The 111263-nt window shown below is 43.1% G+C and overlaps 1 protein-coding gene, 1 long non-coding RNA gene and 1 other non-coding gene across 4 annotated transcripts; 1 reads left to right on the forward strand and 2 right to left on the reverse strand.

The window, feature by feature from the left end:
* Window positions 1-11046: 11046 nt before the first annotated feature.
* Window positions 11047-11178, reverse strand: LOC121823621 (small nucleolar RNA SNORA70). The gene has a single exon (XR_006065132.1). It is a non-coding gene; the product is annotated as a small nucleolar RNA SNORA70 (small nucleolar RNA).
* Window positions 11179-17111: 5933 nt separating this feature from the next.
* Window positions 17112-43373, forward strand: LOC121823583 (uncharacterized). Of its 2 annotated transcripts, XR_013045451.1 has the most exons (5): window positions 17112-17344; window positions 21026-21140; window positions 26243-26503; window positions 27148-27254; window positions 42426-43373. It is a non-coding gene; the product is annotated as an uncharacterized LOC121823583 (long non-coding RNA). The 2 variants fall into 2 exon arrangements; XR_006065099.2 differs by lacking the exon at window positions 42426-43373 and having other exon boundaries at window positions 27148-28046.
* A 7851-nt stretch (window positions 43374-51224) lies between these two features.
* On the reverse strand, window positions 51225-77319 carry Lpl (lipoprotein lipase). The gene is made up of 10 exons (XM_006989568.4): window positions 77017-77319; window positions 69410-69570; window positions 66069-66248; window positions 63725-63836; window positions 62637-62870; window positions 61700-61942; window positions 58975-59095; window positions 56884-57066; window positions 55528-55629; window positions 51225-53402 (listed from the first exon to the last, which is right to left on the reverse strand). Coding segments are annotated over exons 1-10 (1425 nt in total). The 5' UTR covers window positions 77105-77319; the 3' UTR covers window positions 51225-53401.
* Between the last annotated feature and the right edge of the window lie 33944 nt (window positions 77320-111263).

The following is a 111263-nucleotide window of genomic DNA, read 5'->3' on the forward strand; positions in this document are numbered from 1 at the left end:
GTTGATTACCATTTGATCAACTCTCACAGAGCCAATTCCAAAAAATCACGCACACGTGCATGCACGCATGCACACAAGCACACACATAATTTATATTTGAGGCAATGTTTCATTTAGCCCAAGCTGGTTTCTAACTTGCTAGGTAGGTGAGGATGACCTTGAACTTCTGGTTCACTTCCTGAGCAGAGGGATTACCAGGCATGATTGATGTAAGTTTTCATACGTACTAAGCAAGCAGTCTATCAGCTGACCTTAATCCCCATGCTGACTTAACTATATTTTTACAAAGATTTTGACCTGATTTTATGTATATTACACTTGACTTCTTTTATTAATTATAAGCACAGCTCTTGCTCTAGTTGGAATAAGAGATCATTTATTCTCAGCCAAACATAAGCAACCATGCCTGGGAACATGGATTCATTTTTTTGCATGACATTAGTTATACAGTAGTTATATAGATTTTTATAGTTCTAGGACAATCATATATAAGAAAATCCACAAACGCATTGGTGGGGACATCAGGTAGGCGGGCTCCAGAAAAGCAGGAGATCTCTAGATGAAGATTTGAAAAATGTGTTAGTAAAAATGATCCATGGCTTCAGAGAGCATACAACCAAGTAGATGAACTGAGTCCAGGACTCAGAGAGGGAAGTCAGTGTAACAGGTCTTCGGACTTAGGCACAATTGATGCCATGGTGGAAGGACCATTCAGACCTCGAAACCCAGCATGAGGCAGTAGCACCTGCCAAAATGGGCACAAAGACCTAGTCCATCAAAGTTGGCAGGCGTACTCCTTTGCATCCGCATGCGCATTATACCGCAGGTGTCCATCTATAAGAGGGAAGAAGGGGCCCACCTAAATCTAGATCTGGGCCTCCCTGTGCACGGTGAGCTGTCCTCCTTCTCCTTCTCTTTTGGTGGGTCAGGTACTATGGGCTTGGCTGCAGTTGGAACTTCAGCTCTAGTTATGGGGGACAAAAACTTTAAAAACTCAGTACTTAGGTAAACATTGGGCCATCTAAAAAATTTTGCTTCTGCCATCCCATCACCAGAGTAGGTCAGTCCCGGCTGTCTCTCGACCATTGCCAGCAGTCTTTTGTGGGGGTATCTTTGTGGATTTCTGTGGGCCTCTTTAGCACTTTGTTTCTTCCTTTTCTCATGTGGTCTTCATTTACCATGGTCTCCTGTTCCTTGTTCTCCCTCTCTGTTCTTGATCCAGCTAGGATCTCCCGCTCTCTTTCCCTCGACCCTCGCCCTTCATTGCTCCCACTCATGTCCAGGCTGTTCATGTAGATCTCATCCATTTCTCCGTGTCTTTCTTGGGGTCCCGTTTTCCAGGTAGCCTCACTGGTGATATGAGTAGCAGTCCAGTCATCCTTGTTCCACATCTAGTATCTTCCTATGAGTGAGTACATACCATATTTGTCTTTCTGAGTCTGGGTTACCTCACTCAGGATGATTTTTTCTAGATCCATCCATTTGCCTGCAAACCTCATAATGTCATTGTTTTTCTCTGCTGAATAGTATTCCATTGTGTATATGTACCACAATTTATTTATCCATTCTTCAGTTGAAGGGCATCTAGGTTGTTTCCAGGTTTTGGCTATTACAAAAAATGCTGATATAAACATAGCTGAGCAAGTGCACTTGTGGTATGACTGAGCATTTCTTGGGTATATGCCCAAGAGTGGTATAGCTGGATCTTGGGGGAGCCAGAAACCCCATCCAAGGACTGAGGAATCTGGATGCAGACATCCATGGCTAGGCCCCGGGTGGAGCGCTGGGAGTCTAATTAGTGAGAAAGAGGAGGGTTTATATGAGCAAGAATTGTTGAAACCAAGGTTGGATAAAGCACAGGGACAAATAACCAAACAAATGGAAACACATGAACTATGAACCAAAGACTGAGGGTCCTCCAACTGGATCAGGCCCTCTGAATAGGTGAGACAGTCGATTGGCTTGATCTGCTTGGGAGGCATCTAGACAGTGGTACCAGGTCCTGGTCTCATTGCATGAGTTGGCTCTTTGAAACCTGGGACTTATACAGGGACGCTTGGCTCAATCTGGGAGGAGGGGACTGGACCTGCCTGGACTGAGTCTATCAGGTCGATCTCAGTCCTCGGGGGATGGCCTTGATCTGGAGGAGGTGGGAATGGGGGGTGGGCTGGAGGGAAGGGGAGGGGGGCAGGAAGGGAGAGAACAAGGGAATCTGTGGCTGTTATGTGGAACTAAATAGTATTGTAAAATAAAAATAAAAAAAATTCTGCTTCTGATCTGGAAGCCCAGTTAGATTCCTTAGCTGAGGTTGTTCTTCCGAATCGAAGAGTGGACTTCCTCTTTATGAGACAAGGATGTCTCTGAATGACACTGGGAAAAATTGTTGCTTCTATGCCAATCAGTCAGGGATGATTAAAATTTAGCCATGGTCAGATATAACCTTAAACAAGCAAACAACAGCAAAACAAAACAAGACAAACAAAACAAAACAAGAAAGGGAAAGAAGAAAGGAGGCGCCAGGAATCTAACAACTGGCACAATGTTCTCCTGGTCCCCCTGGTTAACTACTCTACTTACAGCCGTGGCTGGGGGCTACCATCATAGTTTTACTTTTTGGTTAGGTTAGGATTCCCACATACAACCCTCTTGCTCCGAGCTCTCACTGTAGGACCCTGCTTGCTCAGCTGCCTACTTAGCTGTGTAAAACTGAAGAAATTCTGTTAAACTACTAGAGCTAAGGGGACACCATAACCTCCTGCCCCCAGATGAGTACACGATTTGACTCATGCCCACACAATCAGTGGGGAATGTAACAGGCCCTCAGACCTTCCTAGGTCCTCAGCCATGGCACAACGGATGCCATGATGGAAGTTCCACTCAGGCCCTGGAACCCAGCACCACCTGCCAAAACAAGAACAAAGACTTAGTCCACGGAAGTTCTTAATTCTGGGGAAATCTCTAGCTGTACTAACCTTGCTTTCTAGCTTCCGTAGTTCTGCTTCTGGCTAACTGTTCTTGCTAACTGGTGTGTGTCAACTCAGAATGTGATTTTTGTGCTTAAAAGCCCACTCCAAGAAAGGCTCAGAACTGCAATTGGGTCCCAAACACCTGGTGTAGTCACTGGTAGGTTAATAAAGACTTTCCATTGGCTTGAACTTGTGTCCAAGTGGTCTTCTCTAGTGAATACCCCACAACATCAGCAACACAGCAGGAAGATTCAGGCGGGGTTTGCTACATGGGGAAAGAGAGGGACCAGCGAGAGGAAGGCTGAGGTGGAGGACAGTGGGGGAAGAGGATGAAAAAACCATAATTGCATGTGAATGAAAACTTCATAAGGAAACCTATTACCTTGTTGCTAACCTAAATAACTAATCTTTAAAAGTGAGGAAGGATATCTACAAAACCTTATTATATTACAATAAAAGGGAAAGGACATAAACCAAAGGGCGCATATTGAGGATGCTTTGGGGGAGTGGGAGGAGATAGCTGATGGTGGATGGATGTGACTAAGATCTAATGTTTACAAGTGTGAGCCTGTTAAAGAATTAGTAAAAGATAGTCTATTAAAATACCAAAACCAAGGGCTGGGCATAATGGCACATGCCTTTAATTCCAGTACTTGGGAGGCAGAGGCTCCTCTGGATCTCTGAGTTTGAGGCCAGTCTAGTCTACATAGTGAGTTCCAGGACAGCCAGAGCAACACCATGAGATGCTATCTCACATGAACACCCCATTCCATTCAAACACAGTTTCAAGTTAGTCCCCCAATTTCAATACTAAATAAACCTAATGGGAAGCAAAATATGAATTAATTATAAACATAGAATACACTTTTAAATAAAAACATTTGCTGTGGATTGAAGACATACTATCATACTTTTATTTTGTGATTAGGTTGGGATTCCTACATATAAAAATAGAAAGACGTTCACAGATTCTAAACCATTTTGGGAAAGTGACTGGCTTGCTTTAAACAGAGCACGGGTCCATTTGGTACCGAAGTCATGGTTTCTTGGTTCATAGCTTTCCTCCCTCCCCCTCACAGTCATATCTGGGTGATCCTGGGGGCATTTAGTGGTGCTCCTAGGCATTAGTCTCATACCTAGGACTGGAGAAAAGGCATCACATGCAGATGAAGGATTTCCTGCTCTCGATGCTGCTGGTGGACACCAGGAGGGCAAGATGAGAACCTGTGCCTTTGAACCCCGCAGCCCATTTCCCCTCGTAGCTCCTTGCAAAGTTCACTTCATTCACATGTTGAAAATCATCCCCGGTGGGAGGAGAAGTACTTGATTTAACTGTGCTATTCTGCTGGGACACGGCTCCAACCAGATGGGTGAAGAATTACCTTTAGATGGGGCGTTGGAAAGCTAGAGAACAGTGAAAATAACCCCATGAGGAGCAGAGCAAAGCAGGGATTGAACAACAAACAGATGGCAGCTCAACCCCTCCCCACCCCACTTCAGAATGGGATCTTGGGCTAGCTCCCCTCCAATGCACATCCTGGATGAGGTTCAAAGGTCAAGCTCAGAGTACTTCCCTGAGTTTGGATTCTGGAGGTCAGGCGCCAGCTTCATTGCTGTGTCTAGAAAAGTTCTTCTCCCTTCCAGACAAATCTGATTCCCAGAAGCAGGTCTGCTTTGCAGCACTTTCACAATCCGCATGAGTAAGTGACCTCCCCTGGGGACATTGCAATGCGACTGCCTTGGCTTTGAGAAACTAGAGCTGAGTTCTGGCTCACTTTGCCTAAGGACACAGGCCCCCCTGATGCCCTGTTTGCCTGTGTGCTTGACAGGAGTTGGTCTTGGGTTTTCATCCCACCAATGTCTTTATTGCAGAGCCGTTCATAGTTTAAGGTACCTCAGCACGCTTTTGTTACTGCCATAGAATCATCTGTTGAGCTGCGAAGTAACAAGTTACACAGCAAACGAAAAATGTTTATTTTCCCCAACGCACTTTCAAAAACCTCTTCAGCCACACCATCTATCCTCCGTGAGCTGCTGGCGGAAGGGAGGGGTCCGTATCGTCCTCAACGGTCCTGAATGACTGAAGAAATCCACCCCCACCCAACCATGGGAAGTCTTTTCTGGTGCCCTGAAGCAAGAATAGGTGTGCAGGTGCATTTGGCACTAGGAGATTCAGAAAAATATCGAGCCAAGGGGCAGAGAAATAGGGAAACACACCTTTCAGAGAATGTAATTAAAATTAAAGTTATTCCTCAGTCCTTGGATGGGGTTTCTGGCCCAACTATTAGGGTGTTTGGCCATCCCATCACCAGAGTAGGTCAGTCCCGGCTGTCTCTCGACCATTGCCAGCAGTCTTTTGTGGGGGTATCTTTGTGGATTTCTGTGGGCCTCTTTAGCACTTTGTTTCTTCCTTTTCTCATGTGGTCTTCATTTACCATGGTCTCCTATTCCTTGTTCTCCCTCTCTTTTCTTGATCCAGCTAGGATCTCCCGCTCTCTTTCCCTTGACCCTCGCCCTTCATTGTTCCCACTCATGTCCAGGCTGTTCATGTAGATCTCATCCATTTCTCCGTCATTGGGTGATCTCCGTGTCTTTCTTGGGGTCCCGTTTTCCAGGTAGCCTCACTGGTGATGTGAGTAGCAGTCCAGTCATCCTTGTTCCACATCTAGCATCCTCCTATGAGTGAGTACATACCACATTTGTCTTTCTGAGTCTGGGTTACCTCACTCAGGATGAGTCTTTCTAGATCGATCCATTTGTCTGCAAACCGTATGATGTCATTGTTTTTCTCTGCTGAATAGTATTCCATTGTGTATATGTGCCACAATATATTTATCCATCTTCAGTTGAAGGGCATCTAGGTTGTTTCCAGGTTTTGGCTATTACAAACAATGCTGATATAAACATAGCTGAGCAAGTGTTCTTGTGGTATGATTGAGCATTTTGCAGACATCCATGGCTAGGCCCCGGGTGGAGCGCTGGGAGTCTAATTAGTGAGAAAGAGGAGGGTTTATATGAGCAAGAATTGTTGAAAACAAGGTTGGATAAAGCACAGGGACAAATAACCAAATGAATGGAAACACATGAACTATGAACCAAAGGCTGAGGGGCCCCCAACTGGATCAGGCCCTCTGAATAGGTGAGACAGTCGATTGACTTGATCTGTTTGGGAGGCATCTAGGCAGTGGTACCGGGTCCTGGTCTCATTGCATGAGTTGGCTCTTTGAAACCTGGGACTTATGCAGGGACGCTTGGCTCAATCTGGGAGGAGGGGACTGGGCCTGCCTGGACTGAGTCTATCAGGTCGATCCCAGTCCTCGGGGAAGACCTTGATCTGGTGGAGGTGGGAATGGGGAGTGGGCTGGGGGGAAGGGGAGGGGGGCAGGAAGGGAGAGAACAAGGGAATCTGTGGCTATTATATAGAACTGAATAGTATTGTAAAATAAAAAAATAAAAATAAAGAAAAAAAATAAAATTAAATTAAAGTTATTGCCTCTTCAGGATTCTGACAGGGAAAGCACCAGGAAGTCAATCCACTTTGCCTTTCCATTCATTTCTGTCAATTTTCCCTTTACTCCTTTTCCTCTTTTCAAAAATAACCCAGCAGTCTCTCCAATCATCCACTGAGCCTTGGGATTTATCTCTAGACCATTCTAAACACACCTAGGAAGGCTTCCCTGGGCTGAAGTCTGTGGTGACTCCCTGTCTTCAGCGTGCCCCATTACCTGAAGGCTGTTCTTGCCGCCTCAGTGGTGCCCAGCCCCTGCCCCCATGTGTGAGAGCAGGCCAGCCCATCCCTGTGGCCCCCACAGTGACCTGACGCCCTTCACATTCTTGGTGGCCTGAAGTAACCTTGGAGGCCCTCTGTGTTTGGATAACACACAGATAAGATAAGGAAGAACACATGAAGCAACACCCACGAACAACATGGTCCAGTGACCTAGTATTCAAGCCCTGACCAGGACCAACAGCGCGGAACACTTGACCACTGCGATTTTTCATAACTCCAGTCCCTTCTGCCCTAATTCCTCCTTGCTGCAGACTCAGCAGAGACAAACCGCAGCTGGCCAGCTGTGCTTTCTGGGGTAGTGCTCTTCATGTAATCAAAACCAACTGCCGCAGACTTCCTTTCCCCAGATAAATCAGCGCCAAAGACTGACACACTTCCCTCCCTCCCTCCCTGCCCCCTCCCCCAGCTCCAACCCTTTCCAGGGCAGGTATCTCGTTTGGGGACGGCAAAATCAATGCTTTCCGTTGGTTCTAACTGGATACAGTTTAAACTGATTTTTATTTATTTGAAAAAACAATTTGCACATCTACTCCAAACTGAGAAGGCACACTAGGGAACACAGTGAACAGATAGATGTTCTCTTTTCGATAAGCAGGTACCCTCTCCTAGAAGCACTAATTTTTAGTCTGAGGGCTCTATAATCTGAGAATTCTAATAGGAATGCCTGTGCATTTTAAGATTGGCGTGGTTCTTTGAGCTTCCACAGACAAATGAGATCATTGTCTTCCTGTGTCTGTTCTTTTCTTTTCTTCTTTTTTTTTTTTTTTTTAAAGAGAAACATATTATACTCTAGGGACTTTATTCCTTTTTCTTTTCTTTCTTTCTTTCTTTCTTTCTTTCTTTCTTTCTTTCTTTCTTTCTTTCTTTCTTTCCTTCCTTCCTTCCTTCCTTCCTTCCTTCCTTCCTTCTTTCTTTCTTTCTTTCTTTCTTTTCTTTTTTTTTTTTTGTGTGTGTGTGTGTGGAGCTGAGGACCGAACCCAGGGCCTTGTGCTTGCTAGGCAAGCACTCTACCACTGAACTAAATCCCCAAGCCCTGTGTCTGTTCTTTTTCACGTAACACAGTGACATCCAGGTTCGTACACGGTGCCACACATGACAAGACTGCCTGCTTTTTATGACGGAATAGCATTCGCTGGGCTCACAAACACGTTAATCACATTCACTTTATCCATTTCTCTGTTGATAGACACTAAAGCTGTTTCCATTGTGAACAGTGGACAGTGTTTTAATAAACTTTCGTTTATCAACACTACTTTTAAAATAAACTATTGTGAACAGTGTTTTAATAAGCATGGGAGTTTTTATTAGACACACTGCTTTTATCTTCTTTGGGTATGTACCAGACAGATGAATTGTTGAGTCACGTGATTGTAGACTGCTTTTCTGAAGGGTGGACTCACCTGGATTCCCATCAATGGTGTGAAGCTTTCCCCTTTCTCCAAATCCTCACTCACACTTACTGTCTGTGTGCGGTGTGATGTGGCATGGCATGTCTGTGTGTGGACCACGGTGTGAATGTGGCGGTCAGAGGACAACCTTCAGGGGTCAGTTCCCACCTTCCACCATGTGGAACCTGGGGACGGAATTCAGTTCGTCGGTGTTGGCGGCGGGAGCCTTTGGCTGCCGAGACACCTCAACGGCACTTTTTGTCTTTGTCGTGACAGCTGTGCTAACAGTCGTGAGGTGTCACCTCACCATATTTCAACCTGCATTTCCACGATGATTAACTGTGCTGACCATTTTTCATAAGCACGCTGGATCATAGAAATGAAAAGTAGAATGGACTGTCCTGGGGCTGCCGTGGTTAGTGAGAGCTGAGGAGACGTGGATAAAGGATACAAAGTTTCCTTCGGTGAGGCAGGAAGAGTCAGTTTAAGAGAGCTATTGTAAAACATGCTGGCCGATTAATAATATGTTGTGCTTTTATAAAATCATAAGACAATGAAGATGCTTTACAAAAATTGTAAGTATGTGAGGTATTTCACTTGTAAATTAACTAGGCCTAGTCATTCTATAATTTATATATCCTTGATAATAAATATCATGTTGTACATGGTAAATACAGCTTTTGCCAATATAATGTGTGTATGTATATATATATATATATACACACACACATGTGTATATATAAAGTTGTAAACAGAAAACCAAAAGAATTTAGTTCTGTATGTTTCCTACCCACAAGAGGTAACAAACATATTCTCTAACTATTCGACTTAATACATTTCCAGATCTTCCCATTTTAATACATACAAAATTATTTCTTTTTACAATATATCAATACATCATAATTCATTTAACCCTTTACTACAGTAAATACTTACAGCTTTTCTGTCATCATACCAATACAGTAATTATTATTTGTGTCCATTTATAACTTTGCACATGTAAGAACATGTATCTTCCATATAAGACAAATGCTGGATGCATGGCTGATCCAAAGTACCTGCATTGAGGTGGTTTGAATAAGAACGGCCCCCATAAGCTTCTAATATATTTGAATGCTTAGTCACCAGGGAAGTAGCACTATTTGAAAGGATTAGGTGGTGTGACATTGTTGGAGGAGGTGTGTCACTGGAAGTGGGCTTTGAGGTTTCAAAAGTCCATGCCGGTCCCAGGCTGTCTGTCTTTGTGTTCAGATCAGGATGGAGTTCTCAACAACTTCTCCTGTGCTATGCCTGCCACCATGCCCCCCACGATGATGGTAGCAGACTAAGCCTCTGAAACTGTAAGCAAGCCCCTAGTTAAATGCTCTCTTTTAGGAGAGTTGCCTTGCTCATGGTGTCTCTTTAGAGCAATAGAACAGTGAATAAGGTGTGTGTCAAACTGTAGTTCTGCAAAGACACTACATTGATCAATTCCTTTCCGGAGAACGTGTTCCCATTCAGCGTGCTGTCTGCAGTTTAAGAAGTTGGGCCCGGCAGTGGTGGTGCACGCCTTTAATCCCAGCACTCTGGAGGCAGAGCCAGGTGGATCTCTGTGAGTTTGAGGCCAGCCTGGGTTACCAAGTGAGCTCCAGGAAAGGTGCAAAGCTACGCAGAGAAACGATGTCTCGAAAAACCAAAAAAAAAAAAAAAAAAAAAAAAAAAAAGAAGTTGGCTTCCCCACATTCTTAACAATACAGTTTTTAACTAAATTTTCCTTTTTTGAAAGCTATCACCTTTCTTTTTAGTTTTGCTTTCCATTTATGTTATTTTGTTTAAATCTGAAAATGGAATACCATTTCACAAATTCGAAAGCCATATTTCTTTGCCTGTGAATATCTGGTTGCATTTTTTACATTTTCTTAATAATTTGCCAGAAGATAATTTGTTGATTTATAGGTGCTTCTTTTATAAGAAATTACTCCTTTAATTTTTGTCTCAGTTTCTTATGTGGAGATGCAGAGATACTTTAAGCCAATGTAGTTTCGGGCTTTGATCTTTCGTATGGCTTCTGGGTCATTTTATACCCAGGAATGCCTTATCAACTCCAAGAACATCCTTTTGGCTGTCATATTTTCTTTCAGTATGCTTGTGATTTAATTTTTTTATTTTAAAATTTTAGGCCATGTGGAGTTTCTTTCTTTCTTTCTTTCTTTCTTTCTTTCTTTCTTTCTTTCTTTCTTTCTTTCTTTCTTTCTTCCTTCCTTCCTTTCTCTCTCTCTCTCTCTCTCTCTCTCTCTCTCTTTCTTTCTTTCTTTTTGTAAGATATGAAATAATGGGATTGGAGAGAAGTTAAGAGCACATGATGCTCTTCCAGAGGTTCTCTGGAGTTTGGTTTCCAGTACCCACACCAGGTGCCTCATGACTGTGTCTAACTCCAATTCTAAGGGATCTGACACTCCCGGGTACTTACTCACAAGTAGCATCCACTTACATAGACACGCACATAACACAAAAATAATTTTTTTTTAATTTGACTAGATGTGAGGTTTATTATTGAACATGATTTGATGGGATGCAACACAGCAGCGTGAAAGCCCTCAGGAGTGCAGAGGCTGCCACTTGTCCAGGGGACCACACCAGGGATATGTTTGATCAAACTGCCACCAAGGATGAGCTGCTTCTTCTCAGCTACCATGTCTTCAGGTTCATCTGCGTTAGACTTGGTGAAGTCCCAGTTCTTTGACGTAGCCAGGAAATGTGAACAGTGCCTCAGTCCCACAGTCCTTACTCTGCAGCTTGGTGCATGGACAGGATGATCTGGCCAGTGTGAGAGTCCTGGTCACTGCCTGGGGCTTCCCAAAGGCATCAGGCATACCTAGACTGGACACAGTGTTGAGATCAGAGATATGAATATCCACCAGAAAACTGTCTCCAGAGTCCCGCAGGGCAACCCCTGTAGGCAACAGGTTAAATGCGCTCCCATGAGGCTACTGTTCACAACCACTGCACACAAGGCCCCCATGAGGAAGGGGCTGGTTGACTTACTTGGCGGCGGATACAAATAAAACCTTTTATAAATACATGAAATCATGATAAATTTACTCTTCTATGTGGTTAAGAATTGTTCCAACAGCACTCATTAACTAATATAATTTTAATTATTTCCCAATGGTTTGCAATGCTGTCCTATTGTATATGCACACTAGCCAGATCAGCATGTGCGTTAGTTAGACACATGCTCTCTGCATTTGCACTATTGCTGCCTTTTCAGCCACAGAAGACACTGTTTTTATTTTACATTGCTTGATAATACTTGGCCCAGTTTATCCTTGAACTCCACTCTTATTCCTTCTCACTCATATTTAATTTCCAAGGGACTAGAGGAACATGTACACATCTTTCTGAAAATTCTCATCATCATCATCATAATCAGAATATGGATTACTACTCCATTTTTCATCTTTTCTGTTCCAGACAGCAATTTTAAGGTTTTTTTTCCTTGTTAAATTAGTTTCTGGATATTTTGCTGTTTTTGTTATATCACTAATAGCTGTTGTTTTTCTTTTAAGGAAAATGGGTTTATTTAACACAAAGCAAGTATCAGGTGTGGTGATAACAGAAGAGCCACCAGCCAATAGAGTTTTTATCCTTTCTACATCCCAACTTGCTGTCTGTATATATAAAGGGATCAGCTTTTTGTATATTAATTCACTCTACCCACCACAGAAAAATCGACATGGGTGCAATAGTTACATCTGGAGCTCTGTGATCAAACTATCTTTATATTTATCTTTGTGATTCTGTCTTTCTGTGTGGTTTAGATTTATTTTGTATTTTCTGATTTCTTGAAGAGAAATGTCTTGTTTATTGAGTTAAGTCTTCGGAGCTATGACTTTTTTCTGGCTCTAGTTTTCATTGAATCCCATGAGTATTGACACTTGTGATGCTTACATTATTACTATTTCCTAGGAGTGTACCAGTGGGATTGTACTTTTCTCTTAAACTCTTACATTCTGGCTTTACCCTGAAGGTGATGGGATAAGGGTTTGTTTTAGTCTTTGCTCACTGCTACAACAAGATATCTTAGACGAGGTAATTTATCAGCAATGGAATCTACAGCTTTTGCTTCTGAAGATTGGGAAGTCTGAGGTCAAGGTTGGAGCACAGTGGCCTCTGAGAAGAGCCGTCATCTTCTACAGACGGTGTGTGGCTACTGAGTTCTCACATGGAAGACCGTCAAGAGGGGCAAAACAGCTCCCTCTAATCCTTTCAAGAAAATGCTAACCCCATTCTTCCTCAGGAATGGAATAGAGCGCTATGATCTAATCACCTCCCCTATTGCTTAATACTATTACATAAAATGTGAGAGATTAAGAGTTAGACATTTGTAGAGACAAAGCATTTAAGCACAGTTGTAATCAGGAGAGTGATGTCATAGTTATGAGTTAGATGTTCCACTCTGGGTAAGGTACAGAATCTAGACAGTCAAGCCCGAGGAACCGGTTATAACACAATGACTACATATCAAGTAGAAGGTAATGAATAGCTGAACTGAAGTCAACAGCAAAAAGGCTGAGGAAATAGGAATGTTCTGCTGGAGACTGGATTAATTAAACTTAACTAGGAGTGGAGTAAGGGAACAATCACATTGCTGAAAAAGTAAGCAGCTTAGGCTTTGATGACATGCACTGAAGTAAAAACGTAAGAGGAACATCACAATTGGCAGGGAGACTGTTGCTATGCCCATGTATACCTCCACCCTCCCTACACCTATGATCACACTGGACTTGCACATCCACAGTGCAGGAACGGTCCTGGAGTGAAGCCACAGATTGCAAGCTGTACTCCTCACAGCTCCGTAGTCTGGAAAGGCCACAGTCGATGCAGTAAAGCTGACACATGACAGGAGCTGATTTACAGGCTCACAAGCAACGCCTTCTCTCTGTTTCCTCACAGGGGGACAGGATGAGAAAGCTCAGAGGGCCACGATCCTCCTCATGTCTGCATTACTGACACTGCTGCCTTAAGTAAGTGAGACTCCCCCCGAGAGAGAACATGTGGGGACTTCCATTAGCAAGCGAACAAGGATGCCTTTATTTAGTCTGCTTGTTTATTTATTTTTTATTTTTTGAGCTGAGGATCGAACCTAGGGCCTTGCGCTTGCTAGGCAAGTGCTCTACCACTGAGCTAAATCCCCACCCCTAGTCTGTTTATTTTTAAATAAATGGTTTCAAGAAGTTATAGGGTGACAGTTAAAACCAGTTCCCCCGTATTTAAATTAATTTAATGTTTTGAAAAACTTAAAATTTAAATTTAAAATGCAAGCAAAATGTTTATGATATCTCTAGACAGATAGACAGGTTCATGTTTGTAATCACCCCTTCCCCTGTTGGAAATGACAGAACAGTATGGGGTCTACATCATCTGAGCATTCTTAAAAGAAGCAAAATGTAATCTGCCAAGCACTCGATGTGCTGCTGACATTTAATAAATGTCAAAGAAAAAGAGAACATTTGTCACTGAAAGCATAATTTGGATTTCAACCTTTTTATAGGATTGCTTTCTTCCCTAGACGTATTCACGAAAGTTCAAGATGCCTTTTTAAAAGGCTGGATGAGGAGGGAAAAACCCACAATTGTTTTACAAAATCACACGGAACTGTGTTAGTATATCATGAGTATTCACTACCTACAAAGTACTATGATGGTTTAGACAGAGCAAAGTGGAGTCAGGCTGCATTGAGCATTTTCATCTTCAAGATGCTTACAGTTCAGTAGAAGAAGAGATAAGACTCAAGGAGGAATGTCCTTAATATGGAGTAAAGTAGTGGTTGATTTCAACAGTCAACTTGAAATCTGGAGTCATTTGGGAGACTGGCCTTGGGGCATACCCATGGGGGAATATCTTGAATAAGTTAATTGAGGTGGCAAGGCCTGCCCACTGCAAGCAGCACCATTCCTTGGGCTGGGATCCTGCCTAGGAGAAGGAGACAGTGATCTGACCACAAGCTTTTGACGTTCTCTGCTTCATGTCTATGGAAACAATGAACCATAGACTCCAACTATGATAGAAAAACCCCTTCCTTCTTTAGGTTGCTGTTGTTGGGTATTTTATCACAGCAACTAGGAAAAATAGTTCAGAGAAAAGCAGTGGGGGTGCAGTGAAATACAATATCCCCGTTCTCAGAGGGGATTACATCCTATTAACAAAGATGACCCTGGCACACTGCTGACTCTCCATGGAAGGAGGCCTTACCCTTTTGGAGGAGGCGATGGAAAGGGAGGGGGGATACTGGGGAGGAGCGGGAAGAGGGATGAGAGGGGGATCTGTGGTTGGTATATAAAATAACTAAAAAAGATTTTTTTAAAAAAAAAAGAATTAAAAAAATCTAAGGAAGGTCAGCAATAAAAAAAAAAGATGAGCTATATGGAAATACACAGTTTTATATCTATATCTATTAGATCATCTCAGCTATATCCATATGAATATCTACATGTACAGCTCTACACGTGTTGCTGCTGTCACATTCAGAGCAGGCATGAAAAGAAAAAAAAATCAAAGCAAAACAAAGCACCAACCACAACAACGAAATGACACACACAATGAAGGACGCTATACGGTACCCACGGATCTCTTTTGACATTGTAATTTTAGCAGAGAGGCACTAAGTAGGGTGGACAATCTAGATTGTCAACTTGGTTGGACTTGGCATCAACTTGGAGACACTTCTAGACAGATCTGTAAAGATATTTCTTGGGAGGATTAACTGTTTGGGGGAGGGGAAGTGGTGGCCCCCTTTTGGTGGTGGCCCAGATGTAAGGAGGTCCAGGGGAGAAGCTGTTGTTCTCTGCCTGCCTTTGCCCTCACCTTGTTGTTGTTGCTGCTGCTGCTGCTGGAATTCAGCTTCTTTGGCCTTCTAATGTGGCCTGGACACCATTGGCTCTCCAGAATCCCCCAGGCCTTTAGCACCCGATTGGCACTGTTGAGGCATCTGGTCTCAGTGTGTGAAGAGTCATGCTGGACTATGCAGTGTATCATGTAAGCCAATGTAATAGGTCTTCTTTTAATATATATTCATTCTGTTGATTTCCCCCCTAGAGAACCCTATACTGTTCTGTTAGAAACCTGCATTATAAAATTTTGTATCACCATGTCTGTTGGTCCCACATGGGAATCACGTAGGCCCTAGGTCCTAGGGGGAATTTGAAAAATACAGATTCAGCTAGTTGGATCCCACCCTACGGATGATGATTTAGCTCATATGGGCTGTGTCCAGGCATGACATTTGCCAAATCTCCCCTGTTAATTCTAATATGAGAAAAATTGAGAACATTGTCTTACTGGAGCATATAAGACGCCAGCTGATATCAATTACTGTCTTTGGTGGGGCCTTCGTCTCTTTAGACTTTTTGCATTGGAGGGGGGAACAAATAAACAACAACTACTAGTCAACTAGATAATTCTACAGAAAATTTCTCAACACCAACCCCACATGCTGCTTTAGGGACTGCTGGAGTCATGTGCAAATCACAAGAGTTAGGAAAAGGAATTTGGCCCAGAGTAACCTTCCGTCCACTGGAATTTTTTAAACACTATTCTTTATGTCCAGTCTACAGTAAGTGACTTTGTCAGAATTCGCTAGAAAGACTTTTAAAGCAAGAGTTAAAGCAACATGACAGTATTTCCCCCAAAATTATTACAAGAGAGTAAGATAGTTCTTTTTAATTTAACATCTAGTACTCAGGGTAAAGCATCGCTTGCTCTTTGAATCATGATAACTTGTGTTTTTTCCTCAAAACACTAAAATGCAGGCGTTCTAGCAATGCACTAGGAATGTTTGTGCTTTGGGACAGTCTTACCCTTTGTAATAAAGATGAAAGGGAGGAAGGGGTGCCTAGCCAGGGTCTATCTCGGGAATCCAGAGAGCCAGAAGCAGGATGTGGAGTGCTAATTGGATTTCACAGTCTTAAGGTTCCCAGGGACTACAAATTCCCCTCATGGACAAAACAACCAGATCAGCTGCTGATCTCTGCTAACAAGCCAGACAGCACACACACACTGACCCAAACAGAAAGTGAATATTTTTATTGTACTGAATATTTTAATCCTTCAATATGTCATTGGTCCAATTCCAGATTCAGTGTCAACTTCTTTGATCAGACATAGGAAAGTCCTGCTGGCCTTGATGTGGGAGTCTGTGCCTGTGTTTTTCTCTTAAAGCAATCACCTTGGGAGAGACCCAAGTTCCTCTCTGACTCTGGAGAGTCTGTGATACAGGGAAGATCTTAGTGTGTCAGGAGAGAAGAAGCCAGAGAAAGATAAACATTAACACATGAAAAAAAAAAAAAAAAAAGACAGTTTGCAGAGGAAGACTGCAAACCCTCCCTTGCCTGAGCTTCTTGTAACGAATGGTCACAGTCTAGAAAAGCCCCACTGTATAAACTTCAGAGAGAGGCTCGTGCTGTGCAAATGCCCTATAAAGGGGCAGGTGCCATGTGGGCCAGAGCTTTGGGGCTCTTTCCTCAGCTCACCAACCCAGTACCCCACCTCATTTTTGGGAATGCTTTTCCTTTCTTTATCACCTGTCTCTATGTGTAACCTTGTATCTCTGGTACAATCTTTTGCTCTTGGGCACAAGCGCTAGAATTTTGTTTCCTCTGAGCTCAGATCTGCAGTTCAGCACGATGTATTTCTCCAACACTGTTTCTCTGACCTTCACACTTAACTTAAAAGGCATGGTGTTTTCTCCATACCCCCTTCTCCTGGCAGCTGTCAAGATTTTCAACTTTCCTATCCCGTTGTTTTTCTTTTAATACAAGCATCCACAAGCTTTCTTCTGAGTTTGTTTGTAAATTCTTTTATCTGTGTGGCTAGGAATCAAAAGGAATCCTCAGTTTCCCTGGTAACATTAGTGCCCACAGAGAGTTCAGATGCTTACACTAGAGCATCACTCCATGTTTTCATGGTTGCTTGGTTACTCTCAAGCTTCTGTCTTCACCAATGCCAGAGAAACACAAATGTAGATCTGCCAGTCAACACTCGAATTTAAATCCCAGTCCTTTCTCGTGGAACATATCCAGGAAAAATGAATAAAGCTCCAAGAAGTGATGTATGACTTTCAACTGATCAAGGAAAAGAGGAGAGGAAGAAACAAAGGAAGAAGAGTTTGGTGAAGGGCAGCTTCAGGGAGAAGCCCAGAATGTGTCCTGGGCAAGGGAAAGGTTTGTTACAGAGATCGATTGAAATCCCTGGCTCTTCCATTGATAGGAGCTTCCGGTTATCCGTGTGTGCTTCTATTACGAAAGAGTAATTGCTGTTTTCAGAGCTACTCCTGCACCTTTGATTTCTCAAACCAGTCAGTTCAAAACAACCTCTGTGCCAAAGAAGCGCATTTGGGATTGGCATAGTCCGTCTCTTACAGAGGTTGAATGTTTGGACTCACAGAGTCAGGAGCCCCAATGTGCTGATATTCCCTGGTAAATGCTCGCTTGTCTTTGTGGGGACCCACTTAGCTTGCCCCCATTACCGAATAGGCATAAAGCTTATTTAAAGCTGAAAATAGCTGACTTAAAATAGGGAAGGATCAGAGCATGGTAGTACACCAGTCCCAGCCCCCGATTAAATGCTTTTCTTTATAAGAGTTGTTCTAGACACGCACACGCACACGCACACGCACACGCGCATACACACACACGCACATGCACACACAGTGGTAAAATGTAAAATGACAGGACAGTAGTGTCTGTCACTGTCACAGTGCTGGGAATTCACTATTAGACCAGGCTGGCTTCGAACTCACAGAGATCCAACTAACTCTGCATCCTGAGTGTGGGATTAAAGGTGAGTGCCACTATGCCCAGCCTTTTCTCTTTTTAAGGAAAGATTTTGTTTTATTTATTTATTTATGTTTATGAGTGTTTTGCTGGCATGGATGTATGTGTACTGTGTACATGCCTAGTGCCCATATGGGCCAACAGAGAGCATCAGATCTCCTGAAACTGGAGTTATGGGCAGTTATGAGCCACCATGTGGGGGTTGGAAACTGATCTCAGGCCATCTTGCAAGAGCAACAAGTGTTCTTAACTGATGGGCCAACTCTGCAGGCCTTGGGTACCCTTTCTACCCCCCAGGGAGAAGTCATTTATAGGTCTGTAATGTGTCGGTGGTACCAGTCAGATGGTGCTGTGCATAGGTCCATGTAAGCACAGACTCATCCTCCATTATCAAATGGAGCCAGAAGCTGTTGGTTAAATGGGGTTTTCTAGGACAGGGCACATTCTGAAAACTACTGTTTTACACAATATGATGTAACTTAGAGTAGGGCGCAGCCTGATCTAAAACAGTGTCTTTCTAAAAGACTCGTGTTAAAAGCATGGTTCCCCAGCTGGTAGATCCAGTCATGGAGAAGTAAGGGCTCAGACAGGCCAAGATGTATTTGAATGATTTGAGAAGAGTAACTGAGCAGAGCCAGGACATGGACTCTTCGATAAGAGCGAGGGTAGGGAATTCACAGGAGGAGTTCTGTAGGGTACTAACTGTAATTGATTGAAACCTTACAACTTGTTTATACCCATGAGTTCATAATTATCCTAAAATGGGACCAAAATTCTATCATTTCCCTTTAGAGCCACAAAGAACTGTCATTCTGTAACCTCTGTACAGTGATGGCATGATAGGCAAAGGGTCTCCTGACCTCTTGATGAGAGTATATGACTAAATATGTATCCTTAATCTGGTCAAACCTCTAGACTACTTACCAATTGACCTGAAATACAGGAATCAAAGGAGACAGTCAAGTACTATCGGTACATAGGGGTTCCCCTTGACCTGGCTGTAGCCATCTTGAGTATAGCTACTATGGTTGTCCCTGAGTAGCCCTTGTGAATTTGGCTCACAGTCTTCTAGCAGAGTATTAAATAAGCAAAAGCATTTTGTTGATGTGTGGAGCCTTGTGACCAGATCGTGTTATCCATGCCATGAGCATGTCCGAGGCCCTTGATGTGAGACTGAGGTAAAGTAGGGACACTCTGGCTTGGATAAAGCCTCTTTTGTTCCAACATTGCGTGAGTCTCCTTTCCCTGACAATAGTGGCAACTTACTGGTCTTGCTGCAGCCCTTAATCATGCCTATGTCAGTAAGTCCCCAATGTGGTGATATATTGGGTACCCCAATAAAGCTTGTCTGAGGATCAGAGGACAAAGCCAGTCACTAGAATTAGACATAGAGGTCAGGCAGTGGTGGTACAAAATTATTATTATTATTATTATTATTATTTACTTATTTATGTTTTGGTTTTTCGAGACAGGGTTTCTCTGTGTAGTTCTGCGCCTTTCCTGGAATTCACTTTGTAGACCAGGCTGGCCTCGAACTCACAGAGATCAGCCTGACTCTGCCTCCCAAGTGCTGGGACTAAAGGCGTGCGCCACCACCGCCCGGTGCCACACACCTTTAATCCCATTACTGGGAAGCACACACACCTTTAATCCCAGGACGTGATGTCTTGGCAGAGAAAGGTAGGTAAGGCATGAGGAAACAGGAACTCACTCTCTTGAGGCTGAAGATTTCATGCAGGTAAGAACTTATGGCTGGCTTGTTCTGCTTCTCTGATCTTTCAGCTTTCACCCCAATATCTGGCTCTGTTTTTTTTTTTCATTATAAGACCTTTTAAGATTTGTGTTACACCTCAAAACCTCTATTTGTAAAGAAGCAACATTGTCTATATTTGTACTTAATATGATCTATGGAGAACCCCAAAATGCTTTCCTATAGAATGTGCAGATAGCTACCAGAATGAGCTTCAGGGCTTAAGAATAATACCCAGAAGTCAACTATGTGTCCATGTACTTTCAGTGAACAAAGAGAATTTGGAATTTAAAATAAGATGATTTATAATAGCATCAAAAATATACCACAACATTTAATTCTATACTTTTTTTTATAATTATTGCTTTTATTACTAAGAGGTAGTTTTTTTTTCCATAATCAGTGTAATAAGCATCCACTTCTTTCAAATAAAATTATGTTGGCAATCTTTTTTAAGATTTATGATTTTACAGTTAAGCAGGGCTAATAGGGGCTCACAGAGACTGATGTGACAAACACAGACTCTGTATGGATCTGCACTAGGACCTCCGCATATGTTATAATTGTGTAGCTTGGTGTTCTGGTGGGACTCCCAACAGTGGGAGTGGGGCTGTCTCTGACTCTTTTGTCTGCGCTTGGGGTCCTCTTCCTCCTGCTGGGTTGCCTTGTCCAGCCTTGATAGAAGGACATGTGCCTAGTATTTCATCTTGCTATATTTCTCCTTGGAGGTGCTATCTGAATCATTTGTCCATCTGGAAAAATTAGTTATTTTTTCATCATTGGGTTTTCAGAGGTCTTATTTTTGTTGTTTTGTTTTTTATAACATGGGATTTTTATGGGTTTGTGATTCTAGTTGGGTAAATTTGACAAAAATATAAAACCTATATCCTAAGAACTACAAAATGATGTCAGAAATTAAAGACTTATAACAGATGAACACTACATGTTCTGTGCTCACAGACCATCAAACTCAGTATTGCATAGATGTTAATTTTCTCTACAAAGATCTATAGGTTTAAGGCAATCCCAATCAGAATCCAATGGGAGTTTTTATTATTTATTAATTTTAGGGAGTAGAACTTTATTTTTAAATATATAGAGAAAAATAAAGAATAAGGAATAGCCAAAAAAATTTTTTTTAGCACAGAATTAAACAACTGGTAGTTACTGAGCACCTGTAATCCATGATGAGAGATATTCCCAGAAAGCATCGATCTCGTCTCAAGCTTCAGTGTCTGAGCCAGCAAGGTGTGCAAGCAAATGTCTCTGAATAATTCAGGATGGTGAATAACAAATTCATGACCTATGTTTGTGCTTAGGAAAAGCAGGAATCTGTGAGGCCTGAAGCCTGGGGGAGATGTGCTGGACAGCTGGCTTTCCAAGCTTAGAAAGAGCCTGGTTCACTGGAGCAGCCAAGACACCAGGGCATTTAAGGTAAAGAGATGAAGAGAATCTGGATGGAAAAGGGATTTCACATCTGGGGACAAGGTTTAAAGCTGTCCAAGTTACTGGGTGAACTATCTTTTGCAGTGTGCTCAATACACAGAGGGAGCGAGGAGGAGGATGTTTATTTCCAAGATGCTGAACCAGCTTATTAGCTGTATTCTCACAAACATACTCCTTTGTCCAGCAGAAGAATGCCATTACATTTATCAGCTCACCTCCAAGTTCTTTCTAGTCCCCTCTGGAGACAGTGGGACATGCAAACAAACACCTTCATCAACTTCACCTTAGCTACAGGCTAGACCACCACTAGAGAGGAAAGATTATTGCCCCTTGGTGCACAGCTCAGCAGATTTCAATTTTCAGAGGGGGAAAAAGTGCTTCAGTCTCTTTCCGCTCACTTTAGGATAGCTCCTGCCAGGCCTGACGGGCTGCTTTCCAAGTGCAGAGACAGTAAACAGGGCTGATTGCTTCCAAGAAAACCAAGCCTAGCTCTAAGCATGCCAGGACCACTTTGCCAGAGAAAGTCAGACGTGAGTGATCAGACACATTTGGAGTGAGCATAGATTTGTCTTCAGGGACACTGAGATGAATGTGCTAATTGGGACTGGACAGAAGACAGACTTTCCTTTTGGTGCATGCACATGTGTGGACATTCATACGGAGGCCCGCGGTCAACACTGGATGTCTTTTCTCAACCGTTCTCTGCCTTATGTTTTGAGACAGAGTCGCTCACTGTATCTGAAGCTTACAGACAGGTGCCCAACATGACCCAGGGCTCTGCCTGTCTCCACCTCCTCAGTGCTGGAATTACAAGCTCGTGCCACCGCGCACAGCTTTCTATGTGGTTCTGGGAATCGAACCCTAGCCCTTATGCTTGTGGGGAGCAAGAGCTACCCCTTCCAACCCCAGCAGCAAACTTTTCTAGGAAGAACATCATCCCAAACTGGTTTGTTGCAGCTTTCTCAAGTCCTGCCTTTGTTTTCTTGCACTCACTACCTCTCTCCCTCTCTCCTTTCCTTCCTGTTTCTTTTCTTCCTTTTTAAATCAGGGTCTTGCAATGTAGTTCTGACCTGGAACTCCTCAGACTCCCTAGAGCTGGGATGACAGGCACGTGATGCCACACCCAGCCTTTCTCATCTTCAAGACTGGGTTTAGGGAAAGATCACTTGCTGTGGGGCATGTGAATACAGTTTAGTGGCCTCCAAAAAAACTGGATTAAGAGCAAATGGATGGGATTTCGGCAGGGCTTTTCTCTAGCCCTGAACTCCACAAAGCTCCTTGTGTTTCTAATCTGGCCACATTTGCTTCAGAAATGCTGGCTTTCACTTTGATCTTCGTTCTCCCCCAGATGACACTCTGCCTCAGAGTTCTCCACATTATCCCTGTGAGATAGCTGGCTAGATATTAGTAGGCTTACAGGCTATTTGGGATGGACCTCTCCCTCCTGATCTGAACTTTCCTGTCATAGAACCAAATGATTCAGCAAATGGCTCAACTGTGTCTTCTAAACAATAGGCGTTTTGCATTTCTCTTGTGACTCCTTTACGAAATGGCACCAATATCACACAGCAAGTTAAGGTTTGACCCACGAGAGTTCATCAGAAATGTTTCAAATCACAGAACTGAAACACTAGAGTACCCGTCACAAACAAGACCGAATCAAAAGCAAGGCCCTCTTTGCTATAGCAACTCATGAACATGCATTTATGAGGAATTGACACCCTGAGGTCCTAGGAAGGAGAGGGAAACCTCCCAGCAGCAGGGAATTTCCTTGTCTTCCAGTCACAGGGGTTGCTTAGTGTCATGAGTGAGATATGTCAGAAGCACAGACTGACACATTTGTGACTTTTCACAATGTCAGAATTTATTGGATAATAGTACATTCATAAGCTATGTTGATTTTATTGACTGTAATGTACCAGGTAGTCCTGATTCCCTTATTGGCTGGCATTGACAATCAAAAGCTATTTATTCAAATCTTAATCACTAACATTAATTCTCAGATCATACATTACCCACTACATAGTACTTAATATCTATATCTATCATCTATCTATATGTAGGTTATAGTGTGGCTACAAAGTTTAAAGTTTAAAGAGGCCGTACTGGAGGGAGGCCGAGGTTGGTTCAGATGCAGAATCACTGCTGGGGTTAGGTAAGGAACCTAATGGAGAGCTGCTAGAGCCACGCTGCCAGGCTGCAGTCTTGAGTTGTGCCTTGGGGTTGAACGGCACTGCAGAAGTAGGGGGTGGGACCTTAGAAGCCACAGACAGAGGTGTGGGATCAGGTCCAGACAAACAGTCCAATAGATGTGCGGACAGGTGGACAATTAGAGTGTGTTGTATTAATAGCGAGAAATGAGATGAGTTGAAGGTCCAAGGACAATCAGATTCTCTGAACACACACATCAGGTAGTCAGATGGCAGGCCAGTGGGGTGGGTCTTACAGTCAACAAAACCAACATAGCTTGTGGATGTATTATCATTCAGTAAATTCTGACATTGTGGAAAGACACAAATATGTCTTGTCTATGCTTCTGGTGTAGCATGCTCAAGACACTAACCAAGCCCTGTGGTTGGAAGGTAAGGAAATTTCGTACCATTGCAGTACTGGGGATCCTCTTTTTTCTGTGATTCAGGTTGTGCCCTTCATTGGCCTAGCATGCTCAGCAAGCTCTCACGTACTTCTGATGAATTGAATGTGCCTGTGCGTTCACATAGGCCAAGTCTATCTTCCGAAGTTTACCGGTGGTACCTTTTACTCTCGGGACCATGTTTTACCAGCCTGTGCCTCGTGGATGGTGATGGGCAGGTGATGGTGTCTACATGCACAATGAGATGCAGAGGTATTCTGCCTCTGCACTTGCACTCAAAATGAAGCCAAGTGCTGCTTGTAAAAGGGTCATCCGTAGCAAGGCACAGCGTGAAAGCATTGATTTTACATACGCTGTAGTGACTCAGGTGGGGTGCAGACTGATCTCAACAGTTAGCCGCAGGCTTCCTCCTGATCACTCGGGTCAATAGCCCACTGCCTTCCTTTCCTTGTATTCCGAAAGAAATTGGAATCAGAAATTAATCATGAAAAATGAACTTACTTATAATTTGGCCAAAATGGGGAGAGAAGAAATATAATTTTCCTGTCCACCATGTCAATGGATGCCTTAAATTTTCTAAAAAACTATGAGGCAAAGATCAGAAGATGGACAGATTTGGATGTGAGACAGTTTACCAAACCCTGTTCTTGAGTGGCTGTGGGGACAGAGACCTCAGGTTATCTCCATTGTTCTTTCTGAAGGGGACACACATGTCTTTCTTTTAAAGATTTGTTTTACTTTTAAGGATATGTATGTATGAGTGGGTACATGTGTGTGAGAGCCGTGCCGTGGGGGCCAGAAGAGGAGTCAGACACCTGGCAGCTGGAGTGGCTGGTGGTTGTGAGCTGGGAGATGAACCCTTGTCCTCTGCAAGAGCAGGAAGTGTTCTTGACTGTCATCACTCCAGCCTCAAGTGTCTCTCTTAGAATACCTTCTCTGCCCTACCCGGGCTCCAGCCTCAAGTGTCTCTCTTTAGAATACCTTCTCTGTCCTACCCGGGCTCCAGCCTCAAGTGTCTCTCTTTAGAATACCTTCTCTGTCCTACCCGGGCTCCAGCCTCAAGTGTCTCTCTTAGAATACCTTCTCTGTCCTACCCGGGCTCCAGCCCATTCTCTTTCAGCATGGGATCACGGGAGTAATTTAGATTTGTGAAAGTGACAGAAACAAGAATTACAACAATATCTTTTCAAAACATTATTCATTAGGAATTAAAATATTTATATGCTTGCATGTCAAGATGTCTAGAAACTCAAGAAATGAAAGAGTGAGTGGATTTCCTCACTCCTCAAGGTCTGTCAGTTGTTTCCACACTTTTTCTGAAACAAACCTCCCCTTTCACTAATTTGTAGGGCTAACTGTATGTTCCTACGTAAAAGGAAAAATCATACTGTTTTCACCCTCTCCCTTGGGTTGGTATGTGCTCTTTATCTGGGGGTTTTTGCTAGGCTTGTCTAGAAATTTTTTGAAAATTCGTTCATTTATTTCCCCTCAAACTTATTTACTTGTTTTAATTCTCTCTCTCTCTCTGTCATCTGTCCGTTATCTTATTTAATTAAGAGGCTGCTGACCTGTGCTGACCCCCGCGCTCCTCTGTGCAGGTGTACTTCCACCCCCTCATGTTCTGTTTGTTGAATCTAAGTCCATCATCACGTACGAAACCAAGTTCCCTCTAGTATTTTTTAGTTTTGTTTTTGGATTTGGGATTTTCCGGTCGGTCAACTTGAAACACGTCTGTCAATGTTTCCTTCTCCTTCGTCCCTCACCTTTGCGCCTGACCTTGCTCAGTCACTCATTAGCTCTTCACGAATGACGGCTGTTGATCTTCCCCCAAGCACGTGGTTCCTTCCTGAATTACTGTAAAATCACTGTCTGCCCAGTCTTCATTCAAGGCTGCTTCTATATATGGCTAGGGGAACACTCCTACACAGTATTTTAATTTTTTTCACTTATTCTCTGACAGTCTTGCACACGTACCTAGTGCGTGCTGATGATGCTCACTCACTACTGTCTCACACACCCACACTCCTTCTGAGCCTCTTCTCCCAACAAGCCCCCCCTCCCCTTGTATTTTTACATCTTCTTTCTACAGAGCTCCTCAGATCAGTGTTTGTTGTTTGGTTAGTTGGTTTTTTTTTTTTTTTTTTTTTTTTTTTTTTTTTTTTTTTTTTTTTTTTTTTTTTGGTTTTTCGAGACAGGGTTTCTCTGTGTAGCTTTGCGCCTTTCCTGGGACTCACTTGGGGTTAGTTGGTTTTAAGACAGAATCTCAGTAAGATGCCTAGAAATCCAGCTCCATCTTCCTCTCCTTTCTTTGTAAATGCACCACACCCAGCTCTATGCTCTCAACTTTAAAAAATTTCCGTAGTGTCTTCCAAATATGAGTCTACTTTTTGAAAAGTTTCCCCGGTGTCTACCAAATAAAGTCCAACCTTCTTATCTTGGCTTTGGCTTTAATTTCATTCACTGAGCAAATGTTTACAAAGTTCTTGTTATTTGACAGATAAGACAGGGGAAAACTAAGAGCAAACAGGAAGGGAAACTCAATTTTCACGGCAAACTCTGGGAGAAGTTTCTCACCAGATAAGAATCAAGAATTCCAGCCCAATTAACATTTGCTTTGAAGACTGCCTACTTAGAGCCAATGTTCCTTTAAATAGAAATGTCAAGTAAGAATACTACAGGCTGGAGAGATGGCTCGGTAATTAAGCGTGCTTTCTGATCTTCCAGAGGACTTGAACTGGGTTCCCAGCACCTGCACAAGGTAACTCACAGCTGTCTCTAGCTCCAGCTCCAAGGGATGAGTCACCACTAGCCTCTACCTGTATTCACATGCACATCACACACACATGCACACATGCGCATACACAGGCGCACACACACAGGGAGTGGGTGGGGGAGCATAATTTAAAAAGAATACAAATGATCTTCTGGAAGGATTATTATTGGACATCAATGAGTCATGCTTCAGGCATAAGAGTGCATGGCTTAATCACCCCCCTTCCCAGCTATGAACCTGTGATCATCTGGGACTGTCACAGGGACGTCCACTTAAAGTAAAAGATCTGTTTTATTCCCTATGTACAACCCATGTGACCCATGGCTTCACCGGACAAGTTCGCAATCCTATCTAGGCACCTCTAGAGATACTAACCAAAAAGTAGGGGGAGGGAGTCTGGGGTATAACAAGAGCCACTAGACTCTTAAGATTGCCCCCCCCCCCCGTGTGTGTGTGTGTGTGTGTGTGTGTGTGTGTGTGTGTGTGTGTGTGTGTGAGAGAGAGAGAGAGAGAGAGAGAGAGAGAGAGAGAGAGAGAGAGAGAGAGCCTATACTTAAATTTATGTTAAACGCTCTTCCTAATAAATTTCAATTCTGCTTCTTATCAGCTCATTCTGAAATTCTTTTCAGGGATTAAGAAACCCATCTTCTCTGGAGTGAAGTGTCTGAAAAGAGCTGAGGTCCCTGCATGTGGCCACACAGAGCACTGTCCTGGCCCGTGTCCTGCTGCACTGACGGTAGACATGGGGGGGATGCACTTAGATATCTATCCCATGCATGGCATGATCTAGTAGCAGAGCAGTGAATGGACTGTGGGGCAGGCTGTGAGGGACAAATATAAGCTTCCCATGAACACACAAGAGCGGCCTCAGCTCATGGCCAGAGACATTGCTTACAAGAAATGCATCAACTGGGATGGGTAAATACTATGCTAAATTAAAAAATGGGAAGCAGGGATGTGTAGACGAATTTCTAAACAGTCTCATTAAATAAGAAACACAGAGCCAAATACAGGGGTAATAGCTGAAGACATCAGAGAAATAGCAAAGCACCACTGACTAAGCTTAGCTTTCCACCATGCCATAGCTTCCCAAGAGAGAGCTTCTTCCTGTCTAACCCGCGATTGTATTGCCTTCCTGTTCTGCCTTCTCATTGGCTCTAAGCCCAGCCACATCACTTCCTCATCACTGCCTGTCTATACAGACCTCCAGGTCTCTATGGTTGGTACTGGGATTAAAGGTGTGTCACCATGCTTGGCTGTGTCCTTGACCACACAGAGACTCTGCCTGCCATATGATCAGATTAACGGCATGGGCTACCACCGCCTGACTTCTGTTTATGGCTCACTATGACCGCTGATCTTCAGGCAAACTTTATTTATTAACATACAAATAAAATCACATTTCAGCACAAATAAAATATCACCATAGGGATGAATGAGTTTCTCAGAGGAGCCAACAGCATGGCTTTGGGAGGTGCTCTGGGATTTGGCTTGTCACCTACCTTCTCCATCCGGACCTTCCACCAGACCCTCCAAGTCATCCCAGCCACACCAGGAACTCCACGTGTTTTCAGCATTGGGGCATTTTGTCCAGTTGTTCTGAATGCAGCTTATCTGATGCCTGCCCAAGTGTGAGCATCCTTGAACACTCATTGAAGCCAACTCCAGCCATGAAGTGTTCCAGGTTCTGGGGTTGGAAATCTGTTTTGTCAGTGTCTGTACTTCTATAGATTTCCATCCTGGGTCTCCCTCCCTCCCTCCTTCCCTCCCTCCCTCTCTCCCTGTTGACATGGTCTCATATAATATCCTAGGATGGCTTCAAACTCACTATGTAGCAGAGGCTGGCCTTGAACTTCTTGATCCTTTTTTTGAGTACTATAATTATAGACTGTACTACCTGGTTTTACAAAGTGCTGGTGATCAAATCCAGGTCTTCATTCCACTAAACAAGCTCTCTATTAACTGAGTTATACTCCAGCTCTCATTTGCACCTTTCTGGGAACACATACATCTTATCTCAATGTCCCAGCACTTTCCTATTCTTTTTTATTGTTTCTCACACTTATTTACTGTTTGTGTGTCTGCCACACTGTGTGTGTGGTTGTCTGAGGGCAGCTTTCAGGTGTGGAGTCACTCTCTGCACCATGTATGTTCTGGGGATGAAACCCAGGTTGTCAGGCTTGATAGCAGGTGCCTTTGACTGCCAGTCCCCCTTTTCCCTCAGTCTTCAGAAGCTACCCTAAATCAGAGAGAATCTTGTTTGTCTTTTCCAGTTCTTAGAAAAGTTGCACACAACTTCTTACCCAGATGAGAACTCAGAGTTTTTTTTGAGTGCTGTAGCCAAGAATTTGAGGGTGAGAAGTGGGTGTCACAGAGAAGCAGAGGCAGGACAAGCTGGAGGCAAAGATGGGGTTGGCTGGATGAGGAGCAGAGAAAAGAAACAAGGGACATGGAGGAGACAGTTTTACCTTGCTCCTTTGATGCACTCCCCCTTAATCTGCATAAACATCTCCTGTGGGGAAGGACTGTTGTCCTCACTGTAGAGGCAGAGAAATTTGCCTGTTGCCAGGCAAGAGTAACATGCCAGCCTTTCAGCCATCCTCTGCTCTGATGATTTCTGTTCCTACTCCCCTTCCTGTCCCTGCTCACCTGGGAGACCAGAGTGGCACAGAAAGCTGAAAAGAACAAGGACACGCATAGCAGAAATTTTAGAACACACCAAGGCCAGGAGGGGGCATCTCCAGCCTTATCCGTTCCAGAATGCTAGTAGCAGGTTCAGAGTTGAGAGACATACAGAGGGCAAAGTGCATGCACATGTCTATAACAAGTAAGGTGATGTAGCTGGAGTTTTCTCCAGTCCTGCTCAGGTTGGCAGCCGCTCAGACCCAAGTAAACACACAGACACTTATATTATTTATAGGCCTGTATGGCAGGCTTCTTGCTATCTAGTTCTTATATCTTAAATTAACCCATTTCTATTAATCTATAAGTTGCCACGTGGCTTGTGGCTTAGTGGTACTTTTACATCTTGCCTGGCTGGTGACTCCTGACTCAGCTTTTCCTTTCCCAGAATTCTCCTCTCTGCTTGTCCTGCCTATACTATACTTCCTGCCTGGCTGCTGGCCAATCAGCATTTTATTTATCAACCAATCAGAGCAATGCATTCACAGCACATAGAGCGATCAATATCCACAGCAGGGTGAGGCAAGCGGGGCATGGGCAGGGCACACAATTTACATCTCTGGATCAGAAGCACACACTCACACTGGACCTGGAGAGCACATAGATACCTACTTGAATCTTGACAAACGCTATCAAATTAAAGGAGGTCCAACCCTTGAACAATGCTCTAGGTTGTCTCTGCCTGGCACTGGTAGATAACACACTTTTGGCATATGGAGAACACACATGCAAATTAGCCAAGGAGATATACATTTATGCAATCAAGTCATTGTTTAACTAATATAATTAATGTAGCATTATATTATTACACATAATGATTAACATACAGTAATATTACGTAATATAGTAAGTAACATAAAATCAAATAAAGAATTTGACAAGGGAGGGTTGGGGAGATGGCTCAGTCAGTGAGGTGCTTACTAGGCAAGCATAAGGCCCTGAGTTCAGTCACTAGGAACCATGTGCTCACTTGTAATTCCAACATGGGGAGGTGGAGACAATAGACCTGTGGTGTGATTATCCTTCTGACATTCCCTGCCAAGGCTGCAAAATGCCCATCTAAGCACATAAAATTGTCTTTGGTAAAAGACTTGTGTCCCCTTGGGAGGTGATACAAGAATAGAAAGTTTCAGATGTGCAGAGCTGAGGTTAGGAGGGTGCCTCAGAGAACCATCCTGAGAGAAAAACAGAGGAAGGGCTTTGCAGAAGTCTATGAAGCTGAATTTTATAGGATGTGTGGGGTTTTGTGGCCATGGTGAGTATTTATGAATCTCCTTAATATTATTGTATGTTCCATCCAGATAGCTACCAGTTATTAAATCCATAATACCATCACTGAGAAAAGAATTCTTGTAGCTGCAAGTTTTCCTGTGTCCCGCCTGGTCCCGCAGACACTCAGACCCAAATAAACACACACAGGCTTATATTAATTATGAACTGTATGACCATGGCCTGTGGCTCAATCTTCTTGCGCTCTAGCTCTTATAACTAAACTCAGCCCATTTCTATTAATCTATATGTCGCCACATGTTCCGTGGCTTTACCTGTGTGTCATTACATGCTGCTCCCTGTACGGCGGGATGGCATCTCTCCCCTCTCCCTTTCTTCTTCCTGTCTCTCTCTTCAATTTCCTACCTAGCTATATCCTGACTTTCCATTGGCCAAATGGCTTTATTTATCAACCAATCAGAGTAATATGTATTCACAGCATACAGAAAGACATCCCACAGCACTTACCCTTTTCTGTCTAATCAAAAAGGAAGGTTTTAACTTTAACATAGTAAAATTATATATAACAGAATAGTTATTAAACGAATTACAGCTACAATATCTACTCTATTTGTATTTGGCAAAATTAAAGAAAATATTCTATCTGATATTTGTGAGTCTAAAGTTTCATATCTAATTTATCTTTTATCAAAGAACCCAGAAAGATATATTACCTAAGTAAACAGAAAATGTATTGTGAGAAACTTCCAAAATTCTGAAAATGTCAGAGACAGCTACCTGCCTGGACAGCCATCTAAAGTTCCTCTGTAACAATGGGGCATCCATCTTTAGCCAATGGGTCTAGAGTTTTTTAGTCTCATCTGCAAAGCAGCAACCTGAAGAACCATTTCACCTTGCAAAGTTCAGTGGTCACCTTCCTATGGGCCCTGCTTGTCCAGTTTATATAACATATTATCAACAGTCCAGGCAAGAGCAGTTTCTTGCACAATGGCTATTTTTGCCAAGAATGGCTATTTTGTCTTCGATGCCCATTTTTCTCTTTGAAGTAAATTGGTGCTGTCAAGAGCAGATGTGTCTTACTGTCTAGAAAGTCTAAGTTTTTAAAACATTTTAAAAGCCATATTCTGTAGGTCTTTGAAATGTTTAAAGATTACCTGCCTAATTGAAATATATCTATGTATACCTAGAAAATTTAACATGACTATAAGTCTGACTATCATAGAAGACTAATTATTAATCTGTATTTCTTAAATTACCCATTACAATTTAAATGAGTCACATAAACATAATGCCTTAAACAAGAGTAGAAATATGCATACAATATAACAAAATTAGATTTAAATTTGTAATAACCTACAATCTATAGCAATATAAAACATTTTAAACAAGTTGTTGCTCTTTAAAAGTAGGTTCAATAATATAACCTTATTCTATTATATCTATATTATTTCCTTTTCTTTTTTAGAAAGAGATTGTATTTATAATCAACTCACTTTAAATATAAATAAACATTTATAAACAATATTTTGGGAATCTGGGGGTAGCTGCTCATACTACTTCCTGCTGAATGGGGGTGCTAGCAATCTTATGGGGATCCTGAGAAAATTAAGAATTATTGTCAAATTCTGACTGGAGTAGTCTGTGAGGCTGCATTGTCTGAGTCAGTTGCCTTGAAGCTATTCTGGATATTGGATCATCTGGGCCATGGTAACATCTGACACCTTTCAGGGGGTCTTGGCTGATCAAACCATATTAACCTGAAAGCAGTCCACAGGTTCTCATCTTCTGTGGAAATAAAAGCAGAACCTCTTTTCCAAAGCAAAATATCCTTAGACATAAACTTGGAAGTCAAGGTGCCTTTAAAATATATATATCGGCTTGACTCATCAGCCTTTACAATCAAATGTCTTTCTTCAGTTAAAAGTCCTGAAGACAATATAATCCAGACTCCGTGTGTGATTTCCATCTTTATTTTCAGCCCTGCAGCCACTGGGACCCACGTAAACACACAAAGGCTTATATTATTTACAAACTATACTCTATGACAGGCCTCTTGCTAGCTAGCTCTTATATCTTAAATTAACCCATTTCTATTCATCTATGTTTTGCCACATGTTCCATGGCTTACCAGTCTGCTCTCATGTTGTTCCTTGGGCAGCAGGCTGGCATCTCTCTGCCTCTTCTTTCTCTTCCTGTCTATCTGCTTGGATTTCTGCCTGCCTCTAAGCTGCCATGCCATAGGCCAATGCAGCTTTATTTATCAACCTATCAGAGCAACACATATTCACAATGTACAGAAAGACATCCCACAGCAAATTCCCCTGCCTCTGCTGGAGACCAACTTGCTCTTTAGTCTTCTTTGTTGTTGTTGGTGGTGGTTTTTTGAGACAGGGTCTCTCTGTGTAGCTTTGCACCTGTCCTGGATCTTGCTCTGTAGACCAGGCTGACCTCGAACTCACAAAGATCTACCTGGCTCTGACTCCTGAGTGCTGGGATTAAAGGTTTGTACCACCACCGCCCAGCATGCTCTCTAGTCTTCTATTGTTTTACCATGTAACTCCTTGCTACTAATGTAATCCCTACCACTTATTTAGGAATTGCACTAAACACTGTCCTAGGGCATTTAATCAAATCCCTCAAATTCCGGTAGCAGTTGTATGAAACAATTAGAAATGTATTTCTTTAAATGCCTTAGCCTTTCGAGATACTGGCAGCCTTATAAAACTGTTCTCTCTATGTTTCTGGATTTCTCTGGGTGACGCTGTGCCCACCTGCTCTTGTTTGCTATAACCACAAACAACATCAAAGCTTGATGTCATCTACCTTTACACATGTCTTGTCTACAGAAGTCAGATGGTAACAGAGACATTGCTTATGCTGTCCAGGGGCTCAGCCCGTTCAAGGCAACAAGTATTTCTTAAGCTTCCAGGGTGTCTAGATCTGTACTGGGCTAAGTGCTAAAGGGAAGGCAGAAGGAATAAGACATAGTACTGACCCTCCTGGGCTCTCAACACAGTAGAGTAGGGATGGACCACTTACCACAGATGGTGACCCAAGTCAGGTGGTGACAAAGGCTACTGGGAATAATTTAAATACACTAGACTACATGCCCTAAACATATTCAAAATCATCATGTCCTAGGCCACCACATTTGCAGATGATTTGATCATCATTTAATGTCTTCGGAAATATATACATTTATTTAAAATTAAGGCCAGTTCATGGTTAACCCACAAAACTCATGAAGATTATTTTTCATATTAGCTTGTAGGTAAATCTTAGCAGATTTCCTTTTAAACAGACAACATTGGTAGAAGTAAAGTCTGTGTTCTCTTAGCATGCCATCCAAAAATGCCCTATGTGACAAAGAAGATCTCGAATGCCTGAGTTCCTCAGCGACTTGGGTGAAGTCAGTGGAATCAGCACAACTTTTCTGGGCTACATTTGGCCCACCTCATTTACTCTATTTTCCTTCCTGACCTGGGCACTAAATCTATGCCAATTATGGACACTGGCATCCCAGAATATCTTCACACCCAGCTGGGACCCTTCTGTCCATATCCCCATGAACTGAGAGTTCAGAAACAGTCTTCTGTTGACCCAGGTTTGAAGCCAAATCCTCTAGAAAGTCAAGGACTTCTAGTGTTTGGGCCCATGGTGTCCTCACCCATTCTCCATGAGAGACCATCAGGCCATCTTGTCTTCCTTTAGTTGAGCTGTTAGAAGTAAATATCATGTTTTCTCAAGGAATCTGGACAAGGCTAGACCTCTCGCTGCTGAGGTCCTGCAAACTTCCTGCTTCTATAGATATCTTACTCCACACTAGAGTTCTCATAGGGAAAGGGTCACACCTAACACTCACGGGGACACTGACTATGTGTCTAAAGCACTTTGTCTTCAGCATGGACCTTGTGCTTAAGAGGCACATTCCAGTAACCCAAATAGATGTTATACATATGCCAGGAATTTGTCTGCAGTCCATTGCGACTCCACTCAGTCTATTTTCTCTTGCTGTGAAATAATACCTGAGACTGGGCAGGTCACAAGGACAGGCATTTATTTAGACTCCTGGTTTTGATGGAGACCTTGCTGTGCTGAAGCAGAATTCGGAAGGGGACAGTGGTACTTGTAGTCAGATAGGAGATGTAACCTCACTTTATCCCAACACACATGTGAGAGCCAACCCCACGAGAAGGACCTCACTTCCCACCACTATGACAATGACATTCCAATATGAGTTTCAGAGGGGGCAAACCACATTCCAAAGAGCAGCACTCAGTGCTGTCCGATTTGTTGCTTCTCTTGGCATAACTAGGTGATGAACAGTAATGAACGAATCTATGGTGGTTCATCTCGTCAGTGTAACAGGATTTAATTACCATGGGAACAGCTCTCTGGGCATATCTGGGAGGTATTTTCTAGAATAGGTTCATTGAAGTAGGAAGACCTGCCCTAAATGTGGGTGGCAGAATTTCATCATCTGGCGCAATTTAAAGGATAAAGAGAGATGAGCATCATCATCAATCACTCTCTGCTTCCTGACTAGGGACACAGTATGAGCAGCTGCCTCCTGCTCCTTCCACCAAACCCGTCCCACTGTGATGGACTGTGTGGTGTGGAATGCAAGACAATGCAAACCTTTCCTTCCATAAGTTGCTTTTGTTGGGTATTTTGTCACAACAAAGAAACAAGTAACTAATAGTGTCCTAACCCTGTCATAGGAGCCAGCGTTGGTCTTTATGATTTAAGCATATTTCATTAAGAAATGAAAACCGCAAGTCCCTTCAGGTCAGGCACCATGGACTGGCATCTATGACGTGTTTTCCTAGGGCACAGTCCAGGATTGGTTAGGCTTGCAAAGGAAGTAGGATATTCACACACAAATTATTTACTCTCTCTAAAGAATTACCCAACCCTGGAGGACAGTACCTCTTGTAACCTGTGATTTTTAAATCATCATGAAATGTAGAAAACAAAACATTCAACACAAGTTAAAACTTTTCTTCCAAGAATGTATGGAACTTGGGCTGGCAGTTATTCAACACACCTTATTTCTCTGACAGCCTTGATCAATAAATGACAGTTCCCATTTTATAACAAATACAGATGGTTTAGGAATAAGGTGGATACAGAGACAAGTGCTTTAAAAACTGGTGAGGTTCAAAACCTTGGCTGCTGAACTTGGCCCTTGGGTTTCTCAGATCTAACAGGCATAAAATGACTTGTCTGACTGAACTATGGAGATGTATCTCTCACCAAATGGCACAATGTTCCTAAAACAATAACCCAAACCAACTACTTATCACACCCCAACATATGTGGAGCAGGAATTCGGGTAGGACATGGAGGCAGATACCAAGTGAAAGGCCTTGTTAGTGTCAATGACTTGTTCAAGAGTAGTGACCAGCCAAGTAGCTAGAGACAACCTAGGTCTCTGGAATCTAGTGTGTTCTTCTGTATTTAATTCTCATAACATAAGATATGGGTCCCATAGTTCCTCAGATGTGGGAAATGAACCCAGTGGGATAATTCCCACAAACTCGGATGGCTTATAATGTGGGGGCGGCATTTTTTTAGGATACACTTTTAAAACTTCCTGACCATCCAGTTTATTATCTGTTGCTCTGTGGCTTGTAAATTGTTTTGCCTCTTTAGGCAAAACATTTCATTTATTTATTTTAGAATCTGCTGAATGCTGTGGCCCATGTCCCAGGAAGGACAATTTCGTGCTTAAGTGTTAAATATAACTTACAGTGAAAAGCATCCATGGGCAAAGGCTTCATAGAAGGGTTTATAGACATTAGACAAGGACCAGGTTGTATTAGCAAAGGCTTAACAGCTTCTCTCCTGCTATAATTCTTCCCCAAATTTTGATCGACATTCCTCACTTATTTTACCAAGTGATGCGAAGTAGTGAAGACTTAGTGGTCAGAATTTTACTTGTTTTGCAAATGACATGAAAATTTTTCTTTTTCCAAACCAGGCAACGATTGAATAGGTATTTCTTTTTAATTTTTAATAATAATTTTTATTAATTCTTTTAAAATTTCATGCATATTTATAGTATAGTTTCATCATATTCATCCTCCATTCCTTCCCCAAACCCCTCCTAGATCTACTCCCAACCTCACTCCCAATTTCATCTCTTTTCTTTTTTTAAAAAATAATCCAGAGAATTCACTTTGTGCTGCAAATGTTTGTAGGGCTATCTACTAGAGAGCCCGGTCCTCCTATGAGAGCCCACATCCTTAAAGAAAACCAATCACTTCTCCCAAAGTAGCCACGTCAGTCAACCTCATTGTAGGGCCTTGTGAGGCCTCTCTCCCAAGGATTATTTTAACTTTTTTGTTATTCACAATGTAAGGCAATAGTCACAGCTCACTTGAAATTTAATGCATTAGTAACATTTCCTATCAGATTCTTAACTCTAGGTACCCCCACAGAACAATAAATCAACCTCTGATTTATAGTGCTTGCTGATACCTTTAGTGTAGATATTCCCACTAGGATAATTGGAAAGTACCAACATCATGTCATTGATTAAACATGGCGTTGCCAAGAGATGAGCCAAATCAAGCTTTTATGCAGTGTTTATAAACCGTAGACACAGTCTCAGGACCAACGATAATCACAAAACCTAACAGGTAAGAACTGAGAAGTTTTGTGTATTTATTACTTTTGTTTAAAACATGATTTATTTGATTTTACATTCATGTGATTTATTTATTTTTTAAAGATGTATGTAATTTAATTTTATGTGCATGAGTATTTTGTCTCCATGTATGTCTGTGCATCATGTGCGTGCCTGTTCCCCACAGAGGCCAGAAGAGGGCACCAGATTTGTGTCTGTGCTGAGAACTTAGGTCCTCTGCAGGAGTAGCTGGTGCTCTTAACCACAGAGCCACCTCTCCAGCTTCAGGTTTAGTAACAGCTGAACTTAAATCTGAATACAAAGTTCCTAAAAATTTAATGATGGCCTCTTTTGAACACTGGCTCCAGAGCACGCTGATAAAGAACACTAATCTGTAAATATCTCATTACCCATAATGCTTTGGAGCTGCTTGTTTCCCCCAGTTCTCAGAAGCCTAGTCAATCCTCTAACAGGAAAGATGGATGGACTGCAGAACAAGTCAGTCCTGTCCCCTCTTCCCTTAGGTAATTGTGTCTCCTGTGTGAGGATAACCAAGGAGACAGAAAAGAAATGCATTTATGCATAATGAAGAATAACCTGTTTTTAGTGAAATGTTTAAAATTTCGTCATTTTTTCAATTTGTAGCTCGAATAAAAGTCCTTATATGGCCTGCAAAATCTGCCTTTAAGCTGCACTCTCCCACAACATCAGAATTATATTCTCCAGAGATTGGAGAATATAAATTTAAAGAAAAGGTGGGCTTACAGATATAATTAAGTGTCTTCTGACAAAAAGATTTTACTGTATTATTCAGGGTGCCTGCAATCATAAAGTTTTTTTACAAGGAAAGGACAATAAGGGGGTGGGGTAGAAGATACTACACCTCCTGCCTTAATTTTTTTTTTTTTTTTTTTTTTGGTTTTTTCGAGACAGGGTTTCTCTGTGTAGCTTTGCGCTTTTCCTGGGACTCACTTTGTAGTCCAGGCTGGCCTCGAACTCACAGAGATCCGCCTGCCTCTGCCTCCTGAGTGCTGGGATTAAAGGCGTGCGCCGCCGCCGCCGCCACCGCCGCCGCCGCCGCCGCCGCCGCCACCACCACCCGGCCCCTCCTGCCTTAAAAGTAGAGGAGAGGAAGGGTCCTTCTAGGCAAGAAGAAGGGCAGCCTCTTAAGTCAGAATCCACAGTAAGACTAGAGATGCCACAAAGAACAAAGCAGGTGCTTTGCTTGCAGCCTAACTGCCGTGGCTTTGCTCCTCTGACCACAGAATTTTAACTCGTTCATGTTGCTTTAAGCCGGAGCGTGGAGAGCCATTTGTTAGAGCAGCGACAGAAACAGATACACCTGCTATGAGCATTTACCATGGGTCTTGTAGATATACACTTCTATTTATCTTGGATAAATAAATCCTGGGGAGCTGAAATCTGGGCCCCAGAAATGTGCAGTTTTAACTTCCTAAGAACAAGTAAAACTCGTTTCCAACATGGCCAAACCATTTTCTGTTCCCGCCAACACTATGAGAGACTGCTCTGCATCTTTGCCAGAATTTAATTCATGTTTTTCTTAATTTTAACTACTTAATATGAAAATGTCCAACACCTCTTACACATTTACCAATAATATACGAGATGTGAAGCATCTAAATATTCTGCTTAATTTTATTTTCCCATCTCCATCATTTCTTCCTGCGTTAAGTAACAGTCTGCTTACTGTTCCTCTAAAGACCCCTGTTCTGGACGTTCACAGGAATGGAATCAAATTAGTGTGTTTTTTGACTGGCTTTTTGTCCTTAAAGTAAGGTGTTCAAGTATAGTATTTTGTTGCTGTGGGATGTTCTGTATGGCAAATGTGTTGCTCTGATTGGTCAATTAATAAAACACTGATTGGCCTGTGGCTAGGCAGGAAGTATAGGTGGGACTAACAGAGAGGAGAAAAAGAAAGAACGGGAAGGCAGAAGGAGTCACTGCCAGCCACCGTCAGGACAAGCAGCATGTGAAGATGCCGGTAAGCCACGAGCCACGTGGCAAGGTATAGATTTATAGAAATGGGTTAATTTAAGATATCAGAACAGTTAGCAAGAAGCCTGCCATGGCCATACAGTTTGTAAGCAATATAAGTCTCTGTGTTTACTTGGTTGGGTCTGAGCGGCTGTGGAACTGGCGGGTGACAAAGATTTGTCCTGACTGTGGGCAAGGCAGGAAAACTCTAGCTACAATTTATGCCAAATTTTTCTCTCTCCTTGGGAACATTTGAACTGTTTCCACCTTTTTCTGTGTTGTGAATAAAGGTGCAACCAATGTCTGTGTTGACAACTTATTTTCATTTCCCGAGGATATATAACCAGAGGAGGATTGCTGGGGCTTATGGTAACTCCGTGTTAAGTTGCTTAGCAACTGTCTCACTGTTTTCAAAAGTGGCTTGATGTTTTACTTTCCCATCATAATCCTACGAGGATTTTGCTATCACTAGACCCTGGCTAACACTTGCTATTCTATCTCTATGTTTGTAGCTATTCTCTTGATGATAAAGGGCTATCCCCCTCCTCATGACTAAAAATTTGAAGTATCTTTTCAGGTATTTATTGTTTATGTCTTTATATTTGCTCTAGAAATGAGTATCTATAGCCTCTAAATATTTTTAAATTTGTGCTGTTTGTCATTTATTGAGTTATGTCTTAGTTAGGGTTACTATTGCTGTGATGAAACACCATGACCAAAAGCAAGTTAGAGAGGGAAGGATTTATTTGGCTAACATGTCTCAAGTCACAGTCCCTTGAGGGAAGCTAAGACAGGAACTCAAACAGGACAGGAACCTGGAGGCAGGAGCTGATGCAGAGGCCTTGGAGGGGTGCTGTTTACTGGCTTGTTTTTCATGGCTTGCTCAGCCCACCTTATTATAGAATTACATTCCACCAGCCCAGGGATGGCACCGTCCATAATGGGCTGAGTCCTCCTACATCATTCACTAATTAAGAAAATGCCCTACAGGCTTGCATCAGCTAGATCTTATGGAGGCATTTCTCAATTGTGTTTCCTCCTTTCAGATGACTATAGCTTGTGTCTAGTTGACATAAAACTAGCCAGCATGTTATATAAGTTTGGTTCTCTTTCTGTCTTCCTCCCTTCCTTCTTTCCTTCTTCCTCCTTCCCTCCCTCCTTCCTTCTTTCTTTCTTTTTGTTTTTTTGAGACAAGATTTCTCTGTGTTGCCTTGGCTGTCCTAGAACTATGCTGGCCTCGAACTCACAGAGATCCACCTGCCTCTGCCTCCCGAGTTTTGGGATTAACAGTAGGTGCCACCACCACCCAGCTGGTTTCCACTTTCTTGATAATTATTTAAGCAGAAAAGGTTTAAATTTCCATGGAGTTCAATTTTATCTGTATTTTTGTTGGTACTATTTTTGGTTTATGTTAGCTCATATCTAAAAATCATTTGCCAAAACTAAAGTGGTGACGATTTATCCCTCCTTTTAAAGTTTCAAAGTTTTAATGTCCTAAGTTAGTTTTATATCTGACATAAGGAGAGGCTCATTTTAAAAAGCATTTCTTTTATTTAAAATCTCTCTCTCTCTCTGTTTCTCTGTCTCTCTGTCTCTCTGTCTCTCTGTCTCTCTCTCTCTCTCTCTCTCTCTCTCTGTGTGTGTGTGTGTGTGTGTGTGTGTGTGTGTGTGTGTGTGTGTGTAAGAACACTTGAGTGTGAGTGCCTACAAAAAGCAGAGGCATCAGGTCCTGGGGAGCTGAAGTTCAGGTGCTCCTGAGCCTCTTGCCATGGTGCTGGGAACCAATCTCAGGACCTCTGCAAGTGTAATGTGTTCTCTAGGCCATCTTTCTGGCCCCCATGAGCTTCATTCTTCATTCTTTTGCTTTTGGCTACCCAGTTGCCCCAACTTCAGGAGTTTCAACGGTTAGCTGCCAGGCAAGTGGTTTTTTATGTTTATTTTTTGTTGTTTTGTTTTGTTTGGGGAAAATCACCTGTACTCCTGAAGGAGAAGCTACTGTATCTTTAAATAACTCTTCAAAGTTGCTTTTTGTTTCAGAGAAGAGAAACTTTCAAGAAACTGCTAAAATTGCCAAGTCATTCTGCCCCTCTCATTTTAGATGACCTGAAGTAAAATTTGCTACCATTGCTCTAAGGTCTCTATCCTGGGGGTTTCCATTTTTTCTTTTTATTAACAAGTGATGTATGAAAAGATATGTCCTCAAACTGAGCACGTTCAGGACTCTGCCCATCTCCGCACAAGTTGATGGGTTTCCCAAATAAAATCCTGGTGCTTTCTGTGTCCAGGGAGATGCTGCTTTGGGAATTACAAAGTCTCCTTGCTGCTTCTAAACGTTTCTTCACCCTTACTTCCTGTTTATATTGTCAGTTTTGTTCTCAGCCCTGGGTGAGCCCATTTCATTGTGTTACAAAGGACTGTTGCTCCGTCTATTGAATGGTTTTGAATTCTTGTGGAAAACTAGCTGCCCATCTCTCTGTGGTCTACTATGGGCTCTTCACTGGGCTGCACTGATCTATATTTCCCCTCTGCCATCAACAACATGCTCTCTAGATTACCCTTGTCCTGTAGTAAATTCTAAAACCAGGAAATGTGAGCTTGCTTACTTTGTTCCCTTTTCCAGATCATTTTGCCATTTTAGGACCTTTATACTTTCATATGAATTTAGAATCAGCTTGTGAATGTCTACTAAAAAGATAGCTGGGAATTTCACCATGTCTGTATATGGAATTTAATAAATATTTCCATTTTACTACCTGCTAAATTTTCTAATCTGTAAACCAGAAGTTTTTCATTTGTATATGATTATTAAGTCCTTTAAATTTCTTTGAACAATGTTTTAAAGTCTCAATATGCATTCACTGTGTTTCTCATTGCTGTGATCATGTTCCTGACAGGAAAGTAACTGAAGGGGAATGGGTATATTCTTCTCATGGTTGAAGGGATGCAAGTCCTTTGTGAATGGGAGGTGGCATGGAGGTGGGAGCTTTTCTCTGCTATGGCGGCAGGAGCGTGAGACTGCTAGCTCATATCTTGGTGGATCGGGAAGCAGAGGCAGGACAGGAGACAGGGCAAGCTGCGAACCTTCACCCAGTGACTGACTTGTAGCTAGTCACATCTCCAAGGTTCCACAACCTCTCAAGACAAGCACCGCCAGCCAGGGACCCATTGTCCACAGATGTGAGCCCATGAGAACTGCTTCACATTAGAAATAGAACAAAACCTATAACATTTTATTTCTTTTGTTAAATTCGTTCCTAAGGATTTTTTTTGTTGTGGTGGTCTGATCATAAGTGATATGTTTGAAGATGTTATTTTTAGGTTATTAGAAGTGTATAGCTATTGCTCTGATTTTGTGATTTGATCTTGTAGAGTACAGCCTTGCTGAACTTGTTGAAGAGTCCATTTGAAAATGCTTGTGAAGATTCATCTCGGTGTTCTGCAATTTAGCACTTTAGGTTTTGCACATGCTAGAAGGTAAGGGTCCAGATTCCTTTTCTTGTCTGTGGCAGCCCGGTTGCTCTGTCTCCGCAAGTTGAAAAGACTATTTATTGACTTAGTTAACTTTAGTGGGTTCCTTAGTGGTTTCTGTCATTTATAAGTATGGATACATTGATTCTCTCTTTATTCCGAATTCTTTTTGTAACATCTTTTAGTCCAACTGCCCAGCTAGAGCCCCTAAGTCAATACTGACAGGAAGTGATGAAAGCAGACACCCTTTTTGACTTGAAAGGAAAACTATCTAGACTTGAGGACATGCCCCCTCTGCTCCTAATTTTCTGAAAAATTTTAGCATGGATGGATATTTGACTGAACAGATGATTTTTTTTCACCTTTAATTTGTTTATGGCTAAAACATAATCCCAAGTGAAGGGCACATATGCTTTGCCCAGATTTACTAGATGGTAATGGCAAGCACATACTTACATTCCTTTAGCAGATGCATTCATTCAAGATAAATTCCAGTGAGCAAGAAAAATGTGCATGTATTTTGACATCTATCACTAAGTAACCATCATAGGGTTATACCAACATACTTTCCCACCAAAAATGAAGAATATTCTTGTCTCTGGATAGAGTTGCTAGCATTTTTTAAACATTGAAATCTGTCTAATCTGACTCAGTTAAAAGTGGTGTTTGGGTATGGTAAATCTGACCTCTTATTGTGAGTGACAATAACGATCTATCTATATGATTAGGACCATTGTATGTTTGCTGTTCCGTTTGTTTTTGCTGTGTGTACGATTTTCTTCTTAAATTTTAGGAGGTTGGTTTTTATATATCAGTTTTGGAGGTGCATTGTTTCTTTTTTTTATTTCTGATGTGTGTAAAAGCTAATATATATATATATATATATATATATATATATATATTTAATGATCACTTTTTCATTGATAATTCTGATAGGATTTTAAAGAATGTGACTTATAAGACACTTCAAAAAACACTGTGGTTTTTGGTTTTATCAATTCCTTTGATAAATCTGCTGTGGAAAGATGTGCCCAACTGTTGAATTTGACAGATAAACTGTGCCAGTTCATGCTAATCCTTCTCACAGAATGTCCCATGGAACAGGAATGTTTCTTCTTTCATGGTTGTGAGAAAAGATTCCATCTAAACTCTCACATCATTTTCTCAAGTATGGAGGGAATGTCAAGGGCAAAGGAGCCCTTCGGTCTCATCTGGTCTGTATATTGTACAATGCACCCTTGGACTTGCAATCACTTTGAGATAATTGGTTCCACATCACAGGTAAAATGTTCTGCATCATTGGTGTGTTAGTCATCCTGAAGACCTCTGAGGGCTTCATTCTAATTCCCTAGACCTTTTGGATGACACAGTGCTGAGTGTACAGTGTCATGTAAAGACTTCGGAGAGCCTTCACTGACCCGTAGCATTTCTGTCCTCAGTGTGTGACTGACACAACCTCACGTGATGCTGGCATGCACAGAGGTTAAAAATATCTTTTTAAAAATAAATATTAAGCTATTGAAATAATACAGCATAAATACCTTTCTTCCTTCTTTCTAACTTCTGTTTTCCATTGTTTTATCTTTTTTTAACCCCAGTTCAACACTCCCACTTAATCCAAATGGCTTTTCTGAGGGGAGGCACAATATCTCAGTTCCTGTTTTTCTTTCCTTCCTTTTTTTTAGAACATATAGGAGAAATGCTTCCTAGTGCTAATAATATTCATGGTTGTTACCGTCTTAAGAAATTCACTCTAATGAATCAAGCAATGTATTTTTAGAACATCTTATGTGTCTTGTTCCCAGGAAGAATGAGTATGCAGGTCAGTTTCAATTGCTCCCATGATATGTAGAACATAGTGACATGAAAGTTTCATTTCTGTATGTTAGTCAGAGTTCAAAAGGTACTTATCATGGTAATCATTATTCTTTTGTTTATCGGTTCATTGAACAGATAGTAGTGAAAATGCGAATGCATTTGTTTTTACACTCTTTGAGACTATTTAAGATGTTCTCTCTCTCTCTCTCTCTCTCTCTCTCTCTCTCTCTCTCTCTCTCTCTCTCTGTGTGTGTGTGTGTGTGTGTGTGTGTGTGTGTGTGTGTGCACGCACATGTGCATACCATGGCACACTTGTGGAGGTCAGAGGACAACATGTGGAAGTCAGTTATCTCCTGCTACCATGAGGGTCCTAGGATTGGCAGCAAGTGCCTTTACCCTCGAGTCATCTTGTTAGCCCAAGTCTCTTTTTAAAAAAGAAGCAGCTTTTTCTGTAGCTTCCAGGGATCTGAACTAGGTCTCCACAGTTGTGCAGCAAGAACTCTTAACCACTGACTCATGTCTCTAACCTCAATGTTTACCGTTTAATAAAGCAGGTGATGGTGAAAGCATCAGTTCAATCAAGGTGATAAACATATCCACAACTCTGGAGTCTTTTGTAATTCCTTCCTCTGTTTTTTTTTTCCCATTTAGTCCTCAGGCAGTAGCTAATCTGCTTCCTGTCTCTGTGGGTGACTTGCAGTTACTCGGATTCTCACCCATGGGGTGGCACAGTGGGTACTCTCAGTTTGGTTTCTGTTATACAGTGTGACTGTTTGGAGGTTTGTCAGTGCTGTTGAGCGTCATCAATAATTCATTCCTTCGTATTGCAAAGTCGTACAGATCAACGTGTTTACACCCTCACTTGCTGAGCAATAGGAGGTTGTGTCTGGTTTACAGCTGTTACAGCTGTAGATGCTATGAACATTCACACACAGTTGTGTGGACATATGCTCTCATGTCTCTTCACTAATGTTCAATACATGGGAATGGGGCACTCTGTGGTTTGTAGGTGTCCTTTTGAACTGTTTGGGTGTTATTTCACATCCTCATCTCCAGAAGGTGAGCATTTCAGTTACTCAGCATTATCATTAAGCTATTCAGTGATCTATGTATCTCCTTTGGGCGTCATTAAAAACATGTTAACATGATGGACACGATTCGATTAGACATATTGTGTTGCAATTATTTTCTATTTGTCTCATCTGCAAATTGTTTCCCTTTCCTGTTTTCTGCTTTTTTGAACTATGTACATTTCATTTCTTCATTTTATCTTTCATAACATTATTTATTCACTTTTTAAACCATTTTTCACATAAACTTTTATCACAGTCTTTGCTCTAAGGTGTTAGACACTTTCTCCTACTCCATAAGACCCTGTCAGTCATGGTGGGCTTCCAATGATCTCCTCTTCTCCTCTGGTTCCTTGTTGGCATCTATTACCCCACCCCACCCCATTACCATTTCCTGCACAACACCTGGTAAATCTTCAAAGTATAAAACTTAGTAACTCACAACCTTACCTTCAAGGACTAGTGTATTTGAGACATTAACAACTGTGTACCGTCTGTCGGAATCATGTAGCAGAAAACAGTAATTTCAGTGAGCCGAAAATGCCCCTGAGCATTTGGGATGACTATCTTATTGTAAGCAGAGGCTCCCGAGTTCCCCACCCAGCCTCCAGGCCATCAGCCAACTTTTCACTTCAGCCTCCTCTTGTATTCTTCACTTTGCACCTGTGGTTCTTTTCAGCGACCTTGCCTTTCTACCAGCTTTAATGTCACTTTTCCTGGAAAAGCATTTTAGCAAAGCTATTTCAAGTGTCAGATACTTCAACTATTTAAATTTGGGTTTCAATTAAATAGTTAAACATGAGAAAGATAATTATGCTTTTCTAACATCCTTGTGGCTAGTCAAAATGCCAGCCTAATAAGTAAAAGGGTCTTTTGTCATAGGAATATATTTTTATGCAATTTTGAAAATAGTATAGTTAATATTTCAAACAATCAGAATTTGAAGAGGTACAAATGTTTGAATATCGTCTGAAGTATAAACAGACTTTCCATAGCTGTGTGACAGAGACCACTCTACAGAAGCTACGTGACTCAAATGACAGCCGGAAAGCCTCCATGTGGCTCTGTGAGAAGACATTCCATCCTCATGATCCCATCAGCCAGGGCCATGTTTGTAGCCATCACAGTCCAGGAACAACAAGGTGGTTTCTTTGCACAGTGATTGACTCACATGCTGACTTCAGCTACTACCCTAGGCTTGCCTGTGTTCAAGTCCACACCTACAAGTTGACCTGACTCCTCATATTTTGTTTGAGATTTGATAACTGTTTCAAGAAGTCAGTGTTAATAGGAACCTTGGGAACAATAAATAATGTGCCAGCAAATTCTCAGAGTTGAAAAATGACTCAGATGAAAAGAAATGTCCCTTCTACTGAGATGACATTTACTTAGGGCGTCCTCCATGTCCATTGCCATTCTGCTGCTCCAGCAATGAACAGCATGGCCATCTAGAAGCACAAAGCCAGCATCAATGTCAATAGTGTTTCTCTTTGTAATTAAAAAAGTGTGTGTGTGTGTTCATGTTCTAACTGTGTGTTACTGCCTATGAGTTACTGCTGCTGTATGCATATGGAAGTATGCAGGGGATGACTCTGGGTGTCAGTCTTCACCTTCATCCTCCAGGCTAGCTGGCCTGAGAGCCCCTAGACATTCTCCAGTCTCCACTTCTCATGTTCCTGTGAGAGTGCTGGGATTGGGTATCCAAGCAGGCATGCACCAGAGGGGCTTTATCTATTGACCCATCACACCAGCCCTCATGGAGAGCATTTCTACCAGCCTTCAAGCTGTCAGTTACAGTATCCTTTCTGCATGTCTGGGTACCCCCTCCCCCCTTTTTGGCCAGTTGACCCACAACCTGACAATGTGGATTGTTAAGTTCCTCAATAGAGGTGGACATCCCTTTTATCAATATATATTCAGACAAATCCTGCATTTTCCACATGGCGAGGATTCAGGTCATGCAGGAAGCTTCTCAAAACAAACGGGAAGCAGACTTTCCATATTTTCTGAAGGGCATCAGTTTCTTTTCATCCTGAGTCATTTTTCAACTCTAGCACTGTTTATTCGATCTTCCACGATCATTCTTTCAGCTCTTGATGGTTTCCCTCCCTCTCCCTCCCTCCCTCCCTCCCTCCCAACACCTCTCCTGCTCCCTTTTAAGTCAAAGCCAACATTTGCTTCCGTTTCCATCTCCTAATGATGTATTGTGCATGAAGATGGAAGCCTCTTCTCTTTCAAGAAGGATGCTGTTCTCCATAGTAGCCAACAAGCTCCTTCCCAGGCTTATAGCAGTCTGAGGTCTGTGTTTCTTCTCCACGATAAAGAGGTTGATGGAGTCCAGTGGCGCTCTACTGAGACATCAGCAAGTTCGACACCAACTTGAGTATGTAAAGTTACGTACCTCTGTTTTCCTGCCCATCTCTTTGCTTGTTTGACTTGTTCCCAAAAGCAAAAGTCTCACAGCTGGGAGGAGTTGTGTTCAAGCTTGGGTGTAAAGTCTTTTCAATGGCTCTTTCTAATAACTTTTATTCATAAATCTGTGTTTGCAGGGCTTTCTCCGCATTCATTGTAACACAACCTCTGATGAGAAGACTGAGAGAATCAAGGGGAGGATTTTTATTTCCCTAGTCATACCCTGCTGTGGGAAAGCATTCACAAAGTCAAGGTCAAGTATTCCTGGTCAGAATGAATTAGAGCCCTAAATCAGCCATGTGAAGTTTGAAGCGTGGCAGTGAGGACACCAGCACTGTCACTGCATTCCTTACCCCCAGCCTGCAGGTTTAGTGCTGATGAGAGACATGGGCAGTTAAGGCCCTGAAAGTGTGGGGCAGGAATAACTTAGTGGATGGTGTGGTTAATGAACAAAATAGATGCCTTCTCTAAAATATTAGTGACTTAGTCATTGCTAAACATCTTAAGAATTCGGGAGAGATTTTACAGGACCATGCTTAGATTCGTCTCAGGTTTGAAGGAAGCAAAATATGATAGGACTTGGGGTGCAGTGCTATGGTAAAAGTGTGTACTTGGCATGTGTAAGACCTTGGGGAAAGTCTGTACATGGTGACACATACTGATAATCTCAGTTTAAAGACAGAAAGGCAGGAGGAACATGAGTTTGAGGACAAACAGCTTGGTAAACCCCCAAACAAGAATAAAAATTTTAAATAAAAAAATGAGCATTATGATCCTGGCAATGGCAGTGCATGCCTTTAATGCCAGCACTCGGGAGGCAGAAGCCGGTGGATCTCTATGAGTTCGAGGCCAACCTGCTCTACAGAGTGAGTTCCAGGACATCCAGGGCTACACAGAGAAACCCTGTTCTATAAGTGCCCCCATCCCCAAAGAGCATTATGGCTGTGGCAGATGTTTGTCTAACATGTACAAGGCCTCAAGTTTGATCAGAAGCACCAAGGGAAGATATAAAAGAAGGAAGAAAGAGAAAAACAGTATTCTGCCAACAGCACTTTTAACATGGGGGAGGTGTAGCCATGGAATCAAACAGTAGAGGCTTCTGCATCCTGCGAAGATCACTGACCTACAAACTGGTGCCGGACTTGATCTCTTCCATCACACTTGACATGGGGCATATGCTGTAGCTTGTCTGGAAGCACAGAGGCTGTCCTGTGGAGTTATGTGCAAACGTGCATCAAAAAGGAACCCATCTGCAGTGCAGTGAGCTTGAAGGCACTCTCCTTTCACAGCTTCCTTTCCTAGGCCACATCCTCCAGGCTTCTAGGGAGAGAGTTCAGCTGCCTTCCTCTAGAATGTCCCAATTTCTGAGTCATCTAAGCTAAATGAGACAGTTTATTTATCACACACAGTGTAATGACTGGACCTTGGGGAATCATTCAGTAAGCCTGGCTAGCACTTGGGACACAATGCCAGCTGGCTTTTCTGTCCCTTCACCTAGACTCTTGTATATCTCAGGAAGATCCCACCTTAAAGACTCCACTCTTTAGCCCCTGTGCTGAAGGACACTTGACTACAGGTCCTCAATGCTAGAAAAAAAAATAAAGGCCACCCACCAGCTTCCAATTATGCTACTGGACGGGTGGGGGGAAGCAGGCCAACTAATAGTCATGAAATTCCCAAACCACAAGTATTTCATGAGAGCTTGTGTGCGGAACCAATTTTCTGGATGACAGTACTATGGGAAAAAGGGAAATGAATTCAGTTGGCTATTCTTAGCTCCAAACCTCATTTGATTTAAGAATATCTTCATAAACAATCCTATCCTGTGAAAGGTATAGTAAAAACATTATGATAATGTTCTGTTATGTAGCAATTCCCTTTGAAATGGAACATTCCATCCTGAAGGGAAACTTGATATGACTCAAGAATCTAAAGAAAGGCTTCTTAATATTGAGGAAGTACAATCTCACAAGGCTCAAGAGCACCCTGAAACTTAGCAGACTTGCAAGGCCTCTTCCTTTCCAAGGCTAATATAAGCTGAGGAAAGAGACTCTCCAGCCTGCTTAGCTGTCTACACATCATTTAGAGTCCAGGGGTTGTGGCTTTGATGAGTTGTCAGCGATACTGGAGTGGTCTTCCAGTGATAAAGCTGCCTTTGAGTTATCCAAGCTCCTGTACGCAAGCCCTCACCCATACTACTGAAAGTAACTACATTAAACTCATTAATTTAAGTTGAATTTGTAGTATTTCTACTTTGGACTGTTTTTAGTTCTTATCTGGAGCAAGTACACATTTGTCCACACCTCCCCAATGGAAGTACATAACACAACATGGTATCTTTGGTTACTGTCTACTCCCACTCCTTGAGAGTGTCTCATTTTACTCTGTAATAAACTCTATGATCTACACTAACAAGAAAAGAAAGGAAGGAAAAGAAAGTGATGAAAATTAAACCTGTAGTGCTGACAATTACTGTTGTTCAGAATACTAAATGAAAGGTAGAGAGATAAGTATAATCTCCAAAGCATAACTTTTCCTGGTTCTTTCAAAATATGGACGTATAAATGTTTGACCTATGAGGAATAAATTAACCAGATAAAGCAAACTATGTGTTTTTGCCATTTATGGCCGCATAAAAAGCTAGCCCCAAATTTGACAGGCCAAAACATGTATTCACAGTCTCTGTGTGCTAAGAATCATGGCGCTCTGGGGTGGATCAGGGTCTCCCCTGAGGTTGTAACTAAGCTGCTAGTCACCAGCTTCTGCCCATGAAGCTTGACTGGATGTGAAGGAGCTGTCTCAAATTATGCTCAGAGTGAGTTCTGAGCTCCAGTTGGTGCCACATGATCCTCTCTGGAGTGCTCCCAGACAGAGGGGTCCCAAGGGAAGCTAAAGTCCTCCGTATCCTGAGTTTTGGAATGAGATGCCACGGCTTTTTTCAGCATGCTCTTGGTCACACAGATCTTTGAGGGAGAGACTATGCAATGGTGTTAATACCACGTGTCAGCAATCATTGTAGCAACTCTGGAAACTGATTCCTGCACAGAACAGTCCTCACTGTTCTGTGTATCTGTATACATGCTTAGTCCACAGATGGGGAGTCCTGTCTAGAGCAGTGTGAGAATAAAAGAAAGATCCGTGATGTGACGATCTTCTTGGTATCCACAGTGTAGCAGTAACTACTGAGAAGTCTGGACATGTGCATTGTCATAAAGGAGAGGAGTTGAGATCGATTTGATTCATTCGATTTTAGTAGGTGATCAGGCACACGTCTAATGGGAAACTTACATTACTTCTATGACTTACTCAGTCAAAAATTTACTGACTGAATCTGCCTTGAGAATAAATCTAATTTGCCTAGACTCTAGAAGGGCTAAAATGATACAAAATGATGACTTAGTACCATGATAAAATGTTGTCAATTTTATTAAAAGCAGATTTCATTTCTTCACATAAGTGAATTTCTTTCCCTCTTTTAAAAGCCTATTTCATCATACTATTTCACCAGAATTAAGTTAGCTCAGTGAGACAGACCATCACTGATGGAGACGGACACAAAGTTAGCACCACACATCTACACTGCAGATAGCCACAACAGCCCTCCCAGGGTTTACAAGCTCTCTTACACACCCACACATATATTTACAGCCAATAAATAAAGTTTAAAGCCAAAGCATCATTGAGATACGTATGTATGTGTACACATATACATGTATACATATATGTATGTATGCAGAAATTTATATGTCTTTAGAAGCCAGAATGTCCAGTGCTATGCACAGGTTGGCTGGATCTTTTAAATTTGTGAGCCCTTGATGGAAACCCGAAGTCAATGACTTAGCAATAAAAGGGGTGCCAGTGACAAATTGTACATCATTTTATTGTTAGAATTGTCTCCAAGCCTGATGAAGTTAGTCATTTTTGTCCTATATTACATAGGTACAACCATCCTTCTCCTGGCAAGGGATAACATTCCAGCATATCTGGAACTATTTCTTTGACCATTTTCCAGGACATCTCTTGACTCTTTCCTTTCCAAATGACACTGAATGACAATTACATTTGTGGGGCTTTGCATGTGGATAGTTGTTCAGACACCCACACATTTCACAGTTTGTGTTCCCAGCCAATTGCCTCTGGCATAGAACTTCTTTATCACTTTGTATTAATACGCAGTAAAAACATTCTGAAAATATGAGATCTAGTTCATAAATAGTTGTCCACTCACTCTTGATTAGTTTCTTTCTTTCCTTCTTTCTTTTTTTTTAAGAAAAACAAAACAGTGGCCGCCCACCTGGTGCTTCCTGTGGCTACTGCAGTTGACGGCTCCCTTCTTTGTTCACCACAAGTTACAAGCACTGATGAGCATGTCTCCTAGTAATTTCAACTTTCATGTGGTAAGGTGGTCCTGATCTAAAATTTGTACTTTGCATGATGCAGAATTTGAACTTGATCACATCTAAACTAGAAATGAACGTGGTGTGTTAGAAGTGTGACAGAGGCATGGCCAAGAAGTCTCAGACTAAGTGCTAACTACTTGGCTATTGAGTGTGTTCAAGGTGATGAAAACAAATAGGAAGAATCTGGTAATAAAATTATGCCATCAAGCCAGATGTGGGTCATGCCAGTAATCCCAGCACTCAGGCAGGAGGATCATTGCGAGTTCAAGGCAAGTCTGAACAACAAAGTTGAGTTCTAGGTCAGGCTTGGCTACAGAGTGGGACAAATGAGACCTTTCCTCCAAAAAGCAAAAAATAAAATAAAATAAAAGTAAAATCAAAGGAGGCACTATTTTCTTTCAGTTCAATTTACATCTCACCTGAATTATAAGCTGATGTTTTCAACATCTACCCAAAGAACAATGTTAAACTATAAGACAAACTTTTAAAAGATGGAGGGATCAAGCCATAGAAATTCAAGTCTATTAAGAATTACTCAGATAGTTCTTTATCTCTGTTGACTTGTGCTTTGTCACGGTGGGACCAAGGCTCAGGATTCCATGAGCTCTGGTCTCCATTGCTTTTGCTACACGTCCCTGATTACTACTTATTTATTTATTTATCTATTTATTTGGCTTCATCCCAATGATAAAAGAACTAGTTACAAAGGCCAGGTGTTTCAACTGCTAAAGAAATAGATCTCATCCATGCCACAAAACATTATCTATATTAGACTTGGAGGAAACTTTGAAAAGGGCTCAGAATTTGATATAATAAGAGGCCCTCACTAATGTTCAACCATGACCAAACGGGTCACACGAAGGAGTCTTATTTATTGGGAACCAGTGATTCCTTCTTAAGGGACAAAAGACACCATGCTTCTCCTATCTGCTGTCCTCTGATGCTGGAAGACATGCTATTGGCCACGAGACTCCTCACCTGGTATTAGCCACTTTTTAGTATTTGAGCCTGTCTTCTAATTTAACTAACAAGATAGAGCTGGGATTAATACTCGGGAAAACCCACGTTCAAACACCCAAACAAGGGTATTTTTTTTCCTTTGTTGATAAAATTTACTTCGTTAACTTCAGTCTTCAAAGAACTCAAGTGCTTTCTTCTCTTGTTGAATTGTCCAGTGTCTGAGGAAAAACAGAAGAAGGGGGGTTTATGGTCCGCTTGGCCTTTTACAAACCCTTTCCTGCCCCACCGCCGCCATGATGAAGAAGTATCCAACTGACATTCAGAACAAAGCTTATGAGATGCAGATCCTAGATCTGGGAAGGCAGGAAACACACTTGATGCATGCATAGATCGGCCTCTATTTGAGCACCATCTTCAGAAGAGTGGGTCATGGGATGGCAAAAGTCACAAAGCTTTCCTTACGCTCTAAACATAATGAAATGGCTGCTTCAGTCTTTTCTTGGAATCTGCTCCTTCTGAGGAGTTAACAGGGGACAGTAGACTGAGAGCCTGGGAGCTGAAACCCCTGAAGAGTATTGTCTGATTCATAATGACCTCCTAATTTTAAAGTGCATTGCAAGACATGGCTGCTTATGTGTTTGTTGTTTAGAAACCCTATTGAGTAGACCCAAGGTCCATCATTAGGCCTTCTTAGATAACTTCTTATAAATAAATAGTCTGACCAGAGTGCTTCATAAACAGTTGAGGTTGTTCCCTTAGGTTTTGGATTTATACTTAGTAAAGAGGACTTTATTTTTATATTCACATAGCTACTTAAAGTTACAGATGGGTTGGTGGGAAGGGAGGTGTACATAAGTGTATTCAAGTGCATATCTAAATTTTTATCCTGGAGTCCCCCTTTTCAGAGTGGAGGCAAGTATGAAGTTGCCTTGGATCCACACTTTGTAAGTGGCAAAGCATTTACAGCTTGGTGGCTATTTCTCCCCTTAGTTAAAAGTCATTTGCCAGCTTAATGCTGGTAACTATTCTCCGTGGCAAAGCCCTCTTGGGCATTCATAGTAATGTTCAGGTCCATATGGCCTCTTCTTTTCATTCATTGCCATAATTCTATGTTTGTGATATGAAAACATACACGTCATATATGTATAGTGAGAAAGGATATAAATCAAATTGTTAATCACATGTCAAATGTTACCAATAAGGCCTCGTTGGTTTTACTTTGTTTTTGTCTGGTTTTCCTCATCTATCCGTAGTGAGCATATATAAATTATATTTAAGTAGACATCTCAAGGGAGGTGTTCCACATAGGGTCTCTAATGGTCTCTTTCTGAAGAGGCGATCTTCATTTGATACTTCTGTCTATAATAATCTAGGCATCAGGATAAAGCAGAAGCAAAACTGTGCTGTTTTCTGTGTCACTGCCTGTGTGGCCCTATCTAATATTCCCCCTTTAATATGTGTCACCCATTAGCACTTGGCGTCTGGCGGGGGAGCGAGGGGAGGGATGAAAACAGCACATCCTGAGAACTTGGGAGAGGAGATGGAAGGTCACATGCTTGGTCTCGACTTAGCACTGACGTGCTGGAAAGATTCCGCTGCCAGCTGCCATGTGGATTAGCCCTGGAGGTCATGGAGGACGCGCCAGCAGTTGTTTTGAGATAGGAGAACGGTTTCCTACACTCTTACTCCATTTTCTCTCCATCTTTGGGGTTTTGACACAGTTTAGGTCTCCCTGTGGTCCTGTGTCCTGCAGTCTGCGGCGATTAGAGAGAGTCTGTCACTATATGACTACAGCTGATATGAGACACTTTCGTCTCTGGTAATATCCTGGGAGGAGATGACCCCACAGAAGAACCCACATGCTCCCTGCTTCAGACAGCATCTGTGCAGCTAACAGCCCTGCAGTCGTGGGAAACGCAGTAGTGAAGACTTCTGAGTAGTTCAAGAGTTAAAATAAACTTTAACTTGTGTATCTGGGATGAAGGTCAGCAAGGTGAGAAAGAAAAGGAGCATTAAAGCGCTAGAAAACAGGCAAATGAGCATAGATAAGAAGGAAGGGCTACCTGGGGGAGGCTTTGCCCTGGAGGAGGTGGGAATGGGGGGTGGGCTGGGGGGATGGGGAGAGGGGCGGGAGGGGGGAGAACAAGGGAATCCGTGGCTGATATGTAGAACTGAATTGTATTGTAAAATAAAATTTAAAAAGAAAAAAGAAAAAAGAAAAAAAAAAGAAGGAAGGGCTAGAGAGACACCTTAAAGACAGGGACCACAAGAGCCGTAGGGTAAAGAGCTGGGCAGAGGCCACTTTGAGAGGCTGCTTAGAGAGCTGTGATTCAAGATGCTCACCAGCCAGACTTCTTCAGAGACTTGTCATGGCATTTCACAAACACTGCGGCATCCTTTCCCTTCTGTAAATGAGACACTTTCTCCCTAGCACAGAAGATGACCCTGTGGAAGAAAGCAGATGTGAGCCTGCCATATGGAACAACAAAATGGGTGTTTGGTCAAGGCCATTTAAACCCTGTGATCCCATAGTTAACTATGGCGGTATTTCTGATAGTTAAGTGTGTTGCTGGGGTCATGTCTCACTCAGGAGGTCTGACCAGCAGTTACAGGAGTTACAGGACCACCCCTTAGTATTGCCGTCAGAGAATTAGAGCATCAGCTTTCAACTGCCTTGGGAACAAAGGATCTGCAGTTTTTCTATCCTTATCATGTCTTAAAAGTTTTTGTATAAAAGTAAATGGCAGAAAAAGAAATAACTTCTCAATTCTCCTTTAAAGAGTTGTTTCTGTCAATGGTGTGCTTGTACAATCCCCGGACATGTGTGTGAAGATTTCAGTTCCATGGGGCCCTTCATGCAAATCATTTTATAGACATGTGGGGGGTTGGGCTGCTTCTTGAAGAGTTTCTTTTAGCCCATGTCAGCATCTCTAAGATTTGTGCCACGTTTTGTAACTATTTTCTGCTTGCAAGAAATAGTGCTAGATGCATACCGAGATTACTGGCTTCTGATCCCAGCTCTCATGCCAAACAACTGTGGCCAGTTCAGTGTATGTTCCTTACTTGAAATCCAGAAATATTACAGCTGAGCATCCCCAATCCAAAAGTCTAAATTCCAAATGTTCCAAAATCTAAGCCTTTTTGTACACCAAGTGGCAAATTCCACACCTGACCGCATGGGGTACATTGTAGTCAAAATGCAGTCACTGAAAATGTACAAATTACCTGCAGACTGTGTGTGCAAGAGATAATGTGAAACACAAGTTGGTCCCATCTCCAAGAGATCTCTCTCTCTCTCTCTCTCTATATATATATATATATATATATATATATATATATATATATATATAAAACTATTCCAAGATCTGAAAGAAATCTCACACACACACACACACACACACACACACACACACACACACACACACACACACACAACTATTCCAAGATCTGAAAGAAATAAACCCCTCAAATCCAAACCCTTCCAGTCCCAAGAATGGTTGGTGCTCAGTCTGTCCTCCTTCCTCTGTGTGGCCTTGAAAGAATATTCTGGAATTGTTTCTGGGTTAATTAACTAGGTCCCACAGGACTGAAAAGAGGGCTTTCTGAAGTTGCACTCCCCGCGTGTTCAAGGCTCCAGGAAGGTCCCCCAGGTCATGAGAGGGAGCCGGGCAGAGTGTGGGGACCGCTGCGGTCGCTTACTTTTTCTGAGTCTCCCCCGCCTTCACTCGGATCTTCTCGAGGACAAAGCCCGGGCTGCTCCACCAGTCCGACCAGCTGAAGTAGGAGTCGCTCTTCCACTTCAGCTTCATCATTAGCAGCTCCCCGATGTCCACCTCCGTATAAATCAAGAAGGAGGAGGTTTTGTTTGTGGAGACCTCAGGCCTGAGTGAAAAGTTCACAAACTCGGTTACGTTTAGGGATCAACCTTTTCTCCTCCCTGGATGTAAATAGCTTTACTATTCGGATGATATTTTTAAAATGCAAACATGTCCAAGATGCTTGTCTGCAGCGTTTGCCCTGTCTTAGGACCCCACACCCCTTTCCCGTGCTCCAGAATCCCTTCTAACACCAAAAACTATCCAGTACAGCTCTTAAGAGAAAAATGTCCATTAGCCAATCTTATTTCCATGTATTCCTGTTTAATTTAGACATGTGTGAACATATGTCCACTTAATTAAAAAGCATATATTCAGTCCTCTACTTGGCTCTATTTTCGTCATGTTTTACCTGTTTTTCAAGAATTCTAATTTTTAGAGGCTATATTGATTCTATATTCTGAATCATAACTCACATGACCTTTGACTCAGTGTTAATTAATACTCAATTTGGGGTATTTATGTGTTCCATGAAAATAAATATGCTGCACTTAAATTTTTAAAAATGTTAACTGAATATTTCTTCAAGATACATTGTAAAAGAAACCATCTTAGGAGCCGGGCGTGGTGGCGCACGCCTTTAATCCCAGCACTCGGGAGGCAGAGGCAGGCGGATCTTTGTGAGTTCGAGGCCAGCCTGGGCTACCAAGTGAGCTCCAGGAAAGGCCAAAAAGCTACACAGAGAAACCCTGTCTCGAAAAAACCAAAAAAAAAAAAAAAAAAAAAAAAAAAGAAACCATCTTAATCCTTGTAATTATAGCCACAGAAAATTATTTCCTCACTGTCTTCCTTGGGTGGGAAGTTCTAGCACCAACAATAAACCAGTGTATGTATGTCCTGCTCGGCCGTTTCAGAGTTATCGTGTATTTTAGAATATGCGTTCATTTAGGAATTATTAAAGGGTATCATGAAATTTTCCCTAATCAAAACTAAGGAGTAATAATTTGTCATGGGCTTTTTACCTATACCATTTTGTATATTTACCAGTCTACCTGTCTATCTGTCTATCTATTTGTCTGTCTGTCTGCCTATCTATCTATCTACCTATCTATCTATCTATCTATCTATCTATCTATCTATCTATCTATCTATCTATCTATCATCAATCTATCTATCTATTCTATCTATATCTATCATCATTCTATCTATATCTATTTATCATTCTATCTATATTTATATCTGTCTATCTATCTGTCTATCTCTATCATTCTATCTATATCTATATTATCTATCTACCTACCTACCTATCTACCTATCATCTATCTATCTATCTATCTATCTATCTATCTATCTATCTATCTATCTATCTACCTATCATCTACCTATCTGTCTATGTTGTGGAGTAGCTTCTTGTTACAACTGTTTTGTTTTTTCCTTTCTTTCTTGGTGATGCTGGGAGTACATACAAATGCTTGGTAAGTGCACCACCTCCCAGCCACACCCCTGCTTCAACTCTTTTGGGGGAACTTAACTATTTTGTCACTGCTTCTTTTTTTAGTGAAAGAAATAAAGACCTGAAATGTTAAAAGAAAACATGAAATAGAGTAAACAAAAATAAAACAGAAATTAGAAAACAGTTTTTTCTCATATGAAATGGTGCAAGACCTCCATTTTTAAATTCCAATTTCTTTTTCTTTTTTTGGTATTTTGAAACAGAGTTTCTACATAGCTGGCTGTCCTGAAACTTACTATGTAGACCAGGCTAGCCTTGAACTCTACAGAGATCCACCTGCCTCTGCCTCCTGAGTGCTGGAATTTCAAGGCATGGCCCACCACACCCAGCTAAATTCTAATTTCTTAAACTGGAGTTTCTTTTTGGAGTGGTGGTGGTCCCCTTCTGTTTCCAGATCAAGCTCTGGCAAGGAGCAAGGCTGTGACCTAGCTATAGACTGGAGATGTGCCCCGAGCTACTCACAGAGTGAAGGGGATGTCCTCACTCTCAGCCACTGTGCCATACAGAGAAATCACGAAGGCCTGGTTGAGCTGGGTGTCACTCTCGGTCCCAGAAAAGTGAATCTTGACTTGGTAATGGAACACTGTAGGGGAGGGGAGAAGATTGGAACAAAGGCAGGCATGTCAATCTTCATGGAAACATCATCGTCCCCGAACAATCTAGCAGTTCAGACCCATAGAACAAATGTCTTCCAAGGACCCAAACAGGAAGTGCACACATTGGACTATCCGAGTGGCTAGAAACACTTTCCACTGGAAGTGCAGACCTTCATGCTTTTCAGTGGGGCTGCAGTACATGGGAGGAACACAGCCGTATCTGAATTGCCAAGCTGGAAGGAACTACCAGGGAAATCAAATTAATAAATAGCCAAACACATCCAGAAGGCTCTCTGTGACCTTTGCTTGCCTTGGCCACTTTATATTTCTACATCTATACCAAGCTCATTTGGTACTTGCTGCTTTATTATGTGTATGGCCTTGCTCCTTCCCATTTCATGGGGACATTGTACCCCATCCCCCAACTCTGGTCTCATTCTGCTCCTCCACCATCTGCACAGTGTGGCATGTAGCACACACAATACATTGAATTCCTGTGCACCAACACAAAGCCGTGAGGTCTGTCTTACAAACTGCCCTGCCTTAGGAAGTACCTCTGGAAGCAGGAAATTGAACATCAGCATCTCTTCCCTGTTCTTCCCCACTTATTCACCAAAACCCTGCGCCTGAAACATAACTACTGTGACTATAATGGGGATCATTCTGATGTATTGTCTCCTGCAACCCAAGATTCTTATGCATGTTTTTATTATACTACTGTCTATTAAATGCAATTTCTGTTAAGCTGGGATCCAACATCCTTAGCTCTAATGGCAAAGAGTGACGCAAAATTGAATTTTGATGTTACTTTGGATATATTCCTGAAAAACATTTCAGTACATTTTTTTGTGGTTTCTTATGACAACCTTTATTTAGTTTCTCTATTTGTTTTAAGTGGTATTGTGCACTGAATATATGTGTGTGTTTTAAGACAGGATCTCATGTTGCCCAGCTGGCCTCAAACTCACTGTGTAGTTGAATATGACCTTGAGTTCCTGATCTTCCTGCCTCTACCTCCCAAGGGCTGGGATTACAGGCATTTACCCTATGCCAACTTTATAGCTCATTTTATAATGAGAATAAGTAGCTAGATAAGCAAAAAGAGAAAAATAAAACAACCAACCCCCAGGACTATTCAAAAGTGGAGATAAATCATCCTATATGGCTAAGGCAGTGCTGGAGGTCACAGCAAGAGAGGCTGGAGCTGGGGGCTGTCCGTGTGTCTCTAGGAAGTCCAGACAGAATGCTAGGTGACCCCGTGTAAGCCTACCCTTGTCTTTAGAGGACGGCCTATTCTGTACCTCACACCAGGTTCTAGAGTTGGAGAAAATGAGGCTTCTCATATAGCCTACAAGATTTCTGTGAATAACGTGTGCTCCAACATCTGGGCCACCTTGCACATCTACAAAGCACTGCTGAAGCACACTGCTTTGTCTGAGGAAACTATTCTTTAATAAGTGCCCTTACTCCAGGCTTCCACCCAGGCTCTACCGAAGGCAATTTGTCCAAAATCATCTCCTGTCAGCAGAATACAACCTCCTTCTTCATTTTCCCCTGTGTGTCTTTATGTCTTGTTTTAAGCAAGAGGCCAAGCCTTAAGTTCGAGTTGGAAATGAGTTCACACAAGACGGACATAAGACTTGGCACATTCTTGCTTCCCTAGTGCGCTGGCCAGTTTATGTCAACTGAGAAATGCCTCCATAAGATCGGGTTGTAGGTAAGCATATAAGGCATTTTCTTATTCAGTGATTGATAGGGAGGGCCCAGCCCATTGTGGGTGGTGTTACCCCTTAGCTAGAGGTGCTGGGTTCTATAAGAAAGCAAGATGAACAATCCATGGGGAGCAAGCCATTAAGAAGCCCCTCCAAGGCCTCTGCATCAGTTTCTGCCTGCAGGTTCCAGCCCTCTGTGAGTTCCTGTCCTGACTTTCTTTGATGATGAACAATGATGTGGAAGGCTAAGCCAAACAAACCCTTTCCTCCCCACGTTGCTTTGGTCATGGTGCTTCATCACAGCAACAGTAACCCTGACACTTGGGAGACTGGAATGTTGGTGGTTCTTGACTTCATGTAAAACAAATTTTAAAAGTAACAAATGTTCTGTGAAGTTCCAGAGAGCAACTAATTTAGTCTTTGTGGGCTATGTGGGCTTTGTCACAATTACTTGAGTCTGCCTTTGTGGCAGGAAGGCAGTGTTAGATAATATGGAAAGCAATGTGTCTGACTATGTTCTAATAATACTTTATTTACAAAAAGCAAGTGGTAGGCTGAATTGGGCCAAAGGCCTAGAGTTTGTAATCCCAAAGTGATTAGCTTTCAAATTATCTCTAAAGTCAGTACTACTGGCTGGTCACAGCTACAGAGAAGGCTGGTTACAAACTCAAGTCTGAGCACTGGGGTCTTGCTGGTATGGGAATCAAGAGCTAGATGAAATGGACTCATGAAAATCCCTCTGTGTTAATAGAGGCATAAATGAGGGTTCAGGACTTAGTAGCATCACTTCATTAACTCTATTCCAATAGACAGAATCAGCCCATGATAACAGAGATGGCACTATCCAATTTTCCCTCCTTCCCACAGCTTCCAGCTTACCTTTGTAGGGCATCTGAGAGCGAGTCTTCATGTACATCTTGCTGCTCCTTTTGGCTCTGACCTTGTTGATCTCATAGCCCACATTGTTGCAGCGATTCTTTCTGCAACTCAGGCAGAGCCCTTTCTCAAAGGCTTCCTTGGAGTTGCACCTGTAAGCCTTGCTGGGCTTCTCTTCATTCAGCAGGGAGTCGATGAAGAGATGAATGGAGCGCTCGTGGGAGCACTTCACCAGCTGGTCCACATCTGCACAAAGAGACGTGGGAAGGAGCAGTGCTCCAGAAACTGCCTTGCACTGGGGTAGACCTAACGTCAGCCTCTCCATTACGTTGTGTCCTCACCTCCCTCCATAACTGTCAAGCTGACGGTTAAAAGTTGACGAGGAACTTTCAACTCTTGCCGTCTTACATATATGAATGTTTATTATGCCGGAATAGATGACACCCGAGGCAGAAGTTGATTCCTTCCCGCTTAACACAGCCTTAGCTTTATGTCTACCACATCTAGGTGCTTCTAAAAGCACAGGCGTCTAGAAACCACATCATAAAGGGCATCATTGTTAAATTAAGAGCAAAGAGGTCAGAGGACAACTTGGTCCTTGACTTTCATCTTGTTTTGAGACAAGGTCACTTGTTTGCCACTGTGTGCCCAGGCCAGCTGGCCTGCAAGCATCGGGGGATTCGTCTGTCTGCCTCCCACGTCACTGTAGGACTTCTGGGATTACGGAGAGGCACTATCGAATCTGGTTTTATGTGGCTTCTGTGATGTGAAGTCGGGTCCTCACACATGCATGGCATCTGCTTTACCCACTGAGCCATCCTCCCTCCCCTCAGGTGTCTAGACTGAAGCCACGCCCTGAGGAGGCAGTGGACAGGGTACAACACTGTCAGTGAGAGCTAGGCCTCGAAGCTCCTGCTGAAGTGACTTCTGGTTTTCTCACCTCCAAGACCCCTCTCTGCAATCACGCGGATGGCTTCCCCGATGTTGCACCCGGGCTGGAACGTGCCTCCATTGGGATAAATGTCAACGTGCCCGACTGGCTTCTGGATCCCAATGCTCCGGCCAGGTGACCCTCTGGTGAATGTGTGTAAGACATCCACGAAATCTGCGTCATCAGGAGAAAGGCGACTGGGGGCCTCTGCATACTCGAAGTTAGGCCCGGCTGGATCCAAGCCTTGGTGGGAAAGAAAAGGCCCCGTAAATTGTAGAGTCTGCAGTGAGTTTGGTGCTGAGGCCAGCATCCTGCTCATTCGAATGTCATCGGAAGTCTCCTGAATTCTAATCAGCTCCCTGTCTTAGAAGTTGGAGCCTCCCATGACTGAGAGTCAGAAAAGCAGGCATAGCTCTTCTAAAATGGAATCTTGCCCGCACATGTGAGATCCCCCTACTTTCCACCTTTCTCCAGATGCTCCTGTTACTAGATGGCTTTAAACACACACTGTAGCTGACAATGGCTTTCAACTTCCCACCTCCCCACTCTGGGTGTTACTATTATAGGCTTGCACCATCAGGCCTAACATGCATCTTTTAAACTGGCCAGTCTACAGTGGTTTTTCACACCCAATGGCCTGATTTCTTCTTGTAGGTTATTTCTGAGTCTAAGAAGACTTTTAATCCATGATCAATTCTTTTCTCCCTCTAAACCAATTCTCTATAACAAGCCGTTCATAGCCACTTCCTAGATGACTGTCTTCTTCCAGATGCTCTCTAGAACCAGTCCTTGTCAGTCTCCCTGGTACTGATGTGAGAGAGGATAACATATATGCAGTCTATTAGCTCAAGCGAAGCAGAGGGCCGTGAGAACTCTTCCTCGGAGGAATGTGTGGGCCTCTGTACTTAATGCTATTATCTTCTACTCGTGTGCCATGGCCAGTGGATGGAAACCAAGAGCTGAGACAGGAGATGATGAACATTGGGCCCATGCCCCAATGCCACACATGTGGGTACTAACAAAAGAAGCTCTGATTCTCTTCCAGAAGGGTGGTCACATTGGCTCTTGTGATAAATGAACAAAAAAATGCCTCTTACCAGTGATTCTGTTAACCTTCTTGTTGGTCAGACTTCCTGCCACCCCAGCAGCATGTGCTCCGAGGCTATACCCCAACAGGTGGACATTGTCCAGGGGGTAGTTAAATTCTTCCTGGGGGAGAACAAATGAAAAATGAAAATAAATATTGGTTCTAAAAACTGGCATACTGTAAGTTAATTTTACCGATTTCGTGTTATAGTTAAAAGAGACAAATATTCTGTGGTGTTGAGATTTGTTTCTTTAATGACAGGTTGAAACTAGGAATTTCTTCCAGACATCCAAAAGTGTATTACTTATACATAGAAATAAATATGTATACATAGTAGATGCATATGTACTGTTTAAGTGTACATATAAACGTTTGCACATTATCGACTAGTCCAAATATCCTACATTCTGTTATTCCTTTAAGTTAGCCAAGCAATGACTGAAGCAGACTATAGGGAAAGGGCAGAGATCACAGGCACATGTGGAAAGGCAGAGATCACAGACACATATGGAAAAGGAAAAAATCACAGCACATATGGAAAAGGAAAAGATCACAGGCACATATGGAAAGGCAGAGATCACAGGTTCACAGGTACATATGGAAAAGGAAGAGATCACAGGCACATATGGAAAGGCAGAGATCACAGGCACATATGGAAAGGCAGAGACCACAGGCACATATGGAAAGGCAGAGATCACAGGCACATATGGAAAAGGAAAAGATCACAGGTACATATGGAAAGGCAGAGATCATAGGCACATATGGAAAGGCAGAGATCACAGGTACATATGGAAAGGCAGAGATCACAGGTACATACGGAAAGAGCAGAGATCACAGGCCCATAGGGAAAAGGAAAAGATCACAGGCACATATGGAAAGGCAGAGATCACAGGCACATATGGAAAAGGAAAAGATCACAGGTACATATGGAAAGGCAGAGATCACAGGCACATATGGAAAGGCAGAGATCACAGGTACATATGGAAAAGCAGAGATCACAGGCCCATACGGCTCAGCTCTCTGCATCAGCGGGTACAGTGGTTTGAGTGAGAATAACCTCCATAGGCTCATGTATTTGGATGCTTGGTCCCCAGCTGGTGGAACTATCTGGGAAGGATTAGGAGGTGTGGCCTTGTTGGAGGAAGTGTGTCACTGGGGGTAGGTTTTGAGGTTTTAAAAGCCCATACCAACTGGGTGTTGGTGGTGCACGCCTTTAATCCCAGCACTCGGGAGGCAGAGGCAGGCGGATCTCTCTGAGTTTGAGGCCAGCCTAGGCTACCAAGTGAGCTCCAGGAAAGGCGCAAAGCTACACAGAGAAACCCTGTCTCGAAAAACCAAAAAAAAAAAAAAAAAAAAAAAAAAAGCCCATACCATTCCCAGTGTCTCTAACTGCCTGGTGGCTGTGCCTCAAGATGTGAACACCAGGCCTGCCTGCCTGCTGCCACGCTCAAGTACTCTAATCCTCTGAATCCCTGAGCCCCAAATTAAACACTTTGTTTTCTAAGCTGCCTTGGTCATGATGTTTTATCACATCAATAGCAAACTAGCTAAGACAGCAAATGAGAAGCCTGAGGCCCAGGGCTGTGATCTGGTTCTTCCAAGTTCCTTTGTGTGACTGGCAAAACAGTCAAGAAATAAATTTTGGTGTTTGATGATTAAAGTATATTTTTTTGCATCTAATTCCCTGTTTTAAATAACTTGGCCCTGTCAGAGTACTAGCTTCTCTTTAGCCCCCCCGCCCAAAACCTTCAAAGTTAACTTCCAGAGTGTGGCCCCCAAGAGAAGGAAGTGGGTAAAATCTGCAGGCAACTCCAGTTCTGGACCCTTATCTATGTCATGTCCTTTACGTCCCACTCACTGCTTCCCTACGTCAGTTCATCTCTGCCCCAAACCAGCATGGTGACTATACGGGTCTCAGCAATCACCTGGATCCACTATCTTCTCTAAAAGCTAAACACTGTTTACAATTTTGTTAAAGAGGCTGATATTCTAACAGGAGTCACAGCCAGATGCAATGCCCTCGACAGCCAGCTGGTGCAGAAAGAGGTGGCTGAACACGCCATCTTCCCTCTATTCTAAAAAAAAAAATAACCAGACTTTTGTTGATGCTGCCCACTTGGTGCTTAGTCCCAGCAGATTTATTCAGTGGATTATCAAAGGGTGGGGCAGGGTAGGATCATTTATTGGCTGTATAATCTAGTCATTCTTACCACAAAGTAAAAATGCCTTTCTGAAAATTTGAAATGCTTGAGAAAACACCTCAGATCATGGAAAAAAAAAAAAACTCAGCCACCTGTCTGGCTCTCACCAAGAGTTTTCTCCCAAGCATGGGAAGCTCCCTTTCCCAGTCTTACCTCCATCCAGTTGATGAACCTGGCCACATCGTTTCCCACCAGCTTGGTGTAGCCAGCTGATACCGGATAATGTTGCTGGGCCCGATAGAGCCAATCCACTACGATGACATTGGAGTCAGGTTCTCTCTTGTACAGGGCAGCCACAAGTTTGGGCACCCAACTCTCGTACATTCCTGTCACCTGAAAAGGATAACACACGATTTCTTCCAACTATAATTCACTGTAGATTTGACGACATGAACTGAGAGATATAAACTTGCGTGGGAGCACATTGACTACTCAGCCTGACAACTCAGACCTCAAGGGGTACCCCAATTCTCTCCTATTCTTTCCCCTTCCAGGGCAAATGTGAGTGTACCAGGGAGTGTGTTGGCCTCAGGGACAGCAGGCTGGGGATTAACTCGCTTTAAAAAGTACGTTTTATCAATTAGTAAGACATCAACAATTTACACTATTAAAAAAAGATCAGGGTCAATGTATTAAAAGTTTATAGCCAAATTAAACACTTTTAGAAAAGAAATGTTGGTTAATTACTTTCAACTAAGTCAGGAAATGTTTCCCAGAAGGGCCGACTTAAAGGCCAGGTCTGTCAGGCATGTCTATAATCCTAGCGCCTCTGGAGAGTAAAGCAAAGGTAAGCTCATGACCTGCTTCAGTTACAGCGTGACTTCAAGGTCAGCACTGGGGAACTTAGTGAGACTGACTGAAAAACAGAAGTGGAAAGAGGGTGGGGGCCGTGGCACAGTGGCGAGGTGCTGGGCTTGCAGGTGCAGAGCCAGGGTGGGTGGGTGGACATGGCACAGTGGCAAGGTGCTGGTTTGGCAGGTGCAGAGCTCAAGGCTCAACATTCAAAACTGCAAACTAAGAAAGGAAGATTTTTTTGAGGGATGCAGATGCACTGCTTTCCCTACAAAGACTGGTTGGCTAAGGATGTTAGTTAGGTCTCATTGCAGCCACAGGAACGGCTATGAATTATTCCTTGAACGTAGAACACTGTGACAAATGTGTTTAAGGTAACAATGGAGAACTACAAAAACCAGCAGAGAAATGGGAACCATGGGTACCCCAATCTACTGGCTCCATTTGGAGTTTTACACTGACGAGATGAGTTCTTTCAGATTCCTGTCTTGTTATTTGTGTGTTTTCTAGACTGAAATACAAAAACACGAACCTCGCTTCACTCTGTGCCCTAGACAAACTGCACAACTTTTCACCTAGTTTCTGTGCCCTGTGTTGGGGCAAGGCCAGCCTAAGAGATATGGATTGTAGTTCTACCTCTCTTGTTAATCAGTTCTGTAAACTAACTTCAGCTTTTCTGGGACACCTGCACCACAAGGCTGGCCCAGAATGGCTCAAAGCTCCCTCGTACATTTCCACTTGTGACCGGTCTGCTGTCCGGTCTCCTTGCCAGCACAGGGTCAGCTCCACGATTTTAAGCATGGAGAGAAAACGAAGTAACAAAGGTACAAAGGTGATATCAGCCCACGAGGGACCCAGTTAAGCCTCTTTGAATAGGTCTGAGGCAGGATGCTTCAGGTCCAGGTTCAGAGTGTGCCCTGACCACCTCCCTCACCTTCCTTTCTGACTGCTACGCTGACTGCCTTTCGCAGCTCCAAAGCAAGACCACAAGAAAACAGTGGCCTTTCTCCAGGATGTAGTGCTAACTGCGCTGACCATCATCAACTTCCCACCCCACAGGGAGAACCAGCAAGCGCGAAGCTCCAGCAGTTCTGATGTGACAGAGAGGGTCTTGGCTACCCAGAGTCTGTGCCCTTGAGTGGCCTGGAAGCTTATCTCGGGTGAGCTGTTTGTTCTGGGTTCTGTTGAACCTCTTTCTCTATCAGTGTTTCCAAGTCAGGCAGTCTGGAAAAGGGCAGGTGACCTACTTACCTATACTGTTGGATACTTAACTCAGTAGCACCTAATCTAATCCTTCCTTTTTTGGTTCAACATAAAATATAAATGAAAGAAGCAAAAGGGATTGAGAAAGCTGAGCACTGTCTTCTACCCAGAAAAGGTCTTGCTTTCTAGATTTTTTTTTTCTTACAAGCCTTTGACAGACAAGTCTCCGAACCAGAGTCCACTCTGCTACCTCTAGCAGGTGGTTTGACTGAACCCAGCCTGCACTCACTCAGATAAGCCAGGATCGCCTGGCTTTATTATGGTTCCAGCCAAGGCGAGCCTCTGCGATAGCGAACCACAGGCTGTCTGGCCAGCAACCTAGCCTGAGCCTAGAGCGCAAAACACCAGGACACGTGACCTGAAGAGCCCAGGTGGGATGAGTGAGGCTGTAGGACCACTGGCAGCATCTGGCCCTACGTCTGGATACTGCATTTGTTACATCACGTTAGCAAGAGAGGGGTGCTCTCCCCACCCCGCTGCAGCTTCCTAAAGCGGCCAGTTCTTTCAGGGTGAGACTGGGACGCTTAAGACTTGAGACGTGCAGTTGTTTCCTGTGCAGAAATTGCTCACTGAGCTTAAACTTCTTGGAAAGTATTAAGAGCTGTGTGCACCCCAAATGTCTCTAAACACCTCAAAGATCTTTGTCCTCCTTACAGCTTATGTTAGGGATTTAAATTTTCATCATATGCTATATACCATACTATGTACACTAGTAAATGGGTACATCTTAAAAAAAATACATCTGTATGAGTCCTGTTGCTGACACATCCATGGAAATGATAACATTTGCCCTATGGTTTCAATAAAAAGATTAGTTCATGATATGGGAAGAGCTAGCTGGTTTGGTTATACAACATTTTTACCTAATTCTTCTCACTGGAATTCAGTATCCAGCAATAGCATTCAAAAGTTGTATCTAACAGGAAGGTGACACATTTTAACCAATTTCATATAAGTTATTTTTAATAGATAATGCAACCTGCTCACTAGAAATTGAAAATTGTAAAGGTAAACTAAAATATTTACCTAAGAACAGTGTCATGTAAAGCAACTATCTGGCGTATTTGGGAGGGGCTATGTAAGAACATTTCCCATAAGTAGCTTGGACCATAGCTTGTACTTTTCTTCCTCTCTGTTTGTATGTGTGAGCATGCACCTGTGCGGGGGGCCTGAGGGGTTGTCTACAGGAGCTGTCCGCCTTGCTTCTGGGGATGGGAATTTCAATCTGGAGTTCACCGAGTGGCAAAGCTGTCTTGCCAGTGTCAAAACAAAGGTGGGTACCAGCCAGGGGAAGAGCTCATGAACCTGGGGCTGTAGGGACTACCTTGAACCAAGATAGCCTCCACTCAAGTCTACCCAGAGAGCAGACAGACACAGTTTATGGGCTTCCAACAGCTGGGATCTGCTTGACCCTAACCCACTTCCAGAACCACTCTTACGGTCCAGCCATGGATCACCACGAAGGTCTTGCTGCTGTGGTTGAAGTGGCAGTCAGACAAAGATTCTGCTACTCCAGGAATGAGGTGGCAAGTGTCCTCAGCTGTGTCTTCAGGGGTCCTTAGGGCAAATTTACTTTCGATGTCTGCAAAATCTCTTCCCCCTACAGAAAAGGAAATTGGAGAGATTCATTGGGGCCTTATTTGGTTTTACTTGGGACTTAAAGATTTTAGGTTCACAAGCAACCAAGGCCAACAACACCCTTGATTTTCCTAAAGTAGGTTTTCAAGAAACAAATATGAGTCTGTGCAAGCATGAAGACCTGAGGCCAGAACCCCAGAACCCATGTAAATGCCAGGTGGGAGTGGTGACCTGCTGTAATCCCAGCCTCACAAGGCAGAGGTGGGGTCTTCAGAGCAAGCTGTGGTAATAGCCCTATTGGTAAGCTCTGGGTTTGATTATAAGACCCTGCCTCAAAGAATAAGGTGAAAGAGTGGCCCAGAAAGACACCCTTCATCAACCTCGGGCCTCCACATTCACATGTCCACACGTGCAAACATCATGCACACTCCACACACATGCACGTAAAAATATCTTTAAAAGAAAAAGAGGATGTGGATTGCAAGGGAATGACTGATTTCCCAGTGGTGACAGTGTGAACAGAGATGACCTGAATCGTGAGCTAAGCAATCTGTGACTCCCAGCCTTTCTTCCAGCCCACTTCCAGTTAGGGAGTGTGTGGATGTGTATTTAATGCACACACATGAACTACAGTGTGGAAATTCCTTCATTTCGTCTTGTCTCAAGTGACTCGGCCAAGATGGGAAAGAGAGGGTGGACTAGCAACACAATCATAATTTAACATTTAGATTCATTTGAATGCAGAACCTAGAACCCATAACAACACAAATAGATTCATTTGAATGCAGAACCTAGAACCCATAACAACACAATTAGATTCATTTGAAGAAAAGACTCCCCAGAACTAGAATGTTAAAAGAAGAAAACTTGAGAACCCGAGGAAGCCTTTCCCCTCCTAATGGCAACATGTGCTGTCTCAAGCCATTGTGAGAGAGCCGAATGTCCAGAGACCAGGGCATGTGTGAGCTACGGTCCATACGTTGCTCCCTAGGTAGCTTTCCTCTTCCTTTTTCTTTACAACCTTCCACACAAAGTCAAACCTTTCAAATCACAGCAAATCTTAGCTGAGTGGCAGCGACACACACCTTTAATCCTAGCACTTGAGAGGCAGAGGCAGCCTGGTCTACATAGTGAGTTCTGGGATAGCCAGGGCTATGCAGAGAAACCTTGTCTCTAAAAACCAAAATGAATAAATAAATAAAGTAAACTGACCCTGAATCTGCTGTAAAGGAGCTATTCGTTCTCCATAGTAAGTCTTAAACTGGATAAGGAGAGACAATAAACCTAGCTTTTGACATATTGACATATATTTAAATGCTGATAAATCTTTATGATTATTATAGAAAGTAAAAATTATTATGCTACTAATACAATCAGATCCTTTTTAGGAAACAGGCCACAAAGGACTTAGAGAAAATTACTTACTTCTTGGTCAAATTATAGACACAGTCTACCTACTTACTATTAAAAAAGGAAATTTGAATGTTTCTCTTAAAATTTTCAGGAAATGAACAATTGAGATTATTAGGACACTACCCATGTCTCAATCTGAATCTGTTCCTTTTTTGTAACTAGAAATCTGAAGCCTTGAATTTCAAACCGGCCCTGCTAAAGTCAAGCCGAGAAGGGACTCAGGAAGGATGCACTAAGAGCGACCATACAGGCATTGACATGGGGCTCCTCATGTAACCATCCGAGATTGGCAAGCATTTCCCTTTTTGGAGATTATTTTTAAGTGCTGTGGTTAGCTGCTGAGTGAGTCATTATCAGCAGTAACTCAACCATACATGTGCACACACCCAGCAAATCTCTACTACCTGACACACGGGAGACATTTCTTCGTGATGGAATTTGCTAGAAAGAAAGGAGTTTCGCAATCGTTGTTAAACACTCTGAAAGCATTTAACCAACCAAGGGCCTGTGCTAAACTCCTGATCTTTAAAGCTCTGAATAACTCAGAATCCATCCTACCACCAAGAACATGTGCGAGCTCTCCTCTTATCTGACAAGACAGGCTTTCCTCTCCCTCCTCCCAAAGCAGAAAACACCGTTCTTCTTACTAGTGGGTACAAAAGAATGTCATGTGTGTTTAGCCTAATTAACCTGATTCTGCCCAAGAAGTTACTTTATTTTTAGAAAGTGTTTTAGAACGTTTAAAAGGAAATTAGCCTCCCTTGATTCTCTCTTCCCTCTAATGGTCCATCCTCCTCTCTAGCCACCTGGCTTTTGTGTTTGATTATCAGTCTTTTATTTTAGTTTTATTACACTTTAGTCACACACATGTGTAGTACAGCACATGTATGCAGGTTAGAGAACAATTTGTTCAAACCAGAATTTTCCTTCCACCATGGGGGATCTGAGGATCAAACTCAGGCCCGTCAGGCACGGCGCATGGCTTTAATCTGCTAAAACACCTTGCCAGCCTGATTATCAGTGTTTTTCAAGCAGAGGCAATTGAATGGCTCAGCAGACAAGCTCCCTCCTCACTGTCGTCCAATTATTAAGGCTGACTTTGTATATTTTCATGAAAAAAAAATCTGTTTAATGCCAAGATCCATATCCAAGGCTCAGGTTGGATTCCCTACAGCCAGCATGTCCACTGAACCCACTGCTGATTGAGAAAAAACAAACAAACAAACAAACAAACAAACAAACAGGAATTCATACACCATCACGTAGATTTACACATGGGAACTTTCATTTTACTTTCAACGGGAAGGATTGTGTGCACGCCCCAGTGTGGGGGTGTAATTGTTTTCACACGAAGATGGCGCGGTTTGGGGAGCTCTGCGATAATTTCAGTTTTGTGTTAGGTACAAAGTCACGAATCTTCCTGCTGCTTAGTCTAATGCGGTAGGAAGTTTCGTATTGCCAGTGTTTGCTGCTTTTTAATAGTGTCTCAGTAGCCTAAAGATCAATTGATGTGCTTTCCCACCTTCTGTGGTCCCCGAAGCATCAGCTGAGAAGAGCACCAGGTAAGAAGATGGACCCCAGGGGTGGTTCCCTGAGTATTCATCACCAAGGCGCACCCTGGGCTGACTGCTGGAGTGGCAGACAATCTTGAGCTAATCTGAGGTAACTGTTGCTAAGGACACTAGGAAATGTTATCAGCGACTCCGCCCTCAACCAACTATGCTTTTTAACTAGACTCCTTGGAAAACTAAGGCCACTTTTAAGGCTATTCTGGTCTACATGCTGAGTTTCTGGCCAGTCAGGGTAACATAATAAGACCCTGCCTCAAAACAAAAACGTAAGAATGCCATTCCACTTTTTTACTTAAAATATGTTCTACAGATGCAGACTCCCACAGCCAAACATTGGGTGGTTCTCAGGGAATCCTGCAGAAGAAGGGGAGGATGGATTGTAGAAGCCAGAGGGCTCAAGGACACCACAAGGAAACCCCAGAATCAACTAACCTGGACTCACAGGGGCTCACAGAGACTGAACCAACAATCAGGGAGCCTGAACGGGACTGACCTAGGCTCTCTGCATATATGTGACAGTTGTGTAGCTCGGTCTTCTTGTGGGTCTCCTAACATTGGGAGCAGGGGCTGTCTCTGACCCTGTGCTGGCTTTTGGGACCCTACTCCTCATACTGAGTTGCCTCGTCCAGCCGTCAACTTGATGTGCCATGTCTGGTTGATCTCCATGGGAGGCCTGCCCTTCTCTGAATAGAAATGGCAGAGGAGTGGATGCCTTGGGGGCAGAGAGGAGGTAGGGGGAGGGTCTGGGAGGAGAGGAAGGAGGGAAAACAGTGGTCAGGTTGTAAAAATTAAACAAATCAATGGAAAAAATACAATTAGAAATATTTGTACATAAATAAAACCTTTATATTAATTTGTTAAAATAGAAAAGGAAAAAATAAAATATAAGTTCTGACTGAGGTCTTTTTCATCACAATTAATTTTATAAATAATTTTTTCCCCCAGAGGAGAATTATTGATTTCAAGATAGCCCTATCTGGTATTGAGAAGGGCTAGACTCAGTTGTTCACTTGGACTCTCTACCATCCAAGAACCTGACTCTATGCAGTTTAAAAGCTTCTGCAAAGTTCTATATCAACATTAAATAACTTGGGTCAGAGTGGGATTGCATAGAATCAGACTTCACACACACACCAAGGTATGGAGCGGGTGCCATGAACACCACAGGATGAGACCCTGAGCGGCTTTGGCCATTGAGCCAGTGAACAGTGAGGACATTTTCTTTACTCATTCAAAGGTCACCATTGGTGTCACAGCTCGAAAATAATTCGGTTAGTGTGGGAGAACAGAGTAAGGAGAGCAGGAAGAATCAGTTGGCACAAGCGTAGTGTGAACTTTACATACGTTATGTCACCCAAGATCAACCACTCCTGCCATCCCCGTCAATATTCACTTATTCCACAAGAACAAGCTAAAACGTGTGTTAGTACTAAAGTGACGCTACTCCTCACAGACAGATACTCTTAAGGTGGTTCTCAGCGAGGTATGTGAAGTCACACTTTGCTCACAGTGGAATGTGGATGGGAGGGGGCGGAAGGGAGGGGAGGTTTGTTGTTGTTTTTGTTTTTCCTTTAAATTTCAAACTCTTAGTTTCAGAGTAAGCTACAATCTTATTATTTTGATCCTTCAGAAACTGGTAAAGCTTCAACTTTTGCAAAGAGTAGATGTGACAAGGACCTCTTGTGACAAATTCCTATCAGGTCACAAAATCTACAGAGAGAGACATAGACAGACAGACAAACACAGAGAAAGAACTATCAATACATTCAAATGACATTTCTTGACCTGGAAAATAATGATGCTTATATTGAATTCTTTACAGTATGTGACCCAAAGTCATCACCAGCCACCATTCTGATGGCCAGAACATTTTCCCAGATAAAAGGATGCAGTCATTGGAATGATAGTGGCACACACTTTTAATCCTAGGACTAGGGAGGCAGAGGCAGGCAGATCTCTATGAGTTCAAGGCCAGCCTGGTTTACAGAATGAGTTCCAGGACAGCCAAAGCTACACAGATAAACCTTGCCTCAAAAACAAAACAAAAACAAACAAACAAACAAAAAACAAAAAAAAAGATGCAGCCTTGGTGGTAATAATGTGGAAACAGGTTGTGGTCAGGGGGAAAAGGGACAGGACATGGCATGTTGGACGATCTGACAGAACAGAGCAGACAGCTGAGTATAATAGTCTCCTCTACAGTGCAGCCGCAAAGGGAAGCTGTGCTAAAAATACTCTCCGTGAAAGAAACTGAACATCTTTCCATTGCGACTTTTCCCCCAGTTCACTCCCCCACCTTTCAATGCAGCTATTAATCAATCACTCCCCTGTCAAGCTCTCTTCCAGTGACATTTGCGGCTCTGCTGTCCTTACCCAGGTATTTAACTCTGATATTAACCTGCAAGCGAGCATTGTGCCGGGTGGAACGGGGCTGCACGGAGCAGGGCCCCCTTTGCTCATTCTCTTAGCTCTGCTTTCCTGACTGGGGCCAGGAAAGGCTGCAGAGGCTCCAGGAAGAAGGCACCCCAGGGCAATGCCTCTCATACTTGTACACTGTTCTCAGAAAGAAAAAAAAAGAGCGAACAAGGAAACTCGGAGCCCAAAGGGAAGCCGGGGTCACTGCAATCTGCGCCTTCCTCACAGTCTTGCCCCTAGGTGAATTCATTTGCGGGAGAAGGCTTCTATAGAAGGTGCTGTGATCGAGGGCGGGTAGAGAGAACAAAAAGATGATCAGAGAGAGTAACTTTGCATCTCCCTCGGCATTATATTCCCTAATACATTTTATTGATAAGAAAATGAAGGGTTGGCTAAAATCCAAAATTATTACGCAATTACTTAGGTGTCCATTTAAATCAAAGTATAAGATTGGGAACCTCAGGGCACTTTAGATCTTGCTGTTTTTCCCAAAGTTAGAGCCCATGCAGCTAACCCCACAAGGGTGACACACTAAGTAGCTGAGAAACTGGGTCCAGAGCCTCTAAGGAAACCGTAGCAAAACTTTAAGTTGTGGAGGACCCTGGGGGAGTTTACAGTAAAAGCAGTTTTATACTGTGATGTGCTTTCTGGAATATGAATCGAAAGTTTGCTCCCATTTTTCCCAAGTTTTCTTAACCAGACTTGCAAAGTATGCAGAAACACAACCTGCCAAAGGAAAGGCACACTCTCCAGTGTCCTCAAACACCTGAGATTCTTATCTTCCTTGCAGTTCTCCAAAGATGAATTCTCTCTTCTTTGATAGCTCAGCAAAGACATTTACAACTATATGCAGAAATAAAGCTCACTTTTAGTTGCAGTCCCAGACTCACTAAGACTGGAATTAGTTTGTGGACGTGCCAACTTCAAGCACCTCCAGGGGACACCACCCTCATGGTGATTCCACCAGCCCCAACACAAGGAAACATCAGCCTCCGTTTATGACTGGGTTCAGTTACATTTTGAGTCTCTGCTCTGTTAGCTCAACCAAGGTTCAAGTTACAAGGCTTCTCAATTGTGGGCAGGTCTCGACTTCAAGGCCATAAAGAAACTCTTAACTGACCCTAGTCGTCTTCTCTAGGCAGAGAGAGCAGGCAGCGCCCTATGAGTGACCGCCTTTGTGACTGTAGTGGTGGCCGCGACCTCCCTGCGACACTAGAAAACCCCTGGTTCTCCCAGCTAACAGAGCGCCTCGCCTCGGTGTGCCTTTGCTGGGAGGACAGAAAGGATAGAGTGCTGAACTGGCAACCCCAAAGCCAGAGTGCTGGTGGCTGAGCCACGTTTCCCGGAGGATCCGCCCTTCGCTGGGCTTTCTTGGGTATTGAGCTATGCCGCGCGCAAGAACTTGGAGACTGGAGGGCTCCCCGGGGCAGGAGCGCGTGCAGGACGCTGGGTCCCAGGACTCGGGGCCATGCGTTCCCCTGCACCACTGCACACTCCCACTCCCGGCTCATGGCCCTGCGCTGAGAGCGACAATCCCCCATGCAGTCTGGACGCAGACAACGCGTACTCCCACCCCCACCCCTGGAGAAGCCACACTCGGCTCACTCTTCCCGCCTCCAGAGGGGTCTGACTCGTGGTCGCAGCCAAGTTAGTGTCACCTTGGCCCGCGTGTGCCTTGCATTCAGCGCTCCCACTCCCTATGAGGAGGTTACAACTTGTCACAACTGCATCGCCCGACCTCCACATCTCCCCCATCCCAACGGTCACACCCCCGGCCTTTCCGAGATGGCCCGCGGCGGGAGAGAGCAAGGGACAGAGCAGGAATCGGGAGAGAGAGAGAGAAAGAGAAAAGCGGGAACCCGGAGTCGCCGCAGCGTGATCAGAGGCTGAGTCTCTCCTTGCTCCTCCTGAATTCCACTCCAGCCACCCTCCCAGGGATTCCCTTTTTCTGCTGTGCCCGGGAGTCCCAGTGTGCTCCCCTTCCAACTTTCTCATTCCCATCTTCAGATGGAGAGGAAGTGGTCCGGGCCGGGTCTGCAGGTGGAGGCGAATTGGCGCGCAAAACGTACCGTCTGCTGCTGCCACCCCTGCGTGGAAGACGGTCAAACTCTGAAGCCACACTCCCAGGGCCACCAGGAGCAGGGCTTTGCTCTCCATCTCCGGGCGCGTCCTTCTGCTGCGGGAAACGCGCGGCGCGGGCTGGCGGGAGGGAGCGGATCCGGGTAGCAAGGGATTGAACAGGAGGCGCCAGAGGGCTGGAGCGCGGTAGAGCGCCGCGGGGCAAGTCAGCCTTTAAAGGGGGAGGGCAGGGCAGCTGGAACGGGCAGAATTCCTCGGAGGAGGAGGAATCGAGTCTGACACGGTTTCCACTCCACTGCTGCTTAAGTGACTGGAAATATGCAAATAAGCCTCATCACCTATTGGCTATAAAATCATAAGTTGGGGGGAGGACTCCAAATTCACTTCCAAATATTTGAGCAAACGGTAGCGAGGCTCAACCGTGCCAGCGAGAAGAGGGGGAAAGGGCAGGAGGGAAAGCTTGCTTGTGGTTTAAGCTGCTGTTTGCTGACCCTGAGGAACCTGTTCCCCAGGGACCCCTGTAGAGACACGGAGGTGGGGTTTACACTGATTTATGTTAAGTATTCAACCATCAGTTTTTCGAGAGGAAGTTTTGCTCTTAAAAGATAGCTGCCCAACAGTTTGACACCCACCTCCCTTTGATGGATCCTCTTTGTTAAACGTGAGAGTTTCTTTCCACCGTACCCTCTGCCACCTCTCCCTCCTCCCCCCTCCTCCTCCTCCCCCTCCTCCCCCCTCCTCTCCCTCCTCCCTCCCAAGCGCGAAAGGGACCTTATGACGTACAGTGCTCAGTGCCTAGTGCCTTCAGTCTGCTTTTTCCATTGGCAATACGGATTTCCTTCTGTGGTAGAAGAACACGGGCCCACTTGCGTTAACTAGTTTCTAATTTTTGCCTTATGCAAATTGTACTCGATTTTCTAATTCAGCAAGACACGCAAGAACAACATTTATCTTCAGAGGCAGAAGGTCATGGTCATATTGTAAGCTATACTGGATTCTCTGTCCAAAAGACACGCATTGCACCATTCCAAACCTACAAAGACAGGAAATGGATTAGTGATGGCCCAAGGCGAAGGGATCTGGAGTGCTGGGGGGTGGAGGTGGGGGGAGTGATAGCTGATAGAAATATTCTGAATTCCATTATGCTCATCACTGTGCAACTTTTTAGATGCATTAATATTGAATTGTACTCTGCTGGGTGAACACTGAGCTTTTGCAAAGTGGATTAGGACTTGAATGTAGAATGAGAAGAAAAATAAAATCACGTCATATACTATGCCTGTCTGCTCCCAAACTCGGAGCACTTGTATCTTTTTAAATGAAGAGGATGTTGATTGGCTAGAAAAATAAAAAACATTAAATTCCCCACCTTAATGCTGAGAAGCCACCTCAAAAAATCAGAGCCTCCAACTGTCTCTCTTTACTGATCCTGATATTTTTAATATGGTCCTCTCTATAGAATACACACACACACACACACACACACACACACACCATAAGCTTTAATATAGACTCACTTTTTAAGTTTTCTCAAAACTATAAAATAAATTCGAACATGCTTTTCTGTAGACGAGTTCTGTCCCCATTTCTCGGTATCTCATCTTGCGTTGCAATCCTCAAACGGTGTATTATCCACGTTCCTTACCGGCTCCAAAGCATGCAGCGAATCTTGAAAGCTGGCAAGAGCGAAACCCCACTGAACAACTTTGGAAATGGCAGAAGATATGCCAGGGTGCGTAACTAGAATGTGGCCAACCTCCAAGAAAAGTATATAGGGAGCTCTAATTTTAAAAGACATAAAAACAGAAGAGCAGAAATACCTACTGCTTTATCTAGAATAGCCACACAGCCTGGTTTCAAATATAAATGTGATTTGATAAGACTCCAAACCAACCTGCACCTCCGCCTGCAACTTTCAGAGAACTGCAAGATTTTATAAGATTGATAAAGGGGTGTCTGATGCTTATAATGCATTTTCAAAATGACTTCTCCGCTCTCCAGTTAACCAACCACAAAGAGCACTCAAGAGTTGGATATATGTATAGTCGCTTTTGAACCTGGTTTATATTGGCCTGTATTGCCACCTTGCATGACCAGGTACAGGAATTTCCAGGAAGAGCTAACACAGAATTCAGCCTGGTAGAAAAAAGCAGACAGATTGGCTCCTCTCCAGGGCACAAGTGGTGGGCAGGTGGGTGTGGTGGCCACACTCTGTCATGATTGGCTGCGCTGGCCTTGGTCAGGTGCCCCAGTTCTCCCAGCAAAGGCTCACATGAGCTCCAGGTCAGGATCCTGTGAGCATTCATTGAGTCTGATGCCCAAACCTCTACAAGGTTATTTGGCCATGCATAGCTTGAGGCTTGGCTTTTTCTAAAATTGACTTTTCCTTTGTCATAGACTTTAAAAGGTGTTTAAAGCTGAGCATTTTAAAATGTTAACAAAATATTATCCTTAGGGCAGGGCTCTTTGGCGTCTGCTACAGTCAAAAGCAGATGTATGTAAAAAAAAAAAAAAAATGTACAGCTTACAAAACACTGAAGTTCCAGATGTAAGGAAGCACTCACCGTCTGTCCATCTGACTGTCTGTCATCCTGTATGGTTTTGATTGATTACTTGCTATTTGCACATTGAGCAAGTTTCACCCTCTCGTGCATTTAATGATTTTAGTTGTAACAAAGCTGAATAACATTCCCATACTACAGACAGGAGAAAATGAAACTCCCCAAAGATTAAACAACAATATCCTGAAACCACAGCGTGTACCCCCTCTACTTCGGTGGTCCCAGGAGAGACCATGCTAAATTTTAATCTTTAAATTGCAAACCTGAAAGGGAAGTAGACTCTTTTGTACATGAAGATTTTAGGTTGGATCTTATTCTGTGTTTTCCTTGACAAAACTGAACTATGATTAAATGTCTAAATAAGGCTGAAAGAGCATCAGAGCTACGGGAGAGCTGATAGTTCAAAATGCATTTAATATGGGAACAACATGGCTAACACAAATAAAACATAAAAATGCAAACTTGTGAGCCTAACCTAAAAATAGTTTAGGGTTGGAGAGATGACTTAGTGGTTAAGAGCACTGGTTGCTCTTCCAGAGGACCTGGCCTTAATTCCCAGAACCCACAGTTTGGCCCACAACCATCTGTAATTGGAGTTCCAGGAGATGCCCTCTTCCGGCCTTCAAGGGAACCCAGCAAGTGGTGCACTTACATAAATGCAGGCAAAACACCCATGCACATTAAAAAAAATGTTTTACGTAAGTCCAAATTAAAAACAACAACAGCAACAAATCAAGATGTTTCTAAAACTTGTCGTAAGAGCTCTTCTGCCATTCCCTACCCATATCCTAATGTTAAACTGCTGATGGTAGAGGATGGGGGTTCAAACTGATCTGAGCAGCAATGGTGATCAATATAGTGAGGGAGGGACAATGTGAAGACCCGCAGCTACGGATCTGCTAGTGAGGCTGGCCTACTTTTCTGGGAACTCAATAAGGAGAGACTCTGGCCACCCATCCCATCCTAACCACTCACTCCATGATACTTACTATGCTAAAGAATCCCAAAGAATGTATTTCAGAAATACTAAACTCAGACAGAGGACAGTTTCTTTGTCAAAGCTGAGGGCTGAGACTGAAAGATGTCAAAGGTAAAGATGAATAATAGTGTATTTAGCCAGTGTCCTACAAGCCTAGTCCCCATCATGGCTGTGTTTGATTGGGGCTGCTGAGTGTGGTGGAATGTGGGATTGCTTCAGATTGTGAAGTTAGGGTGTAAAATGATCTGTACACATCCTAGGGATTTTGTTTTCCTTGAGTTGTGGATAGTCATGCAATCTCCACTTCCTAAAGCAATAGACAGACAACAATAATAGCAAATGTATAGACATAAACACATATACACACACATAATAAGGAAGGATATTAGTACCCAGTTTTGTTTGAATAAAGAATAAAAGTCTATTTTTAAAAAGAGAACAAAGCTTCCCCCAGAGCCAGTGTATTGCAATGATGCTGTTAATCAAGGCTGTGTGGTGGGGGAAAGAGGCAGAACCTTCCAGATAGGCAGGATGCAGCCTTTCCTAGGAGACAGTTCATAAGAACTGAAAAGGATGTCCCACTAGTGACAGCTTCTAGCCCATGTCCATTTATAATCAGATTCATTCTATTTTCTAAAACTCAAAAATTAAAACAAAAATTAATCTTTTTTTTTTTTTTTTTTTTTTTTTTTTTAAGGAAAGCCTAGTTAATAATGTGAATACACGAAGTCACAAATGCTTTCTACAGTGATGTCACTGTTAGAGATAGCTTTAGACCCCACCCAAAACCCTGGTCTGCCAAGCTTGGCTTCACACAGCAAAGGAGGTGTTTGTGGCGCCCCCTGCTGACTTCATGGTTACACTACTGAATCTCGAAAAAATAAGTTTAGAACGTTTGACTTGATTATTCTACATCCTTAATTTAGCATACAAAATAACTTTTATTGTAGAATTTTAATACAAATGTGCCATTATAATTTGCTCCAATTTTTCTTCATTCCCCACTGCTCTCTGCATCTTCCTTGCCCCTTTGCCTCTTCGTGGTCTCTTCCCCCTCAAATGATGCCCCCTCCTGCTCTCACTCTCATCTCTCATATACTCTGTTACCCTCTCTTTTCCTCCCTCCCCACTTCCTGAAAGTCTCTTCTTCCCCTCTGATGATTTCCTTTCTCAGTTAATGATACACACACACACACACACACACACACACACACACACACACACACTTAAAGCTAGATTCTGCATATGAAACAAAACATGGTGTTTGTCTCTCTAAGCCTGGCTTATTTTGTTTAACATAGTGATTTCTAGTTCCATCCATTTTCCTGAAAATGTCATGAGTTCATTGTTTATGGCTGAGATTCTGATATATATATATATATATATATATATATCAGAATATATGTATGTATATATGTATAAATATATAGTATTTCCTTGCAAAATTTACAGAAAATAAAGCAAAGAACAATATGTAGAATGCCAACTAAAGACTTCTTAGGAACAGAGGTTTTATTGCCACAGTTCAAAGTGTAAACTCATATATATGAAGGGCAAGAGCAATACATTTAAGTGGCAATTTTGTTTTAATAAAAAGGGTTTTGCTCTATGATTGAAATTTTAGCATTGTCATATCAGAAATGCAATTTAAAAGATTGCTTGAAGTAACTTAAGCCTTCACAGAAATCTTCTAGTAAACAGGTAAAAGTCGCCTCCAGTATCTTGAAACAGAATTATGCCGACGTTCTAGAGCCTCTTACATTTTGTGAGGCTATCATCACGCTCTGTGCCATCAGCCCTCTGGAATAGTGAGGACCCGAGACTCTCTTTGCGGCATGGCTCCATCCTACACTGTGATGCTCAGGACTGTTGGTATACGTGTGGAATATATCTATAGCAGTGTCGACTCCAACTATCTAAAAACAGTGACTGCCAAATCTCTAGATGGTATCTTACCAAAGTTGTACATTCAGAAGACTTGAGGGTGCTCTTAAAATTCTTAAAATAGGGCTGAGGACATGGCTTAGTGGTCGGGGTGTTTGATGTGTGGGCCTGAGTTCAGATCTCCAGCAGCCGTATAAAAAGTTGCTTGTAATGGCACACACCTGTAACTCCGGTACTGCAGAGACGGGAAGAAACAAGGGTGACCGGGAGCTGCTGGCCAGCCATCCTAGATGAAACTGAATTCTGAATTCAGTGAAGGACACTGTCTCAAAAACTAGTAAGGTGCAGAGCAAAGGAGGAAGATGACTGTTCTATTTGTGCCCTTTGCTCCACAGGTGTAGGCAAGTGCACCTGCACACACACACACACACACACACACACACACACACACACACACACACACCACATGCATGTGCACAGACAATTTATATATAATATTTAGTGTTACATGAAAGTAATAAACTGAAATATATAACCATAATAATTCAGTATTTGGCTTAACAAAACTTGTTTCTCTTAACGTCTATAACTTCTTGCAACACAGTTGTGATGTCTTCCATGGGATAAGCAGAATCCAGTGTTCTTACTGTACAATTAAAGGAGGAGTTAAGAATGACAGGTACACATCATTGGTGGTTTTTGTGGGGATGACAAATATATCTGACTAAAATACTAGTGTAGGGTAACCAAGTCAACACAGCATTTTCCTCTTTGCCTAACATAGACATTGATTTGTTACTTGCAATGTCACGTCGGGAAAACTGGATGAAGCCAGAGCATGGATAACTCAGACATCGTCATGAAGACAGTTTGGGTAACTGCAGCACCCTGCTGGTCAGCTGTTAGATCATTGCCACAAACCCAGCCACAGAGGGAATCCTTCACAGCTTTGCACCGTATCACTCATTTGGAGAAAAGCTTGTTAGGGTCCCAAAACAATGAATGTAGATTGTCATTGAACATGAGGCCCATGTTTAAAAATTAATCTTCCTATATCATCACAAGACATTATGTGTAGTTGTTCAGCTTTCTACAGTCCCACATTGGTTGCCAAATGTTGTTAGTTTTTTTTTTTTTTTTTTTACTCTTTTGGGGGGCCTGCCACCGAGCTCTCAAATAAATCACACACACCGGCTTATTCTTAATTATAAATGCCTAGCCTTAGCTTGGTTTATGTCTAACGAGCTTTCCTTAACTTAAATTATCCCGTTTTTCTTTTACCTCTGGGCTTTTGTCTTTTTCCTACCTCTGTAAATCTTACTTGTACTCTTACTCTGTGGCTGGCTGGGTGGCTAGCCTCTCATGTCCTCCTCCTTTTCTGGCTACTTTCCTCCCAGATTTCTCCTTCTATATATTCTTTGTGCCTACTAACCCCACCTATTTTTTCTCCTGCCTTGCAATTGGCTGTTCAGTTCTTTATTAAACCATCAAATGTTTTAGATAGGCAAAGGATCACAGCTTCACAGAGTTAAACAAATGCAACATAAACACAAGTAACATACCTTCAAATAATATTCCCCAACAGTTATGTAGTCTGCTAATAATGTTCAACATTAAGAGGCTATAACTGATGGTGTAACTACTCTCTTGTGTATTTTAGCAAACAATAAACTTGCCAGTGATATGCCCATACTGAAAAGTGGATAAATTAAGTAGCTGTGTGAAGGAACGGTACCTTCTGTGTCTCAGGATCTATTAACTAGTTACAAACACCAATAGCTATTCAGACACCAGTGTAGAAGGCATCCTGCAATGTCCAGTGGCAGGCTTCCAGCATGACAATACCCTGCAGGTCTTCTTTCAAAAGCCTTGAGATCTTCCACTTGCTGCAGTGTGTCTGTGTCAGGTTACCATGCTGGTCACCACTCTGCCCCAGGCTATCACAGTCCTCAGGTCCTGGACACCAAGGTCTAGTATTGGTAATTGAGCTGTTCTGTTCCCCTTGTTAGTTCATAAGTGATAAGAAGAGAAATATGTCTGGTGAGGTACTTCTCATGGTGCTGAAGGGCATGTGGAACATTAGAAAATCCTAGTCAATGTGTGAGTCAGTCCACTGAGGAAGGTGTGACCAGATGCCAATTCATTTGACTTGAAGTTTCCTCAACTCTCTTTCTTTTTTCTTTTAATTGATTTTCTAATTTGAAAAGTAGTGTTTTATTGGGTATGTGGATGTAGCTTAGTTGGCAGAGTGCTTACCAGCAAGTACAAAGCCTTGGGTATCATTCCCAGCACCACATAAACTAAGTATGGTGACATATACCTATAATTCCAGCACTCAGGAGGCAAAGGCAGGAGGATCAGGAGTTCAAGGTCCTCCTCAGCTAATTGGTGAGTTTGAAAGTGGCCTGAGCTACATGACAATTTGTCTCAACAAGAGAAAAAGTAGTGTGTTTTTTACTAAAACCAAAATTTCAAACAGTATAAAGCAAGTAGGATCAGATGAAAGTCTTTCTTTGACATGAGATTTCCAATCCCTACTAATTCCCTTTTGTTTCCTTCCACAAATTCCATGCAAATAAAAGCATAAATATGAATGTGAATGTGTGTGCATACACATCTGTCATCACATACATAAATTACTTTTTGCAGTAATGTCAGTATACCATAGTCTTATAATTTTTCTTAATAATATATCTTAAAGGTAAGTTCATTGTACAAAGTCCCTGTTTCCTTTTTATAGCCTCGTAAGGTTTCCTTCTGTGACTGCACAATCATTTATTTAACCAGACACATATTAATAATTCTTCTGGCCTTTTGGTAATTTAAGCCTTGCCAGAAGGAGCAGAGAGGAAATTCTCTTAAATTATTGAACTAAAATATGAATATTTATTATTTGATAAGTAAAGCCATGAGACAACACAATTTACATTTCCACCTGCTGTGCAGGAGACTCCAAGTACAGATATTCTAGCCATGACTGCATGTTTCTGAAGTATTTAATATTTCCTAATCTAGCAAGTGAACAATGTTCTCTTGATTTTATATGACATCAATAATACCAAGCCAATCTTCAAGCAGCAGTGATGGTATGCCAGACATTGTTCTGAGAGCGTTGTGTATAGGAACCAGTTGTTACACAGCAGCTTTACACATTAAGATTATTCTCACACACAGGTCAGCTGTTTAAAGTGTATAATTATGCAGCTGTGGAAATGACTTAGTGGATAAAGTGTGATGATGGGAGCCTAGGTCTCCAGAGAACACATGCCTTCAGGTAGGCATAATGGTTGCCTGTAATTCTGGGGCTGGAAGGTGGAGACAGAGTCTCCTTAGAACAAGATGACTAACTAGACTATGCCATATCTGTGAGTTCTGGGTTCAACCAAGAGATGATGCCTCAGTGAATCAGATGGAGACTGATCCAGGAAGATTCCCAATGTCAATCTTGGGACTCCATAATCATGTGCGTACAGTGCACCCACATGTGTGAACATGTATAACCCACACACAGGTTCCCCCTCCCATACACATAAAAACAGATATTAAACTATATAATTATGGAGCTGGATACGGTGGGACACACTTGTAATCCCAACTAGTCAGGGTTTCAAGATCAGTCTGGGAAACTTAGCAAGACCCTGTCTCAAAATAAATAATAAAAATAAACTGATGATTAAATGGCTTTTAGTATATTCACAGAAATGTGTGTGCTGGCTAGTTTTATGTCAACTTGACACAAGCCAGAGTCGTTGGAGAGGAGGGAGCCTCAATTGAGAAAAATACCTCAATAAGATCAGACTATAAACAAGCCTTAGGGCATTTAATTAATTGGTGATTGATGTTGGAGGGCCCAGCCAATTGTAGGTGGTTCCATCTTCAGGCAAGTGGCCCTGGGTTCTATAAGAAGGCAGGCTGAGCAAGCCATGGGGAGCAAGCCAGTGAACAGCACCCTTACATGGTTTCTGAATCAGCTCTTGTCTCCAGGTTCCTGCCCTGTTTTGAGTTCCTGTCCTGACTTCCTTCAGTGATGAACAGTGATGTGGAGGCATAAGTCAAATAAACCCTTTCCTCTCCCAGTTTCTTTTGATCATGGTATTTCATCATAGCAATAGTCACCCTGACTAAGACAATGTGCAATTGTCCTCGGCCTTAGAATGAATAATTTAGTCATCTCCAGGGAAGTGCCATAAACAATAACTGTCACCCGATTACTACTCTTCCACTCAGAAGCAAGCCTTAGCCAACTCTGCCCATAGATTCAGTCATCTCGTGAACATGGGATTATATATATACGTGGATTTTGTAACTGACTTCTTTCACTTAGCCAAATATTACCAACTGAAACATGCATCCATTCTCTTTCCTATGGTAGTCTATTCTTATAGCACCTCATTATTATAAAAAAAAATGCTATGTTTTATTGACTCATAAGTTAGGGGACATCTAGGCTCTTTGGGTTATCTAAATAATGCTGCTTCTCATGTGCAGTGTGATAGATGTAGCTCACTTGTCTGCACAGCAAGGAGGAGTCACTAGGCTATGTAGTGAGTGAATTGAAGTTTAAGTGTGTGATGACTGCCAAGGCTTCCCCCTGGAATTGACCGAAGTTCCTCCTGAGAGTGTGTTATCAGCCCTCATTCATGAGCGCCGCACTCATGTATCATTTCATGTTAGTCTACTTCATGACATTACAATCTCCCAAATAGAGACTGACCCAGTCTCCATGTACTCATCACCACAGAGCTGGTACAGAGGACGGAACGGGGAGGAAGGGAGCTGACTTCTTTCACTCAGCAAATGATTGGATAAAATGAAGCATTTAAGGGATGAAAGCAGACACATGCGACAAGGTAGTTAGTTCATCTTTAAAATAATGTCATGTTGTAGTTTCCTTGGCAAGACAGTTAAAATAAAAGGCCAGGATGAAAGGATAAACAAAAGTCATTGACACCTTAAAGAAGCTTAGGTATGAATGAAAACAGCAGTGTGCTCCTACTCATTAGCGAAGTCAGTGTAAGCAGGTAGAAACCAGTTAGGAACTCCATCAGGTCCTTACATTGTCACAGGCATATGTGATTACACCAGCAATACTTTCTAACAGCTAAAAGCTTTTATTGGCATATGTTAACTATACATATAATAGGTTTTATTATAACATTTTCACACAGCATCTGATATACTTCCACAGGTACCATTCACTTCTCTTTGAATAGATGTTTGAGGGAAACATTCTTAAAACTTATCCTTTTGTAAGTGTTTAATGGATTTTTGTCATCCTTGGTAAATCCAAAGCATTGTTTTGTCAAAATTATCTCTATATTTTACAGAACCAACTCCCCACACTGTCCACTCACACGTTGAAATAGTTTAATGATAATGCAATGCATTGCCTATGATCAGGATCCATAGCATTGAAGACACAGGCCTCCAGCTCAGGGTGGAGCTTTGTCTACCTTTGATGCTCAGGCCCTCAGAAACATGAGCACACAGGTGGATCTTCAGAATCATCCCTAAAGACCCTGCTTTCTGCTTCTGCACCTGCATCACTACATTTCCTTCCAGAACACAGAGACAGGATTGGCCCATGTCCAGACAGCCATCTCAAGCCTGCCACACATGCTCTCCTCAAGACCTCTTCTTTAGACCATTTCATGCTACAGAAGCTCAACCCAGTTGACTGATTACTCAATAACAATGTAAGAGGGGCAGAATCTGCCAAGACCTTCAGCCTACATGATTAAGGGTTTTCTCTAGAGGCCTTCAACTCAATTTGCTAGCTTAACTGGCCAGGAGAAAATAAGCAGCCTCGTGAGCTCAGTCCTGCTGGAATCGAGGGGTGGATGGGTAGGGATATGTGTGTCTTTTCCATTTCAGACTTGGGCTCTGGAAGTTCCTGTGAAGAAAAATTCAAATGAAAACACATCCGGTTAGACCCACGGGGAATCCTGAGAACAGGAGGCAAGGTCCACCGTTAATGGAGACCATGGAAGTTGGAGTTTTGGGTCCGGGGATCATGCTGACATCGGTAGCAGCAGACATTCTAGGATAGAATGTTCTCTCAGAACACTCTGCCCTTATCTGTAATGTGCTGGAGCTGGCTAATGCTGGCTAGTAAAAGTTGGCTGTTAACTCCATGGTCATTTTGCAAGCCAGGTTGACAGTATTGGGAGGCACTGGGGGAGCATTTACACCATGCAAATCAGCAAGCATTCTGAACAAAGGCTTTCGGCCCCTCTAAGGAGCCGGCTAGCTAAATATTTACTATTAAAACCATTTATAGCCGCTTATAAAAACATACATATAAACTTGTAGTTCTCAACCAGAAGGGTCTGAGTATCCAAGTGGCATTTGGGTTCAGACATAATTGGTTGTCAAACTGAAGGAAGAAGTATGTTGTGGTCTGAATGCTAAATGTCCCCATAGGCACAGGTATCTGAACAGTTGGCTCCCAGCTGGCGGTGCTGTTTTGAGAGATTCTAGAATCTTTAGGAAGGGAGCCTCACTGCAACCACTGTCTTAGTTAAGGTTTCTATTGCTGTGAAGAGACACCATGACCACTGAAACGCTTATGAAGGAAAACATTTAATTGGGGGCTAGCTTACAGTTCAGAGGTTTAGTCCACTGTCATCGTGGAAGGAAGCATTGTGGCATGCAGGCAGATATGGTTCAGGAGAAGTACCTGAGAGTTCTACAGCTAGTTCTGAAGGCATCGGGAAGAGAGAGTGACACTGGGCCTGGCTTGAGCATCTGAAACCTCAAAGGCCGCACCCAGCAGCACTCTTCCTCCAACAAGGCCACACCCACTCCAACAAGGCCACACCCACTCCAACAAGGCCACACCCACTCCAACAAGGCCACACCCACTCCAACAAGGCCACACCTCCTAAGAGTGCCACTCCCTATGAGCCTATGGGGGCCAATTTCATTCAGATCACCATAGCCTCTGTGGGGCATGCTTTAGAGGTGTTATATAGCCTGAATCCACTTCCTAGCTGCTTTCTGCTTTCCTGGTTGCTACAGCAATGTGACAGGCAGGCTCCCTCATGTTCTTGCTGTCTGGCCTTCTCTGCCATGATGGATTATGTCCCCTTAAAGTGCCAGTCAAAAGAAATCGTTCCTCCCTAGGTAGCTTCTTCTCAGCTATCTGGTTACGGCATAGAGAAAAGTAAGTACTGTAGGGTGCGACTGAGATCTCACCGGTAGAAAGGAGATCCCACTGAACATTGCAGCAGGTATATACACACACAACAAAGAGCGAGAAGTCTCCAGCTCCTTGTGTCGTGGTGCTGAGGCTGAGAAAGTTAGCATAAATAAGAATGAAGTGGAGCTTCTTGATGGGCCCTGCTTGTTCAGACTAAAATAAATCCCTGGGGGAAATGATCATCTCTGTAGCTTCTCTCTCCTTCCCTTGAAAAGTCTCAGAAGACCACATTGCAGCCATTGCTAAAGCTCCTACTATTGAAACTCCACCTGGCAGGTGGTCAGTCCTTCATACCTCTGCTTTTGGTCATTCAGTACACTTCAGATTTGCAGCCAGGCCTGCCCAGCACCTTGCACCATGTGCTGTGTCCTGAAGCCCCTTTCTCTCAGCTCCAGTGGCACAGTGCTACCATAACCAGCTCTCATCTACCCAATCTGCATGCATTTTAAATTTCCCTCTCTGTCTCACTGTCTCTGCTTCTGCCTCTGTCTTCTCTCTCCCTCCCTTTCTCTCTCTGTCCCTCCCTCCCTCTCCCCCTCATCTGTGTGTGTGTGTGTGTGTGTGTGTGTGTGTGTGTGTGTGTGTGTGCCATGTGTATACAGGTGCCTACAGAGCTCAGAAGAAGAACTCATAAGCCCTGGAGCTGGAGTTATAGGCAGCTGTTGAGGTTCCCTGCATGAGTGCTGGGAACCAAATTTGGGTCCTATGAAAGTGAAGTATGTATTCTTAACTGCTAAGCCATCTCTCTACCCCCTGCCCTTTTAAAATAGCTTTATTGACATATGGACATATCATTCCCAGGAACCATTTATCTGCTTTCTGTCTTGTAGTTGGAGTTTTCCTGTGCCCTCACCCAGTCTGCAGCCACTCAGACCCAAGTAAACACACAGAGGCTTATATTAATTGAAACTGCTTGGCCATTAGCTCAGGCTTCCTACTGACTAGCTCTTACATTTAAATTCAGCCCCTTTCTGTTAATCTATATGTTGCCACATGTTTTGTGGCTTTACCTGTGTGCCATTACATGCTGTTCCCTGGATGGTGGGCTTATGTCTCCTTATTCAGCCTTCCACTTCCCAGAATTTTCATTGTCTGCTTATTCTACCTATACTTCTGCCTGGCTACTGGCCAATCAGCATTTTATTTATCAACCAATCAGCGCAACACATTCACAGCATACAGAACACCCCACAGCACTGTCTCTATAGATTTGTCTATTCTGAACATTGTGTATGAGTGGAAGCTTATATATATTTTGTTTTGTGATTAACTCCTTTCAGTTAGCATGTTTTGAGATTCAGCCTGCTGAATCATGTGTACATTCTTCATCCCTTTTAATTGCCAAATAATATTCCATTATAAGGATATGCTACCTTTTATTTATTCATTTTTCAGTGGATGAACAGGTGGTTTCTCCCCACTTTTAAGCTACTATGAAAAATGCTACTGATGTTTCTGTACACACGTTTCATATTGATTGGTGGGTTTTTTCTTGGTGTTAAAAGTGAGCCTAAGTTGGATCACTTGAGGAATCACAGAGTCTTTTCCAAAATGACTGTATCATGTGCCATTCCCCCCATACCTGTTTGAGCATTCTGATTTCAGCACATCCTCACCAATACTTGTTATCACCTGTCTTTTTGATTATAGACTTCCTAACTGGTGAAAAATGAAATAGCATTATAGTTTTGATTTACATTGACCTGAAAACTGACATTAAGTTCCTTCAGTGTTATTTGTTAGAAATGCACCTTTCTGGGGCCAGCAAGATGCCTCAGTAGGTAGGGGCACATGCTGCTCACATCTAATGGCCTGAGTTCAATCCCTAAAATCCACAGTGGAAGGAGAGAACTAACTCTCAAAAGTTCCCTTACCTCCACACACAAGCCATGGCATGCACCCACATTCCCCCACCCCCAGAACCTCCCCCCCCTACATTACACTCACACACAACTCACACATATATACACACATATTACACACACATACACACATCACACACAATAAATAAGTCTCTTCCCTCCCTTTCTTCATTCCTTCCTTCAGTTCTGAATGTTATTTTCTTATTTATTTTTTAATATTTAATCATATGTTTCATTGCATATATAACTTAGGAAAGTAGAAAGATTATATACATATCTCCCCACTCAGACATGACTAGTAACAGCGCCTGTATGCTGTCCTTCCGGTCTTTTTTCTATTTGTGCACATCTACAGTAGACACTTCTATACCCAGGACTTGGAAATCTGACAGCTCTGCGTGAACCATCTTACCTCACTACACGCTGTTTTCTGTCAAGTTTCCAAAGAATGTATTTCCTTTCATTATGTACATTTCTCTCTCTTTTTTTTTTACATTTTATTTATTTATTCGTGGTATGTGCATGTTTGCATATAGGTGTGGTGTGTGTGTGTGTGTGTGTGTGTGTGTGTGTGTGTGTGTAATGTGTATAGGTGTAGTGTGGGTTCATGCACACCACGGTGCATGTGTGGAAGTCAGAGGATAATTTGTGGGCGTCTGTTCTCTCCTTCCACTATGTGGGTCCTGGGGATTGACTTGGTCATCAGGGTTGGTGGCAGGTCCCTGTACAGGCTGAGCCATCCCGCCCACCGGCTCTTATCCTTTCTCACTTCCCTCTCCTTTCCTACTTTCGTGACTTCTTTTTTCCTTGGGTTTAAGTAGGCGCTTGCTTCAGTATGGGTAGTAGGCCATTTGCTGGAGCATGGACAACTCGAAGTGGTTACACCACACCACAGAAGAAAATGCCTTCCTGCAACCACTAACCGCTAACAGGTCGTCAGGAGGCATGGTGTCCCGTGGGCACTGCCTCCTCCCCCTGATGGAGTGCTGAACGGCTCAGTCTTGTGCAGGTGTGCATAGCCACTGTGTGGGCATGACTGCAAAGGCCCTGTTGACTCCAGACAGAAGTGTTGTGTAGCACTTGTCACATCCTCTGACTTCCACATTCTTTCCATCCCTCAACACTCCCGGCCTCTGAGGCACTGATCCCCAGAGTGTTTTGTACTGGAGACTTGCTCTTCCTTGAGGTGATGGAAGATTAGAGACGTTGGTGGGAGGTGGTCAGATCATTAGCAGGACTGTCCTTGGTAGAGATTCATGCAGTTAACCTGGTGACAACATGTCTTTTTCAATATACACTCCCCTCATTGTGATGTTATCTGCTACAAGGCTTTACCAAATACCTTAGAGATTTAAAAAAAAAAAAAAGTCCTGATATTGGCCTTCACTTTCTAATACTATGAGCTAAACAAAATCTCCCTTCTCTTTTGTTATAGCTGTAGGAAATGGACTAACTCAGAAAACTTATATCAAGATCGAGTTGTTTGCTCTAGCAATGCCCTAAAATGTGGACTCAGATTTATAACTAGGTAAATCAGCAGGCACAGGAAGAATTTGAGAGTTGGACTTTCAAGAGCCTAAAGAGCTGCACGTGGAGTCTTACAGATACTTTTGTTGGGGCCTTAAAGAGCAAGACTAAGAACTGAAATTGGAGGGGGGGAAAATCACCATATAAGGTGATTTGTTATAAATTCATAAACAAATATTTATTTATTCTAAATAAAGCAAGGTAGAATATAGCTGAATCTTGCATATGCTCAGGAAAGATGAAATTTAAGAGTGCTAAAAACCTAGTGGGCGCAATCTATAGCCATCCAAGCCTTCAATTGGCTGCTTTGTGACTTCTAGCTGTGTGCAGTAGGATTTGGGAGCAGTGTCCTGAGGCAGAGGGAAAATGAAAAAGAACACAGCAAGCCTGGCAGTGGTGGTGCACGCCTTTAATCCCAATACTCGGGAGGCAGAGCCAGGTGGTGTAAGGATTCTGTCCTTAATTACATCACCAGCCTGTGATGGTGTCCCAGCCTAAAAAGTGGGCATACCCTCCCTGTGCCCTCTCTTTCCGCACTCTCTCCTTCCGTATTCTCTCCCCTCCATGAGGCCTTTCTCTCTCTCTCTCTCCCTTTCTCTCCCAATAAAACTCTAGAAAGGTAACCATGGCTCGTGATTCTTTCGCCACGGCAACATCTGTCGGCATGGCTGCAGTGGGCACAAGCGCCAGCACTTAACCAACAGGTGGATCACTGTGAGTTCGAGGCCAGCCTGGTCTACAGAGCGAGTTCCAAGACAGCCACCGCTACACAGAGAATTCGTGTCTCCAAACAAACAAAAGCAACAAAGAACACAGCAAAAATATTTAGAAAATCCACAGCCTATCCAGAAAAGGCCCAAACAAACAGATGCTGTGGAGAAAAGAGTCTGGTCAGCAGTTGTTCGCTAAAGAGATTAGCCAAGGGAAAGGAAGCCAAGTCCTGAACACAAGAAAATTGGAAAAGAAAGATGCCCAGCTGTCACCCGGGGAATCTGTGAGGCAGCCTTGTCCTAACAGAGCAGGGGCCCAAGTGTTTCAGAGGCCGGCCTCTGTGCTGTCCTGCCTGCTCCCTCGTGTCCAGCAAGGCACTGGAAGGCTACTCCAGGGTGGCTGATGTTACTGCTCCAGTTGGGTGTCTTCAGTAAGCTTTGGCATCTCTGAGTGCCGATTCTGCAAGCCGGCGCCACCCAAGAGTTACAGGGTCAGAGTGGCTCACACCGAGATTTCAAAAGAGAGCCTGCTGGGCCTGGAAGAGGTCTGCTTCGGGGGCAGAGCAGTTCTCCACAGGGATGCCAACTGCAGCTGAGCGCCACTGTTATTCTCGGGATTCCAGGAAGGAAGAGCCACCAGCTGTATATAATGTCAGTCTCTGAAAGCCACAGGTGTCAGGGTACGATTGAGAAAGCTGCCACACAGACCTCTGCCAGCAGTTATGGGGTGGGTCCTTCCGAAGCCTCCGGGCCACGCCCACCTTGGTGTGCACCATCGGATGCTGGAGGTCGAGCTTCGCTGTCTCTGCTGCTGGGCTTCAGTCTGGAATGATACACAGTACTCTTCTCCCTTTTGAAATAGGAACGCTTGTCCTAGCCTTGTCTCACCTTTGAATTACAGAACTAAAAAGAAAAGAAGAGAAAAGGGTCTCTCTCATACCATAACCCGGGGTGTCCTAAAACCCACCACTATGTAGCCCAGATTGGCCTGAGATTCACAACAATCCTCCTGCCTCAGCTCCCCAAGTGCTGTGATTACAGGCATGAGCTACCCACCCTGCTTCAGATTTTGTTTTTGATTCTGCTCTCTCACAGTTCAAAGGAGTTTGCCTTGGGTTTCAAATGAGACTTGGGACCTGACTGTTGAGAGCTTTCTTCATTCGGTTAGGACTTTGGGGACGGAGGTGAATGTCTCTTGGGTGTGACATGGATGTGGACATTGGGCTAGTGGAAGTGCTTTGGAAATTTGGGGATGCTGGTTTTAGATTAGATTGACATGTTTTCTCTGAGCCCTGGGGAGGTCCTGCAGAGTAAATTTCTCTAAAAAGATTAGCCTAACAACAGGCCTCCCCTTTCCTGCCCTCTTCCTTCTACGGAGAACTCCTTCACTCAAACCTGTTTTTATTTTATTTTATTTTATTTTATTTTATTTTATTTTATTTTATTTTATTTTATTTTATTTTATTTTACAATACCATCAATACCATTCAGTTCTACATATCAGCCATGGGTTCCCCTATTCTCCCCCCTCCCATTCCCTCCCCTTACCCCCTGCCTACCCCCCATTCCCACCTCCTCCAGGGCAAATCCTCCCCCCAGAACTGCAATCAACCTGGTAGACTCAGTCCAGGCAGGTCCAGTCCCTTCCTCCCAGACTGAGCCAAGCGTCCCTGCATACGCTCCAGGTTTCAAACAGCCAACTCATGCACTGAGCACAGGACTTGGTCCCACTGCCTAGATGCCTCCCAAACTGATCAAGCCAATCAACTGTCTCACCTATTCAGAGGGTCTGATCCAGCTGGGGGCCCCTCAGCCTTTGGTTCATAGTTCATGTGTTTCCATTCATTTGGCTATTTTTTTTTTCAATAATTGAGTAAAACTGAAATTTATTATAAGCCACAGTCGTCCTAGGGACCTCCATGCTATATATATATATAGCCTCCATGGTTCTATGGGTTGTGGTCTGATTGTTCTTTATTTTATATCTAGAATCCACTTATGAGTGAGTACATACCATGACTGTCTTTCTGGGTCAAATCTGTTTTTTAGTCTGTCTTTACTGACAGTTTTTTTTTCCCTAATAATTGTTTGAATGGGCATGGTTCAGTCCCTTTATCTCTCTAATCAGTTCTTATCATAGAAATGACACAGGCTTTCATGTTTTGTTTTTCATTCTGACACTACTAAATGTGCTTCCTATTTTAACAGGCTTTGTGCTGCTGCTGCTACTGCTGTGTGTTACTGTCCTCTCCACACTTGATCATGCCCTCTGCGAGCAAAGATAATTTTACTTCTTCCTGTTTTCTTGAGAGTCATTACTTTTTTCTTGCCTTGTTGCGCTGACTAGTCTCTCTAGTACTGTGTTGAGCGGGAGTAGTGAGAGTAGACCTTATTGCCCTGTACTTAGAGCCGAATGGTTGGATTCTCTCCTTGTTACATTGTAGTTAGCTGTGGACTCTGTATACAGCTAGTATTCTGGTGAGGGGAGTTTCTTTCATAATTACTTTGTTTGGGAATTTTGTTTTCTTATCTTGAATGATGTCTCATTTTGTCATTGTCCTGCACCTACTGAGATGAGCATCCATTCTGCTAAGCTATCAGGTTTATGGATTCGTAAATGTTGAAAACCCTAATGACCAGTCCTAGTCAGCCATGGCTTATAACACTTTCAATGTGCAGCTGGGTTCTTGTTTCAGGATCTTCTTGGTTTCAGCATCTATATCCATTAGTGATACTGACTGTTGGTTTCCTTGTGGTGTCTTCCAAAATCCCCTACTCCACAATGAGTTCGTAAATCTTTGCTGATCACATCCTAGCTTGTTTCCATCTGGTCATTGATTAACAGGGACATCACTTTCCCTGTGGTTATCTCTCTCTTCCTCCTTCCCCCAAAACAAATACACAGAATTCCACAGGTTGAGGCAACTCAAACAGAGCATCGTATGCCAGCCTTTTCTCATTATTATCTCTTCAAATTTTTTCCATTGTGTCCTTTACAAACCTTTCCCCTAAAGCCACCTCCCCCTGTGAGCATTTAGAATACCTTTGTTCTGTATTTCTCTTTATGCCCATTGGTCCTCTAGAAGAACAGAAGCCACCACAGAGCTGACATTTTTCATTTTACTCCTTAAAACCAGCTACTGCCTGAGAGTAGCCTTGCTGTCATTAAGAGTGCATGGTCCTCCATTGTCCCTCTTCTCAGGTCTCCCCTTCCCAGTAGTTCCCCTGTTCCCTAGACAATTCGCTCTTCTTTCATGTCATCCACACATACATGATTTTATGTATCTGTCTGCAATCACGGAACTGCATGAGAGAAAACATACAGTACCTGGCCTGCTTAGGCCAGCTTAATTCATAATGCAGTCATCTCCAGTTGCATCCACATCCCCCCTTCTCTCTTTCTGTCATGGCAGTACACAGCGTGAACACTGAGGAAGCCTGTTGTCACAGTGTTTATGTATTCAATGGATGACTTTCAAAAACAGTTACTGACCATCAACTAGTGGTTAACAATAAACTTAAATTTTGAGTTAAATCTGCTTAGCCAAACATTGAAAGGGGCTGGAAGTACAAAAAGGAAATCACTGGAATTGATTTTCCAGCTCTTTGTTTGACTAAATGAAGACAGAAGTCAGCCTCATCCCTGAGTGGATGAGAAGGCTGGGCGAGGCATGTGCCACTTGGCTCCTGGAAATGTGAGGGAGTAACTTACATCTGAAGAGTGAGGGTGTTGGTTACATGTGCGAGGCCTCGCTTCTGTACCTTTGTGGCTCTGTCCCTCTTGCCAGTTCTGTGCTTCCTGCCTCACCCAGTAGCCTTGCTGATTGGCCAGAATGTTCTAGAAATGGCTCATGCTGGTGCTATCATTATGCGGCCACTGACAAGGAGAGACCACCACACCTGCGCTTTGCTTGGACGAGACCACAGGGCAGCTGTACATCCCCGTAGGTGTGTGGGGGGACTGGGTAACATAAGCCAGAAGTGTGTTAGCCAACGAGACAGGAGAACTGGAAGAAAGCAGTAGGTATTGCTCACTTCTCCTGCCCCATAAATGACTCATTTCAGATGCTCCCAAAAGCAGTGATTTTATATTCTCAAGAGACATCCTTCAAGCCTAAGCAATCAGCTTATTCAATTACACAGTGCCCAATTCACTTTTTGTTACACTTCCTGTTTTTTATTTCCCGGGGACTATCCAGTCACCTAGCATCGAAGTAACAGACACGTATGTTTTTGTCTTACACATTGTTTTCTGGGGCAATGTCTTCAGGGAATTCATGACCCATCTCTGTAGGGGTAGAAATTATTTTGACATTCATTCAGCAAAGCAGGCACAAAAGAATTTCATTTCTAAGTTTCCCACTTTCAAAATGTCATCTATTGCAGAAGTAATAAAAACGAAAACTGTGAGACTTGAATTGTGTTTCTGGCTTATTTCTACTGCAGAGATGATTAAAAAGTAGTGTTTGTGATGAGGTATTAAATCTTATTCTTGCCTTACAAGGGAAATCCTCTGCCTTTTTATATTAAAATGAAAAGGCACTCAGTACCAGCACAGCTGTATCCAGACTATTCTTTGCGTGGATTTCCGGAATGCTGAAGAGGAAGCATCATGTTGGATGATTGCCAAGATAAACAAGCTTCAACCAGTTCAGGCACAAATACCACCGAAACACTTTTTCTATTTTCCTCGTGTGTGTGTGTGTGTGTGTGTGTGTGTGTGTGTGTGTGTGTGTGTGTATTTGAGAAAAAGAGAGAGAAAGAGGGCGGGGAGAATATTAAAACATAATATGAACAAATTCTCAGGACTGGATTCAAACCAGGCTCTTTATAAACTTAATAGTATGAGGTTCACTGTGAAATGCAGATATCAAGGTATCAAGGATCTCTTTTCTTTAGGTCAGTAAAGTACACTGAGATAAGTGAGATCTGCTAGGCCTCAGGGGACCCTACCTTTGCCAATAGTGAGGTAGGTCTATGTCTTCCTGAACGTACTATACTGAGTTATTACTGTTGTATTTCCTTTCTTTTTAACAGGCCAATCCCTGAATTTTTCTTTTCTAATTTTATTATTATCAAATTTTTATTTATTTTCTTTTTTTACATCTATTTTATTAGTAGTAACTTTCCTTTAGTAATTCTGGTAGGAACATCTCCTTTTGAAGACTGTCTCAACATGGGTCAGTGTTTAAGGGTAGGATACGCCCTCACTTTTGGGTCTAGGGACAGACACTAGATGAATATCTAACCAGTTAGTGTGTCTCATCCCTTGGTTGGGGTGTCGTGGGGCTGGTCACATGACCTGAGTGAAGCCAATGATTATTGCATGTAGATGGCTGAGGAGGGTAAGTGCTACCTGAATAAACCCGACACAGAAGGAAGCCAAATCAACAGCTGAAGTCCTGGGCTCTTCCTGCATCCCTGGGTCTGGCTGTGAATTTACCAACTCTGTAGTTCCATCAACTCCAGTTTGTTGCTTTCGTTAGAAATGATGGAGCTAGGCTTCCTCTCTGCATCCCAGAGTCTTGAGGATTCCCGGAGGTGGGGCACTCGGATGACCCAATCCCAACTGTAGATTGTGGACGTGACCAGGAGTGACTGTCACGGTGGTCACTTTTCCATCTCAGCAGCAAAGTACCCGATAAAGTCAAATACGGGAGGAAGTGGTCTGAGATTTCAGTCCACAGACACTTGACTCTGGTGTTTTGGGGCCAGTGGTGAGACACTGTGATCGGGGTCTGTGTTTGTGTGTGTGTGTGTGTGTGTGTGTGTGTGTGTGTGTGTGTGTGTGTGTGTGTGTGTTTGTGCATGTTGTGTCTGGTGTTGTATTTACGTTCTCGTGTGTGTTGTGTTGTCAGTGTTTGTCTTTTTGTCTTGTGTGAGTTTATGTGTATAGAGTATATATTTGTGTTTATGTTCCTGTGTGTATTATGTGTACACATTTGTATAATCTGTCTTTGTACATATTTGTTTGCATTTGTGTGTGCTCATGTATGTTTGTATCTGTGTCTGTGTGCATGTATGTATGTGCATGGTTTTGTTTATGTGTGTGTTTGTAACTCTGTGTGTGTGTGTGTGTATGTGTGTGTGTGTGTGTGTGTGTGTGTGTGTGTGTGTGTGTGTGTGTGTCTGTTGTTAGGTAGGCAGGCAGGGTGTGTGAGATGACTGACAACATCCTTCAGTCACAAGCTGCCAGACCCTGAGTTCCCATCCTGACACAGCAGACAGGAGGAATGTCTGCCATTGGGAGCAGCCAGGTGTTTGCAGGAGAGCTCTGGTGTCCTGCTGCTCATGGGTCACTTTTAAAAAGCTCATTGAGTGATGAACCTGTTTGGTACTTCCCCTCTGTAATGGTTAGGGAACTGGGTAGTACCGAGGGAAGACTTTGTCTGCCCGGTGGCTTTGTGTGAGGCAGGCCATTTTCAAGCTTTACTTGACACTGTTATCCTTCTCAAGGGCACTGCTGCATGCATCCCCCAGTGTTCTTTCTATCATTTGAGACCTTTATGGGAGGGTGGGGATGGGGAGCCCAGGATGATTCTCTTCTTCAGTCTTTCCATGTAAGCTGGGAATACATCTGAAGGTAAGGTGAAAGCAAATGTAGTCACTGATTTGGGTTAGCTTTGGATGTTGATACATAAATCCCCAATTGTTTCATACAATTCTCAGGTTACCATACCTGTCACTAGCCACATTAAAAGCCTTTTGCTATATCCAGGGCAGAGACATCAGGGAAGGGAGGCAGCTTGGAGAAACAACTGAGACTAAGTGTATTGAAAATATCATATGGGAGCTTTTTACTTGTATGTTAATTTTAAAAAGTAAATAAAAGGGGGAAAGCCATCAGAAAATGCTTGCTGATTTTACTCTGTGCAACATTTGGATGAGGAAAGAAAAAAAAATCATACGTTGCCCTTCTAGGTCTAGTCTGAAATTGATTGCAGCTCACTTGAGAGGCACCATGAGTGGAACAGGAGACAGTAGATGGTTCCCAGTGCTGCTGAGGAGGGGAGGGTGACCTTGTAGACCTGGAGTCTACAATTTCTCTAACCAGTCTAAGTCCCTAAGTTCCTTCCTCTGTAAATATGACAGAAATAGCCTCCTTCCTACATCACAGGGCGTTTTAAAATCAAATGGAATCATTGTGTGTATATATGTAGGATGAGGGCCCGTGTGTGCATGCAGATACACAGATGGAGGTATTGGTTCATGGAGGCCAGAGGAGGTGTCAGGTGCTGTTCACTGCCCTTTTCCCTTGAGATAGGGTCTCTCACTAAACCTGGAGCTAGGCTGGTGGCCCGAAAGGCCCAGTAAGATCCTCCTGTTTCTGCCTTCTCCAGCTCAGGAGTTACAGGTGCTTGGCCGTTCCCGGTGTTTTACATGGTTGCTCAGAGTCTGAACTCAATCCTCAAGCTTGCACAGCAACTGTCCTTATCTACTGAGCCATCTCCCCAGATTTTGGCATCATTTTCGAAAGGAATTGGTGACCTGAACATATATTAATGCTGGAGTTAGGGATTGTCTGTCCCTTCTTAATGATGTTGTTTCCTACCCAAGGCATGATAAAGTAGTGCTATGAAATGTACTTTTGCTTCCCTCCAAAGCCAGTCTTTGGGGCTAATGATTTAAAAGGTGGAGAAATCAGTTGCACTGCACATTTACCCAAATAGACGATGTTTCTGAAACTGTGCTGACGTCTGAATGAGAAGTGTGTTTCACGCAAGAGCCTTGGCTTCATTTCTACTGTGGTGACATGTGAGAGCTTTTCCTAATGCTCAGAGTTTTACCCCTGAAAACTCACAGTTCTGAGAAGTGCAGCAGGAAATGGCTTTGGAGCCCAGAGCCAGGAGGTCTTTTCCCTGTGTGGGGACTGAGAACCGAGACATAATGTGTCCTGTGTATTCAGTGCCAATCACCGCAGGGGGCTGGCCCTTAAATGGAGCCACTTAGGTCCTGGTGGCTTTCCTGGATCCTGGCATTTGCAGGAAAGTTCTGGTGTCCTGCTGCTCTTGGGTCACTTTCACAAAGCCCATTGAGTGATGAACCTGTTTTGTACTTTACCCTCTTTAATGGTTAGTAATATTTTCTTTTGAGGATCTTGTTATGCAGCTCACGCTAGCCTAGAACACAAGATCTTTTGTCCACCATGTCCCTTCCTAAATGGTGGGTTTATAGGCACGTACACCTTCCAATTAGCTTCTTATGTACATTTTCTTTAAGATGCTCTGAAGATATCTGTTTAGCTGGAATCGAAAATACAACTTCAGCCGGACGGTGGTGACGCACGCCTTTAATCCCAGCACTCGGGAGGCAGAGCCAGGCGAATCTCTGTGAGTTTGAGGCCAGCCTGGTCTACAGAGCAAGATCCAGGACAGGCACCAAATACACACAGAGAAACCCTGTCTCAAAAACAACCAAAAAAAAAAAGAAAGAAAGAGAGAAAGAAAGAAAGAAAGAAAGAAAGAAAGAAAGAAAGAAAGAAAGAAAGAAAGAAAGAAAGAGAGAAAAAAGGAAAGAAAATACAACTTCAGAAGAATTGACAATCGGTTGGTGACCACTAGTCCTTGTCCGTTCATTTTCTTGGCGGCTTGATGTCTTATGCCCAGTGATCTGGGTGATGGTGAGACATGGTGCTGTCTGAACTGATTGCTAAGACAGGCTTTGTCAGGGCCAACCTGCCACTGCTTCCACACAGTTTGCTCTTTCTTACAAACCAGCTCATGGATATGAACGATCCAAACCTTAAATTCCTTGAACGGAGTCACCAGGGAAACAGAGCTGGGAGATTTGTGTCCAGAGAGGACTACTCTCTACTCCTAAGTCTGAGTTTTCAGTCCTCAGTGATTCTTGCATGACTGTCCATTTCCTAAGACCATCCTGAGAAGAAAGCTTCCTTTCAAAGAGCTGGTTGGGAAGGAATAGAATGGTCTGCACTATTTAGGGTTTTCCTCTAGTTTAAAATGGGATCAATATTTGGAAGTCAATAGTTTTATTAGATGAAAAAAATACTACTCTGGTTTGTTTTGTCTTCAAAACTCAGAGTTGGTGTGTAGTGATAGGGTCTGTCCATGGCTTTAGTTTCTATTTAGAATTCTCAAAGGGGTACTCATATTTTCTAGGTTGATTTTGCTGTGGCTATGAAATCATTTTGTGCTTTGAAATATATTTTCCTATGAGAATAAGTAGATATTTAGTAGGAAAAAATTGTTAATTTTTCCAAATACTACAGATGTGAGGTTTTTTTTTTTTTTTGCTTGTTTGTTTGTTGAGACATGTAGTTCCGGCTGTCCTGGCACTCACTATGTAGACCAGACTGTCCTCGAACTCACAGAGATTTGCCTGCCTCTGCTTCTGCCTTCCAAATGCTGGAAATAAAGGTGTGTGCCACCATCCTTAGCCTGAGTTGACTTTTTAATGACTAGGATTTTTTTTACCCAAAACTCTCCAGAAGATTTATTGCATTTGAACTGAACATACAGCTTTGAACCAATAGTTTTGTGAGGTCTCTTCCACTTCACACCTTCAACAGGGATCGTCACCTTTGTTTGGGAAGGCAGGCTCTAGGGCAGTGGTCCTCAACATGTGGGCCATGAGCCCTTTGGGGGTTGCATATCAGATATCCTGCATATCACATATTTATATTGCAATGAATAAGAGTAGCAAAATTACAGTTACAAAGTAGCAACAAAATAACTGTGTGGTTGGGGTCACCAGAACAGGAGGAAATATATGAAAGGGTCGCAGCATTAGGAAGGCTGAGAAGCAATGGTCTAGAGAGATGGGAATATCAATGTAAGAACACAATATGTTTCATTGATTACATGATGGTTTAGAGAGATGGAATATTAATGTTTTTATACAGTATGTTTCATTGTTTACATGTTAACAGGTGGAGAGAAACTATCTGCATTATACCAAATACTTGGATATTTGAAAACTTTCCAATAGCTTTGAATTGTAATCAGTCTTGAATCAAGAAACAAGAAATTATAGTGAACCCAACATTGGAACCCTGATGCACAATGAAAATTCCTTAAATAATAGAGATGTGTTTGTGTGTAGGTACCTGTGAGGGGGGTGTGCACATGTGTAGACATGCATGTGAAGACCAGAGGACAACATCAAGGGTTGCTCCTGAGGCACACCCACCTATGTTTATTTAGGGAGGGTCTCTCACCGGCCTGGAACTCAGGTAGGCTGGGGGTCCTCTCGTCTCCGGTTTCCTGGTGCTGGGATTAGAGCTGCACTCACCATAAACTTCTAGCTCTGCCTGACTGCAGGCGCATACACTGTGCTTCCCTTACACACTTTACCACCACCGCCCTTACAATCACATGATTGCCAGTGGGACTTGGATAGGCATCTTGAGGAAGTTTCCAAATAACCAGAAGCATCAAGTGAACCAGTTCTGAGTGGACTTCAGGCTCATTTTCTGAGAACGTCTCTCTATTTTCCAATTGCTTCACCAGGACCCATGCTTCCAGCCTAAGATGATGAAGAAAATGAGAGGAACTGCTCACCATCATTTACAGGTTTCAGAAGCTTGTTGCCTGTCTTCATCCCTACTGCTCTACCAAAAGCCTCCCTCATTTTAGTCTCTAAAGGAAATTCAAACTTTAATGACAGAAACTTTATGAGAGTCCTTCCTTCGTGCCTTCCTACAAGCTGACCTTTCATATAAGCCCCCACTTCACCATTTTTAATTATTACTTTAAGTGTGTAGGTGTTTTGTCTGCATGTGTGTCTGTGTACCCCATGAATGCAGTGCCTAAGGAGGCCCTAAGAGGCATCAGATTCCCCTGGAATGAGGGATGGTGATGAGCTACCTTGTGGGTGCTGGGAATTGAACCTGGGTTATTAGGAACAGCAGCCAATGCTCTTAACTGCTGAGCCATCTCTCCAACCCCCGATGAATTGTTTTTGTGACTGGCCATTTAGAAACAGTAACTTTCCCAAGAGTGATAACACCTATATTGGCATATTGCCAGGAAGTCGAGGATTTGAGAACGGCGATGACGGTGGAAAGTTGGCAAAATGAGAGTTTGGACAGCAGGGAGACCAAAGCACGGTCCCTGTCCTCGTGCTGTCACAGAAAACTCTGTGTTAGAACCACAGTCTATTGGTCTTTCAACAAAGCAAATGATTAGAGGAACCAGCTAACGTAAAGGAACTCTGCCTCGCCTTTGATTCTAGGGCTAGAAATATACACCTCCCTTTCTACAGTGCAAGGACCACTTATAATTTCTATACTCAGACCTGCTAAAAATTGGGCATAAAGTAATGACATCCTCCCCTGACTGTCCTGGTTGCCGGGGTGGGGGGAGGTACGAGTAGATATCATTCTCCCCTGCATCCAGTGCTATGACAGCAAGCCCTCTTCAAAGGGTCATGTGCTGGGCATAACAAGGCAAAGCTTGGTTCTAACTCCTAACCAACTTGGAGGACTCTAAGCCCACCCTCCCCACCCTCCCCAAGGAGTGACTGGTAACCCAGGGAACCCATCAATGCTGGTGAGGGTGGCACAAGAGGCCTTAGGAATGAGGGCTCCTGTCCCTTGCTCTCCTTTCCCACTGAAGTTTGAATTGTTGTTTAGAGCTCACAGAACATTCCTGGATCATCCTCTTGGTTCTCACAATGCATTCAAGAGCAAACAAAATGTATAACGGTGCATTCATTTTGCATGGTAGCAAAGCGAAGATCATAGGTGTTCAGGATTCACTTAAAGCCATTGCAAGGTGGCTAAACACCCTTTCTTTTCTCTCCGGGGCTGCTTTGGGGGAGGGACGTGAATCAAGACTTTGGAGAGGCATCCACTAAAGAACTCCAATGCTGGGCTGGGGACCGTCTGGATCTGTTTTCTGTTACATGTCTGACACTGGGGATTTATAATGGAAAGAGGTTTGTTTTGGCTCACGTTTCTGAAATCTCAGAGCATGGCATTGGCATTTATTCAGCTTCTTGTGAGGACTCCTGCTGCTCCATGTGCAATGGAAAAACAGGAAGGAAAACAGACACACGTGAGACAGAAGCACGGGCTGGAGACAGAGGGAGCAGGGGTCCAGGCTCATTTTGTAACAGCCTGCTCTCGAGTGACTAATGAAGTCCCAGGAGACCTCACTCACTGCTGGAGATGAACCCAGTCTCTCAAAAAGCAGGAATCTACTCATGAGATCAAATGTATTTTATTTTTTTTAAGTGGCACCAATTTTATTTATTTATTTATTTATTTATTTATTTATTTATTTATTTATTTATTTATTTATCTATCTATCTATCTATTTATTTATTTATTTATTTATTTGGTTTTTCTTTGTGTAGCCCTGGCTGTCCTAGAACTCACTTTGTAGACCAAGCTGGGATCAGACTCCCAGAGATCCACCTGTTTCTGCCTCCTGAGTGCTGGGATTAAGGCATGTGCCGCCACTGGTGGGCAATTTTATTTTTCAAATAACTTTTACTAAATGTTAACATTATTTCACTCTCTCTCTCCTTTGCTTCCTCCTCCCAGAAGTTTCCAGCTACCCTTCCTCAAGCTCCTCCCATGCCCTACACTAGTTAATAGCTTCTTTTCCTTTGATTATGGTACATATATGTATCTATATGTGTATACACAGACAGATACATGTCTATTTCACACAGTTAAAATATGCTGAAGGGGTGACGTTCTACACCAGTCATGATGTTTGAATTATGCTGTCTTTATGTAGTCATAAACTTACAAGGCCAGAGGGGCTCATGACGACTGTCTGCCTAAGTTCCACCATTTTACAGACCCGGAGACTGAGGCCCATGTGATGGCTCTGTTACACTCAAGCTGGATCCTTCTGTGCCTGCCTTCTTACTGTCTGTACCACACCACAGCAGGCTCTGGAGGAGCCAGAGGAGGGCTGACAGTGTGACGGAGTCAAGCAAACAGAGGGGCCTTGCATTTCAGGGCCTGGCTTGGAAGCCAGGCCCCAGTGGTCCGTTATTCTGCTGCTGCCTCTGGTCTATCTGCTGTTCCACCCATTCATCTTTATGGCTACTACCACAGATCTCTCCTCCAACACTTTTGATTTTTGCCTTAGGTATTTCTACTAGTGGATATGTAATGCTCTAATTATGAGGGACATTAGAATTCGACACCTCAGAGTTAAAGAACAGTATGGATGTTAGTTACTTCAGCAAGCTGCGTTTCTGGGGAGCATTTTCACTCTCGTATTTTTATTTCATCCAAACCATGTTTTATGGGTGGAGAGTAGCTAGGCTTGCTTCATTCTTTGGACAAAGTGTGGCTCTGGAGTTCATGTGACCAAATGCAAAAATGCCCAGGCCACACTTATATAACAATCTCCCTTGCAAAACAAGCTATAATCATAAATCAAATGCTCAGACTCGGTATAGCCCAAGGCCAAGTTAGGGGCTCCTGTGAGCAGAAAGGTGGGAAAGAGCCATGACAGACGCCTTTGGAAGCCCACTTTCTTTTCCTTCTTTTGCCATTTGAACCAAGCACATCTTCCCCATCTCCAGTGAGTTAGAAGGATTTCCTATCCTTCTCTTCTTTCTGACAAAGTCCCGGGAGAAGGGTCTCAGCCCTGCATTACCTCCAGACCTATGGTGCCTGGTAGGGGCCTGCACACAGTAGGACATCAGTAAACCCTGAATAACTGTGCTACTCATATTGTTGTTAACAATACCTTATATAAGAGCAAACAGTCTCTCAGAGCTCTGGCTTGGAAGTGCAGCCCTCTGATAATGAAGACCTCATTTGTCCCCTGACCTCTGGACACCTATAACGGACGTGCACCTGGACTGGAGTCTGTGAGTTGATGCTTTCTGGGTCTAGGAAACAGGAAGGTGGCTGTCAGATGACCTCACAATACACACAGTCACGTGCCCTGTAGGGTTTTTGTTGCCTTCTGTGACCTATGGCCATTGCTACTGGTAGGATGTTGGGACAGATGCTTCACCGAGTAAGACTCCCCTATCTACCTCGAGGTTCGCTGAGTCTCCAGACAGTGTATGAGCATGCTTTTTCAATGATAGAGCACTACAGGGAAAAATCACTGCTAATAATGGTTCATAATAATAATAATTAATAAATAATAGTAATACATCGTGAAGCTGGTTTGCCCTTAGGCTTCTGTGCTGTCCACACGCGCTATAGACTCACCCAAAGAGCTCACACTTCCTTAGTTCACGTTGGAGATTTACATGCTTGTGCCACCCCTGGGCTCCAGCGGACGCTTTTCTCCTTTTCCTTTCAGAACTTCCTGGGTTCAGATAATTGCCATATGTGACTTCGTGTTTTGGAGAGGAAGAGTCTTAGGCAATTTGTCCCTCTTCTTTAACCTTTTCTACGACTATTGGGAAACGATAAGAAATGCTTCTCTGCTGTTTCTCAGTCTCCACAGTGACACAAGGTTCTATGGGGCAAGACCGTTCTATTTTAAAATAAGCCCCTGTCTTACTCAATTCGCAGGGGGTGCTGTTTGCCTTATTGGCGAGGCACTGGGAGGCTGGGGACGGCATTTTCACAATGGCTTGACATTTCAAACTCCGCGGCTGTGTGTTGAAAACAAAGACATTGCCAGACGACCCCAATGTTGGAGCAAAATTTAACGTAAAATTTGCTAACATCCTAGCTCCAGAGCTGTGACCAGGTTTATCCCCAAATCTGCTCCAGGACCTTGAATGTTTCTCTCCGCAGGTGGGAAGGACGGGAGATACGCGGAGGCTGTTTAAGGTCATGCCCTCAGGTGCAAGGAGAACCCTGGAGCCCTGCCTGACTCTGAGTACAGCCATCTGCCCTGCAGTGACCTGGAACCTTCAGTTGCAAAGAGCACCCAAGCCTGAATCCAGTAGGTCTCTGTCCCTAAGCACGGACCTAATCTTAGGCTCTTTCTGCACCGGCGGACTTCATGGCCGTTTCTGAACTCCCGTTTGGTTACACTCTGAAAACGTCCAGGGACTCATGGCCCTGGTAAGTCCAGGCCTGACTAGGACATCTGAAATATACAAATAAAGCAGGGGTTATATTTTTTGCTTTTTGTAATCTTTTACAATTTAGATGAATTTCCTTCTTATACTCTAACCAGAGAATAAGAAAAAAGGAAAACAACAACAAAGGCCCATGCTGATCATTTGGGAATTGTTTGGTTTTGTTTTGGGTCCTGGGGACCAAACCCAGGCCTCCCATATGCTAGGCAAGCACTTTAACATTGAGGTACATCTCCAGCCCTTTTGTTTTTATTTGTTTGCTACATAGCCCAGGCTAGCCTGGAACTCCAAGTCCTTCTGCTCAGTCTGGGATTACAGGCCCGCACCACAACACCCAGAAAATTTAGGTTCTTTTGACTTGTAATAGCTTTCAGTAACAGTGAAACTTTGTTTGAATATATTATCAAGTTGAATATGTTGAGTTATATTATATATCATTCTAGAGACTTGATTTGAATATACGAATTCTAAAAAAATCCCTCATACATGAAATTCATTCCTCAACATTGTTTGTTGGTATTAGTTAGAACTTCTTGGCCATGAAGGAAAAGTGAGCAGAGGAGGCTGCGTAGGACCAGAAGGGGAGGTGCTCCCCAGCTGCCCACAGTGCTCCGTATTTGTAAACATCTCCTCAGTCTTCCCACGTCTCTGGGCAAACTCTCAAGTCTTATTTGGGACCTTCGTCAATGCCATTAAAGGTGATTTGGAACTACTCTGCTGTCTGCGTAAGCCACCCTTGCTCCACTGGGCACCTGGTCCACCCATGGGCAGCAGTGATTCTGAAATATTTCCTGCTGCTAAAATCTAAGTCAGTTTTCCTAGTGTTATTTACTGAGGAAAAGAATCTATTGTGGCAGCTTCTAGATGTATAGAGAGCATCTAAATATAGAGGTCACCAAAATGCTAGAGATGATGAAAATGTTTCAAATTCACTAGAAGGTAGCAGGTCTGGGGTGGTCTGAGTTTCTAAGAAGATTTTTGGTGCATGCCTTTAATCCCAGCAGACAGAAACAGGCAGACCTCTGTGAGCTCAAGGCCAGTCTGGTCTACATAGAGTTCCAGGCCAGCCAGAGCTACATGATGAGATCCTGTCTCAAAACAAAACACAAAACACACACATACACACCCCCAAAAAAAGAGCCACATTCCAGCTTTGTGCATTGGTCTCACCTGAATATAGAGAACCAGAGGAAAATAGGCGCTTGGCCCTGAGACCAGCTCTGCTCCTGCATTTGATGTCATGTTTTCTCTCATTCGGCCCCTGGATTTTCAAACAACTTTGTTATCGTCATGGGATCCTAGAAATTTCTGAAACCAAGTCCTGGCCATAAGATCAGGGTAATAAAGTCTCTCAGGCATTGTGTATGGAAGAAATGAATTAAATGTGGTAAGGACAAAAGCACGAATGTAACACATGAAGTGGGCAAGCTGTAAAAATCAGATCAATAGGCTAAGAGCAGTCAGCTGTGGGGCTCAAACAGCTCAGATGTTCTTAAGGAAGCTCAAGAAATTGTTGTGTTTTGAATGCATGGGGAGGTGCTTAGTCTTACTGCAACTTGATATGCCATGTTTTGTTGACATCCATGGGAGGACTGCCCCTTCCTAAACAGAAATGGAGGAGGAGTGGATTGGGGGTGAGGACAGAGGAGTGGAGGGAAAGAGGGAGGGACTGGGAGGAGAGGAGAGAGGGGAAACTGTGGCTGGGATGTAAAATTTAAAAAAATTATACACACACATATGAAGAAGTTGTTGCATTTTTGATCCTTATTCCTCTTGTAAGTTTCAAGCCATGGAAATGACAAGTCAAGAAACGCCTATAATACCTTTTTGGTTGTGTTAGAAATCTCAACTAGATTATTAAAATATATTTATTTTATTATATGTGTGTATCTGTGTACAGGTATGTGCTTGTGGGTGGCAGTGTTCGCTGAGGAGGCCATAGGTGTCTGGTCCCCCTGGCTGGAGCTCTAGGCAGTTGTGAGCTGCCCAACAGGGATGCTGGGAATTGAACTCAGGTTCTCTACAAGTCTAGTCAGTGCTCTGGACCACCCTGCTTGCTCTCTAGCCCCTTACCTAAATCACTCAAAGCAGCTATTTGTTACAGTCACGAGATGTCTCACCTTGAGTTCTGTGGCACCAGAGGCAGAGGGGAGGATTTGAGTTCAAGGAGAATTGTTGGGAGATGGGCTAAGCTGGATTTCAAAGACAACACCCCAAGATTTCCCACCCTGACCTGTGGGGTGGAATATGACGAGGGAGCATGATTGAGAGTGTGTGACTCTATGACACGGTAGAAGAGGAGGAAAAAGTCAGTTGGGTTTAATCCAAAGAGCAGGATTACTCAAATCAGTTTAATCTAATGACACAAGCCCTTTAATAGTAGAAAGTTTTCTCTAGCTCCTGGCAGAAGGAGATGTTACACAAACACCAGTGTTGAGAGACTTTCACGCGGGCTTTGAAAACAGAGTTAGGTGGGAAAGAACTGTGTGTAGGGGTGGCAGTGATCAGTGAAGGGACGTTTACGTTCGTTACCT

This window comes from Peromyscus maniculatus, chromosome 17 (assembly GCF_049852395.1).
Source record: "Peromyscus maniculatus bairdii isolate BWxNUB_F1_BW_parent chromosome 17, HU_Pman_BW_mat_3.1, whole genome shotgun sequence".
In the NCBI taxonomy this organism is placed as follows: domain Eukaryota; kingdom Metazoa; phylum Chordata; class Mammalia; order Rodentia; family Cricetidae; genus Peromyscus; species Peromyscus maniculatus.

What these genes read in the sequence shown, in the direction of transcription:
- Lpl (XM_006989568.4), bottom strand. Translation starts at nt 77,104, where the DNA reads ATGGAGAGCAAAGCCCTGCTCCTGGTGGCCCTGGGAGTGTGGCTTCAG. An exon ending in GAAGGTTAACAGAATCACTG is followed by an intron (nt 62,871 to 63,724) that starts GTAAGAGGCATT and finishes TTTCCCACCAAG; the next exon opens with GCTTGGATCCAGCCGGGCCT. An exon ending in GCGGGGGAGACTCAGAAAAA is followed by an intron (nt 55,630 to 56,883) that starts GTAAGCGACCGC and finishes TTTCTTCCACAG; the next exon opens with GGTCATCTTCTGTGCTAGGG.